Source organism: Miniopterus schreibersii, assembly GCF_964146895.1.
Source record: "Miniopterus schreibersii genome assembly, chromosome: 9".
Taxonomy (NCBI): domain Eukaryota; kingdom Metazoa; phylum Chordata; class Mammalia; order Chiroptera; family Miniopteridae; genus Miniopterus; species Miniopterus schreibersii.
This window is the reverse complement of record NC_138118.1, coordinates 38784996-38929174: the sequence shown is the minus strand read 5'-3', so window position 1 is coordinate 38929174 and position 144179 is coordinate 38784996. Positions and strand designations below refer to the sequence as shown.

The 144179-nt window shown below is 38.0% G+C and overlaps 1 protein-coding gene across 2 annotated transcripts; it reads left to right on the top strand.

Annotated features, from left to right (window-relative positions):
• Window positions 1-65489: 65489 nt before the first annotated feature.
• Window positions 65490-137814, top strand: RALA (RAS like proto-oncogene A). 2 transcript variants are annotated; one of them, XM_081147292.1, is made up of 5 exons: window positions 65490-66516; window positions 111556-111706; window positions 127748-127956; window positions 133648-133822; window positions 135615-137814. In XM_081147292.1, the coding sequence occupies exons 2-5, from the start codon at window positions 111593-111595 to the stop codon at window positions 135735-135737; spliced, it is 621 nt and encodes a 206-aa protein (XP_081003418.1). In that variant the 5' UTR covers window positions 65490-66516; window positions 111556-111592; the 3' UTR covers window positions 135738-137814. The 2 variants fall into 2 exon arrangements, with proteins under 2 accessions (XP_081003418.1, XP_081003419.1); XM_081147293.1 differs by lacking the exon at window positions 65490-66516 and adding an exon at window positions 94109-94346.
• The last annotated feature ends 6365 nt before the right edge of the window (window positions 137815-144179 follow it).

Here is a 144179-nt window from a genome sequence, read left to right as displayed (position 1 = left end):
ATTTTGTTCATTAGATTCCACATATGGGTAAGATCATGTGATAATTGTCTTTCTCAGACTGGTTTATTTCCCCTAGCATAATACTCTCCAGGTCCCACCATGATGTCTCAAAGGGTAAGGCATCTTTCTTTTTTACAGCTGCAAAGTATTCCATGGTATAAAGTCTGAGAGATACTCGATATGATTTCAATCTCCTTGAACTTGTAGAGTTATTTTGTTCTCGCATGTAGTCTGTCTTTGACAATATCCAATGTGCACTTGAGAAGAATGTATATTCTGCAGCTTTGGGGTGAAATGTTCTATAAATGTCAATTAAATCCATATGATCTAGTGTATCATTTTTTAAAATATGGCTTTATAGATTTCAGAGAGAGCTAGAGATAGAAACATCAATGGTGAGAGAATCATTGATTGGCTGCCTCCTGCACATCCCCTACTGGGGATCAAGCCCACAGACTGGGCATGTGCCCTGACCAGGAATCCAACTGTGATCTCCTGGATCATAGGTTGATGCTCAACTGCTGAACCATGCCAGCCAGGCTAGTGTATAATTTAGAGGCACTGTTTCCTTATTGATTTTTTGTCTGGAAGGTCTATCCAGTGAAGTTAATGGGGTGTCCTACTATGACCATATTACTGTTGATCTCTCCCTTAAAGTTCTCCAGAAGTTTTTTGTTTTGTTTTTTCAGCCTATGTGAATCTTTTGTTCTGAGGTGGGTCTCTTATAGACAGCATATATTTCGGTCATGTTTACTTATCCATTCACCTACCCTATGTCTTTTGATTGGAGCATTTACTCCATTAATATTTAAGGTTACTGTTGATAGGTACTTATCTACTGCCATTTTAATTCTTTATGCCTATTTTCTTTCTCTATTTCAACTTCTTCTTATAGCAGTACCTTTAACAATTCCTGCAATGATGGTTTGGTGGTGGTAAACTCTTTATACTTTTTTTTTCTCTGGGTAGCTCTTTATTTCAACATTCATTTTGAATGGTAGCCTTGCTGGATAGAGTAGTTTTGGTTTCAGATCCTTGCTTTTCATTACCTTTAATACTTCATGCCATTCCCTTCTGGCCTGTAGAATTTCTGATGAGAAGTCAGCTGACAGCCTTATGGGAGCTCCTTTGTAGTAATAGATTGCTTTTCTATTTCTGCCTTTAAGATTCTCTCTTTGTCTTTGATTTTTGGCATTGTAATATGAGGTGTCTAGGCATGGGCCTCTTTGGGTTCTTCTTACTTGGGATCTCTGTGTCTCCTGAACTTGTATGACTTTTCCCTTAACTAAGTTAGGGAAATATTTTCTGCCATTATTTCTTCAAGCAGGTTCTCTAATCCTTGCTTACTTTCTACATCTTCTGGTACTCCTATGATGCAAATATTGTTATGTTTCATGTTGTCCCACAACTCCCTTAAAATGCCCTCCTGTTTTTTAATTATTTTTTCTTTTTGGTTCTCTGATTGAGTGAAATTTTTATATGCTCTCTTCTAATTCACTGATCTGATCCTCAGCTTTCCCTAATCTGCTGTTTATCCCTTCCACTGAATTTTTTATTTCTACTATGTCATTGTTAATTTCCTTCATAGTTTCCATTTCTTTTCCCATGCTTTGAGCATTGTTATGATCAGTATTCTGAACTTTATTTCTGATAGATTGCTTATCTACATTTCATTTAGTTCTTCTTCTGGAGCATTCCCTTGTTCTATCATTTGGGGCTTTTGTTTTGTTTCCCCATTTTTGCTTCCTGTTTGGATTTTTTTCTCTATTTTAGGTAGATCTACTAAGACTCCCAGGCTTTTGGATGGTCTCTGATGCAGGCCAATGCCAGGTGCTGTTTGTGACTGGCCATGAGTACCCGTTTGAAGCTTTCCACACTCCACAGCTTGTGGTTCCCTCTGCTTGGGCTGGGTGCATTTGGACAGGACCAAGGTGGGCATCAAGGTCTGCTTTTCAAGCTCTAGGTCTAGAAGCAAATCAGGCAAAGACTTAAAGCGCTTAGAGGCTAAGTGTTATTCAATCTCTTAAGGAACCTCAGGCTGTAGAAACTACACAGAGTGGGGCAAAAGGTTTTCCCACAGCGTGGGTCAGTTGCTTCCCCTCAGGCAAAAGCTGCTTGGAAGGTAAATGTCTGCTTGAGAAAGATGTCCTCTGTAGTATGGAGGAATGACTCAGCACAGGAATCCAGATTGCTGCCCTTTGAGCTCTATTCCCCAAGCCAGCACCTATAGATTCTCTTCACACAGCTATGATAAACTCTGCTTTCCCCCACCAGAGCCCAAGATGAGTGGCTGCACACAAAATTTTGTGCATTGGCTCTTTAAGTTGTGCCTGTATTTCCTGCAGTCTCTCCCTGGAAGACAGAAGTTCTGCTGCTTTTCACAACCAGATGTTATTTGGACATCTTTCTCAGTTCTGGTGCTCTGGGAAGCTGCACTTGGGTTTTAGACCCCAGAGTTCTCTGAGGTAACCCCCCACTGCTGAGATATCTTTCCAGACTGTCAGCTGCTGCCTGTGGGAACCAGGACAGACTTCTGGTGCCTCTGCACTTCCTACCAGTCTCTATGCAGTCTCTACTTTAGGTCCTTGGTTATGAGGGTACTCTCCAGCCAGTTGATCATTCAAGATGTTTTATCTATATTTTCATTGTAATTCGAATTTGGTCCTGGGAGAGTGTCAGTGTATCTTCCATTCAGTCCACTATCATCTTATAATCTCACCAGACATTGGTATCTTGAAAGGAATTATGCTGAATCTATAGATTGCCATGGGTAGTATGCACATTTTAATGATGTTAATTCTTCCTATCCATGAACACAGTATATGTTTCCACTTATTTGTATCTTCTTCAATTTCTTTCTTCAGTGTCTTATAATATTCCAAGTACAGGTCTTTTATATCCTTGGTTAAATTTATTTCAAGGTATTTTATTCTTTTTGAAGCAATTGTGAATGGGATTGTTCATTTTCCTTTCTGATAGTTCATTATTGGTGCATAAAAACACAGCTGATTTCTGGGTATTTATTTTGATTCCTGCTACTTTACTGAATTCATTTATCAGCTTGAGCCATGTTTTGGTGGAATCTTTAAGGTTCTCTATACAGTATTGTGCCATCTGCAAATAATGACAGTTTTACTTCTTTCTTTCCAATTTAGATGCTGCTTTTTCTTCTTTTTGTCTGATTGCCATGGCTAAGACTTTCAGTACTATGTTGAATAAGAGTGGTCAACATGGACAACCCTTTTTTATTCCCAATTATAAGGGAAACATTTGTAGTTTTTGCCTTTGAGTATGATGTTGGCTGTTGATTTGTCATATATCACCTTTATTATGTTGATGTATGTTCCCCCTATTACCACTTTTTTGAGAGTTTTTATCGTAAATGGCTGCTGGATTTTATCAGATGCTTTTTCTGCATCTATTGATATGATCATGTGGTTTTTGCCCTTCATTCTGTTTATGTAGTTTTGATTTTCAGATATTGTAACAACCTGACATCCCAGGAATAAATCCATTGGTCATAGTGTATGATCATTTTAATGCATTGTTGGATTTGGTTTGCTAATATTTTGTTGAGGATTTTAGCATGTATATTCATCAGGAATATTGGTCTATAATTTTCTTTCTTTGTACTGTCCTTATCTGGTTTTGGAATTAGGATAATACTGGCCTCATAAAATGAGCTTGGGAGTTTTCAGTCCTCTTGAATTTGTTGGAATAGTTTGAGGATAGTTGTTAGTTCTTCTGTGAATGTTTGGTAAAAGTCACCTGTGAAACCACCTGGCTTTTGAAGCCAAAGCTCTTGTTTGTTTGGAATTTTTTGATTACTGCTTCAAATTCAATAATGTCTACTCATATTCTATGATTCTTCCTGATTTCATTTTGGAAGATTCTATGTGTTTAGGAATTTATCCATTTCTTCTAGATTGTTGAATTTGTTGGTATATAGTTGTAATATTTTCTTAAAATTCTTTCTATTTCTTGCTGTCAGTTGTTACTTCTCCTCTTTAATATCTGATTTCATTTATTTGGGTCCTCTTTTTTCTTTTTTTTCCCTGATGAGTCTGGTTAAGGATTTGTCAATCTTGTTTATCTTTGCAAAGAACTAGCTCTTGGTTTCATTGATATTTTATATTGTTGTTTTTTAGACTCTAGTCCTTTTTTTTTTTTTTTTGCTTATGTCGTTATTATTTTTTTCCTCCTACTCACTTTGGACTTTGTTGTTATTTCTCAAGTTCCTTTAAGTGTAGATTTATATTGTTTATTTGAGATTTTTCTTGTTTCTTGAAATAGGCCTATAATGCTATTAATTTCCCTCTTAGGACTGGTTTTGTTGTGTCCCATAGAATTTGGATTGTTGTGTTCTCATTTTCATTTGTTTCAAAGTATCTTTTTATTTCATCTTTGATCTGATTGATAACCCATATTTAGCTTCAATGTCTTTGTGTTTTTCACTCTTCTTTTATTGCATTGATTTATAGTTTCATTACATTATGGTCAAAAGAGATGCTTGATACGATTTCAATCTTCCTAAATTTATAGAGACTTGTGTTTTGTCCTAACCTGTGGTCTGTCCTAGAAAATGTTCTATGTGCACTTGAAAAGAATGTATATTCTGTTGCTTTGGGGATAAATGCTCTGAAGATATTAATTAAATACATCAGATCTAATGTATAATTCAAGTTCTCCATTTTCTTGTTGATTATCTATCTGGAAGATCTATCCATTGATGTCAATGGGGTGTTAAAATCCCCTACTATGATTTTATTACTGCCAATCTCTCCTTTTTTCCCATTAATATTCGCTTTACATATTTAGATGCTTTTATATTAGGTGCACAAATGTTTACAGGGTTATATTCTCTTGTTAGATTATTCCCTTTATTATTATGTAGTTTTCTTCTTTGTCTCTTACTATAGCCATTGTTTTAAAGTCTATTTTGTCAGATAAAATTATTGCTACCCCAGCTTTTTAAAATTTCCATTTGCATAAAATATCTTTCTTCATCACTTTACTTTTTAGTCTGTGTATATCTTTCATTCTGAGGTAGGTCTCTTATAGGCAGCATATATATGGGTCTTGTTTTCTTATCCATTCAGCTACCCTATGTCCTTTGATTGGAGCATTAAGCTGTTTACATTTAAGTGATTATAGGTAGGTAAGTATTTATTGCCATTTTATTCTTTTAACTCTGTTCCTCTGTTTCTCTTCCTCCTCCCCCTCCTCCTCTTTCATCTTCACCTTCTTCAATTAGGCCCTTTAGCATTTCTTGTAATATTAGTTTGGTGGTAACAAACTCCTTTGACTTGTTATTATCTGGGAAACTCCTTATTTCTCCTTTAATTTTAAATGATAGCCTTGCTGGGTAAAGTAGTCCTGGTTAAAGGTCCTTCCTTTTCATCACTTTGAATATTCCATGCCATTCCCTTCTGGCCTGAAATCTGTTAAGAAATCAGCTAACAGTCTTTTGAGAGCTCCCGTGTAGGTGATTAATTGTTTTTTTCTTGCGGTTTTTAAGAATCTCTTTTTGTCTTTAATCTTTGGCATTTTAATTATGGTGTGTCTTAGTGTGGGTCCTCTTTGGGTTCATGCTGTTTGGGACTCTCTGCTCTTCCTGAAATTGTATTTCTATTTGCTTCAACAGGTTAAGGAAGTTTTCAGTCATTACTTCAAATAGGCTCTCAATCCTTTGTTCTCTCTCTTCTCCTTCTGGTACTCCTATAATGAGGATGTTGATATTCTTTATGTTGTCCAGAAGATCCCTTTAACTACCCTCATTCTATTTAATTCTTTTTCTTTTTGCTGTCTGATTGGGTGTGTTTTTCTACCTTGTTTTCCAAATTGCTGATTTGATCTTCTGCTTCATTAAACCTCCTGTTTATTCCTTTGAGTGTATTTTTCATTTCAGATACTGTATTCATTTCTGACTGGTCCTTTTTTTGGTTTCTATGTCCTTCTTCATGCTGTTGAGCACCCTTATAACCATTACTTTGACTCTTTTCTGGTAAATTGCTTGCCTCCATTTCATTTAGCTCTTTTTCTGGGTATTTCTCTTATTTCATTTGTGGTCTGTTTCTTTGTCTCTCTGTTTTGGCTCCAAGTGTTCATGTGATGGCCTTATGTGGTAAGTGTCTTACAGGGTCCATTGGTGCAGTCTCCTTGATTACCTGAGCTGGGTACTCCAGGAATGTCCCCTCTGTGGGTCATATGGACCCACTTGTTGTAATTGAGTCTTGATTGCTATTGTCATCTTTGTACATGGGATAAACCCTCAGTTTGTATGACTGTGAGTCTCAACCCTGACTATAGCATTTGGGCTGCTATGCAGGTGCTGACCACCTGAAGTAGAATTTACCTCAACTGGGTTTGGTGTCTGCTGAGATCACCCTTTGGATATCGCACTTGTAAAGCTAATTAGATCCTGCTGTGATGTCTGATGCTGGCCACTGGGTATGCTGGTTCTTGGTCTTTTAGGAAGGACTCTGGCACAGGCCAATATAAGATGCTGTCCATAACTGGTCCTGGGCAACCTGTTTGTAACTACAAGCGATCCACAGTTTGTGGCTGCCTCTACTGGGTCTGAGTGCGTGACAGTGGGAAGGATCAAGCTACATGCCAAGACTGGCTTTTACCAGCACCAGGCTCCTGGGCAGGTCAAAGTCTCAAGGCCTTCACTTATAGGAGTGCCAGTTAGACTCAATCATGACCCTCTGGCAGTACTCAAATTGCTTGTGGTAGGTTCACAATGAGTCACTAGGTAGGGGCAAGTGGTTGTCCCATAATGGGGAGGTGCTGGTCAGGCTTTCAAGAAGGTGGTATTGTGGACCCCCTTCCCAGAGCCACAAAAATGGGTCTGTTTTTCCCCTGACCTTGACAGGGTGGAGCCACTAGGTATCAGACAGATGGGGCTTCCAGAGCCAGGAGGGTGGGTCTACTGGTATCCCAGCAGATGATTCTAACAGATCTCTTTTCATGCAATTCTAGTCTGCACGAGCCCATGGTGAGTAGTGTGAATGTGATTTTGTATGTCGACCCTTTAAGAGGGCACCTGTGCCTCTAATGGACTCTTGTTTCTCCCTGATGGATAGAAACCCAACTGATATTCATAGGCAGATGTTATGTGGGCACCTCTTCCTGGCTGTGGTGCTCTGGGCTGAGAGCCCAGCTTGCTGTTTAGACCCCATACTTCTCAGGGGGAACTCTCTCAGCTGAAATATCACTCCAGAACCTCAGCCATAACCCATGGAAGCAGGGCCTGCCCTTTTTATGTCTTGTTCTTCCTCCAAGTCCTTATGTGGCTTCTGTAAATCCTGGGCTATAAGACCTGTCTTCAGCTAGTCTTCAGTTGGTTATTCAGGACGATTCTCCTATAATTTGGTTGTAATTCCATTTTGGGCCTGGAAGGAGATGAGTGTAGCTTGCACCTACTCTGCTACCATCTTTATCTCTTATAAGTGAATATTTTAAAGCAATTCATTCTTTTTAAAAAAATCTTTATTATTGAGAGTACAGTTCATTTTTTTTAATCTCCCCACTTCTCATACTGTTTACAATATAGATACAAATTTGTTTTTTCTTTCATTGAAGTAAAAAATGTTTATCATGCTTTTAATAAAATAAAACTATTGAAATATGTTTTCAACATTCTCTTAAATAATTTTTTTTTATCATTCAAACTATTACAGATGTTCCCTTTTCCCCCATTGACTCCTTCCACCTTGCACCCACTCCACTCCCAAGACCTTCAACAAACTATTGTCTGTGTCCATGGGTAATGTATGTACACATATAAATTATTTGGTTAATCTCTCCCCACCCACCCACACCCTTCCCTCTGAGATTCGTTAGTTTGATCCATGCTTCCATGTCACTGAATCTATTTTGTTCATCAGTTTATTAAGTTCTTTAGATTTCACATATTAGTGAGGTCATGTGATGTTTGTATTTCTCTGCCTGGGTTATTTCGCTTAGCATAATTTTCTCCAGGTTGATCCATGCTGTCCCAAAGGCTACAAGATCCTTTCCCTTTACAGCTGCATAGTACACCATGATGTAAATGTGCCACAGATTTTATACCCACTCATTTACTGATGAGCACTTGGGCTGTTTCCACATCTTAGATATTGTAAATTGTGCTGCCATGAACATAGGGGTGCATATATTCTTTCTGATTAGTGTTTCAGGATTCTTAGGATATATTCCTAGAAGTGGGATCACTGGGTCAAAATGTAGTTCCATTTTTAATTTTTTGAGGAATCTCCATGTTGTTTTTCATGGTGTCTGCACCAGTCTGCATTCCCACCACCAGTGTACTAGGGTTACCCTTTCTCCACATCCTGGCCAGCACTTGTCATTTGTTGATTCGTTGATGGTAGCCATTCTGACAGGTGTGAAGAGATACGTCATTGTGGTTTTAATTTGCACCTCTCTGATGATTAGCGACCTAGAGCATTTTTTTATATGTCTTTTGGCCATCTTTATGTCCTCTTTGGAGAAGTGTCTATTTAGAATATTTGCCCATTTTTAATTGGATTGCTTGTCTTCCTCTTGTTGAATTGTATGAGTACTTTGTACACTTAGGAAATTAGACCCTTATTAGATGCATCATTGGCAAATATGTTCTCCCATACCATGGGGTTCCTTTGTATTTTGAAGCTGTTTCTTTTTCTGTGCAGAAGCTTTGTATTTTTATATAGTCCCATTTGTTTATTTTTTCTTTTGTTTCTCTTGCCCTAGAAGATGTATCAGTGAAAATCCACTACATGAGCTGTCTGTGATTTTACTGCCTATGTTTTCTTCCAGGATTTTTATGATTTCAGGACTTACATTTAAGTCTTTCATCTATTTTTAATTTATTCTTATATATGGAGTAAGTTAGTGATCTAATTTCATTTTTTTGCATATACCTGTTTGATTTTTTCAACACCATTTATTGAAGAGATTGTCTTTATTCTATTGTATGCTCTTGCTTCCTTTGTCAAATATTAACTGACCATAATGGCTTGGGTCTATTTCCAGGGTCTCTATTCTGTTCCATTCATCAATATGTCTATTACTGTACCAATACCAAGCTGTTTTTTGTCTTATTTTGTTTTGTTTTTTAATATATCTATATTGAATTCAGAGAGAGGAAGGGAGAGAGGGAGAGAGAGATAGAAACATCAGTGATGAGAGAGCTTTCATTGATCGGCTGCTTCCTGCACGCCCCCAACTGGGGATTGAGCCCACCACCAGGCATGTGCCCTGACTGGGAATTGAACTGCGATCTCCTGGATCCTAGGTTGATGCTCAACCGCTGAGCCACACCTGGCCAGGCTACCAGGCTGTTTTGATTACAGTGGCTTTGTAGTATAGTTTGATATTCAGTAAAGTGATCCTTCCAACTCTGTTCTTCTTTCTCAAGATTGCTATGACTATTTTGGTTCTTTTTTGGTTCCATATAAATTTTTATAATGTTTGTTCTAGCTCTGTTAAATATGCTGTTGGTATTTCAATAGGAATTGTATTGAATCTATAGATTGCTTTTGGTAGTATGGACATTTTAATGATATTAATTCTTCCAATCCATTCAACATGGTATATTCTTCCACTTGTTTATATCCTCCTCTATTTCTTTTTTCAGTGTCCTGTAGTTTTGTGAGTACAGGTCTTTTATATCCTTGATTAAGTTTATTCCAAGGTATCTTATTTTTTTAGTTGCAATGGTAAGTGGTATTTTCTTTTTTGTTTGTCTTTCTGAGAGTTCGTTGTTGGTGTATAAAAATGCCATCAATTTTCAGATGTTAATTTTGGATCCAGCTACCTTGCCAAATTCATTTATTAAATCTAGTAGTACTTTGATGGAGGCTTACAGTTTTCTATGTACAATATCATCTCATCTGCAAATAATGACCCTTTTACTTTCTCCATTCCAATTTGAATGTTTTCTGTCTTTTGAATAAGAGTGATGAAAGTGGGCAAACCTATCTTTTTCCCCTTTTTAAGAGAAATGGTTTTAGTTTTTGACCATTGAGTCTGATGTCGGCTGTAGGTTTGTCATATATGGCCTTTATTATGTTGAGGTATGATCCCTCTATTCCCACTTTGCTGAGATTTTTTATCAAGAATAGGTGCTGGATTTTGTCAAATGCTTTTTCTGCATCTATTGGTATGATCATATGATTTTTGTCCTATTTATTGTTTATGTGATGTATCACATTCATCAATTTGCAAATATTACACCATCTTTGCCTCCCTAGAATAAATCCCATTTGGTTGTGTTGTATGATCTTTTTAATGTATTGCTGGATCCAGTTTGCTATATTTTGTTGAGGATTTTAGCATTTATGTTCATCAGGGATATTGGCCTGTAATTTTCTTTCTTTGTTGTGTCTTTATCTGGTTTTGGGGCTAGGATGATGCTGACCTCTTAAAAAGATCTTTGGAATTTTCCTTCCTCTTGAATTTTCTGGAATAGTTTGAGGAAAATAGCTATTAATTCTTCTTTGAAAGTTTGGTAAAACTGACCTGTAAATTCATCTAGTCCCAGACACTTGTTTGCTGAGAGTTTTTTGATTACTGCTTCAGTTTCATTAGTTGTTATCAGTCTATTCAGGTTATCTAATTCTTTCTGATTCAGCTTTGGAAGATTGTATGTTTCTAGGAATTTTTCCATTTCACCCAGGTTGTCCAGTTTGTTGGCATATAGTTGCTCATACTGTTTTCTTAAGATACTAGAATCAGTATTTCTGTTGGGTCAGTTGTTATATTGCCTCTTTCATTTCTCATATTACTTATATGGCTCCTTTCTCTTGTTTCTTGAAGAGTCTGGCTAAAGGTCCATCAGTCTGATTTATCTTTTCAAATAACAAGCTCTCAGTTTCATTGACCTTTTGTATTTTTTTTTTTTTTTTTTTTTAGTTTCTATGTCATTAATTTCTGCTCTGATCTTTATTATTTCCCTCTTATTTCCGCAGGACTTTTCTTACTCTTCTCTTTCTAATTCTTTTAGTAGTTGTGTCAGATGTTTAGTAGAGCTTTTCCTTGTTTCTTGAGGTATGACTGTACTGCTATGAACTTTTCTCTCAGGACTGCTTTTGCCGTGTCCCATAAATTTGGGGTTGTTGTGTTCATTTTTGTTTTTTTCCAATAAGTTTTTTATTTCTTCCTTGATCTCATTGGTAACCCATTTATTGTTTAATAACATGATATTTAGCCTCCATGTGTTTGAATATTATTGAGTTTTTTATAGTGGTTGATTTCTAGTTTCATGTCATTGTGATCTGAGAAGATGCTTGATATGATTTTAGTCTTCTTCAATTTGTAGAGACTTGCTTTGTGCCCCAACATGTGTTGTATTTTTGAGAATGTTCCATGTGCACTTTAGGAGAATGTGTATTCTGCTGCTTTGGGATGAAATGTTCTGTAAATGTTAATTAAATCCATTAGATCTAGTGTCTCATTTAAGGTTTCTGTTTCCATGTTCATTTTTTGTCTTGATGATCTGTCCAATGATGACAGTGGGGTCTTAAAGTCCCCCACTATGATTGTGTTGCTGTCAATCTCCCCCTTAAAGTCCACCAAGAAATTTTTGATATATTTGTGTGCTCCTATATTGGGTGCATATATATTTTTAGGGTTATTTCTTCCTGTTGGATTGATCCCTTTATCATTATGTAGTGACCATTGTTTTCTTTTGTTATGGTCTTTATTTTGAAGTCTATTTTGTCAAAAATAAGTATTGCTACTCCAGCTTTTTTTTTTTTTTAAATTTCCATTTGCATGGAATATTTTTTTCCATCCCTTCACTTTCAGGCTATGTGAATCTTTTGCTCTCAGGTGGGTCTGTTGTGGACAGCATATATATGGGTTCTGTTTTCTTATTCATTCAGCTACCTTATTTCTTTTGATTGGAGCATGTATTCCATTTATATTTAAGTTTACTATTGATATATGCTTATTTAATGCCATTTTTTCCTCTATTCCAACGTACCTTTTTCTCCATATTTCTTTTTCTCCTTAAAGCAGTCCTTTTAGCATTTCTGCAATGCTTGTTTGGTGGTACTGAACTCCTTTAGCCTTCTTTTGTCTGGGAAGCTCTTTATTTCACCCTCAATTTTAAATGAAAGCCTTGCTGGATACAGCAGTCTTGGTTGCAGGTTCTTGCTTTTTATTACTTTGAGAAGTTCATGCCATTCCCTTCTGGGCTCAAGTGTTTCTGTTGAGAAATCTGTTGTTAGCCTTATGGGGGTTCCCTTATCAGGGTAGGTCACTGATTGTTTCTCTCTTGGCTGTATTGTATTCTCTCTTTGTCTGTAGCATTTTCCATTTTAATTATGATGTGTCTTATTGTGGGTCTTTTGGGTTCCTCTTGTTTAGAACCCTTTCTGCTTCTTGAACTTGTGTGGTTTTCACCCTCACCAGCATAGGGAAGTTTTCTATGATTATTTCCTCCACCAGGTTCATTATCCCTTGCTCACTTTCCTCCCCCTCTGCACCCTTATGATGCAAATGTTGTTTCACTTCATGTTGTCCCAGAGTTCCCTTAAACTGTCCTCATGCTTTTCAAGTGTTTTTTTTTTTTTCTTTTTGCTGCTCTGATTGTTTTTTTCCATCTTATCTTCTTACTTACTTATTCTATCCTCTTCTTCATTGAGCCAGCTTTTATTTCATTCCAGCATATTCTTGATGCCAGATATAGTATTCTTCATTTCTGCCTGGTTCTTATTTATCAGATCTAGTTCTATTTTCATGTTTTCACTAAGTTCCTGAACCTTCCCATTACATGTCTTGTCATTCTCATTTATTTCCTTGAGTATCTTAATAACCATTACTCTGAACTCTATTTCTGATAACTTGCTTAACTCCATCTCATCAAGACCTTTTTCTGGCAATTTTTCCTTTTATTTAGTTTGGGAGTTGTTTCTTTTTGTCTCCCCATTTTAGTGACTCTTAGTGTTTTATCTGTCAATTAAATATATTTGCTGTCTCCCAGTCTTATGGGATTGGATTTTGTTTGTAGTGTATATCTAGCTGGACACAGAGGTGTGTTTTCCTTATACTTCTGAGTTATTTGCTCTAAGTGTATCTTTTTTGTGGGTGTCCATTTTGTGGATTCTTTGGGCTCTCCTGTTGTGATTGGGTCTAGATTGTTGATGACCCATTCTTAGGAGAACTCTCCTCTCAGGTTGGCCAGCTATGAGGCTCAGCCACAATCACATCATGTGAGCTATTGTACAGGGCTGACAGGGCAAAACAAAACACAACCAAACTGCTAGGTAACAAAGAGTAACTTACAAAATATCCTGACAATCACAATGAAAACATCCCAAGAGAAAGTAGAATTAGGAAAGAAATGAGAACACAAATGCTAAAGCAAAGAGAGAGAGAGAGAGAGGAGGGATATTATTGCTAACAGTAAAAAAATATTAATAATAATAAAAGAAAATAAAAAAATAGAGAATCTACTAGGAGATAAATGGGGCAGAGGAAAGCTTCTGAAAGGAAAGAAGGGCAAGTAAAAAATTAAGGGTAGAGAGTAGGAGTAGGAAAATGCTTGAAAATAAAAAATAAAAATAAAGAGAGAAATGCAAACAAACAAAAAGACAGGAAGACAGAGAATAAAAGAGGAGAAGAAAAAAAAAAAAAGAAAGTTATTCCAATGGGAAAAGAAGAGAGAGAGAGATAAAGCAAGAGCAGGGAAGGAGTCCAATAAGAGATATGCGGGAAACAATAGAGAAAATCAATAAACTTATTGATTATAATGACAATATCCCAGTAATAAAGCAGAAAATATCAAGAAAATCTTGATAATAGAAAAAAAGCAAAGCAAAAAAAACAAAGACAAAACAAAATTTTTAAAAATTAATTTAAAAATTAAAAACAATTTATAAATTTAAAAAGAAATTTTTTTCTTTTCTCTATTTTTTCTAAATAAATAAATAAATAAAAGTCAATCAGGTGAGTTTTGTCTGGTCAGGTTATGTTGTCTGAGGCTCACTGTCTTTTGTGCTGATTTTGGGTTTCCTTTGAGGTACTTGTGTGTCAGCCAATGACAGGAGCTGTCTAGGTTTGGCTTTGGTGTCCTTGGGTAGTTGACTGGTCTGAGGCTCTTTGTGGGCCACCTCCACTTGTTAGCTATTTTGCCTCCCCTTTGTGGTCACCTGGTCTTATGCCAGAGTCTTCTGTCTTTAGGGTGCAGGCTGGCCAGCTAGTGTAGCTCAGGATATTGTTCCCCTTACTTAGAGGTTTTGCTGTCAGGCACTCACTATGGGGAAGTTAGTCTCTGCTTCAAAGCCAGCTAGTTCCTCAGTCTCTACCCGATCCTCCAATTCAAGTTCCCCATTCAATGGGTTGCTGCAGGTTCAGATTGCATTCAATCTGTTGCCTTTTCTTTATAGACAGTTTCAGAGGCCTGGACTCAGTGGTTTTTATTATATAGACTCCAGTGAGCACACTGCCTGTCCAGCCTCCAAAAGTGGTTTTAAGCTTTTCCTCCAGTTCCCAAACTATAGTCCCTGAGAGTCTTACTCTTGTCTTGTTGTCCTGTGAGCTGTTCTCCCTTTGCCCTCAGGACTGTGTCCTATAGGGGATATCTGGGCCTTTGGGGAGCTGAACCAGCCCCTTTACTGTTGGGGGTGGTGCTTATAGCCTGTGGGAGAGATAGGCATTCTCTGCCTCTCATTTCTCAGATCTGGTTGGCTGATATCACAAGGCACTCAGTTCAAACTTTCCACAATGCAGACACAATTCCCAGTTTTTGCTGATCTGTCTCCCCAATGCAAGCCAGGAAGTTGGACACCCGTTTAGCAATAAAAATGCAGAGAACCCACCCTGCAAGGTCCTGGCACACCTGTTCCTAGGATCCAAGCAGGAGGGTTCACAAAGTCAGCCCCACACAGTTCTCCTGCTCAGCTGATCTCAGTAAAACTGAGGCTGCTCCTAGCATGCTATTCTGGCTTCCCTCAGAGCAGGTCAAAAATCTCTAGATTCACCCCACTGGCAGCTTTGGCTGGAGTCCCTATCCACCCTGCAGGTGTCTCAGGTTCTCTCTCTGGCAGTGGGAGGGCTCTCTTCCATTTCCCTGTGCCACACAGTTCAAATGCTTTCTGGGGCTCTACACAACGCCTTACAGGAAAGCAGAGGGTACCTTTAGGTCACTGCTGAGTGCAGCTTTCTGGCCCCCTTTCTATTTGGATGTCACACACTGGGAGATAGCCTTTCCTGTGGTCAATACCTGGGGTGAAAGTCTCCCGCCCTGGCTGCTGCTATTAGGCACGTTGTTTCACTGGGAAAGTGCAGTCGTCTACTCACAGGCACACTGTGTCCCTCTCTGCCCACCCTTCACAGGCTCTCCTTCCCTTCTCCTCCACTCCAGGATTGAGATCCCAGCTTTTGGATGCCAGCCCACACTCTTAATGGGAAGGAGCTTTTCAGCCTCTAACTCTCAGGTCTCACAGCCCCACACTGGTTTCAGGGGGGACTCCCCCTTTCAAAGCCCCCTCTCTTACCAGACTCTGATGTTTCTTTAGTGCTCCTTACTCAAAATATGTCCACTCAGGTTTATTTCTCTTGTTTTTCCAAGCTACAGTATTTTAGCTGTAAATCCAGTCCATGGCTGGAAACAAGGGCACTCTGCTTCTTGTCAGAGTGCCACCATCTTCCCTCTCCAAATAATACATTTTTAAAAGTAAATTGGATCTTTCAGTATCAGTTACATGATCTGAACATTGTTTTTTAAAATGTGAGGCTAGAACTTCTGTATTTAAATTTTTATTTCTCTTAATTACTGAAAATAAAAAGATAATCCATTTTTATTACTAATTCTGTTATGAGCCTTTTAGTTTTCCATAATTAAAGGTAATTTACTAAAGTACCTGACATCTTTGTAACAAAATACTGTTCTGTTTGCCAGCAGGACCCTTGATGCCTATCCAGGAATTTGGGCAGCAGCAACTACATCAGTAACAAAGCTACTACAACCAGTCAGCATTTAGGAAAATGTAGCTTTATTTCAGGAAGTCATGCTTGGAGGCAGTAGGCAGATGAAAAGGTCACACATCACCACAAGACATCAGGCTGATGACTCACCAAAGCCCTTTCCAAACCTTGAGATTTAGAGAAAGACAATACCTTACATGTATTATTAGTATAATATGTATGTGTTGTACTTTACAGTATCTGATTATAAAAACAGGAGGTTCCAAACACAAAGGAATATCATCTTAGTACAGCCCACCCCCTCAATGTAAAAATCTGTGTATATAAATGAATTATTATTGAATAAATACTATATAATTGTTTAGTATTTTAAGTATTTACTAAGACACTGTACTAAATACTGTAAACCATAACAACACAGTTAAAATCATAATCAATCAAATGTAACTTAAATGTTAATAATTTTAATTACTACAAATATTTTTAAAAATTATCTTCATTTATGTGAATTTCACAGAGTTGTCATGAAATTAAATGATAAAATAATGGTACTTATTTAGCACTTAAAATATGTCAAATATTGGCTAAGGTTTTTACATCGACCATTTAATTTTACTCTCATTAAACAATAATATTATCCTTATTTTACAGATAAATATAATCAGTAAGATTGAATCCATATCTGCTGGACTCCAAAGTTTGTCCTCTTAATTACTATGATCTTTAGCAATATCCCTTCAGGCCTTTACAGTGGAGTGACCACTTTGGTTGTTGCTTAAAGAGCATAATAAAACACTTTTATTGGCTGTCTTTCTTTTCCTTTCTTTCCTACCTACTTCTCTACTGTTAACCAAAAGATTTCAACTCCCAGGACTGAAAATCTTTTTAAAAGAAAGGGTTAGGTTATTGCTAGCAAAAAAAAGAACACCAGTCCTGGGGTATGGGGACTAAACTGCCAGCAACATGTCTAGGTAGAAAAGACATGTCCAACATACAGGAGATTTGCAAGCATTTTTATACATGGAGTAGTGGGGAGAAAGCTGTAAGTTATTCTGAAGGAATTTACATTGGCTATACACAAAGGGGATGGGAGAAGGTGAAGCAGGGCTAGTTCTGCGATAGACACAGCAGCATCTGCAGCAGAGTCCACAGCACAATGAGTAAAGCTCATGTGTCAAGAAGAAGCCGAGACTCCCAGAGTTCCAAGATGCTCCCCTATTCTCTCTTTTGTATAATTGCAGGTATAGCCACCTGGAATTAATCCTGAATTCCAAAAGATATATATGAGTGTGAAAGACTATTAGCAGAGCTGACACATAGCTATTAACAGGCTAACAGTTCTGTCACTCCCTCCAGCCTCTGTAATTTTAATTTAGAACATCTTAGAATTTTCTCCTTGTCATTACTATGTTTCCTGGGATTACCCACTGTTCAGTTTTCTAGGACTGTCATAACAAAATATAACAGTCTGGGTGGCTTAAATAACAGAAATATTTTTTCTCACAGTTCTGAAAATTAGAAATCTGAGATCAAGCTGTCAACAGGTTTAATTCCTTCTGAGGCCTCTGTTCTTGGTTTGCATATGGTTGCCTTCTTGCTCTGTCATCTCTGGGCACTCATATTTTTGGTGTCTCTGTGTGTGGCCAAATTTCTACTTCTTTTAAGGATATCAGTCATATTAGATTAGGGCCCACCCTAAAGCCCTTAGTTAACTTAATCACCTCTTTAAAGCCCTTATCTCCAAAAACGGTTACATTCTGAGGGTATTAGACTAATATATAAATTTGTGAGGGTGGGGTACAGACACAACTCCCCCCATACATCTACCAAATAAACTACTTCACTTGAAACTTTGTTCCAGGCTTGGCTTCTTGAGAAATGCAAATTACTACATAAAACATGGATGATGCTGTTTGTCATAGTACTAAATATTTCTTCAGCATTTTTTGTAGTGTTGGTCTACTGACAACAAACACTCTTTTGTTTTCATTTATATTAAATGCCTTTATTTCACTTTTGTTTTTGAGGGTGTTTTTTTTTCCTTTAAAATATTATATTTTAAAAAAATTACAGTTGACATACAATATTATATTTGTTTCAGGTGTACAACATAGTGATTAGACATTTATATATAACTTATGAAATGATGACCCCAATAAGTCTAGTACCCACCTAACACCATAAATATAATTGACTACATTCCCTATGCCCCGTGACTATTTTGAAACTTCCAATTTGTACTTCTTAATCATTAAATGGCATTTTTCAGTGGAGATATGAAACTCTAGATACTTTTACTAGATATATATTAGATTAATATTCTAGTGGTTTTGTTTTTTTTCTTTCAGCACTTAATGCCATTCTATTGCCTGCTGTCTAGCTTCTGGTAAAAAGTCTATTGCCATTAGGTATCATTGTTGATCTGTTTATAATGTGCTGTTTTTCTCTGGCCGCTATAAAGAATTTCTCTTTAATTTTGTATTTCAGTAGCTTGATTATGATGTGCCTGGGTGTGTTTCTGTTTGTACTTATCCTGCTTGGTGTTTGCCAACCATCTGGGATATTTTACCAAATTTGAAAACACTTTGGCCATTGATTCTTCAAATTTTAGAGACTCTCCCTCCCTCTCTCTCTCTCTCTTGCTTTCAATCTCTTTCACATATGCACCCCCCCCACACACACACACACACCAACACACATTCTATCATTATGGAACTTCAGTTACACATAATGTTAGACTTCTTAATATTGTTCAACAAGTCATCAGAGCTCTGTTCACTTTTTCCCAAGGTTTCTTCTGTGTTTCTTCAGATTGAATAATTTCTATCAATTTATCTTAAAGGGTACTAATTCATGTTTCTATTATCTCTAATCTGCAGTTAAACCTATCCAGTCAATCTTTTATATCAGATATTTTAATACCTAGTTCTAGAATTTCAGTTTGGTTATTATTATTTTATTTTTAGTTTCTGTTCGTTTGCCTAGATTTTCTGTATGTTAATTTAATAAAATTGTATTTTCCTTTACATGTTTAAATTAAATTTATTGGGTCAATAAGAACATATAGGTTTCAGGGTGTGGGATTCTATGTTATGGGATCTATATATTGTTCTGTGTGCCTACTAGCCAAATTCATATCTTCTCCCCTCACCATAATTAAGACCCCCTTCACCCTTCACCCCCTTCCCTCTGAAAACCACCACTCTGCTGTTTGTGCCCATGAATTTCAGTTTTATATCCCACATATGAATGAAATCTTATGATTTTTAGTGGGTTTTTTTGACTGACTTATTTCACTTAGTATAATATTCTCAAGGTCCATCCATGTTTTTGTAAATGACAGTATTTCATCCCTTCTTATGGCTGAGTAGTAATCCATGTGTACATGTACCACATCTTTATCCAATCCTCTATCACAGGACACTTTGGTTGTTTCCACGTCTTGGCCACCATGACTAATGCTGCAATGAACATAGGAGTGCATATATCTTTGAGAATACATGTTTTAGAGTTTTGGGGTATATACCCAGGAGAGGGCTTTCTCGGTCATATGGCAGATCTATTCTTAACTTTTTGAGGAATTGCCAGACTGCTTTCCATAGTGAGTGTACCAGTCTACATTCCCACCAGTGAATGAGGGTTCCCTTTTCTCCACAACCTCTTCAGCATTTGTTATTACTTGTGTTGTTGATAATAGCCACTCTAGCAGGTATGTGATGGTATCTCATTGTAGTTTTAATTTGCATTTCCCTAATTGTTAGTGAGGTTGAACATCTTTTCATATACCTATTTGCTGTTCATATATCTTCTTGGGAGAGGTGTCTGTTCACATTCTTTGCCCACTTTTTGATTGGGTTGTTTGGTGCTGAATTTTGTGAGTTCTTTATATATTTTAAAAATCAGATCTTTGTCATAGCTACTGTTTGCAAATATCATCTCCCATGTGGTTGGCATCCTGTTTCTTTTGCTGTGCAGAAGCTTTTTAGTTTGATATAGTCCCTTTCATTTATTTTTGCCTTTCCTTCCCTTGCTTTTAAAGTCAAGCTCATAAAATGTTCTCTAAGACCAAGATCCATAAGTTTGGTATCTATGTTTTCTTCTATGTAACTTATTGTTTTGGGTCTCATATTTAGTCTTTGATCCATTTTGAGTTAATTTTTGTACATGAGGACAAACTGTAATCCAGTTTCATTCTTTTGCATGTGCCTTTCCAGTTTTCCCAGGACCATTTATTGAAGAGACTATTTTTACTCCATTGTGTGTCACTGGATCCTTTGTTGAAAAATTATCTGCCCAATGTAGGGTAGCTGAATGGATAAGAAAACAAGACCCAAATATATGAACAAGAGACCCACCTCAGAACAAAAGACCCACACAGGCTGAAAAAAAAAAAAAACTTCTGGAGGACTTTAAGGGAGAGATCAACAGTAATACAGTCATAGCAGGGGACTTTAACACCCCACTGACTTTACTGAATAGATTTTTCAGAAGAAAAGTCAACAAGGAAACAGTAACTCTAAATGACACACTAGGTGAGGTGGATTTAATTGACATTTACAGAACATTTCACCTCAAAGCTGCAGAATATACAAACTCCTCCAGTGCACATGGGACATTCTCAAAGATAGACCACACGTTAGGACACAAAACAAGTCTCTATAAGTTCAAGAAGATTGATAGCATATCAAGCATCTCCTCAGACATTTACACCAGGGAATACTATGCAGCTATAAAAAAGAAGGATCCCTTACCCTTTGAGACAGCATGGATGGAACTGGAGAGTATTTTGCAAAGCAAAATGAGCCAGTTGGAGAAAGGGAAGTATCACATGCTCTTACTCATATGTGGAATCTAATGAACAAAATAAAACAATGAACAAAATAGATCGAGAGACAGAAGCATGGAATGGACTAATGAATCTCAGAGGGAAGTCATGGGTGCATGTGTGGGTGGGGAGTGATTAACCTAAGAACTTATATGCATATAAGCATAACCCATGGACACAGAAAATAGTGTGGTGAGGCCTGAATGGAGGGGTTTCAGGGTGGTGGGGATCCAGGTGGGAAAAGGGGACATTTATAATACTTTCAACAATAAAGATAAATTAAAACATAAAAATGAAGAAAATTATCTGCCCATATACATGTGGTTTTATATCTGGGCTCTCTATTCTGTTCCACTGATCTGTGTGTCTGTTTCTGTGCCAGTACCATGCTGTTTTGATTATTGTAGCTCTGTGGTATAATTTGAAGTCATGTATGGTGATACCTCCAGCTTTTTTTTTTTTTTTTTAATATATCTTTATTGATTTCAGAGAGAGGAAAGGAGAGGGAGAGAGAGAGATAGAAACATCAACGATGAGAGAGTCATTGATCGGCTGCAACCCAGGCATGTGCCCTGACCAGGAATCGAACCCTGATCTCCTGGATCCTAGGTAGATGCTTAACCACTGAGCCACCCCCGGCCAGGCTCCAGCTTCATTCTTTTTCCTCAGGATTTCTTTGGCTATTCTGGGTCTTTTGTGGTTCCATACAAATCTGATGATTTCTCATTCTATTTCTTTAAAAAATGACATAGGTATTTTTTCTTTTTCTTTTTTAAGTTTATCTTCATTGTTGAGCATATTACAGATGTCCCCTTTTTATCCCCACTGATCCCCTCTACTCCACATCCATCCCACCCCCAAGATTTCCCCATACTGATGCCTTTGTCCATGGGTTATGCTTATAAACATAAAAGTTCTTTGATTAATCTTTCCCCACCCACAGCCCCCTCCCCGCCTTCCCTCTGAGATCCCTCAGTCTGTTCCATGCTTCCATGTCTCTGGATCCACTTTGTTTATCAGTTTATTTTGTTTAATATTCCACATATAAGTGAGATCATGTGGTACTTTTCCTACTCTTACTGGCTTATTTTACTTAGCATAATGCTTTCTAGTTCCCTCCATGCTGTGCCAAAGGATAAAAGATCCTTCCTTTTTACGGTTACATAGTACTCCATGGTATAAATGTGCCACAGCTTTTTATCCACTCATCTACTGATCAGCACTTGGGCTGTTTCCAGATCTTAGCTATTGTAAATTGCACTGCTATAAACATAGGGGGCATAAGTTCTTTGTGATTGGTGTTTTGGGTTTCTTAGGATATATTCCTAGAAGTGGGATCACTGGGTTAAATGGCAGGTCAATTTTTAATCTTTTGAAGAACCTCCATACTGCTTTCCATAGTGGCTGCACCAGTCTGCATTCCCACCAGCAGTGTACTAGGGTGCCCTTTTCTCCACACCCTCTCCAGCACTTAGAGTTCATTGACTGGTTGATGGTAGACATTCTGATAGCTGTGAAGTGATTCCTAATTGTGCTTTTAATTTGCATCTCTCTGATGATTATCGATGTTGAGCATTTTTTCATATGTCTCTTAGCCATTTGTATGTCCTCTTTGGGGAAGTGTCTGTCTATGTCCTTTGCCCATTTTTAAATTGGATTGTTTGTCTTCCTTTTGTTAAGTTGTATAAGTTACTTATATATTTTGGATTTTAACCCTTTATCCAATATGTCGTTGGCAAATACATTCTCCCATTTTCATTTTGTTGATGGTTTCTTTTTCTGTGCAGAAGCCTTTTATTTTGATGCAGTCCCGTTTGTTTATTTTCTCAGAATTTTTTGTGTTCAAAGTATTACAGATGTCCCCTTTTTCCCCATTGTCCCCTTCCACCCGTTCCTCACCCCCCTCCCCAGTCCCTCACCACACTGTTGCCTATGTCCTTGGGTTATGAATATATACATATAAATTATTTGGTTAATTTCTCTCCACCCACCAAGCCACTTCCCTCCGAGATTTTGTCAGTCTGAACCCTGCTTCCATGTCACTGAACCTCTTTTGTTCATCAGTTTATTAAGTTCTTTAGATTCCATAGATAAGTGAGATCATGTGATGTTTGTCTTTCTCTGCCTGGCTTATTTTGCTTAGCATAATATTCTCCAGTTCCAGCCATACTGTCCCAGAAGGTACAAGATCCTTCTTCTTTACAGCTGCAAATACTCCACGGTGTAAAAGTCCAACAGTTTTTTATGCACTCATCTACTGATAGGAACTTGGGCTGCTCCAGATCTTAGCTATTGTAAATTGCGTTGCTATGAACATACGGGTACATATGTTCTTTCTGATTAGTGTTTCAGGATTCTTAGGATATATTCCTAGAAGTGGAATCACTGGATCAAAGGGCAGTTCCATTTTTAATTTTTTGAGGAAACTTCATACAGTTTTCCACAGTGGCTGCACTAGTCTGCATTTTCACCAGCAGTGTATTAGGGTCCCCCTTCTCCACTTCCTCACCAACATGTGTCACTTGTTGATTTGTTGATGGCAGCCATTCTGACAGGTGTGAAGTGATACGTCATTGTGGTTTTAATTTGCATCTCCCTGATGATTATCAACCTTGAGCATTTTTTTATATCTCTTGGCTATCTGTATGTCCACTTTGGAGAAATATCTATTCAGGTCCTTTGCCCATATAAAAAAATGACATTGGTATTTTGATGGGGATTGCATTAAATCTGTATATTGCTTTGGGTAATATGGCCATTTTGACTATTTTCATTCTTCCAGTCCTTGAACATGGAATATTTTTCCATTCTGTTATGTCATTTTCAATGTCTTTTAATAATGCTTTATAGTTTTTAGTATATAGTTCTTTCACATTCTTTGTTAAGTATATTTTTAGGTATTTTATTCTTTTGGTTGCAATTGCAAGAGGAATTTTGTTTTTTCATTTTATATTTGAAGTCTTGTTGTTAGTATTCAGGAAGACAATGAATTTTTTCATTGATTTGTATCCTGCAACTTTCCTATATTGTTTATTGTTTCTAATAGTTTTTTGGTGTAGTCTTTAGGGTTTTCTATATACAGAATCATGTCATCTGTAAAAAGTGGCAATTTTACTTTTCCTTCCCTATTTGGATGCTTTTTATTTCTTTCTCTTGCCTTATTGCTCTGGCTAGGACTTCCAGAATTATGTTGAATAAGAGTGGTGAGAGTGGACATCCTTGTCTTGTTCCTGATTTTAGAGGAAAAGCTTTAAGTTTTTCACAATTAAATATGATATTGGCAGAGGATTTATCATATAAGACCTTTATCATGTTAAGATACTTTCCTTCTATTCCTATTTTATTGAGTGTTTTAATCATAAATGGAGGTTGTATCCTATCAAATGCTTTTTCTGCATCTATTGATAAGATCATGTAATTTTTATCCTTTCTTTCCTTAATGTGTTGTATTACATTGATTGATTTACATATGTTGAAGCATCCTTGTGCCCCTGGAATAAACTGCACTTGACTGTGATATATTATTTTCTTGATGTGCTGCTGTACTCCATTTGCTAGTATTTTGTTTAGGATTTTTGCATCTGTATCCATCAGAGATATTGGTCTATAGTTTTCTTTTTTGTGTTATCCTTGCCAGGTTTTGGTCTCAGGGTTATATTGGCCTCATAAAATGTGTTAGGAAGCATTCCATCTTTAATTTTTTGGAAGAGTTTGAGAAGGATAGGTTTTTAATTTTCTTTGAACTTTTGGAAGAATTCACTGGTGTAGCCATCTGGTCCTGGAGCTTTTGGGGTAACTTTTTGATGGTTGTTTTAATATCCTTGCTGCTGTTGGTCTATTTAAATTTTCTGATTCTTCATGATTTAGTCTAGGAAGGTATATATTTCTAGGAACCTATCCATTTCTTCTAGGTTATTGAATTTGGTGGCATATAGTCTTTCATAATATTCTAAGATGATCCTTTCATATCTGTGATCTGTGGTGACTTCTCCTCTCTCTTTTCTGATTGTTTATATAGGTCTTTTCCCTTTTTTGGGGGAGCGGGAGAGTCTAGCCAGGGGTTTGTCAATTTTATTAATCTTTTCAAAGAACACGCTCTTTGTTTTATTAATTTTTTATATAGACTTTTTGTTCTCTATTTCATTCAATACTACTCTAATTTATATACCTTTTTTTTTTTTTTTTTTTTGCTGATTTTGCATTCCCCTTGCTTTTCTTTTTCTAGTTCTTTAAGATGTGATATTAGGTTGTTTACTTGGGATTTCCCTTGTTTCTTGAGATAGGCCTGTAATGATATAAACTTCCCTCTTATTACTACTTTTGCCACATCCAACATTTTGCTTCTATATATCTTTTGATCTCATCTTTCATTTCTTCTGTGACCCAGCCACTTTTTAGCAGTCTGTTGTTTAATCTCCATGTATTTGTGGGTTTGTTTACTTCCTTTTTACAGGTGATTTCTAATTTCAAGTCATCATGGTCAGAAAATATGCTTGTTATAATTTCAATCTTCTTGAATTCATTGATGTTAGCTCTGTGACCCAAAATATGTTCTATGCTTGAGAATGTTCCATGTGCACTGGAGAATAATGTGTAATCTGATGTTCTGGGATTGAAATGCTCTGTGTCAATTATGTCCATTTGGTCGGGTTTCACTTAAGCCTGATATTTCTTTATTGATTTTCTGTTTGGTTGATCTGTCAATGGGGTATCAAGGTCCCCAAGTATGATTGTGTTTTTATCTGTTTCTCCCTTTAGTTCTGTATTTGCTTCATTATAATTTGGGTGCTCCCTGGTTGGGTGCATATATATCAAGTAGTGTTATATTTTCTTGATGTAGTGTCCCCTTTATCATTATAAAGTGTCCATTTTTGTCTCTTGTTATCTTTGTTGTCTTGAAATCTATTTTGTCAGATATAAGTATGGCTATACCTCCTTTTCAGTGGATGTAATTTGCTTGAAGAATCATTTTTCACCCTTTTACTTTGAATCTACCTTTGTCTTTGCAGCTTAGATGTGTCTCTTTAAGGCAGCATATGGTTGGGTTTTGTTTTTTGATCCACTCTGCTACTCTGTGCCTCTTTTATTGGTAAATTCACACCACTTACATTCAGGGTAATTATTGATGTATGAAGATTTCCTAGAGCCACTTTATCTGTTGTTTTCTGGTAGCTTTGTGCCTCTATTAGTTATTTTCCTTTTTACTTCTGCCTGTTGCTTTTGTTCGGTGGTGTTTCATAATTCTTTCCTCTGTGCACTTTTTTTTTTAAGCTATGTGTCCTGATTTGGGGATTTTTGTATGTGGTTACCACTAGGTTTATAAAAAATAAAGTTGCATATATACAATAGTTTTTTTCTTTTGAGTGCATCTGATGTTCACCCTCCTTTGCCAGTTCAGGCCATTACCCCCTCACCTTTTATGCTTTTGTTGTCACAAATTATTCCTGGTTTTGCTATTTCTTGGTGATCTTACTCATAGTGTTATCACCTTATGTTCTTTGTTTCAGGTAGAATAACTCTCTTGAGTATTTCCTGCAATAGAGGTTTTCTGGTGATAAAGTCTCTCAGCTTTTGTATGTCTAGGAATGTCTTCATTTCTCCTTCATATTTGAAGGATAATTTTGCTGGATATATTTTTGGTGGTAAAGTCTTTCAGATGTTTAAATATTTAATTCCACTTTCTTCTAGCTTGTAGAGTTTCTACTGAGAAACTGGATAAAATTCTGATGGGTTTTTCTTTGGAAGTCACTTCTTCCTTTTCCCTGGCTGCTTTCAGAATTTTTTCATTGTCATTACTTTTTGACAATTTTAATACAATGTGCTTTGGAGAGCGCCTCTTTGGACTGAAGAACTAGATGTTCTATTTGCTTCTTGGATCAAGGATCTAGTTCTTTTCATAGGTTTGGGAAGTTTTCATCCACTATTTGTTTTCATAGACTCTCTGTTCCCTTCTCCCTCTCTCCTTCTTCCAGTATGCTTATTATTCTAATATTGCTTTTTCTGATGGAGTTAGATGGTTCTTGTAAAGCTATTTCACTTCTCTTTATGTTCAGGTCTCTCTCTTCTTCTCTCTGTGTCATGTTTAGATTCCTATCTTCAATACCACTAATTATTTCCTCCATCTGGTTGGCTCTGTCTTCTATGCTTAGTAGGTCATTCCTAATCTCCTTAATTTCATGCTTCATTTCCAGGATTTCTGATTGCTTCTTCTTTAACATTTCAGTCTCTTTGGTAAAGTACTTGTTTGTTCATTGATTTGTTTTCTGAGTGCACTGAATTGCTTGTCTATATTTTCTTGTATCTCATTGAGTATCTTGAGAACTGCAATCTTGAAAATTATGTCATTTCTATCATATATTTCCATGTGTTCCAGCTTGCTTTCTGGGGATTTTAAATTTTCTTTCTGATCATCCTTGTTACAATGGTTATTCACGGTATTTGCTTCTCTCCTTTGTCTAGGCATATATATCTCTTCTATAGCAGTGTTTTCTCAGGAGCTCTTTCTACTATTTTCCAGGAGGTGGCACTAAATCACAAGACTGTTTTTTATCTCTGTGAACTCCCAGACTTGACTTCCTTGGCTTCTGTAAGGCAGTACAGCTGCACTGCTTGGTGGTGGGGTTTGTTTTTCCCTCACAATAATGGTGGCCCTGGACCTCCATGGGGTCCAGTCCCAAACACCAAACTGGAAGATGAGTCACAGGGAAACAGTAGTTCCACTGCAGTCACGCTTGGTTTACAAAGACATCGAGGGCAATGGGAGGCACGTTTTAGGAACCCAGGTTGGGGGTGGGGCAGGACTCTGTGGTTCTGTTTCCTTGTCAGAAACACCCCCTCCTGACAGTGGATATCTATGCAGCAGGACCCCACACTCTGTCAGGCATCTGCTGGCTCAGTTACTGTTCTCTCTGCTAGCTGTGCTGTACTGGCCCCCACAGCTCTCTGTTCCTCCTGGCCAGCTGAAGGAAGTGCTTGCTGCCAGCAGCTTCCTCCCCTCTCCTGGTCTCCACACTTCAGGGCTGTGTCTGAGCTCTCCTCCCTTCGTACCTCCACACTTATTCCTGGTTGCCCACCTTTAGGTGTTTCAATGCATAGGTCTCTCATGCTTGCCTCTGTGTTAAGTAGGGATTTCTTTGTTTAATTATAGTTGGTTAATATGTTGAAATTTCAGGGGGAGAGGCCAAGGGTATCTCTCATGCTATCATTGCTCTGATGTCACTCCTCTTTTACATTTTTTAGTATAGTTGTAGTATCTACCTTAAAATTCTTGCCTGCTAATTTTAAAACATCCTCAGGTTGGTTTCCATTTATTATCTTTTCTTTTGTGTATTGGTCACATTTTTCTGTTTCTTCTCTTGTCCTGTAATTTTGGATTGTATCCTGGACATGGTGAATGATACACTGTAGAGACTCTGAACTCTGTTATTTTCTTTTCAAGAATATTGAATTTTGTTTTAGCAGACAGTTAATTTGGCTACTCAAACTCCAAACTCTGTTTCCTTTATGTTGGGCAGCAGCTGCAAATTCTGTTCTGTTCTTTTATTCGCATAGAGGCTACTTGGATTCTGCTCTTCACACACATAATGCAGGGGTCAGCCAGATGTTCAGACAGAGTTTATACACATAAACTGGGGGTCCCTCTAGGACTCTCTCTTCTGGAATATTCTCCTTTACATTTCGGCTGTGGTTGTTTTATCCACTGATTCTGAATACTTAACCTGTAAAATTCCAAGTTTGGGTGGAGGAGAAACCATTCCATGTGACCACTGTCTGTCCAGAAAGTTGGACCTGGGCCAGAACAGAGATTGCTTTCTGAAAACGCCACTTAGAAACTGTCTAATCTTAATAATGTTCATTCTGATGTAAATCAGTACTCCTCCCTCGCATCCTGCTAAGTGCTGATTCCTGGAACAGACTGTTGTCCTGACCTTGCCAAAAATGTAAAGTAATACCTGTACCTGATGGTATTCACATACGCTTTACCCTATGTAATTTTCTGGTACCTGCAAATTGGCACAGGGATCGATTTTGTCTTACAGTCACCTAAGACATCCCTTGTATGTAAGTTTCCCCTAATAAACTCTATTAACAGACTGGAATGGCCAGCCTACTTCAGTTTTTCACTGCTCTCTGCTTACAGAAGTAGATTTTCAGTCTTGGGGCTTTTCTGGGGGCCTGCACACATGAACAGTTTCTGAGCCTTGGCTACCCTGTATAATACTGACTGGACCCTGCCCTCAGGCAGAGTCATAAAAATGGAAAACTCACCGGATTTCTTTCCTTTCTTCTAAGTGTTAACTCCCCTCCATTTTCTGCCTGTTTTGGTCACTATTTAATGTGTTCATATAGTTGTTTCCTTATATTTTGTCCACACTTTATAAGTGTTACATGTGGAATGGTTGGTCTCATACAAACCACTCAACCATTAATGGAAGTGGAACCTCATTTTTCCTCTAACCAACTAAAATCTGCTCCAAAGCTAGACATCTGCATTATATTTATTTATACCAACTCTGTTGCACCAAACCTTTTAGAAAGAGGACTGTATCCCCTCATCTTCTGGTGCTCCTATCTCATAGTATTTTCATTTGTCCTGGATTACCCTTCCAATTCTATTACTATAGATTAGAGAGTAGGAACATTATAGACTGGGAACTTTTTTTTCAAGGGAAGTGCCTGACAACATTTCCAAACATTCCATTCAATTGTTCTCTCTTTATTGACTAGGATATTTATACAGAGTTTTTCTGGATGGTTGCACAGAATAAAGGGGATTTGAGTTCATATCCAGTGGCATAACTTCCAAAGGAGAAAGAATTATCACCTTGGGACATGTGCCAAAGGAGATGGAAAACACTGCAAAGTGGCACAGCCAGGCCACACAGTCAACTCAGTTCAAGAAAACTTTATGTGCCAAACCATTTGGTCTGGGGGGGGGAGGGGATTGTCTTTTTAAAAATAGCTTTATTAAGATATAATTTATATGCCCTACTATGAATTTTTTTTATGAATGAATGATATCTGAATAAATGATGACGGCAGACGCGTGGCTACAGTCCTTCGCTCTGCCAGCTGAGCTATTGGAGGGAGCTCTGAATAAATGAATAAAGAGTTCCTAAACAACTTTCTTGGTAACTACTACTTTATTACAGATGGAGAGTTCAACTTGACTTAAATAATAAGAAAGTTCATTATCTCATATAATAGGAAGTATAGAGGAAGGGCCAGAAACATGGAGGAGGGGTTGGTTGGCATGAAGGACTCAGGCTCTTTCAATATCTTTACCTTTACATTACTAGCTGATAGCGAAACAACTATAGCAGTTCCTGGCAATCCATCCAAAAATAACATACAGAGGTGGGGGGAAAGGCCATTTCTTGGCATATTCTTTTTATGAATAAGGAAATTTTCCAAGAACAACTCTAGCAAACTTTCCTACATGTTTAATTGTCATCCATTAAATCAATCTCCTGGCAAGGGGGATGGCTTCCATTCTGAAACACCTTAATTGGCTTAGAGCAATCAGGATTTTACTCCTGGGCTGGGGATAAATCACTTTCACCTGAGTCATAAGGGGGAATTGGTGGATATCTAAGAAAATCAGGGTTGCTAGGTACACACTGTGACCTCTACTGACATATGAGTCTCAAGGAAAATATATATATGGTGTTTGGGGAATCATTTATGTAAAGTACTTGGACAACTTGCAGTAAGTCAGTTAAAAGAAGCTAAGAACCATATGATTTCACTCATTTGTGGGATATAAAACTGAAACTTGTGGAAACAAACATCAATGTGGTGGTTGCCAGAGGGAAGGGGGTGTAGGGTATGGGAATGGTGGGGGCCTAATATATGGTAATGGAAGAAGATTTGACTTTGGTGGGCACACAATGCAATATACAGATCTTGTGTCACGGAGGTCTACACCCGAAACCTATGTGATCCTGTTGACCAATGTCACTCCAATAAATTTAATTTAAAAATAAATGGAAAAAAGAACACATTTAGAATAATGTGTTTAGTTTAAATTATTACACTTTATGAAAACTGACAAAACTAGAGTGCATCAAAGAAATATACTATGAGGATTATAAAAATAAGCTGGCATATTTAACTTCAAAAAAAAAAAACAAAAACACTTGGGAGACTATCACAGGAGTCTTAATTTATTTGAAAAGCTAATTTGTGGAACAGAGTATAGATATATTCTGAGTAGTTCCACAGGCTAGAAATAGGACAAATGGCTGAAATTACAGGGATACTTTCCAAGTTCTTTCCAATCTATGAGAAAGTTAAGCATTCCCAACATCATAACCAATAATTTCTTGAATGCCTATAAAATATCCAGATAAGTTAAAAATTGGGATAGTACATATGGCAGAGTCCTTGAGAATACATAGAAGGCACCTGTGTTGAGCAAATAAGACCTGAGAGGAGAAGGGGTAGAAATTGAGAGACAGGAAGTGAAAAGCAGATGTAGTGGGAGGCAGAAAAAATTTAATGAATAATTTTTAGAATTATCTAACTTAGAGAAAAAGAGAAGGATCAAAAACAAAGAGAGAAGGCCCTACCTGTTTTTGCTCAGGGGTTAGAGCCTCTACCAGAGGACTGAAGGGTCTCCAGTTTGATTCAGGCCAAGGGCATGTACCTGGGTTGCAGGCTTGATCTCCTGCCCAGGTCGGAAATGTTCAGGAGGCAACCAATCAATGTGTCTCTTTCACATTGATGTTTCTCTCTCTTCCCCCCTCTTCCTTCCCTTCTACTCTTTCTGAAAGTCAGTGGAAAAAAATATCCTCTGCTGAGGATTAAAAAATAATAATAAAAAAGAGAGAGAGTGGAGGCGAATGTGGCAAAAATAAGAACCCTCAGGATACTTGATGTCTTGACCATAATAAGTACCCAACAAATATTTACATAAGAACCGGCTTGTTTACTGTGATTTCTTCTCAGTAGAGGGCCAGGAAAGGTCTCTCCTTCAGAAAGACATCAGCACAGCTGTAGCTGACACACTGAGGCTTAACTGGAAGCCACAGGGCCTGACCCAGCTTACAAGCTGCCAAGTCGCTTCCTGGAGACTGACATCTTTAATCCACAAACTGTGGGCATGGGGCCCGCACTTCACCACCTGTGAGGTTCACATACAGACAAACCTACCTACCTTCGAGCTGAAGGAGGCCTGTGTACAGCAGTGCTACAGTGACTGAGTAGCTAAAAAATGAGCTGCAGTGAGATAGTAAGATTATAGTACCACCATTGCCTGAGAAAGCCTTGAAGCAGGCAGCTCCCTTTTGGAGGAGCCAAGGGATCTTTGAGGAGTCCTTCATTGAAGAAAGTAGGAAGGGCCTCTAACAGTTTATTCACAAAATTGCGGGGAACCCACTGGCTCACAACAAATGCTGCTTTAACATATATTCCTCCAGAAGGGGGCAATTGACAGGAACTACATCCACTGGGAAGGTGTACCAGTTAGGAGTCCCTCTCACCACTTGCCCTCTATTTTCCTGCTGAAGTGACAATGGTTTTTAAACACACACACACACACACACACACACACACACACACGAAAGAGGGTAAAGATACTTAACACGTATTAAGCATGATTAAGGTCTAATTAAAATTTTACATTTTCTGGAATTTCATTCCATATTATAAAATTTTAATAACTGTACTAATTCTAAGGAGTCTACCAAGTCTTCAGAAAGCAACCCATTTTAGAATGTAAAAAAATGTTTTAAACAGTTCTTTCATTCACTATATAAAAGGCTTGGGGCTTGTAACTGAAGAAAAAAATAGAACTAATAGATCTAGCAATTTTGCTTCTGGGTATAAATATCTGTAGGAAATCATTATCTTGAAGGGATGTCTGCACTCCCATGTTCATTGCAGCATTATTTACAGTAGGCAAGAGATGGAAACAGCCTGTGCCCATCAAAGGATGAATGGAAAGAGAAAATGTGGGAGGGGGGTGTGTATGAATGGCAAAATAATATTCCATTGTATATATATTCAAAAAAAGAAAATCCTGTCATTTGTATGACATGGATAAATCTTGAGGTTATTATACTAAGTGAAATAAGTCAGGCATAGAAAGACAAATACTGTATGCTCTCACATATGTGGAATCAAATAAAAAATGTGAACTCATAGAAAAAGAAGGCAGATTGGGGGTGCCAAGGGCAGGGGTGGGGCTGTGGAAAAGAGGAGTGGAAATGTGTAACGGTAGACAAAAGGTATAAACTTCCTTATAAGGTGAATAAATCTTGGGAATGTAATGTAAAACATGGTGACCATGGTTAACAATATTGTATATTTAACAATATTAACTGTATATTGTATAACAATATACAATTGTATAACAATACTGTATATTTAAAAATTGCTAAGAGAGTAGATCTTAAAAGTTCTCACTACAAAAAGGAAAATTATAACTACGTGAGGTGATAGATGCATTAACTAACCTTATTTTGGTAATATTCATATATCAAATCAGTGTGTGCACACCCTAAACTTACACAATGTTATATGCCAAGGATATCTGAATAAAGCTGGTGGGTGGGGAGGGACCAATACTCATTCTCAGTATTACTTGGTTGTTAGAAATACTGAGTCAGGATTCATGTTATACCAAATTTAAGCCTGAGCCTATGATTAAGTCAGATTTTAAAATCATTTTTGTCATTGTAGAACAAATAGATAATAATAGTTCAACATGTCAGAAATCTAACTTTCAGAAAAGTCACCTTTTCTACTCACCACAACCCCTTTTTTAAATGCAAGTTATTTTAAAAAGAAGAAGAAGAAAGAAGAAGGATGATGAGGAGGAAAATCATAGTAGAGAGCTCTGCCATAGACTTAGAGACCAACCAGGCCAGAGGTTGAAAGGACTGAAGGCTTAGGAGGAAGGGCTACAAGAATCAGGAGACTTGATAAATAACATGATGATACATTTTGAAATCGTTAAGAGGAGGAACCCAAGATGACAGTGGAGTAGAAGTAATTTATACTCACCTCCTCCCAGGACCAAACTGGAATTACAACTAAAATATAGAAGTCAACCTGAATAACCAACTGAAGGCTAGCTGAGCAGAAATCTAATAACAAACGATTTACAAAAGAAGCCACATTGAGACTGGTAAGAAGGACATAGACACGAAAAGGGCTGGCCCTGTTCCAAAGGGTGGTAGCTGGGACTCCAGAGGTATATTTCAGCTGCAAAAGTTCCCCCTGAGGAGTGTGGGGAGGTCTCAACCCCATACCAGGCTGCCCAGCCTAGAGTACCAGAGCCAGGAAGAGGCATCCACATAACATCTGGCTGTGAAAATCTGTGATGATTCTGTTTGCCAGGGAGAGATGGGAGTCCACTAGAAACTCAGGTACCCTCTAAAAGGGCCAGCACACAAATTCTTATCACAGCCATTCACCCTTGTGTTCTGGCAGAGGGGGGGCAGAACTAAACAAACTGTAGTGGTGGAAGGACAGACTGGGTTGTGTTTTGAGGAGAGAGCTGAAAGGACAGCCACCAGGGTCCCTGTGCTGAGTCAGTCTCCCACACTACAGATGCCATATTTCTTGGGTGGAGAACTCCCCTCTATATGGCACCAGCCTGGGAAAATGCAATAGCCCCACCTTTGGACTCCCTGTTACCCCATGCTCAGCAGAGGACTCAGCTGCCCGAGCCTGGGCAGTAGAGTTCCAGGCAAACTCAGAGTCAGCAACTGAGTTGTGTGGCTCTGGGGAGGGGGTCATTTCCTCCACTTTCATGTGGGCCTGACCAGGGCCTCTCCCTCATAGGAGATCCACTAGCCCCACCCACCAAACTCTCAGAAGCCCCACCCTCCCAATTCCTGATGGCCCAGGAGTTCCCAGTAAAATTCAGGACAGACTGAGTTGTGTGGCTCTGGGGCAGGTGCCATTCCCCCTACTTTCCCATGAGCCTGACTGGCATCACCTCTCACAGGAGATCCTCTAACCCTTCCTCCAGATTTCTGACAGCCCTGCTCTGCTGAATTCAAACTCTCCAGGAGGTCTGGGAAGAATCCTGGACAACCTGAGTTGTGTACCTCTAGGATGAGGCCATTTTTCCCTTGCATGCCTGACAGGTGGAGAGCCCTTCCTTCACATGGCCGAATTTTGGTCTGTTTAGACCTGATAAACTGCTGGCCTCACCCTAACAACTCCCTGAGACCTTGCTCACCACAAAGTTCTGCAAGCACCCAATGGGTGGCAGCGAGCCTTGGTTGTACCCTGGGACTTTTGCTGACTGGCCTCAGACCTAGCACAGGCATGAGTTTGAACCTGTTTCAGTCTTGCCCCTACCTGGTGACTCACTGAGGACCTAACTCATACAACTCAAATACCTCCAGAGACTCAGTGAATAAGCCTAACAAGTAGATGGCAGATCAAGGCAGGTGAAGGTGGACCTTGGGGTGCCTTGGGCATTTTACTGACCTGCCACCCAGGTTTGGTGACAACATTAGAGCATGATCCAATTAGCTTCACAAGAGACCCATCAAAAGGGAGATCTTGGCAGGCACAAGATCCTGCTGAGGTGAATTCTTTGTGTGGTCAGCACATGCACACTGTGGTGAGGGTTGGTTCTCATAATCAGCCAGCTTGAGGATCAACCACACATACTGACAGGCTAACAGCAAACAAGACTCAATTACAACAAGAGGGCACACACAACCAACACAAGGGACATTCCTGGAGCATCCAGCTCAGGTGATCAAAGAGACTATACCACTGGGCCCCTTACACTTAAAGGAAGTAAAAAAAAAAACACCCAAAAAACAAAAAAAAAACACACCTACAAACAAAGCCCAAAGTGAGTAGAAAAAAGGAAATAATAAATATCAGAGGAGAAATAAACAAAATAGAATCTAAAAAACAATACAAAAGGTGTGGTTCTTTGAAAAGATAAACAAGACTGATAAACCTTTAACCAAACTCATCAACAAAAAAAAGCAAACATCCAAATAAATAAAAGCAGAAATGAAAGAGAAGTAACAACTGACACCCCAGAAATACAAAATATTATTAAAAATATTATGATATTTGATATGCCAACAAATTGGACAGCCTGGGTTAAATTCCTAGAAACATACAACTTTCCAAAACTGAACCAGGAAGAACCAGAAAACTGGAACAGACTGAATACAACTAATAAAAGTTAAGCAGTAATCCAAAAACTCTCAACAAACTAAAGTCCTGGACCAGATTGCTTCACAGGTGAATTTTACCAAACATTCAAAGAAGAACTAACACCAATCCTTCTCAAACTATTTCAAAACTTTTAAGGGGAGGGATGACTCCCACACTCATTTTATGAGGCTAGTATTATCCTATCCTGATTCTGAAACCAGATAAAGGCACTACAAAGAAAGAAAACCGTAGGCCAATATCCCTGATGAACATAGATGTAAAAATTCTCAACAAAATATTAGCAAGTCAGCCTTGGCTGCTGTGGCTCAGTTGGTTGGAGTGCCATCCTGTACACCAAAAGGTGACAGGTTCAATTCCCAATCAGGGTACATACCCAGGTTGCAGGTTTAGTGCCCAGTAGGGGCCCATATGGGAGGCAACCAATAGATGTTTCTCTTTCACATAGATGTTTCTCTCACTCCCTCTCTCTTTCCCTAAAAATGTAATTAAAAAATTTAGCAAATTGAGCCCAGCAATGCATTAAAAAGCTCATATACTATGATCAAGGGGGATTTATTCCTGGGATGCAAGGAATACAATACTCACAAATCAATTAATGTGACACACCACATAAACAAAATGAAGGATAAAAATTATATGATCATATCAATAGATGCAGAAAAAAGCTTTTTACAAAATCCAGCACCTATTTATAATAAAAACTTTCAGCAAAACTGTAATAGACAGACCATATCTCAATATAATAAAGCCCATACATTACAAACCCACATCATACTTAATGGGGAAAAATTAAACCCACATCATACTTAATGGGGAAAAATTAAAAGCATTTCCCTTAAGATCAAAAACAAGACAGAATGTCCACTCTCACCACTCTTATTTAACATAGTAGTGGAAGTCCTAGCCACAGCAATCAGACAAGAAAAAAGAAATAAAAGGCATTCAAATTGGAAAGATGACATGATACTGTATATAGAGAACCCAAAAGATTCAACAACAAAAACCACTGGAACTGGGAGAGTAGGGAGATCTTGCTTTCAAGGCCTCTCAGAACCAAACTGGAAATTCCAGCTAAATTGGGGAAACAATCATTTAAATACTAACTGGAGACTATCTAAAGAGAAGACTTTTAATCAAGGACTGCAGAAAACATATGGAGACCCTAGGAAAGGCAGAGTCATGGAAGGGGCTGGCCCTCCTCCCAGGCCTGGCAGGCAGAGGCTAAGGAGAGATACCTTGGCTAAGGGGGGTTCCCCCTGAGAGGTGTGAAGCCTAGTCCCTAGACTGGCTCCTCAACTTGGAGCAAGTTTGGCCAGAAACAGGCGCCCAAGAGCACACAGCTGTGAAAGGTGGTGGGGTTACTATCTGCCAAGTAGAGGCAGAGCCTGCTAGAGTCAAAGCCATTGGTTTAAAGGGCCAATGTGCAAACTTTTGTTTGCAGACACTCATCTGGGGTGCCAGTGGACAGAGGGCAATTAAGACTGGAGTGCCTGAGGAGAGTCTGGGGGGATGGCCTGGGGTAGAAGCATCCGGGAGTGGTCACCAGGGACCTGGTGCCAGATCATCCTCCAATATTGCAGCAGCCATTTTTCTTGAGAGGAACAATCAATCCACTCCAAGCTGCATCAGCCTGGGGAAAAGCAACTACCCCCAACATCTGCCATTCCACTCACCCAGCCCTCTGGAATCCTGCTAGCCCCACCCTGCATTTTAAGCCCCATAGTCAGAGGCATAGCTTGGGGCTTAGAAGGCTGGGAAGTCTCAAGGGTTGTCAGTGACTTGCTTTAAGAGGGAGCCATTCTTCCCAATTTCCAGGAAACCTCATGGGAGATCCAATAGAAACACCCTCCACTCCCAGACTCCTGCAGCCTGGACTTCTGGGTTTCATAGGCTCCACCCACCTAACTATTAAGAGCTCCACCCTGCTGAGGTGAAGAACAAATGGGGGGTGGACTCAGACTTGTGGCTCATGGGCCAGGCTACACACCCACCATCTTACCTGAAGTATAAATAACACCTCCTTTGAATGGAAATCCAGTCACCCCATACTCCTGATTCTGCCAGAGGATGTTTCAGAGACTAAGCCTTTTCAGTGTCCAATTCTGCCAGCAAGCCAGCAGGGAAAGGCAGGCAGAGATGGATCCTAGGGAGCCTTGGGACACTTGCTGACCTGCCTCTGGGCCCTATGCTGATGAGACCTGCCTTGGAGCACAGGTTGGTTTTCCCTGGTGCAACCAAGCCCAGCAGAGGTAGCCACACACTGTAGGTTGCTTGGAACTGAGGACAGGTTGCTGGGAGGCCAGGAACCTGCAGACCAAGTGGCCAGATTTGGAAAGCATTGGAGCAGGATCCAAAAAGCCTCACTTTTTTTCTTTATATTTATTTTATTATTGTTTTTAACCCTCACCCAAGGATATTTTTTCCATTGATGTTCAGGGAGAGTGGAAGGGAGGGAAGATGGAGAGAAAGGGAAAGAGGGAGAAACAGCAATGTGAGAGAGAAACATCAATTGGTTGCCTCCCAAACTCACCCCAACCAGGGCCCGAGATCAAACCTGCAACTGAGATATGTGCCCTTGATTGGAAATTGAATCCACTACCCTTCAGTCTGCAGGCTGAGCCTCTAACCACTGAACCAAACAGACCAGGGCTTACTTTATTTTTATTTTTTACTTTTGTTGTTTCTTCTTTTTTCTTATCTTTTGTCCTTAATGTTTCATATTTCTTTCTTTCCTTTTCTAATTCTACTTTCTTTCCTTTTTTTAATATACATTTTTCCTGGTTTTCTTTTCATAATATTTTTCTTTCTTTCCTTTCTTTTACTTTTACTTTTCTTTTTTTCTTCTTTCCTTTCATATATTTTCTCATGATTTTTTGTCTTTCAGCTTTATTATTCTTTTTTTATCTTCCTTTCTTACTCTTTTTGTTGATATTGTTGTTGTCCATTTATCTTTTGCTTTGTTTTGTCATGTTTTGTTCACTCAGCACCTGTACAATAACTTGCATGACATGGTTTGAGTTGAGCCTCAAAGTCAGCCAGCCTGAAGGTTGGATCTGGCACATGAATAGGCCAACAGCGATCAACTCCAACAGGAGGGCCTACATAATCCACACATGGGATATTCTAGAGCATGCAGCTCAGGAGATCAAGGAGACTGTGCCACTGGATCCCACAGGACACTTACTACATAATGCCACCTCATGAAGACTCGGAGGCAAAGCAGTTCTATCTAATACATAGAAACAAACACAAAGAGACAGCTAAAATGGAGAGACAAAGAAACAGCCACACAGTGAAAGAGAACAAGGAATCTCCAGAAAAAGTGCTAAATGAAATGGAGGCAAGCAATTTATCAGATAGAGTTCAAAGTAATGATTATAAAGCTGCTCAAGGAATTTAGTGAGAATTACAAGAAACTTAGTAGAACTACATTACAACAACATGAAAAAGGATACAGAAACCATGAACAAGAACCAGTTTGAAATAAAGACTGCCATATCTGTCATCAAGAACACACTGGAAGGAATTAAAAGTAAATTGAATGAAGCATAGGATCAAATCAGTGACTTGGAAAACAAGGTAGAAAAACCCCCAAATTAGAGTAGCAAAAGAAAAAAATAATTAAAAAGCAGGATAGTTTAAGGGAATATTGGGACAACAAAATGTAACAACATCTGCATTATAGGGGTACAAGAAGGAGAAGAAAGTGAGCAAGGAATAGAAAGCCTGTTTGAAGAAATAATGACAGAAAGCTTTCCTAACCTGGTAAAGGAAAAATTTACACAAGTTTAGAAAGCACAGAGAATCCAAATCAAGATGAACACAAAGAGATCCACACCAAAACACATCATAATGAAAATGACAAACATTAAAAACACCGAAAGAATCTCTAAGGCAGCAAGACAGAAAGTTACCTACAAAGGAGTTCCCACTAGACAGTCAGTTGATTTCTCAACAGAAACGCTTAAGGCCAGAAGGGAATGGCATAAAGTATTCAAAGTAATGAAAAGCTAAGACCTGGATCTAAGACTACTATATTCTGCAAGACTATCATTTAAAACTGAAGGCAAAATAAAGAGCTTCCCAAACATAAAAAGTATAAAGGAGTACATTACCACCAAAGCAGCACTGCAGGAAATGGTAAAGGGACTGCTTTAAGAAGAAGGAATTGAGCCTGGCTGGGTGTGGCTCAGTGGTTGAGCATTGGCCTAGGACCCAGGAGATCGTGGTTCGATTCCCAGTCAGGACACATGCACTGGTTGCAGGCTGGATACCCAGTCAGGGGACTGCAGGAGGCAGACAATCAGTGACTCTCTAATCATTGATGTTTCTCTCTCTCCCTCCCCCTTCCTCTCTCTGAAATCAATAAAGATATATTTAAAAAAAGAAAAGAAGAAATGGAGAGACAGAAACATAGGTATAAGAAAAAAATTGGCAATAAATAAGTACCTATCAATAATAACCTTATATGCAAGTGGATTAAATGCTCCAATCAAAAGATAGGGTACGCCCAGCCAGGTGTGGCTCAGCGGTTGAGCACTGACCTAGGATCCAGGCGATCGGGGTTCGATTCCCGGTCAGGGCACATGCCCCGGTTGCAGGCTCAATCCCCAGGTGGGGGTGTGCAGGAGGCTGCCGATCAATGACTCTCTCATCATTGATGTTTCTATCTCTCTCTCTCCCTGTCCTTTCCCCTCTCTGAAATCAATAAAGATATATTAAAAAAAAAAAAATAGGGTAGCTGAATGGATAAGAAAACATGAACCCATATATATGCTGTCTACAAGAGACCACCACAGAATAAAAGATTTACACAAAATGAAAGTGAAAGGATGAGAAAAATAGTCTGTGCAAATGGAAACAAACAAAAAATGGGGTAGCAATACTCATATCTGACAAAATTGACTTCAAAACAAAAGCCATAGCAAGATACAAGGAAGGTGACGATATAACACTGAAAAAATTGACCCAACTACAAATTAAAACCCTTGTAAATATATATGCACCCAATATAGGAGCACCTAAGTATATTTTTAAAAAACTTTTGGTGGACTTTAAGGGAGAGAATGACAGCAATACAGTCATAGCAGGGGGCCTTGCTCCCACCCCCAACCCCACTGACATCACCAGATAGATTTTTCAGACAAAAAATCAACAAGGAAACAGCGACCTTAATCAGAACACTGGATCAGATGGATTTAATTGATATTTACAGAAAATTTATCGCAAAGCTGCAGAATATACATTCTTCTTCAGTACACATAAGCCTTCTCAAAGATAGACCACATGTTAGGACATAAAATAAGTCTTAACAAATTCAAGAAGATTGAAATCATATCAAGCACCTTTGCAAATTGCAATGGCATGAAGCTAAAAATCAACTATAATAAAAATCACTCTAAAACATTCAAATACATGAAGGCTGAATCACATGCTATTAGAAAATGAATAGGTAACCAATGACACCAAAAATCTATGGAACACAATGAGCAGCTCATAGCATTACAGGCCTACCTCAAGAGACAAGAAAAAGCTCAAGTAAACAATTTAACCCTACAATTAAAAGAGTTGGAGAACAACAAGAAAATCCAACAGTAAGTAAAAGGAAGAAAATAATAAAGATCAAGGGGAAATAAATGACATAGAAACTAAAACAAAAACAAACAAACAAACAAAAAGATCGATGAAACCAAGAGCTGGTTCTTTGAAAAGATAAACAAGATTGATAAAACTTTAGCCAGACTCATCAAGAAACAAAGAGGACACAAATAAAGAAAAACATAAATGAAAGAAGAGAAGTAATAACTGACATCACAGAAATACAAAGGATTGTAAGACAATACTATAAACAACTATATGCCAAAAAATTGGACAATGTGGGCAAAATGGACAAATTCATAAATATACAATCTTTCAAAACAGAAGTAGGAAGAATCAGAAAACCTGAATAGATTGATAACTGCTAATGAAATTGAAGCAGTAATCAAAAAAACTCCCAGCAAACAAAACTCTTGTACCTGATGGCTTCACAGGCAAGTTTCACTAAACACTCAAAGAACTAATACCAATTCTCCTCAAACTATTCCAAAAAATTTAAGAGGCAGGAACTCTTCCAAGCTCTTTTCACATGGACAGCATTATCCTAATTCCAAAACCAGACAAAGACACTACAAAGAAAGAAAATTACAGGCCAATACCCTGGATGAACATAGATGCTAAAATCCTCAACAAAATATTAGCAATCAGTTCCAGCAATACATTAAAAAGATTATACACCATAAACAAGTGGAAATTATTCCAGGGATGTAAGGCTGCTATGACATTCACAAGTCAATAAATGTGATACATCACCTTAACAAAATGAAGAATAAAAATCACATGATTGCCCAAGATTGTGGGACTCGGTCAGTAAAGCATTGTCTCATGCATCAAAAAAGGTTGCCTGTTCAATATCCAGTCAGGGCATATGCCTGGGTTTCAGGCTTGCTCCCTAGTGGGGGGGCATGCAAGAGGTAGTTGATCAAAGACTCTCTCTCACATCAGTGTTTCTCTCTCTCTCTTCCTCTCTCTCCAAAAAAAAATCATTAGCCCTAGCTAGTTTGGCTCAGTGGTTAGAGCATCGGCCCATGGAATAAAGGGTCCTGGGTTCAACTGCAGCCAAGGGCATGTACCTCTGTTGCAGGCTTGGTCCTGGGCCCAGGTTGGGGCGCATGCAGAATGCAACCAATCGATATATCTCTTTCACATCTATGTTTCTCTCTCTCTCTCTCCATTCCCCTCTCACTGAAAAGCAATGAAAAAAAATGTCCTCAGGTGAGGATAAAAAAAAATCATTACAAACATATTTTTTAAAATTCACATGATCATATCAACTAATACAGAAAAAGCATTTTACAAAATCTAGCACCAATTATGATAAAGCCTCTTGGCAGAGTGGGAACAGAGGGATCATACCTCAACATAATAAAGGCCATATATGACAAACTTATAAAGCAACAATATAGTCAATGGGAAAAAACTAAAAGCATTTCCCTTAAAAACAGGAACAAGACAGGGATGTCTGCTTTCACCACTTTTATTCAACATAGTACTGGAAGTCCTAGCCACAGTGATCAGACAAGAAGAAAGCATAAAAGTCATCCAAATTGGAAAGGAGGAAATAAAATTGTCATTATTTGCAGATGACATAATATTGTACATAGAAAACCCTAAAAAAACTTCCCAAAAGTGTTAGATTTAATATATGAATCTGGCAAAGTAGCAGAATACAAAATTAACATCCAGAAGTTGATGGCATTTTTTACACCAATAATTAACTCTCAGAAAGAAAAACTAAAAAAAAAAAATCCCATTTACCATTGCAACTAAAAAAATAAGATACCTAGGAATAAAGTTAACCAACGAGGTAAAAGAACTGTACTCAGAAAACTATAAGACATTGAGAAAAGAAAGAGAGGAAGGTACAAACAAGTGGAAACATGTACCAATTTCATTAATTGGAAGAATTAACATCATTAAAATGTCCTTACTACCCAAAGCAATCTATAGATTCAATGCAGTCTATAGATTCAATGCAATACCAACAGAATATTTCACAGATCTAGAACATATACTCCAAAAAGTTATATGGAATCAAAAAAGACCCTGAATAGCCTCAGCATCTTGAGAAAGAAGAACAAAGTTGGAGGGATCACAATGCCAGATATCAAACTATACTACAAAGCCATTGTAATCAAAACCATCTGGTATTGGCACAAGAACAGGCATATAGATCAATGGAATAGAACAGAAACCTCAGAAATTGACCCACATCATTATGGTCAATCAATATTTGACAAAGGAGGCAAGAGCACACACTTGAGTAAAGATAGTCTCTTCAATAAATGGTGTTGGGAAAATAAAAAAGAAAGAAAAAAAAAAGAAACTAGACTACCAACTTACACTATACAAGAATAAACTCAAAATGGATAAAAGATTTAAATGTAAATCATGAATACATAAAAATCCTTGAAGGAAACAGGAAGCAAAATCTCAGGCATCTCATCTCACATAGCAGTATTTTCACCGATACATCTCTGAGAGCAAGAGAAACAAAAGAAAAAATAAACAAATAGGATTATATCAAACTAAAAAGCTTCTGCATAGCAAAAGAAACCATCACCAAAATGAACATGGAACCCAATGTATGGGAAAACACACTCACCAATGATACTTCTGATAATGGGTTAATTTCCAAAATATATAACGAACTTATACACCTCAACGCCAGGAACACAAACAATCCAATTTTAAAAAATGGGCAAAGGACCTGAATAGGCGCTCTCCAAAGAGGACATACAGATGGACAAAGAACATATGAAAAAATGTTCAATGTCACTAATCATCAGAGAGATACAAATTAAAACTACAATGAAGTATCACCTTACACCTGCCAGAATTGCTACCATCAATAAATCAACAAACAAGTGCTGGCAAGGATGTGGAGAAAAGTACTTTGCTTATGGGAATGCAGACTGATGCAGCCACTGTGGAAAACAGTATGAAGTTTCCTCAAAAAATTAAAAGTGGTTCTCCCATTTGACCCAGCAATCCCACTCCTGGGAATATAGCCTAAGAATCCCAAAACACCAATCAGAAAGAATATATGCACCTTTATGTTCATACCAATGTTATATATAATAGCTAAATTCTGGAAATAGCCTAAGTGCCTTTCAGTAGATAAATGGATTTAAAAGCTGTGGTAGCCCAGCCGGGCATGGCTCAGTGGTTGAGCATCGACCTAGGATCCAGGAGATCACGGTTCGATTCCTGGTTGGGGAGCATGCCCAGGTTGCGGGCTCAAACCCCAGTTGGGGGCGTGCAGGAGGCAGCCGATCAATGACAACTCTCTCATCATTGATGTTTCTTTCCTTCCCTCTCTCTGAAATCAATAAAGATACATTTTAAAAAAGCCTGTGGTATACAATAGAATACTATGTGGCTATATAAATAGAAGGATCCACAGCTTGGATAAATCTGGAGATTATTATGGTAAGTGAAATAAGCCATACTGAGAAAGACAAATATTACATGATCTCACTTATATATGAGATCTAATTAGCAAAACAAATTGACACCCCTGGCTGGTGTGGTTCAGTTGGTTTAGTGGCGTTGTGTGCACCAAAATGTCAATGGTTCAGTTCCTGGTCTGGGCACATGCTGGGATTATGGTCTCAGTCTCCAGTAGGGGGCATGCAAGAGACAGTCAATCAATGTTTCTATCTCTCTCTCCCTCTCCCATCCTTGCTCTCCAAAATTAATAAAAACATATTTTTAAAAATAAAATAAATAAAATAAACTGATGAAAGAAATTGGGCCAGAGGTATGGCTGCATGGAACCGACTGACAGATCCCAGAGCAGAGGGGGGTAGGGGTAATGGGAAGAGATTAACCACTGAACATATACGCATATATACATAGCCCATAGACACAGACAATAGTGAGATGAATGCCTGGAGAGGGGCAGGGGCTGGGTAGATAGGGGCAAGTGGGAGGAATGGCAGATATCTGTAATACTGACAACAATAAATTGAAAAAAACTGGGACTAATAAATAAATTCAGTAATGTAGCAGGATAAGAAATAACTTTCCAGAAAGTTATACATCAATAATAAACTATATGAACTATAAACTATATGAAAGGGAAACTGAGAGAACAATCCCATTTAAAATTGCATAAATAAAACACCTAGGAATAAATTTAACCAGGGATGTAAAAGACCTGTACTCAGAAAATTATAAAACACTGAAGAAATTGAAGAAGAAATAAAGGGAAGCATATACTATGCTCGTGAATAGGAAGAATTAACATCATTAAAATTTCCATACTACCCAAAACTATCTATAGATTCTATGCAATACCTATCAAAATACCAATGGCATATTTCACAGAACTAGAACAAATAATCCAAAAATTTACCTGGAACCACAAAATACCCCAAACAGCAATAGCAACCTTGAAAGAAGAACAAAGCTGAGGAATGATGCTACCTGGTATCAAACCATACTACAATACCATAGCAATCAAAACATCACGGTACTGGCATAAAAACAGACACATAGATCAATGGAATAGAATAGAGAGCCCAGAAATAAACCCATGCCTTTGGTCAATTAATATTTGACAAAGGAGGAAAGAACATACAATAGGGTAAAGACAGTCTACTTAATAAATGGTATTGGGAAAATATAATTTCATTTCTTGAAACTAGACCACTTTCTTACACCATATACAAGAATAAAATTAAAATGAATTAAATACTTAAATATAAGTCTTAAAACTATAAAGATCCTAGATGAAAATAAAGTCAGTAAAATCTCATACATTTCTCTTAGTAATATTTTTTCTGATATAGCTCCTTGGGCAAGGGAGACAAAAGAAACTATAAACAAATGGGACTACATCAAACTAAAACATTTTTGCACAGCAAAGGAAACTATCAACAAAATGAAAAGAGAACCTACTAAATGGGAGAACATATTCAGCAAAGATACATCTGATAAGCGGTTAATATCCAAAATTTATTAAGAACTTATGCAATTCAACATTAAAAAACAGCAACAATCCAATTAAGAAATGGGCAAAGGACCTGAATAGACACTTCTTTAAAGAAGACATTCAGATGGTCAATAGACATGAAAAGATGCTCAACATCATTAATCATCAGAGAAATGCAAATTAAAATCACAATGAGATATCACCTCACGCCTGCCAGAATAGCCACCATCAATAAGTCAACAAATAGCAAGTGTTGGTGAGGTTGTGGAGAAAAGGGAACCCTCATGCACTGTTGGTGGGAGTGCAGATTGGTGTAGTCAATCTGAAAAACATTATGGAGTTTCCTCAAAAAATTAAATATGGGACTGCCATTTTTAGCAATTCCACCTCTGTGTATATATCTGAAGATATCCCGAACACTCATTCAAGAGAATATATGTACCCCTATGTTAACTGCAGCATTATTTACAATAGCCAAGCTAGGGAAGCAACTCAAATGCACATCAATAGACAAGTGGATAAAAATGTGGTGATACATATATACAGTGAAATATTACTCAGCCCATAAGAAAGAATGAAATCTTAAAATTTGCAACAGCATGGATGTACCTAGTGAGTATTATGCTAGGTAGAAAAAGAAAAATACCATATGATTTCACTTATATGTGGAATCTAAAAAACAATATAAATGAACAAACAGAGCAGAAACAGGCTCATAGATACAGAGAACAGACTGATTGATGCTTGCCAGAGGAAAGGGTGGTTGGAGGGCCAGGTGAAAAAGGTAAAGGGATTGAGAAGTACATATTGGTTGTTAGAAAATAGTCATGGGGATGTAAAGTACAGTATAGGAAATACAGTCATTAGTAACTATTACAATATTAAGAATAACCTTTGGGTACTGAAAATATCAGGGGAACACTTCATAAAGTATATAATTGTCTAACCACTATTTTGTACACCTGAAACTAATACAAAATAATATTGAATGTAAAGTATAAAAAAAAGATTAAAATATAATTTGAAGTCCAAGAGCACCTGGATAACAAATTATATGAGAGAAACAAGGCACGTATGAAAAGACAAACAAGTGTTTAGAAAAGGAAATGCAACCATACTTCTCTATTCAGCTTCATAAAAAATAATATTTACATCAGTATAATGATATAAACATTCATTATTGGTTTATCAAGAACAAGGATGTTACCAAGTTGGAAGGATGGGAAAAGCTGACGGGGTTGTTTATAACAGAGCCAAATCACTATCTATCAAATTGTAAGCCAACAGATAATGTGTACAGCTGATAAAATAAGATATGACAGTGTGAGCCAATTATTGAGAAATTTGAAGATAAATACTTGACAAAACAGATGTAAAAGCTAAAAATACTTGCCTTTCAATATTACTGAAAAGGAGCTTTCACTATATATATATATTATTTACAGTATGTGTATCAGTTTAATAATGATTTACTATGGTAGGCTGAATACTGCCTACACCCAAAGAAGTTCATGTCCTGAATTCCTGGAACCTGTGAATATGTTACTTCACATGGCAAAAAAAAATGTGGTAGATGTGATTAAGTTAAGGATTAATCAAAAAATTATCCTGGATTTTCTGATAAACCCAATGTAGTCATAAAAGTTCTTATAAAAGGGAGACAAGAGGGGCAGAGTCAAAGAGGAGATGTGATGACAAATCGGAGGTTGGAGTGATGCGATTCCTGACTTTGAAGATAGAAGGGGACTATGAGCCAAGAAATGTGAGTGTCCTCTATATACTGGAAAAAGCAAATAGAAACCTCCCCTAAACTCTTTAGTAGGAACACAACACTTCCAACAACCCATGTGAGACTTCTGAGCTTCAGAACTGTAAAATAATAAATTTGTCTGCTTTAAGTCACTAAATTTGTGGTAATTGTTACAGCAGCAAGAGAAAGTTAATACATTTATTTAGAAAATAGATAAAAACTAAACATGCTAAGACATGAATTATAAAAAACTTAGCATCTACTGACAAAAGTTCAAAGTGAAGGAATACATTAATCTGAATTAGAAAGGGATAATTTTAATATGATTACATGATTATTTATTATGCATTAGGACAAGGTTAGGTAACTAAAGGCTAGTCATATGTGAGTCAATGCTTAGCCACATTCTGATATTCTTTACCATATGTATTTTTCATTATTCCTCCTCCCTTTTTTCCTTCCCCATCCTCTATGTATCTTCTTTCTTCCTGTCACTGATATACTGTTAAGATAGCTGTCTGCCTCCCAGTCCAGGATTCTGTCATATCCTGCAATGGTCCCTATATCAGTCAGGGTTTTCCAGAGAAACAGAACCAATTATATATAGAGAGATTTATTTTAATGAATTGACTCACGTGATTGTGAGGTTGACAAGTCCAGAATCCATATACCCATTGGGCAGGCTGGAAATTCAGCAGGAGTTGCCACTGCAGACTTGCAACAGAATTTTCTCTTTTCCAGGAAATCTTGGTTTTTGTTTTTAAGGCCTTCAACTTCAACCCACATTATCAAGAGTAATCTCTTTTACTTAAAGTGAGCTGATTGTAGATATTAACCACATCTGCAAAATGCCTTCACATCAACACCTAGAGCTTAAATAAATGAGTACTATATGTAGCCAAGTCAACACATAAAATTAACCATCACAGCCCCCAATTCTTGAGGAGTGGATTCCAGGCACCAGGCTTTTGCTCTATGACTCCTGCTCACAGATGGCTAGTTTAAGAGTGGACATATCACTCACACAAGACTATACAAAGACCTTACTAAGGAAACTAGAAAAAACCACCCTTGACCCTCTCTTTTGTGGTGGCAGCCATGAGATGTAAAGATTGGAAGCTATCAGTGGCCATATGATATCCTCCATTCTGTACTGGAAGAGAATAAAGCCAACCGACAGAAAGAATCAGAGACAAGATTTGGAAGAATCTTGGTACAGATATCGAGGCCCAGAGTCACTCTTGCATTTTGAGTAGTTTAATTTCTTTCAGCTTTATGATCTTATTATTCCCTTTTTTCCTAAACTAGATTGAGCTGGATTTATGTCACATACAACTAAGTCTTAACTAAGACAGAGGGTATGATATCTTAGGGTTATACACACATGCCCTCTCCTTCTGGGCATGTGGGGGGGTTACTCGCTTTGAATAGGCATGACTATATGACTTACTCTGTCAATGAATTATGAGCAAAAGTATGTCACTTTAAGAGCAAGTGAAGATTTGCCAGGTTCTTGGTGCCTGCTGTGATTGTGAAAGCATTTGTCACTTGGTGCTTCCAACAGCTGAGTTCCTAAGTGAGGGTGAGCAGAAAATCCCAGCAAACTGGAACTATGCATGTATCATGATAAAGCAATAAACTTTTGTGATGTTAAGCCACTGAGATTTTCTGTTACTGCATATAACCTACCTTATCTTGATTAACATAGAGAGGGCACTTACCTTCATAATTTTTCCCCATGATTCATTCATTTAAGAAATAATATTAATCTAATATAAGGACATAATAGTACACAAGATAGATATAATTCCTGCCTTCCCGAGTAAGAAAGACAAAGAAACAGTCCCAATAAAATGTGATATGTGCCAAGAAAAGTACAGGGCACAAAGGGAGCACAGGCTTATGTCACCTACCACCTATGGAAAGGTGAGGAGAGGCTTCCTGGATGAAGTGATGTAAAGATGAGTGAAGGAGAAGTAAGAGGTTGAAGAGGGAAGAGTAGAGAGATTTTCTCCAGGCAGAAGAAACAGTGGGGATAAGAACACAGAGACAGGTGGCATTGGACTTTATGCATTAATCCCCTCCTATCCCACCCTCTACATATTCTATGCTGAATTGGGATCACGACATTGCCACTGATAAAAATGTGAAGCTGTTATTACAAAGTGGTGTTGTCAATTAATAGTCAACTTCAGAGTAATGTCACCTTTGCATTTATTTAAATAATTTACTGCATTTAAACTTAATATTTTATAAAACTTAATGAAAAAATTAAAGTGCTGCTAACAACAATATAATTCAGACAAAAGCAAAAACCAAACAAACATTCGATTGGCCTGTAGTTTTGAATCTTTAGCCTAAATCAGATGCTTATTGGACGTGAAGTTGATTGACTATGAATTCATATGTGAGGGCAAAAAAACTATATTAAAGAACATTTGGGAAATACTGGAGATTTATCCTTGACAATTGTATCTAAGACATAAAATACAATGACAAAAGAGGTGGAAAGGTAATTAAAATTATGGATTGATTATTGCCATCCATAAATATTCCAATGATTCAAGCACAGAAAGAACACAGTATAAATGAAAATAGGGATGCAACTTACTAAAGAATCTGTTATCAGAGAAAGCTGAAATTCAAGTTTTTCAGTAATATTTCAAAGTTTATAAGACAGTAAAAAAAATGGCATCACTTTGCAAAATCTATGTTATCAACTTCTTTCCAATGTAAAAATAAATTTTGTCTACTAAATGTCACCACAAATGAGAGGATCAGAATGTGAGTAAAAATAATAATTTATGATATTTGATGTTTTATCTATGTTTTAAATATGGCATGTATACATATGGCAGTTTTGGTTATGTAAACTAAAACTTTTAAAAACAAACAAAAAACCAAAAAGAGAAACCAAAAAAAAAAGGGGGGGGGGAGAAAAATTAAAAGCAAATATAAAAATAACAAAACAAACAAAAACTAAAACTTTTATACAATTGAGAATTTTACATTTATATCTTTATAATCTTTAAAACTTGGTATAATGTGTTTTAGCTTTTGCTCATTTAACTTTAATATGTTTTTTTGGACTGCAGTATGTACAAAAGCAGGCACCTACATATTTGGAGCTAGGGGTATATGTGTATGTGTGTGTGTGTGTGTGTGTGTGTGTGTGTGTGTAGTGAGGGAAACAGTAAGTGACCAAAGGTGAGACTACAGAAATGAACAGAAATTATATTGTGTAAGGCTGTATAAGACACATGAAGGAATTCAGACTATCCTGAGATTAATAGAAGTATTGAAGGAGTTTAGGCAGAGAAGTTATATGATCCTGTTTGTCCTCCAGAAAGATCATGATGGTTTCAGTGTGAATATTGGATTTAGAGGAGGAAAAGGCTGAACCCACTGGATCTATATTGCAGTAACCATAAGCAGGTAATAATAGCTTGAATTAGGGAAGTAGTAGTAGAAATGAAGTGGAATGGGTGATTTTGAGATACAAAATAGACTGACTGATGGTCTTCCCTTGTGAAAAGAATTAAGGAAGAGATGGGTATAGCTCAAAAGTTGTAGGTTTGACTATAATACTTAGCATAAACTATCTCATGTAATTTTCAATTCTTATAATAAACTATACAGTCTAAATATTTCAAAGACAAGGAGTAATATAATTTGTTCAAGTGTCCTGCTTGTTAATACTATTTTCTCTGACTCTCAACCAAGATTTAAACATTATGGAATCTAGCTAGACATTCCTTATTTTGTAAGGTGCCTGGGACAAAGTCTGAAATACAGTAAATATTCAGTAAATATCCCTGTCCTTAGCTAATTCTTCCTTCTGGCTTCTCAGATCTGTATCTTCTGGTCTAATCTATTCTACTTACCAGATCCCTCCTGACTTTATAAATACCCTCTGTCTCGCCTATCCCTACCTTTACCCTTTCCCAGGATAAATCAGTTCATTTATGATAAAATAATTCATTTTAATGAAGTATCTTAAACACTAAATTAGCATTCAGCATGAAGATATGGAGGTATTCTCTGTGTGTGTACACACACAATAATACAGGAGCAACTAGAAACTGATGCTGGATATGTAGAAAAATAATGCAACTTACAAAACTGAATGAAAACAAAAATGGGTATCAGCTTTCATAGTCACAGGTGCTGACCAAAGACATATTTTCACAGACTTTGTCAAAATGTATCAAAGAACCCTTAAAAATATTAAACTGGGCTCTTCATCTATTAGCGATGAAAAAACACGATTTTATTCATAGTTAACAAGCATAAAAATCTGTTCAATGAAAACAGTAAAAAAAGACACATACAATAAATAAAACTCAGACAGAGATAAAGAATGCTGTATCTGATATCAAGAATACACTGGAAGGAATTAAAAGCAGTCTCAATGAAGCAGAGAGTGGAATAAGTGACTTAGAAGACAAGGTAGAAAAAAATCACACAATCAGAGCAGAAAAAGAAAAAACACTTAAAAAGCATGAGGACAGTCTAAGGGAGCTTTGGAGCAACGTGAAGTGAAACAACATTCACATTACAGGAATACAAGAGGGGGAGGAAAGAGAGCAAGGGATAGAGAACTTGGTGGAGGAAATAATTACAGAAAACTTCCCTAGGCTGGTGAAGGAGAAAGCCACACAAGTTCAGGAAGCACCGAGGGTTCCAAACAAGAGGGACCCAAAGAGACCCGCTCCAAGACACATCATAATTAAAATGGCAAATGTCAAGGACAAAGAGAAAATATTAAGGGCTGCAAGAGAGAGACAAGCAGTGACCTACAAGGGAACCCCCATAAGGCTGACAGCAGATTTATCAACAGAGACTCTTCAGGCCAGAAGGGAGTGGCACAAAGTTCTCCAAGTAATGAAAAGCAAGAACATGCAACCAAGATTGCTTTACCCATCAAGGCTATCATTTAAAATGGACGGTGAAATAAAAAGCTTCCTAGACAAAAAAAAAAGGCTAAAGGAGTTCAGTACCACTAAACCAGCATTGTAAGAAATGCTAAAAGGACTGCTTTAAGAAAAAGAAGGAATAGTGAGAGAAAGGTACATCAGCATAAAGGCGAAAAATGGGATTAAATAAGTTGATATCAATAGTAACCTTAAATGTAAACGGAATACGTGGTCCAATCAAAAGACAAAGGGTAGCTGAATGGATAAGAAAACAGGACCCAAATATATGCTGTCTACAAGAGACCCACCTGAGAGCAAAAGACTCACACAGGCTAAAAGTGAAGGGGTGGAGTAAAATATTCCATGCAAATGGAAAGGAAAGGAAAGCTGGAGTAGCAATTCTTATTTCTGACAAAACAGACTTCAAAATAAAGACCATAACGAGAGACAAAGATGGTCACTACATCTGACTAAAAAGATCAATCCAACAGGAGGAAATAACCCTTATAAACATTTATGTACCCAATACAGGAGCACCTAAATATATAAAAAATTTCTTGGGGGACTTAAGGGGGAGGTTGACAGCAATACAATCATAGTGCGGGACTTTAACAACCCACTGTCAGCATTGGACAGATCATCAAGACAAAAAATCAACAGGAAAACACAGACCTTAAATGAATCACTAGACCTAATGGATTTAATTGACATTTACAGAACATTTCACCCCAAAGCAGCAGAATACACATTCTTCTCAAGTGCACATGGAACATTCTCAAAAATAGACCACATGTTAGGGCACAAGGCAAGTCTCTACAAATATAAGAAGATTGAAATCATATCAAGCATCTTCTCAGATCACAATGCCATGAAACTAGAAATCAACCACTATAAAAATCTCAAAAATATTCAAACACATGGAGGCTAAATAGCATGTTATTAAACAATGAATGGGTTACCAAGGAGATCAAGGAAGAAATCAAACACTTCATGGAAAGTAATGAAAATGAACAGACAACAACCCAAAACCTATGGGAGACGGCGAAAGCAGTCCTGAGAGAAAAATTCATAGCATTACAGGCCAATCTCAAGAAACAAGAAAAAGATCTAATGAACCATCTAACACAACAACTAAAAGAACTAGAATGAGAACAGAGAGAAAGGCCCCAAGGAAGTAGAAGGAAGGAAATAATAAAAGTCAGAGCAGAGATTAATGCCATAGACTGAAAAAACAATACAAAAAAATCAATGAAACCAAGAGCTGGTTCTTTGAAAAGGTAAATAAGATTGATGCACCTTTAGCCAGACTCACTAAGAAACAAAGAGAGAGGACCCAAATAAATAAAATCAGAAATGAAAGAGGCGGTAAAACAACTGACCCAACAGAAATACAAAGGATTATAAGAAAATATTATGAGCAACTATATGCCAACAAATTGGACAACATGGAAGAAATGGACAAATTCCTGGAAACATACTACCTTCCAAAGCTGAGTCAAGAAGAGGCAGAAAACCTGAATAGGACGATAACAACTAATGAAATTGAAGCAGTAATCAAAAAACTCCCAGCAAAGAAAAGTCCTGGACCAGATGGATTTACAGGCGAGTTTTACCAAACATTCAAAGAAGAATTAACACCTATTCTATTCAAACTATTCCAGAAAATTCAAGAGGAGGGAAAACTCCCAAACTCTTTTTATGAGGACAGCATCATCCTAATCCCAAAACTAGATAAAGATACTACAAAGAAAGAAAATTACAGGCCAATATATATCCCTGATGAACATAGATGCTAAAATCCTCACTAAAATACTAGCAAACCGGGTCCAGCAATACATTGAAAAGATCATACATCATGACCAAGTGGGATTTATTCCGGGGATGCAAGGCTGGTACAACATCCACAAATCAATAAATGTGATACATCACATAAACAAAATGAAGGACAAAAATCATATGGTCATATCAATAGATGCAGAAAAAGCATTCGACAAAATCCAGCATCCATTTCTGATAAAAACTCTCAGCAAAGTGGGAACAGAGGGATCATACCTCAACATAATAAAGGCCATACACGACAGACCTACAGCCAACATCATACTCAATGGGCAAAAACTAAAACCATTTCCATTAAAAACAGGAACAAGACAGGGATGTCCACTTTCACCACTCTTATTCAACATAGTACTGGAAGTCCTCGCCATAGCCATCAGACAGGAGGAAAACATAAAAGGTATCCAAATTGGAAAGGAGGAAGTAAAACTGTCATTATTTGCAGATGACATGATATTGTACATTGAAAACCCTAAAGACTCTATCAAAGTACTACTTGATTTGATAAACAAATTTGGTAAGGTAGCTGGATACAAAATCAACATCTGGAAATCAATGGCATTCTTATACACCAATAATGAACTTTCAGAGAGAGAAACTAAAAAAGCAATACCATTTACCATTGCAACTAAAAAAATAAGATACCTAGGAATAAACTTAACCAAGGATGTAAAAGACCTGTTCTTGGAAAACTACGTGACACTGAAAAAAGAAATAGAGGAAAATTTAAACAAGTGGAAGAATATAACATGCTCATGGATTGGAAGAAATAATATTATTAAAATGTCCATACTACCCAAAGCAACTTATGAATTCAATGCAATTCCTATTAAAATACCAACAGCATATTTCACAGACCAAGAACAAACATTTCAAAAACTTATATGGAACCAAAAAAGACCCCGAATAGCTGCAGCCATCTTGAGAAAAAAGAACAAAGTGGGCGGGATCACATTACCAGACTTCAAACTATACTACAAAGCCACTGTAATCAAAACGACCTGGTATTGGTACAACAACAGGCATATAGATCAATGGAACAGAACAGAGACCCCAGAAATAGACCCACGCCATCATGGTCAGATAATATTTGACAAAGGAGGAGTATCCAATGGAGTAAAGAGAGTCTCTTCTTTTCTCTCTCTCTCTTTTTTTAATATATCTTTATTGATTTCAGAGACAGGAAAGGAGAGGGAGAGAGAGAGATAGAAACATCAGTGATGAGAGAGTCATTGATCGGCTGCCTCCTGCATGCCCCCAACTGGGGATTGAGCCCGCAACCCAGGCCTGTGCCCTGACCGGGAATGCAACCCTGATTGCCTGAATCATAGGTCGAAGCTCAACTGCTGAGCCACGCCCGGCTGGGCAAGACAGTCTCTTCAATAACTGGTGCTGGGAAAACTGGACAGATACATGCAAAAGAATGAAACTAGACCACCAACTTTTACCATACACAAAAATAAACTCAAAATGGATAGAAGACTTAAATGTAAGTCACGAAACCATAAAAATCCTGGAAGAAAACATAGGCAGTAAAGTCACAGACAACCCACATAGTGTAATTTTTACTGATACGTCTCCTAGGGCAAGAGAAACAAAAGAAAAAATAAACATATGGGACTACATCAAACTAAAAAGCTTCTGCACAGCAGAAGAAAACAGCCTCAAAATACAAAGGAACTCCACGGTCTGGGAAAACATATTTGCTAAGGATGTATCTGATAAGGGGCTAATTTCCAAAGTGTACAAAGAACTCATATTGCTCAGCATGAGGAAGACAAACAACCCAATTAAGAAATGGGCAAAGGACTTGAATAGACACTTCTTCAAAGAGGACATACAGATGGCCAAGAGACACATGAGAAACTGCTCAACATCGCTAATCATCAGAGAGATGCAAATTAAAACCACAATGACGTATCACTTCACACCTGTCAGAATGGCCACCATCAACAAATCGACAAATGACATGTGCTGGGAGGGTGTGGAGAGAGGGGAACCCTGGTACACTGCTGGTGGGAATGCAGACTAGTGCAACCACTATGGAAAACAGTATGGAGGTTCCTCAAAAAATAAAAAATAGAGCTGCTGTTTGACCCAGTGATTTCACTCCTAGGAATGTATCCTAAGAATCCTGAAACATTAATCAGAAAGAATATATGTACCCCTATGTTCATAGCGGCACAGTTTATAATAGCCAAGATCTGGAAACAGCCCAAGTGCCCATCAGTAGATAAAAAAAGCTGTGGGACATATACACCATGGAATACTATGCAGCTGTAAAGAAGCAGAGTCTTGTACCCTTTGGGACAGTATGGATGGACCTGGAGAAAATTATGCTAAGTGAAATAAGCCAGGCAGAGGAAGACAAACTTATCACATGATCTCGCTTATACGTGGAATCTAAAGTACTTAATAAACTGATGAACAGAATAGATTCAATGACATGGAAGCATAGATGAGACTAAGAAGTGTCAGAGGGATGGAGGAGGGTGGGTGGGTGGAGGGGGAGAGAGTAACCAAAGAATTTATATGCATATATGCACAACCCAAGGACACAGACAATGGTGGGGAGAGGGACTGAGGAGGGGGAAGGGACAGGGTGGAACAGGTCATTGGGGAAAAAAGGGGACATCTGTAATATTTTGAACAAGAATAAAATTTAAAAAAATAATAAAAAAAATAAAAATCTGTTCAAGGTGAAAGACTGTGAAGAAACCTGTAGAGAAGAAAATTAAATAGAATCAAACATATCTATTACCTCATTCAAGAGAAATATTTCATTCGGAAGACAAATCCAAATGGCTTCTAAAACGTGCTTTGAAAGGTTAAGGTCAGTGGTGCATGGACAGGCTAAATAGCCATCTCAGATAGGTGAATAAAGAAAAATTAAATTTATTAAAAGGGGATGGGAATATCCAAAGGGAAGGGCTACACAGCACTGAGCCAAAGGGTATTGGGTATTTTTCATGGCAGCAAAAATATACTTAGGACAGTGAAACAAGAGCATAGAAGAAGCAACAGGAGAGCCTAGGCTGGGCTGCCTTGGCTCACTGAGAAGTCAAAGAGAGAAGGAGGCCTTGGAGATAGGTTCATGGGGTAAGCCCAGGATGAGCTTCCGCTGCCCATTGCTCCCCTGGTTGCAAGTCTCATGGGGTCCCCTGAGAGGGATAGAGATGGCATTGGCATGCTTCCCTAGTGGGGAGCATGCACTGGGTCTTTTGTCCTGAGTATATTTATCTCTTTCTTGCAGGTGGGAATCGTAGGAGAATCCTCAGGGGAGTGTCTCAACAGAATACTCATCAGCTTTCCAGGTGTGCTCTTTCAGGGTCGTGGTCTCCACTGACTGGTTAGTGCCAGGGCCGGGGGTCATTAGTAAATGTGTCTGATCCTGAGGCAGCCATGGGACCACTTGTCTGGTTTTGCTGCTTTTCTGGGTCTGGAGCTAAATACAACTGAGGCCTAAATGTTATCTTTAGGAAGGAATGCTCAGGGGGCCTAAACCACATGACCAGTGATTTATTAGGGGAGGATCGGTCCTGGGGACAAGGTTCTTGTTTTCCCAGTTTCGCCCCTTGCTAGTGTGGATGAAAAGGGACCATATGCTGCCCTAGCCGGTTTTGCTCAGTTGCTAGAGCATCAGTCCATAGACTAAAGGGTCCCGGGTTTGATTCCAGCCAAGGGCAGATTCGTTGGTTGCAGGCTTGATCCCTGGCCCCAGTTGGGGCACTTTTGGGAGGCAGCCAAGTGATGCGCCTCTCTCACATCAATGTGTGTGTCTCTCTCTCTCTCTCTCTCCCTCTCTCTCTCTCTCCCTTCCACTCTCTCTGAAAAGCAATGGAAAAATATCCTTGGTTGAGGATTAAAAAAAGGGGGGGGGGCATATGCTAATGTGACTAGCTCAGGGAAGGCCTGCATGGCAGCCTTGCAAACTCAGAGACCTAAAGTAACCACAAATGATGGGTCTGAAATTAAAACTTTTTAACTAAAAAGCAGTTTATGGTGGGTAGTCATGTCCAAGGCAATATCTTCCCTGACAAAGGTCAATTCTTACCTTAGTTGAGCCTGTCTATTGTCTTTTTGCATCTACAATAACATATTGGAATGCCAAAGTCATTTTCCTTTTTACTGGACCCCTCAAAACACAGGCACCACTCTTCTGAGACCACAATTCCCCTCACTGTTATTGAGTTCAGTGTTGACTATTAACTATCCTGCACCCATCTAAATAAAATGTGTATGTTATCATTTTACTTTTTATCCAATTCCAGAGGTTTCCCCATTTTGCTTTCTCCCACCTCCCTAATCACCAACGGGTTTCATGTAAACCACTTACATCTCCCCTTTTGGTTGTAATGCAGAAAACAAGGTGCAACACTGCCATTCTTGGGAGCATTCTCTCAATTCATTGAGATTTTGCTTCCTGACATATGTCGACAGTTTGGCTAAAATAAGTTCACAAAAATTCTTCACAGATTTCAGTGTTTCTTACATTGACATAGGCATCTGGGGCTTCCTGCCCTGGTGAGTTCCTGTACCCTAGTTTCTGTACCTGGATTTCTATGCCTGGCCCATCTAATATACTTAATTACATAACAATAAGAATCTATTTTGGAGCTACTTCAGTGATAAAATAATGTAAAACAAATCATCCCATGTACCTTAACTATAATTATATCTTAAATAAAAGGACATAAAAATACTATGCAGCTGTAAATCCAAAATTTTATTTAAAAAAATTTTACTTAATAAGTATATTATTAACATTTCCCTTAATATACCAAAAAAGATGAAAAGAAATATAGAAATATTTTCAGGTATACAAATTCAGGGCTTCCATGACTAAAAAAAAGGCTGAGGATTCCACCATTATTTACATACATTTTTTCCTATATAGAAAATGCTGTATCTAATACAATTTTACCTATTTTAACCCTGGGCAAAGTGAATACTGTAATTAAACAAAGACTTACTCATTAACACTTACATCTACTTGCCACATGCCAGATATTGTTCTAAGCACTCTACTGATATTAACTCATTTAATCTTAAAACCATATAATAGAATGTGGTTAAAAATAATTAAAAAATAAAATTGCTATTTTCCTCTCCATTTTCCCATCCTACCCATCACATGTAGTCAGTAGAAGAGCAGCAAAGTCCAATAAAAAGATCTTTAACTTTGACTCATAAGATTTGAGTTAGTTTCTGGCTCTATTTAGGCTTCTGCATAACCTTGGATAAGTTACTGAAACCAAAACTTACCAAACCTGACTAATGATCAAAATTCGAAGGAGAGTGTTATAATTACAGATACCTTGCGGCTTCACCCAAGACTTTCTAATTGACTATGTTTAGAATAGAACCTGAAAAGGATCCCCACAGTCTGGGAAAACATATTTGCCAAGGATGTATCTGATAAGGGGCTAATTTCCAAAGTGTACAAAGAACTCATATTACTCAGCAAGAGGAAGACAAACAACCCAATTAAGAAATGGGCAAAGGACTTGAATAGACACTTCTTCAAAGAGGACATACAGATGGCAAGAAACACATGAGAAAATGCTCAACGTCGATAATCATCAGAGAGATGCAAATTAAAACCACAATGAGGTATCACTTCACACCTGTCAGAATGGCTACCATCAACAAATCGACAAATGACATGTGCTGGGAGGGTGTGGAGAAAGGGGAACCCTAGTACACTGCTGGTGGGAATGCAGACTTGTGCAGCCACTATGGAAAACAGTATGGAGGTTCCTCAAAAAATAAAAAATGGAGCTGCCTTTTGACCCAGTGATTCCACTCCTAGGAATGTATCCTAAGAATCCTGAAACATTAATCAGAAAGAATATATGCACCCCTATGTTCATAGAAGCTCACTTTACAATAGCTAAGATCTGGAAACAGCCCAAGTGCCCATCAGTAGATGAGTGGATAAAAAAAGTTGTGGGACATATACACCATGGAATACTATGCAGCTGTAAAGAAGCAGAGTCTTGTACCCTTTGGGACAGTATGGATGGACCTGGAGAAAATTATGCTAAGTGAAATAAGCCAGGCAGAGGAAGACAAACTTATCACATGATCTCGCTTATACATGGAATCTAAAGAACTTAATAAACTGATGAACAGAATAGATTCAATGACATGGAAGCATAGATGAGACTGATGAAAGTCAGAGGGATGGAGGAGGGCGGGTGGGTGGAGGGGGAGAGAGTAACCAAAGAATTTATATGCATATATGCACATGGGAAGTTTTAAAAATTTAAATTTGGCTGAATTTTAGAGATTCTGCAGACAATCAATCATAAGCCATATTATAATTATGTTCTGGCATAACTGTCATATCAAGCTGGTAATCCTGGTATAAAGTATTAGAAGGAATGCTGCATTTGAGTCTCAAGAATTTGAATTTGACTCTGTTACTTGTGACTTTGTAGAAAATCTTTAAGCCCTTAGGCAAGTCTTTAAGCCTTCTAAGTGTAATTTTTTTGAACAATGCCTATCTCATAAAGTTGTTGTGAAAACAAAATGAAATAATACAAATATTAAGGCATCATGGGTGTTACAGATAATGCTCATAATTCTATTAATCAAATACTGTACTTTCTTATCTGGCCTCCAACACACCTCAGAGGCTTTTGTTGTTGTTGCTACTATATGCACATGTACATTCATAATCTTTTTATAAATATAACTATGTATATGTACATTATATAGCCACAAATATATTTAAAAAGTGTTATATATATGCATATACTTTTCAAAAGAGAAATTCAGAAGCCACCAACCTAATGGGCAAAATTTCATCTACTGATGACCAAAAAAGGGGGGTTTCTACAGAAAGTAACCTCATAGGGTGATCTGATCATAAATTCTTAACTGTGCAGGTCATAGTAAATAGTCATGCCCCAGGCATAAAAGGTGTCTTTGCATTATGCAAGCAGTTCATTCATGGTTCTTGTGCATCTAGATTATATACCTTTGAAACAAGTGTAACCACCCTCAAGAGAGCCCATAATCTTAATTACTTTATAATTCAATCCCCACTTTGCTTTCTCCCACCTTCATGTAATCTTCCTTACATTCCCTCAATTTCACATGCCTAAAAGAAACTGTCATTCTTCAGAGCATTTGAGATCTTCCTGCCCATCAATTGTTGTCAGTTTAGCTAAAATAAAATCCTATAAAATTTTTCTACAGGTTTGGATGGTTCTTACATTGATAAGACATTGGACAGAACCTTACAGGACTACATGCTTTATTGTGTATTTCTGATTAAACAATGATGGGAATGACAGAAGTTTCACAGGAATGTTCGCTTTCATGTTTCAGATAATTCTTTTTTTAAAAAAAAAAAGTTTTTCTTGATTTCAGAGAGAGGGAGAGAGAGATAGAAACATCAATGATGAGAAAGGATCATTGATCGGCTGCCTCATGTATGATTCTATCAGGGATTAAGCCCACAATCCGGGCATATGACCAGGCTGGGATCACCTGTTTCATGGGTCAATGTTCAACTACTGAGCCACTCAGCCAGGCCAGATTCTTATTATTCTATAGGGAAATGAGTAATGCTTTGAACAGAAAATTTCTGTTCCATAACTGCAGCAGACTAATTGTTAATTCTAAAACATGATTCTAATAAGAGCATACCTACCTTACACTTCTCCCAAAAGCATATTATTAGCTATAAGCAGCAGCAAACATTAAGAATTATAGTTACTAAAACTTTACTTTTCATTCAAGCTATCTTTTTTAATACATAAGTTTTGACCATAAATAAAAATTAAACTCACAAGTCAAAAAGAAATCTAAGTGTATTTTAAAACAGAATCCTTGCCCTAGCAGTTTGGCTAAGTGGTTAAAGCATCAGCCGGTGGACTGAAGAGTCTTTTGATTCTGGTCAAGGGCACATCGATGTTTCTCTTTCTCACTCTCTTCTACCATGAAAAGCAATGAAAAAAAATATATCCTTGGGTGAGGATTAAAAACAACAACAACAATAAAACACTGGCCGGTGTGGCTCAGTCGGTTGAGCATCATCCCTTACACCGAAAGGTCACCAGTTCAATTCCTGGTCAGGGCACATGCCTGGGTTGTGGGTTCAATCCCCAGTCAGGGTATGTACAGTGTTTCTCTCACATCAATGTTTTTCTCTCTCTCTCCCTTCCTCTTTCTAGCTCTAAAAAAAAAAACCCACACCAAACAGAATCCTTTCTGTTTCATTATCTTTGAGTTGCCTGGGCAACAAATTTATGAATGCTTAAGAGCTCTACTGGAAATTAGTGCTAATTATTAAAAGTACTTACAATTATGCTCTTTCATCCAAGTAACTCAAAGAGCTTTTAAAGCATTAATTTGTTACTTCTTAAAATAACTCTGAGAGGCAGGCTAGTAGGAAGTTATTCTCTACCTTACGGTCAAAGCTCTGGCCAGGTGGCTTAGTTGAATGGAGAATCGTCTGGTACAACGAAAGGTGGCGGGTTTGATTCCTAGTCAGGGCACATAACTAGGTTACAGGTTTGATCCCCGGTTGGGGTGCATACAGGAGGCAACCCATAGATGTTTCTCTCTCTCTCCCCCCTTCCTCTCTCTCTAAAATCAATAAAACACATTCTCAGATGAGGATAAAAAAAAAGTAGGTCAGAAAGAGGTTAAGTGACTTTGCTACGGTCATACAATGAAAAACATAAAAGGAACTCAAGCTCAAGGTCATTGTTCTCATTTCTAGTTCAATATATTATCCATTAGATAGTTAATATACTTAAATATAGGGTGTCCCAAAAAATGTATACACACACTTTGAATAATTATAAAGGCAGTGTTTATTAAAAACATTTCATTTTCAAAATTGAGCTATCAGCTGTTAAACTGTGTATAGATTTTTTGGAACACCCTGTATATTTCTACTTTAGGAAAGTTGAGAATAATGTACTTGAATAATCTAAGAACTAAAAGTGAGAGTTCCTCATTTTTTGTGTTCAAAATTTGCTCTATAGGAATATAAGATCTAATAATCTTTGACACTATAGCTATTATTTATAGGTTTTTTGCTATTTATGGTTTTCTGCAGCCTCTGCTCAAAATGATCCATACTATTTCTGACTGCTTTAAGCCAGGTTAGCACAGCTATGAACAACCAAGATGCAGCTGAGACAGGCTAATGAATTTAAAGTTATCTTTCACTGTGTTCCCATTGCCCATTCTTCAAGTCATCCTCTTTTTATTTATTTTATTTATTTATAAAATATATCTTTATTGATTTCAGAGAGAGGAAAGGAGAGGGAGAGAAACATCAATGATGAGAGAGTCATTGATTGAGCCCACAACCTGGGCATGTGCCCTGATGGGGAATCCAACCCTGATCTCCTGGATCCTAGGCCCAAGCTCAACCGCTGAGCCACGCCCGGCCGGGCCATCCTCCTTCTAGTTCTCCATTCAGCAGTTATTTGCACAACCTGTCATCCTCAATAAGCTAACGTCAATGATCAAATTTTTAAAATCTTTTCGTTAAAATAACATTTCATTTTACGAGTTTATGATGCTAAACTAGTTACCAATGTCATATTCAGTTCCCTGTAAGCCTAACCTTTATTATCCTTAGACCATTAAGCATTTCAGTATTGTCTATGGATGGGCATAAATCACCACATGGGGATTTTTTTCAATGTAACATTTCAGCAATTTTCCCAAGAAAACAGGGAGAAAGGAGAAGTGGTTTTGAAACTGTGCTCAATGAAGTGAGACCCCCATTTGCCTGGGCGTGGTACATACCTGGGGTTTTTCAGCCTGGATTCTCCCCAGAGCTCTAGATCATACTGCAACTACCATTTGACCACACCACTGGTACTTCAAATGCACCAGGTCCAAAATGGCACTCAATTGCTGCACCCCTCCTCATCCCACCACCACCCTTCCTTATCTCATTTGGTAAAATCTACCCTTATCCTCCCCCAAAAGCAAAACAGCATCATTGCCATTTCTCTCTCCTTACCTGCGCCTGACCCCAGCAATCAATTATCAAAATCAGTTGATTTGGCCTCCTGAATATTTTAGAAATCTAATCTTTGCATGATCACTGCCACTCACATAATGGTCCTTCCATCATTTTTCTTTATTTCTGTCTACAAGCACTATTCTGGCCATGCTCCCCCCAACTAACCTGTCCCTCACCCAGAGCTTGTACAAGTATCCAGGGTAAGTTACTCTATTCATTGCCTCACCATGGTGGGAAAGATAGTTCTCAAGATTTGGCTCCTGTCTGCTTCTCCAGTCTCATCTTTTTCAGAAACTCAGATTTCTCAACACATTATTTGTCCCTGTGCTGCATGACCTTTCTGTCAGGATCTGGATTTGCCATTCCAGCCCTCATTTTTGTGCTGGGAAACCTGCCTTTATCTTTAAAACCTAATGCAGTTAGTAAAGGCACCTATTCTTCCTCCGTATATCTTGACATACCATACTTCCAATCATAATTAAGTGCTTTCATGTCTGCCCACCCCCTGAACGGGTCGGGCCAAGCACGGAGCTGACACTCAATTTGGGGGCAGGGGGAAAAATAAGAGAATAAGTGAAAGTAAAGAGATAAGGCAAGTGATCTATTTCGAACTTGTGGCTGGATTTAAACAAAGCAACCAATTTTGTGGAACTACTTCTAACAGGCTACCAAATCAAAGGGTGGAGCCTCAGGATGATCTCAGCGCCACAGCACGCCTGCAGTGTCCTAGGGCTCTCGAGCCCCCTCAGAAAAGGCTCTAGACCATCCAAGCAAGCGACTTCTCCACGGACCAGCAGTTAGATATGAGGCCCGGGACAGCCACCGAGACCCTCCAGCTAGAGCACTTGACTGACCCATTTCCTAGGATTCTGCTCGCGACTGCCACGTCGCCGGCTCCGCTTTGGAAACCCCCAGCCACACGACAGAGCTGCCTCCGGGAGTAGGGGCTGCTCCCGAGAAGCAAGATGGCGTCCTTCGGTCTCCCCTCCTTTCCCCAAGAACCCCCTCTTGCTCTCCATAAGAAAGACAAGGACGCCGAGATTCGGAAAACTCCGCGAGGCCGCGGCCACTCGCGGGCCCCAGGGAGGTGACTTCATCTCATTGGACACAGGGAGCTGGGGGTGGGGCTGACCGAAAGACTGCGCAGTCCCGCCGCAGCACGAAGAGGGTGGACGCCAGAGAGCCCGCGCCCTCCCAGCCATTGTTCCCCAGCTCTGGCCACCTACACCCTCTGCTCTGCCAAAGGAAAGGAAGTCCCTCCCCCGTAGGCCCCGCCTCGCTTCCTAGCGCCCCGGAAGTGCTCTGCGGCTCCTGCTGCAGAGCGGCCGGGAGGAGGGTGGGTCTTTTAGGAGCTGGGCGCTCGAGTCCTCCTCCTCCTCCCCCCCATCTCCTTCTCCTCCCCATCCTTCTCCTCCTCCCCTTGCTGCCCAACCTCCGCCGCCGCCCGTCGGACTCCTCCTTCTGCTGCTCGCGGCGCAGAGTCTCCCTGACCAGGGCCGAGTACTCTTCGCCGGAGTCAGCTCTGCCGCGGCTTCCGGTGCCCGTGGGGCGGCGGACTGGTTTTTGGTGCAGGTGAGCTATGCCTTGCCCTGGCGGCCCCGGGAGGGGTGGGGGCTGCCGGAGGGGAGGCGGGGGTGTGTCCGATTGGCAGCGAGCCGAGGCCCAGGCCCTGGGCCCGCCGCGGAGATTGCACATCCCCAGTTTTGCCCGGCGGCGAGCCCGGGTTGGAATCCGGGGCTCCGCGTTCGCCGCTGTGCGGTCGAGCGCACCCCCGAGGGCGGGCGGTACCCTCTTCAAGTTGGACTCGTCGGAAGGTCACCCAGCATTTCTGGTCCGGCGTGCTGAAGACCTTGCCTGGGCGGTGCCCGCGACCTGGGGGACCCGCAGCTGCTACCTAAGTCTCTGCGCCTCACTCCGCTCCTTTTCTCTCCTTCCCTGTCTTTCAATTCCTTGCCTGTGCTAGAGCCGTTAAAGGAATAGCTTTTTCAGACTGAAGTAATTAGATTTTACGCACTGAACTGAATAGCTGGTTCTGGGCTCTTCCGCAGACAGGTTTGGCCCCTATTCGGGTAACCCCGCCTCTAAAACGTGTAAGAGAATATATTTTGAGTGAGGGGTGCTTCCTCTGTAGTCCGTTCCTAAAGGTTTTCCAGAAGTGGAAGATGTGCTTTGTATGCGTTAGAGCGGTATATGTGTCTGAGTGGGCGGGGGTGACCACGAAGTGTTGTTTCAAGGTTTAGAGAGCATTAAGGAGTTAACTGGCCTTTGCTCGGGAACCAGAATGTCCAGACTTGTGAAAGCTCTCATCCAAGTGCCATTGAGGTTGTGCGAGAACTCCAGCGCCACGCCCTACATGTCAAGCTGAAAAACACCTAATTTACAAATTGTGTTTGGTGGTGATGTTAGGGCGAAACCTTTATAAAACGTGTGTCATACGTTAATTCTTGTCGTCGATTACAACTTGAATCATGTTCCAAAAATTGGGTAACAAATTTCATTAGTGAACTCACAGTAGAGGACATTTTGTTTAGCTTATGTTTGCTAATCTACTTAAATGTCTTATTAGTTTATGTTTTTCTGTCTTTATTAATACACTGTTACAATAAAATGACTGTAACTCTAAAACATTATTATTAGACTTAGAATTTCTTCAGGGCAGAAGCCATGTCTTACCTCTGTGTTTACATGCCTTTGGCCTAGGACATAAGTTATTCATCATTTCTTCACTGAATGAATGAATCTGTAGGTGAGCTCACAGTTGCCTTCCAGGAGTCATTTATTTTATTGGACTGGGGTTTTTTAAATTTGTGTTTTTGTTCCAGTCTCTTGACATGTGCAGACTTTTCTTTGCCTGCCTGTTCTTTAGCATGGTCAAAGAATGATTCAAGAAGAATCCTTTGCTGTCCTTTCAAAACTCTGTCTTCCACTGAAAGGTTAAATCATATTTGGGAAATTATGACTGGGCATTATAATAATTTGTATTCCAGTGTTAAAGTTTTACTACTTGAGTTTGTTTGCCCAAGGTTATCAAGCAGACACTTCCTGGTGATAGTAGGTTTAAGTTTGGAGTTGATAGTCATACCCTGTCTTAAAAAGAGGAAATTGGGAGTTACCACTGTTTGGAAAACTTGATACATCACAGAATTGCTTATAGTGGCTCATTTTTCCCATGGATACATGAAATCCTCTGGCATCCAATATGACCTTGGCATAATTTACCAATAGCCACATTCACATTTCTTTTCAGACATCCAGATGCTGTTTTCTAGTGTAACTGCTGATTGTGCAGTCATCTGTATCATCTATTTTGAAGCAGTTCTTCATACAACACTTTCTTTGCAGGGCTTTCAGGGGGAAAAGGGCTAATTATAGGAAATACTTGTCTACCATTTTTGTGGGGTGATCATTTTTGTCTATAGGTAGTTGGGTTATTTTCACTTTAGGTAGGTCCAAATCAAAAAGTGCTGATATGTTCATTACTTGACCAGTATCTGGTGGTGGTCCTGGATTTGTTTTTCCAAGGTCAGCTTCTACAGAACGTAAATAAATGCACCAGTATAATTTCTTGTATGTGTGTGTGTATAAGTGTAATACATACTAATTACCCTTACTCATTGGGTGACAAGGATAAGAGGCTGTTAATGAGGAAAAAGATTATGATTTTGAAGAAGTAGGGAGACCGTATATGGTTTCCATTGTTTTATAAAATGTTTTAATTCTTTAACACTAAGGAGAGAGAAGGAAACCTGTGATTTCTTACCTCATTTACATTATCACTGTACAGTGGTCAGATTTCCTTTTTGAATTTATCACCCCTCCTGATAATAACCTTCCTCATTCATTGATTGCCTGCCAAGCACTGTGATAAGAGTTTTACTTATATTATTTCAAATCTCCACAGTACCTCTCTCTGCAAGATAGGTATTTTTCCTACACTTTACTAAGAGTAAATAAAGTTATTTGCTGGTGGCTAGGCAGCTAGTGTGTAGTAGAGTCTGGATTTTAAAATAACAATGTCTTAGAGCTTGGGTATTGCAATTAACCCTGAGAGGCTGAGGAAAGTGAGATTCTGATTGACCCCAGCTTCAGGAAAGCAAAGATATTGATCTCAGCACTTGGTCATCAAGTGGGGCCTGGGGTTACTAGTAACCCTGGCCAAGTGGCCTCATGCAGTAGCAACTCTTCTGTTTATCTCCAGTGTACCTACAAATAAGTGTTATCACCTTTTATATGTTCTGTGATGAAAAAAATGATTGGGCATTGTTCATGTAAGTGTTCTGGGAGAACAGAGTATTGGGAACTCACCTCTGGTGTTTGATGACTGCTTTTTACCTCTGAAGTATTTGAGATTTGAGAGGACTTTTGGAAACCTATTCGTAGTAACTGTTCCCTAAGGCATGTTGTTTTTTCTTTCTTTCACTAAAGGAGATGGGGGAGAGGTTGTAGGGGAATGGGAAGAATGGTAAAAGAAGCAAAGGTGTACTGGGTGTGTTTTTACCATTTTAAACCATATATCATTTTCTCTTTGGGTTTGGTATGAAGGCTTAAAGTCAGCAGAACTCTCGTGAGGGTCTAATTGCTATTCAGAGCTAGAAGAATTCTTTCACTCTTTCTAAGCCTGTGCAGTTTTTTATAAGCACTTTTAAATGCATTTAAGACAAATGTGTTCATCTCTTGGTTTTTAAAAAAGTACATAACTGTAAAAAACAGCTCATTATCTAGCCCTCATTAGTAACTAATATTCTTTGTTTTCTCTCTAGCTCTAAGCCATCTATTGGACTCATTACGATTTGGTTGTATAGAGCTCTGAATTTTTAAAAGACTTGTGAGCAAATTTTAGAAGAGAATTTATATCTTTGACTTAATTATACCTGAAGGTGAAGACTTGATTCCTCAATGTCAAGAGGATAGTCTGTACAAGCCAAAAAAGCAAGTCTCTATAAAATGTTATAATACTATTCTGAAAGGCTTTCACAGCTAGAGTCCTGTATGAGATGCAATAGATAGAACCTGTGACACATGTAATCTCTTTGAAATGTAGGATCCAATTTCATTCCGGAATTCACTTATTAAAGCTAAATATCAGGGTCTGACAGTGTCATCTTGTAGAATAAAACAGCAAGATTGTGAAATAACTTCTACTCTCAAATGCATTGTGAAAATGAGGCAAAAATCCCAGGTTTTTCACAAAGATCATGATTGTGGTCATCAAAACCACAGGATCTCTGCTACTGTGTTCTTAAGCAGTTGAGTAGCTAGCATAGTAATGTATTGAAAGTGGAGGTTTCCACATGCTTTAGTTCAGCTACTCTGTCTAGATCTACTCTGGATTACTGCAGCAGCCTTTTAGCCTCTGGTTGCTCCCCACCACCACCCCCTTTTCTTTCCTCCATACTTGGTTAGAGCAATCATGAGTACTTTCCTGCATAAAACCCTTTTGCAGCTCCTCCTTGCCTGTTAATAAAATCCAAACTCCTTTTATCCTCAATCACATATACAAAACCTTCAAGATCTACTCCTTCCTTAACCTCATAGCCTCATCTCTTTTCTTCCAGGATATTCAGTTTCAGCAGTACCAAGCTTCTGGAATCTAGCATTTTTTCAGTCCCCCATTTCCTCTTCCTATAATTCTAGCCACTCCTTCCCCCAGTTTAGAATACTTCTACTGGTCCTTCAGAACTCAGCTTAGGTTATATCTCCAAAAATTGTATCTTGATTAGATTCTTTCTCTTGACACCATTCCTCAGGTGGGGAAAAACAACTCTAAAGACTGGGCTAGTTGCTCCTCTTATGTGCCACCATGAAATCTATTATTGCTCTTCCTATATACTATGGACAGTGCCTTTTTAAGCCTATTGTAAATTTTGTTAATCACAAACCACAGTAACCTCATAACTACGTACACATTCACTCTTAAAATCCTTCACAGGCATTTCTCAGAAGTTCCCAAACTTTCTCAGTTCATTACAGCCTTATTATGTCAGTAATGTTTTTCATAGTGTCCCTAGGTCAAAAGAAACATGTAAGGGTTTTATTTCTTTAATAGTTAGGTCCAAATAACTTACTATATATCTATGTCCTAACAATTTAGAAGCTATTTGAAAAAACTGATACACATAAACTAAATAACTTTCATTCTTAAATGCATAGTACTCCATTTTATCTACCATGGTTTATTGAACCATTTTCCTGTACTTGGACATTTAAGTAATTACCAATATTTTTTTATTACAAATGATGTTATAATGAAAAACTTTGCATACATGTATTTTTGTGTTGCAGGTATATCTTCAAGATAAATGCATGTATAAGACTTATGATATTGCCAAATTCCTCTCCCTATATACTGGTACTATTTTGAATTCCCACCAGTAGTGTATAAGAGTGCCAGTCTCTGTGCCTACATCTTTCCCTGTCCCTTCCCTCCCACAGGTGCATTACCTTTGCTCTTCTCTCTCTTTTTCCTAAGCTCCACAGTCCCTTCTTTTGCCCCTGTTATTTGTTTCCTTAGCCCATTTCTTCTACAGCTCACTTTCACTACTTCTGTAACTTTCTAAATAAACTTTCTCTTATAATTTGAGTTCCTGGTTCTGAATTCATTCTTTGCCAAACTCAAGAACCAAGGTTAATAATACATCATCTGTGTATTGTATTGTGTGTTCACCACCCCAAGTCAAGTCTCCTTCCATCACCACTTATACCCCCATACCCTGTGCTTTTTTGTATTATAGAAAAACAGAAACAACAAAAAAAAGAAGGAAAGCAAAAAATAAAAATAAAAGGAAAAGGGGGGGGGGGGGAAGTGCCACAGTCTCACCAACAGAGTATACCATGCTTTTAAATTTCTGCCAGTCTATTAGGTGAGAAATGGTGTCCTGGTATAGCTTTAATTTGTATTCCTCTTACTACAAGTGAATTGATCATTTTTGTGTGTATTTAAGGACCATTTTTTACATTTTTAAATTATTATCTGTTCATGTTGTCTACTTTCTAATAATTTTTGGTCATTTCCTCAGATTTTAAAAATTCTTTCTATTTAAGAATATTAGCCCTTTAACTTTGACAGCGTTGCAAATATTTTGATCATTCGTCTTTTGGAATTGCTTATGGTGGTTTTTTGGTTTTTGGTTTTTGCTATGCAAAAGTTTGTTTGAGTAGTCAAATATATTAATGTTAAATTTATCTAATCTGGATTTTTAGTCTTAGTTAGAAAGCCTTTACCCTACCAGGTTATAGAGGAATTCACTTATGCTTTCTTCTAGTACAACTAGAGTTTCCTTTTTTGCACAGTCGTCTGATCTGTTTGGGAGTATATTTTGGTATATGGTGTGAGGCGTGCATCCAGTTTGATCTTACCTGATTATCCACTTACCCAGTGCCATTTATTTGGGGGAAAAAAACAACCCACAAAACGACCTTTGTCCCCTTTGTCATATGAAAGATTTCTATATGTAGTTGGGTGTATTTTATTCTGTTGGGATTGTCTGACTATTTGTGCACCAGTACCACACAATAGAGGTTTTGTAGTATGATTTAATATCTGCTCGAACTAGTCTGGCATTATAGTTTCTTCTCTTCAGTGTTTTCCAGATGTTTTATCATTTCGTATGAACTTTAGCATTAGTGTGTCTAAATCCATTAAAAAGCTCATTGTTCTTTTTATTGGGATTGCATTAAACTTATGAGTTAATTTAGAACTGATATATTGATGGTGTTGAGACATCTTAACCTAGAACAAGTGATGTCTTCATTATCTTAAATCTCTTGAGGAATGGTTTATAGTTTTAAAGACAACTATATACGAAGAAAACTTACGAAGATATAAGTTTTGAGCATTTAAGTTTATTCATAAGTATTTTACTTTTTTGTTGCTGTTACAGAGTTTTCTTATCCATTCTATCTTCTAACTGGTTATTATTCATGTATATGAATATTGCTGATTTCTGGATACTTCCTGGGACCTTGCTGAATCCTTATGGTTTCAGTTACTTTAATCATTGTTTCTCTTAGACCCTATATAGTGTCTTGTCACCTGTAGATAGAACTTTTAGCCCTTTCTTTTCCAGTGTTTATGCCTCTCATTGTGTATCTTATCTAATTGCATTGATTAATATCTCCAGAACAAATGTGAAATAGTATTACTGTGTCTTTAATAGCTATTTTAATTGCTTTACTATATTATCTTCTTTGGGTATACAAAGATGTACATTTATATGTTAATTTAGCTATGTATATGCCTTTTTAAGACTGTAGTCCTTCACTATCTCTGTAAGGGGTCCTTAATGTTGATGAATGTGGTAAGAGGCAGGGAAGGTTGACTTTCTTGGTGGGCAGCAGCAAAGCACAATGATAAGCAAGATTAGGACTGCTCCATAGTTTCCCAGTTCATACAACCAGTCCTGGGTTTTTGATCCTGCTTCTCCACACAGTTCTTCTAAACTTCATTGTGGTCTTCACTCAGCCAGTCATGGATGCTACAGTGACTTCTAGGCTAAAGATGCTAGAGGTCTGTGAAAATCTAAGGGTAGTTCCCTTCTAGGCTTTCACAGCCTTAAGTAGTTTCTGTGTTTTGCAGATGAATTAGGCTCATGCTATATTGATGTATTATGGCTTGTGTCCTTGGGTCTATAGTTTATTTGGTAAGGCAAGTTTGTAGATGAGTTTATCAATTGGAGTGACTTAGAGCACACATCTGTGGGGTGTGTGGTTCCAGACGAGTTTGTAGGGCCTGGGTCACCTGACTTTGAGGAAATTCTTTCTGCAGAATTCATTATGAATACCTAGTTCTCTGGCTGGAATTGATGGTGTGGAATCAGATTTGGGCCCAAAATCCTGCATATATTCTACCCCACACAGTTATAGCCACACACCAGTGCTCAGTCTCCCAACATTTGGGGTGTGTTTTCATTTCACTGCCATCTAATTCATCAGAAAGTTAAAGTAGCATATATTCTGTAAATTCATTTTTATTCCATGTATTTATTATTTATTTATTTATCTTTATTGTTGAAAGTAGTACAGATATCCCCCTTTTTCCCCCCCATTGATCCCCTCCACCCTGCATCCACCCCCCACCCCCCACCCCAGGCCTTTACCACACTGTTGTCTGTGTCTATGGGTTATGCATATATGCATGTAAGTTCTTTGATTAATCTCTCCCCTCCCACTTCCCCACCCCCGCCTTCCTACTGAGATTCATCAATCTGGGCCATGCTTCTGTGTCTCTGGATCTATTATGTTCCTCAGTCTGTTTTGTTTATTAGATTCCACATATGAGTGAGATCATGAAGAACTGAATCAGGAAGACTCAGAAAACTTGAGTAGGCCAATAACAACCAATGAAATCAAAGAAACAATAAAAAATATCCCAGCAAACAAAAGCCCTGGTCCAGACAGCTTCAAAGGGGAATTTTCTAATTCTTTCAACTTGTAGGGTAAGATAGTTTACTAAAAATTTTTCTTGCCTTTGGAGGTAGGCCTGTAGTGCTATGAACTTCCCTCTCAGGATCGCTTTTACTGTGTCCCATAGATTTTAGGTTGATGTGTGTTCATTTTCATTTGTTTCCAGGAAGTTTTTGATTTATCTCTTGATCTTACTGGTAACCCATTCATTGTTTAATAACATGTTATTTAGCCTCCATGTGTTTGAGTGTTTTTACTGTAGTTGATTTCTAATTTCATGCCATTGTGATCTGAGATGCTTGATATGATTTCGCTCTTCTTGAACTTGTAGAGACTGGTTTTGTGTCCTAACATGTGGTCTTTCTTTGAGAATGACCCATGTTCACTTGAGAGGAATGTATATTCTGCAGCTTTGGGGTGAAATGTTCTGCAGATATCAAATCCATCCAACCTAGTGTGCCATTTAGTCACTGTTTCTTTGTTGGCTTTTTGTCTGGAATATCTACCCAGTGAAGTCAGTGGGATGTTAAAATCCACAACTATGACTGTATTGCTGTCAATCTCTCCCTTAAAGTCCTTAAGTTTATTATTGATAATTCCTTATTTATTGCATTCTAATTTTTTATGCCTATGTTTTTCTCTCCTTTCTTCTTCTTATAGCAGTCTTTTAGCATTTCTTGCAATGCTTCTATTTCTACTTCTCATTACAGCAGTCCCTTTAACACATCTTGCAGTACTGGTTTGGTGGTGATAAACTTCTTCAGCCTCTTTTTGGTCTGGGAAGCTCTTTATTTCAACATCTATTTTGAATGATAGCGTTGCTGGATAGAGTAGTCTTGGTTTCAGATATTTGTTTTACATTACCTTGGGTAGTTCTGGCCTGTAGAGTTTCTGGTAAGAAATCAGCTGAGAACCTAATGGGAGCTCCTTTGTAAGTAACAGATTCCTTTTTCTTGCTGCCTTTAATATCCTCTCTTTGTCTTGATTTTTGGCATTTTAAATAGGATGTGTCTGGGAGTGGACCTCTTTGGAGTCTTCTTACTTGGGACTCTCTGTGCCTCCTGAACTTGTGTGACTTTTTCCTTGACCAGGTTAGGGAACTTTTCTGCCATTATTTCTTCAAATAGGTTCTCTAACTCTTGCTTACTTTCCACCTCTTCTGACATTCCTATAATGCGAATATTGTAACATTTCATGTTTTCCCACAGCTCCCTTAGACAGTCCTCCTGTTTTTTTATTGTTTTTTCTTTTTGGATCTCTGATTGAGTGATTTTTCAATCCTGTCTTCTAATTCACTGATCCGATCCTCAGCTTCCCCTAATCTGCTGTTAATTTCTGCTATGTCGTTCTTAATTTCCTTCATAGTTTCCAAATCTTTTTTCATGCTGTTGAGCATCTTTACAATCAGTATTCGGAACTCTGTATCTGATAGATTGCTTATCTCCGTTTCACTTAGCTCTTTTTCTGAAGACTTTTCTTGTTCTTTCATTTGGGGCTTGTTTTTTGGTCTCCCCATTTTGGCTGCCTTCTTGGTTTTGTTTCTATGTATTAGGTAGGCCTGCTAGGACTCTCCATCTTTTTTGGAAGGTCTCTGGTGCAGGCCAATATCAGATGCTGTTTGTGACTGTCCTTGAGTACCCTGTTTGGAGCTATCAACAACCCTCGGCTTGAGGTCTCCTCTGCTGGGGCTGGGTGCATTTGGACAGGACTAAGGCACACCAAAGTCTTCTCTCCAGGACCAAGTTCCAGAAACAGATCAGGCAAAGACTCAAAGCACTCTGAGGTCTTCCTCTGCCTGCAGAATGATTAACCTGATTCTCTTAATGAGCCTTAGGCTTTAGAAACTCCATGGGGTAATGCTAGAGGTTTTCTACCAGGGTGAGCAGTTACTTCCCCCTTAGGCCATAGTTGCTTGGATGGAAATGTCTGCCTGTGAAAGATGTCCCCTGCAGTATGGCAGAATGACTCAGCACAGGAATCTGGAGGGGTACCCTCTGAGCTCTAGCTCAAGAGCCCACAACCATACATTCTCCTTGCACAGCTCCATCCCCCTCTTTCCTCCTTCTTTTGGAGCCCAAGGTGAGTGGCTGCACATGAAATTTTGTGTGTTGGCTCTTTAAGAGGGTGCTGCATTTCCAACCATCTCTCCCTGGCAGACAGAAACCCAGCTGCTTTTCACAACCACATGTTATGTGGGCACCTTTCTCAGCTCTGGTGCTCTTGGCTAGGAAGCCCAGCTGCGGTTTAGGCTCCAGAGTCCTCAGTGGGAACCCCCATAGCTGAGATATCCCTCCAGAACTTCATCTGCTGCCTGTGGGATCCCAGCTAGCCCTCTCGTGGCTATGTACTTCCTACCAGTCTCTATGTCAATCTCCACTTTCCATCCTTGGTTATGAGGGTGCTCTCCGGTTAGTCTTCAGTTGCAGTTGATTATTCAGGGTGGTTTTTCTATATTTTAGTTGTAATTCCAGTTTGATCTCAGGAGAGTGTCAGTGTAGCTTCTATTCAGTCTGCCACCATCTTTAATCTCCCAGCCTTGTAATTAGGTTTTGATTGCTTTTGGCCCACTTGTGTGTGGGATCAACCCTCAGACTGGCTGTGAGGCTCAACCCTTACCACAGCATATCATCTGCTATACAGGTGCTGATGAAACACTATCAAAACAAAATAATTAGAAAAGGAAAAAGCAAAAAATAAATATAAAAGAAAAAGGAAAGAAAAGAAAAGAAAAAACAGGAAATGTGGACTTCGCCTCATCAGAGTTTAGTGCCTGCTGCGATCTTTCTATGTATATGCTGTTGTGAAGCTTGTTGGATCCTGTCTGATGTTGTCTGAAGCTGGCCACTTCGTGTGTTGGTTCTTGGCTTCTTGGTAGGGAGTCTGGTGTAACCCATTGTCAGATGCTGTCTGTGCCTGGCCTTCAGCAACCTCTCTGGAGCTACTGGCGTCCACAGTTTGTGGCATCCTTTGCTGGTCTTTGTTGCACACAGGAAGGACCAGGCCATGCTCCAGTGCTGGCTTTTACTAGCACTGGGCCCAAGGCGCCCTGGGATCTGCATCCAGATGCTGGCTGCCTGTTAGTCACTGAAAAGGCTCAGTCACTGAGCCTTTGGCTGAATTGGAAGGTCAGGGCTTTTGGATCTCTGGTGAGGAGGAGGTATCATTCAGACTACAGGGAAGATGGATGTGATGCCTCTCCCCAAACCTACCTATCTGAGTCTGTCCTGAATTTTTCCTTGACTTCAGCAGTGTGGAACCCCTAGTAATCTGGCGTGTGGGGTCCTTGGATCCCTGAGGTTGGGTCTGCCAAAAGCCAGCAGGGTGTTTCTGTTGGATCTCCCATGAGGGGGAATTGCCAGTTAGGTTTCATGGGAAAATGGGGGGAATGACCCCATTCCAAAGGCAGTCATTGATACCCCCTGAACCTGCCCAGACCTCTGTGCCCTCTTTATGCCTCTGACTCCTCAGCAGGTCTTACGATCCACAGCGTAGGGTGGGCGGGATTCCAGAGGGTGGGGTAATTGCTTTTCCCTAGGCTGGTCCTGCTGTGAGGGGATTGTTGCACCCAAGAAAGATGGCTGATGCAGTATTGGAGAATGAGAGATCCTGGAAGCTGTTTCCCCATGTCTCTCCCCAAAGGCCCAAACCCCAAACTCCTCTCAGGCAACTTCAGTCCACTCTGCCCTCCCTCCGCCATAGTTCAAGGTTGAGTGACTGCAAATGAAAGCTTGCACATTTGCCATTTAAGAGGGTGCCTTTGTCTCCAGCGGGTTCTGCCTCTTCCTTGGCGGACAGAAACTCCACCACTTTTCACAGCTGGATGCTATCTGGGCACCTCTTCCCAGCTCTGGCATTCTGGGCTGGGGAGCCCGACCTGGGGTTTAGGCTTCACACCTCTCTGAGGCAACCTCCCACATCTGAGATAGCCCTCGGTAATCTCAGCTGTCACTGTGGCAGTGTCGCCGGCCCCTTTCAAGTCTCTGCCCTTCCTGCCAGTCTCAAGGTGGCTTCTTTTGCCAATCCTTGGTTATAAGACTCTTGTTCAGATAATCTTTAGTTGGTAATTCACGGTGATTTTTCAGCAATTTAGTTGTATTTATAGTTTGGTTCTGGGAGGAGGTGAGAGCAAGATCTACCTACTCTGCCGCCATCTTGAGAAAACCTTCAGTGTGAAAATAGAACTTCTGGATTCGATTGTCTGTATAAAATGGATCATCTCTCATAGAATTAGAATGGGCCTTAAAAGGTCATCTAGTATTTTCTTCCACTCTTTATAAAAATCTGCTCAAAACTACCCAACCACTAGCTGTTGCTTAAACACTTGTAATGATACTGTGTAAATCTATGTTGTTTATGTATATGTTAATTTAAAAATCTATCCTTGTTTTGAACTGAAGTCTGTTGCCTGTGACTTCTTTTTTCCTCATTTGCTCTCTGGAGAAGCACTTAATGCACAAACATTTTTTATTTTTTATTGTTGACAGATATCCCCACTTTTCCCCCCTTCAAGCTTCTCCTCCCTGCCCTTGCCCCACCCAGTCCTTCACCACACTATTGTCTGTGATTCCACTGGTTATTCATATATGTATATAAGTTCTTTCATTAATCTCTTCCCTACTCCACTCTGAGAAATGTTGTTTCCGTGCCTCTGGACCTGTTTTGTCAGTTTTTATTATGTTCATTAGATTTCACTTATAAGTGAGATCATGTGATATTTGTCTTCCTCTGACTCGCTTATTTCACTCAGCATAATACTCTCTTGGTCCATCCCATGGTGTTGCAAAGGGTTAAGAAATCCTTTTTTTACACCTGGAGAGTATTCCGTTGTGTAAATGTACCACAGCTTTTTATCCACTCATTTGCTGATAGGCACTTGGACTATTTCCACATCTTAGCTATTATAAATTGTGCTGCTACGAACATAGGATGGGGTGCATATGTTACTTCTTATTGGTATTTTGGGATTCTTAAGATATATTCTAGAAGTAGGATCTCTGGGTCAAACAGTAATTTCATTTTTAATTTTTTGAGGAAATTCCATACTGTTTTCTATAGTGGCCACACCAACCTGTACCAGCAGAGTTCCCTTTTCTCCACACCCTCGCCAGCACTTGTTGCTTGTTGATTTGTTGATGGTAGCCATTCTGACAGGTGTGAAGTGATACCTCATTGTGGTTTTTAATTTGCCTCTCTCTGATGATTAGTGACATTGAGCATTTTTTCATATGTCTCTTCGACATCTGTTTGTCCTCTTTGGAGAAGTGTTTATTGAGGTCCTTTGCTCATTTTTTAATTGGATTGTTGTCTTCCTTTTGTTAAGTTGTATGAGTTCCTTATATATTTTGGATATTAACCCTGTATCACATGTATCATTGACAAATATGTTCTTCCATAGCCCGGCCGGGCGTGGCTCAGTGGTTAAGCGTTGACCTAGGATCCAGGCGATCAGGGTTCGATTCCCAGTCAGGGCATATGCCCGGGTTGCGGGCTCGATCAATGACTCTCTCATCATTGATGTTTCTATCTCTCTCTCTCTCCCTCTCCTTTCCTCTCTGAAATCAATAAAGATATAAAAAAAATTAAAATAAAAAATAAAAAAATATATGTTCTCCCATACAGTGGGCTCCCTTTTTGTTTTGTTGATGGTTTCTTTTGCTGTGCAGAAGCTTTTTATTTTGATGTAGTCCCATTTGTTTATTTTCTCCTTTATTTCCCTTTTGTCTTTTAGTTTTATGTAATGTATCATATTTATTGATTCGTGAATATTGTACCAGTCTTGTATCCCTGGAATAAATCCTATTTGGTCATGATGTATGATCCTTTTAATATATTGCTGGATCCAATTTGCTAATATTTTGTTGAGGATTGTAGCATCTATGTTCATCGGGGATAGGAGCATGTAATTCTCTTTCTTTGTAGTGCCTTTATCTGGTTTTGGAATTAGGATAATGCTGGCCTCATAAAAAAGGGCTTGGAAGTGTTCCATACCCTTGAATTTTCTGGAATAGTTTGAGGATGATAGGTGTTAGTTCTTTTTTGAATGCTTGGTAAAATTCCCATGAAGCCGTCCAGGCCAGGCCTTTTGTCTACTGTGGGAGTTTTTTTATTACTGCTTTAATTTCATCAGTTATCAACCTATTCAGGTTTTCTGATCTTCCTGATTCAATTTTAGAAGATTATATTTTTATTTTATTGTTTTAATTGTCTTTATTGATTTCAGAGAGAGGAAGGAAGAGGGAGGCAGAGACAGAGAAACATCAATGATGAGAGAGTCATCATTGATTGGCTGCCTCCTGCACGCCCCTGACTAGGGGTCGAGCTCACAACCCGGGCATGTACCCTGACCAGGAATTGAACCGCAATCTCCTGGATCCTAGGTCGATGCTCAACTGCTGAGCCACTCCTGGCTGTGCCAGAAAGTTGTATTTTTCTAGGAATTTCTGTCCATTTTGTCCAGGTTATCCAGCTTGTTGACTTATAGTTGTTCCTAGTATTATCTTACAATCCTTTGAATTTCTGTGGTGTCAGTTGTTACTTCATCTCTTTCATTTCTGATTTTATTTATTTGGCTCCTCTCTCTTCGTTTCTTTATGAGTCTGTCAAGTGGTTCATCAATTTTGTTTATCTTTTCAAAGAACCATCTCTTGGTTTCATCTATCTTTTTTATATGTATATTTTTAGTCTCTATGTCATTTATTTCCGCTCTAATCTTTATTATTTCCCTTTTTCTACTTACTCTGGGCTTCTCTTCTTGTACTCTTTCTAATTCTTTCAGTTGTTGTGTTAGATTGTTTGAGCTTTCTCTTGTTTCTTGAGGTAGGCCTGTAATGCTTTGAACTTCCCTCTCAGGACTGCTTTCACTGTGTCCCATAGATTTTGGGTGGTTGTGTGTTCATTTTCATTTGTTTCCAGGAAGTTTTTTATTTATTCCTTGATCTTATTGGTAATCTGTTCATTGTTTAATAACATGCTCTTTAACCTCCATATGTTTGAATGTTTTTGAATTTTTTTATTGTAGTTGATTCTAGTTTCATGCCACTGTGATATGATAAGATGCTTGACATGATTTCAGTATTCTTGAATTTGTTAAGGTTTATTTTGTGTCCTAACATGTGATCTGTCTTTGAGAATTATCCGTGTTCACTTGAGACACAAACATATTTTTGAGCACTTGTCAGTTGGTGTATCTGTTGACAGAATTGAGAGTAGTCATTTTATGTATACTTTTCTTCAAATAATTGCAGATGACAATCATATAACTTCTTTGTGAGTTTCCCCTATGTTTGCCTGTTCAGGGCATACATCCCTCATTTATTTAGTTATTTTTTTTAACCATCCTGATCACAACCTTTTAAATTAATACAGTAACATTCACTTCTTTGGAGGTCAAATTTTACAACTTAAAATATGAAACACACTTAAAGATAGAGGGGAAAATTACTAGAAGCTGTAGATTCCTCTATGGCCAGGCCCTGAACTAAGCAATTTCAAATTCATTGTTTCCATTTGACCATCCAGATACAACCTTATGAAGTAGATTAGGAAGGTTAAGGCTATGGCATTAAGAATTAGGAAGTAAGGTTTAAAAACAAACAAATAAGGGGAAACAACTTAAGCATTCAAAGTAGAAATGCAAGATCCTAGCACTAATGGCTAGTATGCATCCCATGCTCAAAAGAATAATTAGGTTATCGTTCAGAATCTACTTACTCTTTATATCTATTACAGATTGCCTGTTTGTTTGCTTCCAAACAATTTTTAGGGATAAAGGGATGCTGCTTAAGGCAGTACTTTGGCAGCAGTGATCAGTGAGGGACAACTGTGAAAGTAAAGGAAGAGGCAGAAAGACTATAAAATGACCATAGGAAAACTCACGAGTTCCACATTCTAAAGCTATTGAATCCAAGAAAACTGCCCTGAATTCATCTCCAGGAACAGTATAATTATTGATTATTATGATTCTGGCCTATCATATTTTTTAAAAATTATTCAATAAAGTTGAGGAATTTGTGAGACAGGTAAAATTTTGAATACAAAATCTTTATGGAATACAACTCAAAAATAAAATATTGTCCTACCCAAATCGTGTTTCTGATATCTAAATTGCTTGTTTTTTAATTATTGCCATTTTGGGATATTCCCATGATTACTTTTTAATGTATGTTCAGCGTTAAGTATAATAAGGCACTTGGTAACTAGTAGGTATTCACTCACTGATTATTGATTTGGGGAGGTAATCCATGCAGTTAGAATTTATCATTTCTGTTTTTTTGTTGTTGTTGTTAATCTTCACCCAAACCGAGGCTATTTTTCCCATTGGGCTTTTTTTTTTTTTTTTTTTAAGAGAGAATGGAGTGGGTGGGGAGGGGGGCATCGAAGTGTCTCACATCGATTGGTTGCCTCCTGCATGCACCTCAACCACGGCCGATGATTGAATCTGCAACCAAGGTACGTGCTCTTTATCGGGAATTGAACCCGTTAGCCTTTGGTCCTCAGGCCGACACTCTAACCACTGAGCCACACCATCCAGGGCAAGAATTTATCATTTCTTATAATCCTGGCTAAATTATCAAGGTTTTCCCATCTTGGATGTGTTAAAGTTTATCACAACTTGACTTCCCTTTGTGTCTTAGCACATTATGGCCCACTTCCCCACCTATCAGTTGTTAAGTATTTAGAAAATGCTATTAGGCTAAGCAAAACATAGTTTAACTTTTCGTATAAAAATGTATGTGAGTACTTTTTAAATTATCTAGTTAACAGTTGCTTTCCTTTAGATTGGGAAGAAGAATAAGATTGTATTATTCCAGATATAATTTGTTTTATTCTTCATCTTATTTTCCTTCAATTCCAGGCTGTACATTTGGTGGCTCTTTTACTATAAGTAGTCAAATTAGATACTCCACGTTATTCTTGTGAGCTTAAACTGTATGTAATTTTATTGTATTTTTAAATCTTTGATACAAATAATGAGTTTGTTCTTCAATTAAAAAATATTAGTTAAAATGTACAGTGCCACAATATTTATGGGGTCTTTTTTGGTTGTTTAAAACCTAGTAGTAATTCTTGTCAGAGCATTAACACCATTGAAGATGGTACAATAGTAAGCTTATCCGTCTTTTCATGAAATTCTAGTTGCTTCATAGTAAGAACAGTTTTATTGTGCAGTGTACCATGCATGTCATCACCTGATAGATTTGTGCAAAATGTCAAAAACCTAATCTCTGTTTGTAAATTACTTTGTGCTGTTTCCTCACATTGATAGATTAAGAAATATGATACAACTAGACTTTTTGATAACTTTCCTAAACCTTGAAAATGTGATGTTCTCTTTGGTTTAAAATATTGAGATTATAATTGTAATATCATTTAAGTTCAGAACTCAGGACTAATTTTTTAACTTAATGTCAGTATAAAATATTATCACATACATTAAAATTTTGAGGGCAAGGATAAATAGCACATTTTCTTTTTGTAATTTATTTTTGTAATATTAGTCAATAAGTGTATTTTTAAATCTGTGTCACGGTGTGGAGGTGGAATAGAAGGGTTCAGAAAAAAGCATTCCCTTTTAAGGCAACGATATGAAAATAATTTTGAGATCAGAGTTTTTACTAAAGTGTTTTCTTCTAAAACTGGTAAATGTTGACAATAATGGTCTTATAAATGAAATGAGAAAGGGAAGAATAATAGTAATTGAAGTTTTGGGGGGGTTTTTAGCTTTAGAAATTATAGCTTGTTTTGTTTGCTCTTTAATATTTGAAGCTGATAGGCATCTATTATTAGCAGAGTGTAAAGTTTTGAATAGAACGGCAGAACATTTGGGGGGAGACGGCATGGTGTGGTGAGATGAGCATAGGTCTTGTTTAATAAAATATTTGTGGAATAAATAAGCACCTATTGTGTGCCAGGCACTGACTGTGCTAGACACATAAAACCAACAGGCACCTAATTTAGGCTTAAGGGACAATTGACCACAAGGAGGATTATTGACTTCAGAGAGAGGAAAGGAGAGGGAGAGAGAGAGATAGAAACATCAATTATGAGAGAGTCATTGATCAAGCCCACAACCGGGGCATGTGCCCTGACCGGGAATCGAACCCCAATTGCCTGGATCCTAGGTCGATGCTCAACCGCTGAGCCATGCCCGGCCGGGCTGTTTCAACATTTTAAAAAAAGGTGTATTATTAAAACTAAATAAACTTATAGAAAAAAAAACACAGGCAACCTCCTAGTTTCCCAACCTCTGCATGCTTTGATGCTGTTCTTCAAAATCATCTTGGATGTTCTTGGCATTAGCATTTTCATACAAGTTTAAAATTAGCTTATCAATTTCCACAGAAAACCTTTCTGGGATTTTTATTGTGATTGTATTGAATCTATAGGTAAATTTGGGGAAGGATTACCATTTTCTACAGTAATGAGTGTTCTTTGAATTTTCTCAGGATTGTTGTACAGTTTTCTATGTAAAGTCACCATACTCCAAAATGCCCACCAAAGGTCTTTGCCTCTTGGTATTCACACCCTTGTGTATGGTTTCCTTATACATTAAATAGGGCTAACCAAATGACATTGTATAACTTCCAAGCCTAGGTCATAAAAGACATTGCAGCTTCTGCCTTGTACTCTTGGTTCACTCATCTGGAGGAAGCCAGCTGTCATGTTATGAGAACATTCAAGCAGCCCAATGGAGAGGCCCACGTGGTGAGGAACTGTGAAGCCTCCTGCCACAGTAGCCCCATTAGTGAGCCATTTTGGAAGCAGATGCTCCAACTCTGTGTAAGCCTTCAGATGACTGTAGTCTGCCAACATCTTGACTGCATCCTCTTGAAAGTCCCTGAAGTAGAACCACCTAGCTAAGCTTCTCAAATTAAGATAAATGTTATTTTAAGCCACTAAGTTTTAGGGTAATTTATTATGTAGCAGTAGATAAAGAATACGGTATTTCTTTATTTTTTAGTTTTATGTGATTTTTTTGTTTGTTTCCACCCTTTTTTGGTAAAATACACATAATATTTACAACTTAGTAGTATTAAATAAATTCACATTGTTGTGCAACCATCACCACCATTGATCCCCGTAACTCTTTTCATCTTGTAAATCTGAAACGCTATATTCATTAAACAATAACTCCCCATTTTCCCTTCCCTCTAGCCCCTGGTAACCACCATTATACTTTGTCCTTATGATTTTGACTACTCTTAACGACCTTAAACAAACAGAATCATGTAGTATTTGTTGTTGTGTGACTGGCTTATGTCACATAGCATAATGGCCTCAAGGTTCATCTGTGTTGTAGCATATTGCATAATTTCCTTTATTTTTAAAGCTGAATAATATTCTATAGTATGTATATACCATATTTTTCTTATCCATTCATCTATCTACGGACGGATGCTTTGGTTGCTTCTATGCTTTAGCGCTTGTGAATAATGTTGCTAGGAACATGGTTGTACAAATATCTCTTCAAGAGCCTACTTTTAATTCTTTAGATATGTACCTAGAAGTAGAATTGCTGAATCATATGGTAATTCCATTTTTAATTTTTTGAGGAGCCACCATACTATTTCCCACAGTGCCTGTATCATTTTACATTTCCACCAAGAGTCCACAAGGGTTCCAATCTCTCTACATCCTTGCCAACACTTATTTTCTCTTTTTTGTTTGTTGGTTTTTGATTTTTGATAGCCATCCTAATTGATGTCAGATAGCATCTCATAGTTTTGATTTGCATTTCCCTAATTAGTGACGTTGAGTATCTTTTCATGTGCTCATTGGTTATTTGTATATCTTCTTCGGAGAAATGTCTGTTCAAGTCCTTTGCCCATTTTAAACCAGGTTGTTTATTTGTTGTTGAGTCTTAGGAATGTTCTCTATATATTCTGGATATTAATACCTTACATATTATTTGTAAATATTTTCTCCCATTCTGTGAGTTTCCTTTATATTCTGTTGGTAGCATCTTTTGATGCACAACATTATTTAATCTTCATGAAGTTAAATTTGTCCATTTTTTTTTTACCTGCACCTTTGGTGTTAGATCCAAGAAATTGTTGCCAAATCCAATGTCGTGAAACTTTTGTCCTATGTTTTCGTTTAAGAGTTATATTGTTTTAGGTCTTACATTTAGGTCCTTGATATCCAGTAATTACTTTTTTATATAAAAATATAATAAGTTAGGACCTTATTTCCAGCAATTTTGCTAATAAGTTCACTTGTTACTGTTGGTAACTTTTTTTTATCCTCACCTGAGAATATTTTTTCCATTGAATTTTAGAGAGAGTGGAAAGGAGGGAGGAGGGGGAAACAGAGAAGGAAAGAGAGAGAAACATCGATAGGAGAGAGACACATCAATTGGTTGCCTCCTGCATACACCAACCAGGGCCGGGGATCCAGTCGGCAACCCAGGTACATGCCCTTGACCAGGAATCGAGCCCTTGACCCTTCAGTCTGCAGGCCAACGCTCTAACCACTGAGCCAAACCAGCTAGGGCAATAATTTAATTCTTTTGGAATGTTGCCTATGAATAATCTCAATTTTACTTCGCCTTTTATTTCTCACTCTTGCCTTATTGCACTGACTGGAATCTCCAGGGCATTATTAACTGGAAGTGATGATAGTGAACAGTGTTGTCTTATCCTTTGCCTCATAGGGAAAATATTATTTCACCTGTAAAGATTTTGTCAGTGTTACTTACCAGTTTAAAGAGATTTCTGGTTTGCTAAGGATTTTCAGTGAGTAAATATTAAATTGTATCAGATGCAGTTATTTTACATCAGTTGAGATGATTTCTCCCTTTTTGTGAATTACATTGATTTGTGAATGTATAAATCAACCTTGTATTGTTGAATAAATCAATAGTATATTGATTTTTTTTTTATATATATCATTGGATTTGGTCTGGTGATATTTTAATGTTTTTACATTTGTGTTCATGAGAGATTAGCCTATAATTTTTTTTTTTGTCCTTTTCAGGTTTTCATATCAAGATTATCTTGGTGTCACAAAATGAGTAGAGGGGGATATGATCCCTCTTCTTTTCTTCCGTATTTTAAAGGTCTTATTTTTATAAATTTAACCATGTTAATGGCATTACAACATTTTGTGCATTTCCAGTTTCAGTTTTGTTATGATGCTGTGAATTTTTCAGAGAATAAATTTAAAATGTGGCACTTACCCTAGAATCCTTTTTCTTCATTCAGATATTTTCATCAGTGATATATGTTCATAGTTTTTCCATATAGTAAGCACATTGTTTTTATAAAAGAAATAATTTACTTTTGAAGAGTATCTTCTCTGCTACGTACCTCTTTCTTTTTAGCGAATTTAAGCAGTTCTTGTGTATAATGTTATTCCAGAATCCAGAAAATATTTTAGCTGACACATGTTATAAACAATTGTACTTTCATCTACCTGTATAAGAATCTTGTTCTTGTTGCCTAAAACTGATGTGATTTTCAGCAGGATTTTTTGATAGTGGAATGTATTTTAGTTTACCTTTTATTTTCTACATGTTATTTTAGCCATTTTTACCATGGCAGGAAGAACAAGTGTTAATGGAGTGTAACGTGGATTGCATTATTAAGTAAGAAGCGTTAATGGATGCTGTGAACACTTACTAAGTTAAGAGAAATTATATGAAGTTTTGAGTTAGTATTGCATTACTTTAAAGATAACTAAATATTGTGGAGGTTTTCTTGTTCTGGATACTTAGTTTTTAAATACCATAATAATTATGATTTTTTCATATTACAGTTCCATAGTCCTTTATCTAAACACTTCCAGGCCTGATATGTCTTAGGATTCAGAATGCTCAGAATTTTAAGAAAGATAATTTCATGCATACAAAATATTATATATTTTGGTGCAGTATCTTTTATTCAAATACTATTTCTGCAGTAAAATGTATGATTGTTTATACTACATGAGATAAATAGTCTTTTGTCTATTCACGTCAGGTTTTGCCTCAGATCAGTTTGCACCAAACTTACTTGGAAAAACTTTAATTTTCAGACCTTTTTGTACTTTGGTGTTGTGGTTATTATTGAGTAATACTCTAAAGAACAACAATAAGGTTTATCATTTACAATATATGTTAGAGATGGCTGATCTCAGTGTTCCTCTTCTTTGAGGCTGGCTACAACAGACCTCCAACAAAATTCTGTGCTTTACCTTGTGTACCTCCAGCTTTGCTATATAACCAGTTTTCATAGTTGGCCCACAGCAGCTATTAGTGACAGTGTGATTTTATTAAAGTCCAGTCACAAGCACTATTTTAGATATTTTTTCTTTTTTACTAAGCTTTTTCCCCCAAGGTTAAAAAATTGATATTCATAGTAGAAAACTGGAATACCTGTAAGCAAAAGGCCCTAGAAATTAAACATTTTTTGTTCCTCTTTAATTTTATTTTTATTTTCTCCACTCCTACCCCCTTCCCAGGCCTTCACCACACTCTTGTTTATGTCCATGGGTTATGCTTATATGCATATAATTTCTTTGGTTAATCTCTCCCCACCCCTCCTTCCCCCTCTGAGAATTGTCAGTCTGTTGCAGCTTCCATGCCTCTAGGTCTATTTTATCAGTTTATTTTGTTCATTAGATTCCACATATAAGTGAGATCATGTGATATTTGTTTTTCCCTGACTGGCTTATTCTGCTTAGCATAATAATCTCCAGCTCCCTCCATGTTATCTCTAAGGATAACAGATCCTCTTTTTTACAGCTGCAAAGTATTTCCATTGTGTAAATGTACCACAGCTTTTTTATCCACTCATCTACTGATGGGCACTTGGGCTGTTTCCAGATCTTAGCTATTGTAAATAACGCTGCTATAAACATTGGGGTGCATATGTTTATTATGATTGGTGTTTCAGGATTCTTAGTATATATTCCTAGAAGTGGGATCATTCAAATGGCAGTTCCAATTTAAATTTTTTGAGGAACCTCCATACTGTTTTCCATAGTGGTTGTACCACTCTGCATTCTCATCAGCAGTGTATTAGGGTTCCCTTTTCTCTACATCCACTTGTTTGTTTATTGATTTATTGATGGTAGCCATTCTGGCAGGTGTGAGGTTTCAATTTGCATCTCATGATTAGTGACATTGAGCGTTTTTTATATGTCGGTTGGAGATCTGTATGTCCTCTTTGGAGAAATGTCTATTCAGGTCCTTTGCCAATTTTTTTAATTGGATTATTTGTTTTTCTTTTGTTGAGTTGTATGCGTACATTACATATTTTGCAAATTAACCCCTTATCAGATGTGTCATTGACAAATATGTTCTCCCATACAGTGGGCTGCCTTTTCATTTTGATGCTGATTTCTTTTGCTGTGTAGACACTTTTTAGTTTGATGTAGTCCCATTTGTTTATTTTCTCCTGTGTTTCTCTTGCCCTAGGAGATATATCAGCAAAGATATTTTTACGAGAGATGTCTGAGATTTTGCTGCCTACTTTTTTTCTAGGATTTTTATGGTTTTGCCACTTACATTTAAGTCTTTTATCCATTCTGAGTTTATTCTTGTGTATGGTATAAGATTGTGGTCTAGTTTCATTTTTTTGCATATACCTGTCCAATTTTCCCAACACCATTAATTGAAAAAACTTTCTTTACTCCATTGTATGCTCTTGCCTCCTTTGTCAAATATTAATTGTGCATAATGGCTTTGGTCTATTTCTAGGTTCTCTGTTCTGTTCCATTGATCTATATGCCTGTTCTTGTGCCAGTACCAGGCTCTTTTGATTACAGTAGATTTGTAGTATAGCTTGAAATCAGGTAGCTTGATCCCTCCAACTTTGTTCTTCTTTCTCAAGATTGCTTCGGCTCTTCGGGGTCTCTTTTTGGTTTCATATAAATTTTTGGAGTATTTGTTCTAGGTCTGTGAAATAAGCCATTGGTATTTTAACAGGGATTGCACTGAATCTATAGATTGCTTTGAGTAGTATGGACATTTTAATGATGTTAATTCTATGAGTCCATGGACATGGTATATTCTTCAACGTGTTTATATCTTTTTTAAATGCTCTGTAGTTTTCTGAGTACAGGTCTTTTGCCTCCTTGGTTAAGTTTATTCCTAAGTATCTTAATTTTTTTGTTGCAATGGTAAGTGGGATTGTTTTTTTAGTTTCTCTTACTGAGAGTTCATTATTGGTGTATCAAAATGCCATCGGTTTCTAGATGTTAATTTTGTATCCTGCTACCTTGCCAAATTCATTTATTAAACCTGGTAGTTTTTTGGTGGAGTCTTTAGGATTTTTATGTACAGTTTCATGTCATCTGTGAATAATGACAGATTTATTTCCTCCTTTCCAATTTGGATGCCTTTTATTTTATTTTTTTTGTCTGATCCCTGTGGCTAGGATTTCCACAACTATGTTGAATAAGAGTGGTAAAAGCAGACATCCCTCTCTTGTTCCTGTTTTTAGAGGTGAAATGGTTTTAGTTTTTGCCCATTGAGTATGATATTGGCTGTAGGTTTGTCAAACATGGCCTTAATTATTTTTAGTTATGTTCCCTCTATTCCCACTTTGCTGAGAGTTTTTGTCAAAAATGGGTGTTGGATTTTGTTGAATGCTCTTTCTGTGTCTATTGATATGATCATGTGATTTTTGTCTTTCAGTTTCTTTATGTGATGTATCACATTTATTGATTTGCGAATATTGTACCAGCCTTGCATCCCTGGAGTAAATCCCACTTGTCATGGTGTGTGATCTTTTTAATATTGTTGGATCTGATTTGGTACTATTTTGTTGAGGATTTTAGCATCTATATTCATCAGTGTTATTAGCCTGTAATTATTTTTCTTTGTAGTGTCTTTATCTGGTTTTGGAATTAGGCTAATGCTGGCCTCGTACAAAGAGTTTGGAAGTGTCCCTTCCTCTTGGATTTTGTGGAATAATTTAAGGAGGCTAGGTATTAATTCTTTGAATGTTTGGTAAAGCTCACCTGTAAAGGTGTCCGAACCAGGGCTTTTGTTTGCTGGGAGTTTTATTTTTTAATGTTTTTATTGATTTCAGAGAGAGGAAGGGAGAGGAAGGGAGAGATAGAAACATCAGTGATGAGAGAGTCATTGATCAGCTGCCTCCTGCATGCTTCCTACTTGGGATCTAGCCTGCAACCCAGGCATATGCCCTGACCAGGAACCAAACCATGACCTCAATGCTTAACCACTGAGCCACACCATTAGGGCTTGCTGGGAGTTTTTTATTACTGCTTCAGTTACGTCAGTTGTTATCGGCCTATTCAGGTTTTCTGATTCTTTCTGACTCAGTTTTGGAAGGTTGTATTTTTCTAGAAATTTGTCCTTTTCGTCCAGGTTGTCCACCTTGTTGGCATATAGTCGTTTATAGTATTTTCTTATAATCCTTTGTATGTCTGTGGTGTCTGTTGTTACTTCACCTCTTTAATTTCTGATTTTTTAAGTTTGGGTCTTCTCTCTTTCTTTCTTGATGAGTCTGGCTAGAGGTTCATCCATTTTGTTTATCTTTTCAAAGAACCAGCTTTTCTTGGTTTCATTGATCTTTTGTACTTTTTAGTCTCTGTCATTTATTTCTGCTCTGATCTTCATTATTTTCTCCCTTTTACTTACTCTGGGGTTTACTTCTTCTTCTCTGATTCTTTAAGTTATAGGGTCAGATATTTTTTTAGAAATATTTCTTGTTTTTTTTGAGTAGGCCTGTACTGCTATGAACTTCCCTCTCAAGAAGTTCACTAATCCCTAGATTTGAGGTTGTTGTATATTCATGTTCATTTCTTTCCAGGAAGTTTTTGATTTCTTCCTTGGTCTCATTGGTAACCCATTCATTGTTTAATAACATGGTATTAGCCTCCATGTGTTGAATGTTTGATTTTTTTTATTGTAGTTGATTTCTAGTTTCATGCCGTTGTGATCGGAGAAGATCCTTTATATGATTTCAGTCTTCTTGAATGGGTAGAGACTTAGTTTTTGTCCTAACACATGGTCTATCTTTAAGAATGACCTTTGTGAACTTAAGAAGAATGTATATTTTGTAGCTTTGAGGTGGAATGTTCTATAATGTCAGTTAATTCCATCTGATCTAGTATGTAGTTTAGGATTGCTGTGTCCTTGTTAATTTTTTGTCTAGAAGATCTAGCCAGTGATTTCAGTGGGGTGTTAAAGTCCCCTACTATGATTGTATTGTTGTTGATCTCTTCAAGTCCTCTAGAAATTTTTTTATATATTTGGGTGCTCCTATATTTTTTCCCCCAGGGTTATATCCTCTTGTTGGATCAATCCCTTTATTATTATTTAGTGACCTTCATTGTCTCTTGTTACGGCCTTCATTTTGAAGACTATTTTGTCAAATATGAGTATTGCTACCTCAGCGTTTTTTTGGTTTTTTATTATTCCATTTCCATAGGAAATATTTTTCCATCCCTTCACATTCATCCTGTGTGAGTCTTTTTTTCTGAGGTGGGTCTCTTATAGACAACATATATATGGGTCATGTTTTCTTATCTATTCAGCTACCCTATGTCTTTTGATTGGAGCATTTAAGCCATTTACATTTATTATTATTGATACATACTTATTTATTGTGGTTTTTATTCTTTATGCCTGTGTTCCTCGCTGTCTCTCTAATGCTTCTTCTTCCACCAGTCCCTTTACTGTTTTTTGCAGTGCTGGTGTGGTGGTAATAAACTTCTTTAGCCTTTTTCTGTCTGTGATGCTCTGTATTTCACCTTCAATTTTGAATGATTTCCCTGCTGGATACAGTAGTCTTGGATTCAGTCCTTTGCTTTTCATTATTTTGTGTACTTCGCGTCACTCCCTTCTGGCCTGAAGTGTTTTGAGAAATCAGCTGACTGTCTACTGGGAACTCCTTTGTAGGTAACTTTGTCTCTCTCGTGCTGCTTTTAAGATTCTTTCTTTGTCTTTAGCGCTTGCCATTTTAATTATGTTGTGTCTAGGTATGGCTCTTTTGGGGTTCATATTGATTGGGACTCTCTGTGTTTCCTGAACTTCTGTGACTTTTTCCTTTACCAGGTTATGTAAGTTTTTTTGTCATTATTTCTTTAAACAGGTTCTCTATTCCTTGCTTAGATTTTTCTCTTTCTTGTACCCCTATGATGCATATGTTGTACATTTCATGTTGTCCCAGAGCTCCCTTAAACTATCCTCCGGCTTTTTAATTTTTTTTTCTAATTGCTGCTCTGATTGATTGGGTGTTTTTTCTATCTTGTCTTCTTGTCCACTTATTTGATCCTCAGCTTCTTCTAATCTACTGTTGATTCCTTCCAGGGTGTTCCTTATTTCAGCTATGTCATTCTTCCTTTCCAATTGATTATTATTTATGGTATCTATATCTGTTTTCATGCTGATGTAGTTTCCACTAAGTTCTTTATAGTTCCCATTAAGTTGCTTGTAGTTCTCAGTAAATTGTTTGAGCATCCTTATAACTATTACTTTGAACTCTGTATCTGATAAATTGCTTGCCTCTATTTTATTTAGATCTTTTTTTGGAGATTCCTCCTGTTCTTTCATTTGGAATCTGTTTCTTTGTATCCCCATCTTTTCTGTTTCTTTGTGTTTGTTTCTGTGTGAGAGAAGACTGCTCTGCCCCCAGTCTCAATGGGTGGCCTTCTTGTGGGATCCAGTAATGTAGTCTCTTTGATTTTCTCAGCTGGGTGCTCAAGGAATGACCCTTGTATGGGTTATGTGGGTTCTCCTGTTGAATTTGGGTCTTAATTATTGTTGTTCTGTTTGTGGTTCATCTCAGGCCTCAGGCTGTTGACTGTCTCGACCCAGACCACATTGTGCCAACTGTTATGTAGGTGCTGACAGAACAAAACAGGACAAAACCAGACCAAACCCAAAAGAAAAACAAAGAAACAGAAAGAAAATAGATATACAAAAAAAGAAAAAAGAAAAGAATACTAGAAGACATGAGACCAGAAGAATTAGGGGAAGAAGGGAGAAAAACTAAAATTAATAAATAAAAGAGAATGTGAAAGCAAAGAAGGAAAAGCCCAGAAATAGGGTAAGTGTAAAAAATAAAAGATAGGAAATTATGAATGAAATAATAATTCTAAAAAGTAATACTAAATAAAATACAGAACAGGAAAAGAAAAGAAAAAACTGAATTAAAAATAATTAACAAAAACTAAAGAGAATGAGAAAGAAAAAATAGAGTTAAATAAAGGATATTAATTAGGGGGTTTGTAAAAAACAAAGAGAGACACAGACAATTCAAACCAAACAGAAACCAAACCAAAAAACAAAAAACCCTAAAAGAAAAGAAAACACAAACTAACAAAACACCAAAAGAAAACAAAAACAGAAAAACTTTGGGTCTGCTATTTGTGGAGCTTGCTGGATTTTGCTCCGATACTGTTGTATCTGGCCCCTTGGTGTGTGGTTCCCGGGTCTTCCGGGCAGTTCTCTGGTGCAGGCCAATGTCTCTGCCTGGCCCTGGGCAGCCAGGCTGAAGCCCTGCAGGGCAGATCCCCGAGTAGTACGGTAGGTGGGGCCTGCCTAGCCCAAAGGCTGGGGTCTGCTTTTGGGCTGCTTTCCCTTCCCCCACGGAACTGCGCTGGTGGTGGGGGGCGGGATCTGGTCCTGGTCAGGGTGGTTTCAACAGATTTATACTGGGGGGGGGGGGGGCCTGTAGCTTGTAGAAGTGTTGAGTGGGCACTTCCTCTCTTTCCAATGCCCCAGCTCTGCCTGCATCACTTGCACTACCTTGTCACCACCTCTAGTGGTCTGTGATTACCAAAAAAGAAATAGAGAAAGGAAGGAACGGAAGGAAGGAAGGAAAGAAAGAAAGAAAAAGGTAAAAAAGGGAAAGGAAGAAGGGAAAGAGAGGAGAGAAGGGAAGGAAAGAGAAGAAAGGAAGAAAGAAAACAACAAAAAAAACAGCCCAGCTCGGATCTCTAATCTTACTCGCACAACTGGTTCTCACTGGACAGGGCTTCTGCGCAGAGTCCCACTGGACCAGATGTCGGAGTCCCCTGTGTGGTCAGGCCCAGCCGCTCAGGTTCAGATTTCCAGCCCACAGCCCATCCACAAGTGGGCGAAGGGGCGTATTTTTTTCGCTCCAGGTGGGGAGGATTCAATCTCTTTCTCCCCTTCCTGCTCTCTGCTAAAAGTTATTTCAGAGAATAATCGAGATTCACTGGGTGGTTCACTCAGACCCTTCTACTGCTCCGAATTTCTGCTGAAGGGCCCCTCCCACAGGCACCAATCTGTGCAAATTTCTCTGTCAGGTGTTATAACAAGCACTTGCTTTTGTCCTGGAATTAAGGTCGCCTGAGGCCCCCCCGTGGACTGAATTACCACTCTCTGATGCTATTTGGGCTCCTTTTCTGTTGCTCTGGTTTGAGAATCTCCATGTGTGGCTGATACCTCATACTCCCAGATTGAAGGGAACCAGGATATTCATATCCTCAGTTAATTTGCAGATACAGTTCAGTCACTGTAAACATTATATACATAAACCTACTGGGTTGAGTATAAGAACATATAGCACATCTAATGTCCCTGAAACTCCTAAGCCTCAAAATACATATATAAGAAGCAAAAAAAGTTTTGCAGAGATTTGCCACTTGCTGTTTTTTGCTGTTGAAAAGCTCCCAATTATTAGCATGGTGATAGATGTTTTTCCAGATTATCAGAAGATTGAATTTCTAGTCAAACGTTATATAAGATTGACATGGTGTATTAATTTATTAAGAAAATTGCATTAAGTATTAGCTTAACTTAGAATTCTAACAGTTTTATTTTTTTCAGGAGCTTTTTTTTTTTTTTTTTTTAACATTAGTCTTGTAAAAGCAAACTTAGCTTCTGAGACCAGTGTTCAATTTGACCATAGTGCATAATACATTGTAATTCCAGGTAATGCAACATAGCATTTTCAGATGTGAGAGCTGTCTGCCTCCTTTGCTGGCTCTACTTTTCTTTGCCCCATCTCCTCAGTCAGTAGTTCTTAACTGGGATTCCTGTTCTTCCTAAAGGAATGTCTCAGAATTCTACGCATACTGATTACCTGTTTCCAAAGTAATTTTCTAGAGTTTATTATTTTTTTTTCCAAATGTGTATGTCTATAGTAGTTATTTGCTAGATACTGTGCTACATGCTGGGATTACAAAACTGAAAAAAGTTCTTTGCTGTTGAAAAGCTCCCAATTATTAGCATGGTGATAGATGTTTTTCTAGAATGCCCTGGAACTACCAAGGAATCAGGCCTGGAAAGCAGTTAGAAGAATGGAAATGCTTCACAGAAGAGGTTCTGTTTAAATAGCTTTCTTTACCTTTATGTACACAGTTACATCACCAAAAGTCTATTAATTGAAAATGTTTAAATCAAATTGTGTAGATCAAGAACTTCTTTCACCATTGATTAAAAATATTAAACATACATTAAATTTGTCTTAGAGATAATTGCAATGTGTATTTATAGAGAAGAAATTTAAATTTAATTAGCTCAGTCTACACCACGTCCCTTTCTCTGTTTGAGTTCTTTGATGGGAGCTTACAGACAGGTCATTCCATTTTTTAAAGAATATGTTTTTATTGATTTCGGAGAGAGGAAGGGAGAGGGAGAGGAGAGATAGAAACGTGAGAGAGAATCATTGATTGGCTGCCTCCTGCACGCCCCTTACTGGGGATTGAGCCTGTAACCCGGGCATGTGCCCTCACCAGGAATCGAACCTCCATCTGGATCGTAGGTTGATGCTCAACCACTGAGCCACAACAGCTGAGCAGGTCATTTCCATTTTTTACTGTAATAAGTAATAAGAAAGATTCTGCCAGGGAGCTAAAATCTGCCTCTCTTTCTCTTTTTTTCAGTTATTTTATTTTTAAATTCTAAAAATTTTCTCCCAGTCTATGGCATGCCAATCCTTACATATAGACTATTAATCTTTCTTGGTGCCATTCTTCAACTACCTACAAGTCCACTTCACTTGTTATCATTTAAGCCAAACTTCCTTAAATTGTCCACAAATATTTCATTATTAGAAATTGAAAAATTCATCAGGATCAAGGTATGTAAGTTTTCAGGGGAGAAGAATGAAAAAGTAAATGAGTAGAGAGGCAGCATCGAGGAATTTAGATTTTGACCTAAGCTCAATATGGAGTTTTGAAGAATTTTAAGTAAGCCATGTCAAAGTAATTTTACTTCTTATGGTGATAGGGTGCACTTACATAAATGACAGACAACATTAATAATGGCTTTGTATGAGTTCCTTTGGTATTTTAGTTAGTATATAGTTTTTTAGGGGTAGCAGGGTCAAAACCCCTATTCTGATAATTTATTTGTTCCCATGCTTTATATTTGCATCCTGCCAACTGAAATATACTTAGCAATTCAAAGTTCAGAACCACATGAATTTTCTTGCTTCTGTTTCTTGCGTTTATGAGAATGACAACTCTACTTAGGCCTAAGAATTTAGTCTCCTGGAATTGAACAAATACAGGACACATCTATTCATGCTTTCCGTTTCTTAATGTGAAATCTTATAAAATAGCATGTAAGAGGTTTAATAGTTTATTTTTTTCCCTTCAAACCTTTAGAGTCGAGGTTCAGTAGTTTGGGATTAGATGATTCTCTTTGAGGCTACTACTGATCCTTGAGAACAGCAAGAACCCAGAAAGGAAGAAATGTGATTTATTAGCCAGTTGTCTGGCAACCAGAATGTTTTGTTGTTAAAGAGAGCCTATTGTAACAAGTCTCTTTGCCTTCATATAGCACCTGTCACTGTGTAACCAAGACCATGTTTTTGAATACCCGGTATAACATGACACTACTAGATCTCATTGAGGCCAGTCCCTCAGAAGGTTAGTTAGCTCAGACTTACTTGGTTAAACTCAGTCCTCCAGTATGATGATGGCTTGGTTAATGTGGAAGCCTGTAAGTGGGTCCCAATTACCAAATAAAACAAACATGCTCAGCCCATCCCTTGAACTTAACCACAGATTTAAAGGTAGAGTGAAAAATGAGGGTAAAGGACATTGGCTTCAAAAGTTATTTGCAAGTACATGGTGGTTTCACGTCTGCTCCAGCTACACTGGCACAGGTGCATAGAATATGCTGGATCATACCATCTTGAGTCAGTTCCAGTTTTAACTCTACCACAATTTTTTGTGGGATTTCTTGCAAGTGACTTAACTCTTCTCAGGCCCTTATTTCCTCATATGAAAAATGAGAGAATTGGGCTGTTTTAAGACTGCCTTCTGTGGTTCTTTAGTTGCATCATATTTACTTGACTTTAAAAATATCTTGCAATGAAACTTCTAGGTAAAAATGAAAATAGCTTGTTAAAATCATACCACATGTAAAATTGAAAGAAATAGACTAGTATACTTAAGGCTATTGTATTGGATGAATTCCCCAGGAAAAATCTCACTTTCTTTGGGGCCTGGACCTTCCAAATCTCTCTTTGATCTTCAAATTGTACTTTATATTAGTTGAAGCCTATAAGCCTCAAATGATAATGAGATGCTTTGACTTTGCTTCTGACCACTAGCTTGCTTGAATTTAGGTGCACATGTTTAATGTTTTAATTTTAAATGTTTAAAAAGGTTGGAAGTTTACTTTTGCATGGGCCTGCTGCCCACCCTATGATTCCCGATCATTCCTGATGAGCCATGACTGTACCCAATAAGTAAGCCCCTTAAAGACAGGGCACCCTCTTGCTCACTCTCTCCCACTGCCCCCCCCCCCCCCACACACACCTCCTCCTACTGCTCTCTGACTTAGAGTAATAGGGCATACATTCTAGTCCATATTCTTGCTGTTAGAATGTTGGAAACAACTGAGAAGAGTCCCTTCCTTTACCCTATAGAAAGTTGCCAAATGTTGGACTTGTTTTAAATTAATGTTCTCCAGCCTCTTCTCCTGCCTCAGTCAGTACATCTATAACCCCAGTGGTCTTTATCCCAAACATAACAATATTTTGCCCTGTGGCATCATCCCTGACACAGCTCCTCCTCTTCCTCAACTGTTTGTCCCCCTATACAAAGTCTAGGATATTTTGCCTAGTGTTAATTCAAACTTTCATCAGCAGGTATAAGAACTTAGTGCCTAATACAAAGTAGTACATTTAGTAAATGTTAGTTGTTTATCATCCTTGGCCATTTTCTATTAGATGAACCAAATGAAATTGCTGTTTTTATATGTAAAAAGGAGATCGCATGTTGTCAACTTCACATGGTTCAACTTTTGGATATACAGAGTGATGGTTCGTAACTAGGATACAAATTAGAATTATTGAGGCAGCTTTTCACAAAATATAAATATACTCCCCATCCCAAACTGGTGAATTAGGATCTTTATGAATAGGTCCTGGGTAAATACATTTTATGTAAGCTCCCTAGATTATTCTTATTCATACTTCTACTTAAAAACACCTGTGAGAGAAGCATCCCTTTAGGTTTCTTTTAATGTAAAAGTTCTTCTATAAGTATGTCCTTGATACAGTCAGAAGGCAGATCACAAACTGAAACTTGAGTTTTATGATGCCACAAATTACTATCATTTTTAACTTTAAGATATGATCAAATCTCAAATTAAGATTTATCAGTACTCTATCGTGGTCAGGAAAATCTAGAGTGCTACAAGATATTTTCATGATTGTCAAGTCATTTTTCTCCTAGTTTGTAACTTCACATTATCTTTAATATAACTTAAACTTAGGAGTTTGTACTTTTCAAATACACATTTGACTTTTCATGAAAAAGAGAATTAATAGTAGTAAGCAAACCATAGTTCAATATTAACTCAGTTGACTTACAATGCAACTTATCTATACGATTTATTATTTTAATGTAGCCAAGAAAAAATGGAGGGAGTTTCTTTAGCAATCTGCCTTCCCTTATGGTAATTTGTGTGTTGTACTGTCATTAACCAGTTTTGAAATCTAGGTAAGTGGGCTCTAGTTAAGCGTGTAATTTTGGGCAAAATTTTTCAATTAGTTCCATGGCAACTATAGACATGAATATTAAAACCCATAAAAGAGAATTCTGAGATTTTTTTCTCCCTCCCACTATTATGTTCACTTAATTTGCATTTTTTAAGCTTTTAAATCTAATTTGCGTAACTTAAAAACAAATGTATACATACTTTTTAAAATACAGAGAAGTTTAATGTGGCTCCTGTACAAAAATGACTGTCAGATTTGTGAAGAATTTCATTAGAAATACATACGTGCACTAACAACAGGCAGCCTGTGGTGTTTAACTCAGAAAAAACTTATCAGGAAGAAATATTGAATTTTACCTGTCAACTGATGGTTGTTGGTGCCAACTCACTGCTGACGGGAATCCCTAGTTTTGGGTGGAATACACTAAAAAGACCATCTTATATCTCATCTCAAGCTGACCCTTTTTATAAGAAGAAGAGAAGTATAGGTAAGGAGTTTGGAATTCAGGGGAAAAGGTTAATCGGATAAAAGCTATAGTCCAGCTTTTATCCCTTCATCTGCTGACAGTGATTCGTTATTTGCATCCTACGCAGTGGACCTTCTCTGCCTGGAACACAATGGCTCAGATTCCATCTTGGTCGCTTGCAGTCCTCCTGGGACACAAAGATAGAATTGCTTGCGGGTCTCCTGAAGTCAGGACAGGTCCAGTTATACATTCCAGTCCCTGGAACAATAGCTTTCTACATGCATTAATTACCAAGCTTATCAACTATATATCTAAACCTAAAAATATTTTAACTTCCTGAGTTCCCCATCAGTTGGTGTTAATTTTATTTTTAGTTATGTACTCTTTTTATTACATTTTATAAATAATGTTAATGTATTATATTATTTACCCTTTGAAATCTCCTGTTTATAGCAGTTTTTCAGTTGATTCTTTGGCCTAAGCATGAAATCATATTACCAGTAGTATAATGCTTATTTACCATTTTTCTCTAATGTTATCAGATACTACTCCCAGCACGATGCTAAAAAGAGTGATGATAGTGAGCATTCTTATCTTATTCCCGACATTAATGGAAATGCTTTTATTTTATCATTAAGCATGATTATAGTTTTATGGTTTGGGTTTTAAAGTAGCCTGTTTCTGTGTAAATGGGAATAAATTTCTACTTTACTAAGTGTTTTTATAAGCAGTAGACTTTGAATTTTATCAACTATCATTCCAGATCCTGTAGAAATAATCATAATTTTTCTATTCATATAGAGAATTATATTGACTTTCTAAATTATAAAGCCATTCTTGCATATCTGATTGAATTGCACCTAGTCACTTTGGTTTATCTATCTGGTAACTTTTTTTTTCTTTAGAATTTTTGTACCATATTCACACAGTAGGTTAAACAATTTACTTTTCCTTTAGTTTCTCTTTGTTAGCACTTTGCATCAGTGTGAAGCTAGCTCTCTGAAAAGAATTTAGAAGCTTTCTCTATGCCCTGGACATTAAATAGTATTGATGATACCTGTTCTTTAAATGTTTAGAAAAATATACCAGTGATATTATCTGTGCCTGGCAATAAACCTAAGTAGTCTTAAATCCCTTATAAAATAGAATTCTTATATAGTTTTCTTGGTCAAGTATATTCTAAATCTTCTGAATTTGTTTATTTTATACTAAATTCCTAGGGTTTTTTTTTTATTGAGCAGATATTCTTAACATAGATAGGGAGTGTCATGTGTGAGTTGTTTATATGAAATATTTTTCCAGCTTGAAAGTGAGTCACCAGTTTGGCTGCTATCTGCTTGTGATTAGTAATGGTTTGTAATGATTTGATAGGGACTAAACTTTAGTGAGCATAAATCTTTAATAATGCACTACTCGAATTAGAGGTGAGGGAAATGCTTTTTTTTTCAGTCCTCACCTGAGGATATTTCTCCATTGATTTTTTTTTTTTTTTTTTTTTTTTTAGAGAGAGAGTGTGGAAGGGAGGGAGGAGAAAAGAGGGAGAAACATTGATGTAAGAGAGAGACATCAATTGGTTGCTTCTTGCACATGCCCCAACCTGGGCTAGGGATTGAACCTGCAACCCATGTATGCGCCCTTGACTGGGAATCAAACCCAAGACCCTTCAGTGCACAGGGCCACGCGCCAACACTCCAACCAATGAGCTACTCTGGCCAGGGTAGGAAATGCTTTATTTAATCTCTAGCAGCAAGGAGTGTGTTGGCAAGAACATTTACCAGCTAATATTTTTATTAGACTAAAGCTTAATAATAAGTGTCTTTATTATGAAAGTCTAAAGCAGATAATGAACTCTGAAAATACAAAGGCCATTGGGTATTTTGTTTTTAGTGGGCAATAGAGTGTTTGATGGTAATTTCTTATCGAGTATTGGAGAACTAGATCATTTGTTAGAGTATTTCTTGAAGTTTAAAATAAAGAGCTTAGAGTATGGATTGGAAATTTGTCGTCTGAAGTGCCTTGACCCACTTTCTGTGTGTGGTAGGCTAAATAATGGCCTGACAAGATACCCATGTCTGAATCCCCAGAATCTGAATGTTACCTTCTGTGATAGAAGGGACTTTGCAAATGTGATTAAGTTAAGCATCTTTAGATGGGATGATTATTTTGGATTATCTGTGTGGGCCTTAAATGTAATCACAAGTTCCCTTAAAAGAAGGAGGTAGAGGAGAAGGCTTTATATATGACCCCAGAAGCAGAGATTGTAGTGATGCAGCCACATGCTAAGGAAAGCCAGTCTCTAGCAGCAAGAAACAGATTTCTCTCCTGGAGCTTTCAGAAGGAACCTGCCCTGGTGACACCTTGAGTTTAGCCCCTTAAGACTCATTTTGGATTTCTGGCACCCAGAACTGTAAGACAGTAAATTTTGTTTTGTTTTAAGCCACTATAATTTTGTGGTAATTTTTTACAGCAGCAACAGGAAGCTAATAGAGCATGGGTACCCGTCAACTAAGCATATGAGGGCAAGGACCTAGGCTTGTGGAATTCAACTCTGTATCCCCAATGCCTAGAACAGTGCCTTACATAATAAGTTAGGCACTCAGTATCTTTGTTGATGGAGGAAAGAAGGAAGCATGGGGATGAGGGAGGTAGGGAAAATCAGGTAATTCATAATTTAAATGAACATTGTGAACATGGAGTACGTGACCATAGTTTCTGAATGAAGCAAAGAAAAACAGTAAGTTTGAAAACTTGAAGCCCACTCATAACCAAAAAGATTCTATAGCATTATTCTAGGACATCACTTTTAAAAATAGAACAGTAAAAGAGAGAAAATAATTGAGGAACCAAATAAATCAAACAGTTTGAAATTCAAGACTCCCTATGTCGTATGACTTGAAGGGGGGAAACAAATGCTTGCACACACATGGAAAAGTCATATTTAATTAAAATTCAGGTTCAGTCCTTCAATTCCTAGAGTATTTAAGGTGCCAAGAAGGTAGTTAATTGTGCTTTTTGCTAAGTGAGTGCAAGGAATAAATGGGCTTACATTATTGGTTTATGATTAATTTCAATTTTATTTTTAAAACAAATTATATGTTCATGTAATATAAAAATCAAAATGGTGTACAGCAAAAAGTCACCATTCCTCATCCATCCATCAGTGACTTAATTTCCATCCTCAGAGGCAATCTCATGTTAGCATTTTTTTATGTCAGATATATAAACAAGTAAATTAGTATTCATTTTTTCTCATCTTTTTATGTAGTTCATAGCATACAAGGTACATTGTTCAATATCTAGTTTTTTCACTTAAAACAATATGTTTTAACTGCCTCCACATAAATGGGTAAAGAGCATATGGCCATGTGTCCCAACTGACACTTCTGTTGCAATCAATGAATGTGCCTGTTTTTCTGCACCAAGGATTGACAGATTGTTTTCTGCAAACAGTTTAGATTTGTGAGCCATTACACTCTGTTTCATGTTTGTCTTGGTTTTGATTTGTTTACAACCCTTGAAAAACATAAAACCATTCTTAACTCACATTCAAAAAGTATACCAACAGGAGCTATAGCTTGGTGAGCCTTACCATACATATTATTATCAATCTGATGAGTAACACAGTGATATCCCAGGGGCATTAAAGATGGTGGCAGACTGTGTGGAAGCTACACTGACACTCTCCTGGGACCAAACTGGAATTACAACTAAAATATAGAAACACCACCCAGAATAATCAATTGCAACTGAAAACTATCTGGAGAGTACCATCATAACCAAGGACCAAAAGTGGAGACTGAGTGGAAACTGGTAGGAAGTGCAGAGACATGAAAGGACTGGTGGGGCTCCCACAGGCAGCAGCTGAAGGTCCCGAGGGATATATCAGCTCTGGGGGGTTCCCACTGAGGACTCGGGGGTCTAAACTCTAGGCTGGGCTTCCTAGCCAAGAGCACCAGAACAGAGAAAGGTTCCCACATAACATCTGGCTGTGAAAAGCAGCCGGGTTTCTGTCTGCCGGGGAGAGATGGCTGGAAATGCACCCTCTTAAAGAGCAAACACACAAAGTTTCATGTGCAGCCACTCACATTGGGCTCCAGCAGAGGGAGGTCAGAGTGGATTGAAGTTATGTAAAGAGAATATAGGGTTTGGGGCTCTGGAAATAGAACTCAGAGGGCACCCCTTTGGAGTCCTGTGCTGAGTCATTCCCCCACACTGCAGAGGGCATCTTTCTCAGGGAGAAAATATGCTGCTTTTGCCTCGGGGGGAAGCAATTGCCCCACCTTGCTGGAAAACCTTGCTCTACCTTAAGGAGTTTCTGCAGCCTGAGGCTCATTAAGAGAATCAGATTGGTCATCCTGCAGGCAGAGGCAGACCTCAGAGTGTTTTGAGTCTTTGCCTGATCTGCTTCTGGATCTGGGCCTTGGAAAAGCAGACTTTGGTGTGCCTCTTGGTCCTGTCCAAATGCACCCAGCACCACAGAGGAGACCTCAAGCTGAGGGTTGTTGATAGCTCCAAACAGGATGCTCAAGGCCAGCCAAAAACTGTGTGACATTGGCCTGCACCAGAGACCCTCCAAAAAGACTGAGAGTCCTAGCAGATCTACCTAATAGAACAAACTCAAACAGGCAGCCAAAATCTGGAGACAAAAAACAAGCCCCAAATGAAAGAACAAGAGAAGTCTTCAGAAAAAGAGCTAAATGAAATGGAGATAAGCAGTCTATCAGATACAGAGTTCAGAATACTAATTGTAAGGATGCTCAGCAGCATGAAAAAAGATGTGGAAACTGAAGGAAATGAAGAGTGACATAGCAGAAATAAAGAATACATTGGAAGGAATAAATAGCAGATTAGAGGAATCTCAGGATCAGGTGAGGGAATTAGAAGACAGGGTGGAAAAAAAATCACTCAATCAGAGATCCAAAAAGAAAAAAAAACAATTGAAAAACAGGAGGACAGTTTAAGGGAGTTGGGGGACAACATGAAATGTAACTATTTGCATTATAGGAGTGCTGGAAGAGGTGGAAAGCAAGGTTTAGAGAACCTGTTTGAAGAAATAATGGCAGGAAACTTCCATAATCTGGTCAAGGAAAAAGTCACACAAATTCAGGAGGCACAGAGAGTTCCAACCAAGAAGAATCCCAAGAGGCCCACACCCAGACACATCATAATTAAAATGCCAAGAATTCAAGACAAAGAGAGACTATTAAAGGCAGCAAGAGAAAAGCAATCTTACCTACAAAGGAGCTCCCATAAGGCTGTCAGCTGATTTCTCATCAGAAACTCTACAGGCTAGAAGGGAATGGCATGAAGTATTCAAGGTAATGCAAAAGAAGGGTCTGAAACCAAGACTGCTCTGTCCAACAAGACTGTCATTCAAGATAGATGGTGAAATAAAGAGCTTCCCAGACAAAAAAAGACTACAGGAATTTATCACCACCAAACGAGAATTGTAAGAAATGTTAAAAGGACTGCTGTATTTAGAAGTAGAAATCGAGAGAAACATAGGCATGAAGAATTAAAATGGCAAGAGATTAGTATCTATCAATAATAACCTTAAATGTAAAACAAGTCTCTACAAGTTCAAGAAGATTGAAATTGCATCAAACATCTCAGATCAAAATGGCATGAAATTAGACATCAACTACAGTAAAAACACTCAAAAACATTAAAACATATGGAGGCTAAATAGCATGTTATTAAACAGTGAATGGGTTACCAATAAGAAAGATCAAGAAAGAAATCAAAAACTTCCTGGAAACAAATGAAAATAAACACACAACAACCCAAAATCTATGGCACACAGCAGAAGCAGTCCTAAGAGGAAAGTTCATAGCACTACAGGCATACTTCAAGAAGCAAGAAAAATTTTTAGATAACTGACTAACTCTACAACTTGAAAGAATTAGAAAGCTCCCATGTGAAGCCGTCTGGACCAGGGCTTTTGTTTTCTGGGAGTTTTTTTTATTACTGCTTCGGTTTCGTCAGTTGTTATTAGCCTATTCAGGTTTTCTGATTCTTCCTGATTCAGTTTTACATGATCTCACTCATATGTGGAATCTACTAAACAAAATAGACTCAGGAACAAAATAGATTCAGAGACACAGAAGCATGGAACAGACTGATGAATCTCAGTGGGAAGGCAGGGGTGGAGGAGTGGGTGGGGAGAGATTAATCAAAGAACTTCTATGCAAATATGCATAACCCAAGGACACAGTAGTGTGGCGAAGGCAGGGTGGGGCATGCTGGGTGGAGGGGATCAATGGGGAAAAAACGGGCAGATATCTAATACTTGCAACAATAAAAAGATTTTTTATTTTTTATTTTTATTTATTTTTTTTTTTTAAATATATCTTTATTGATTTCAGAGAGAGGAAAGGAGAGGGAGAGAGAGAGATAGAAACATCAATGATGAGAGAGTCATTGATTGAGCCCACAACCTGGGCATGTGCCCTGACCGGGAATCGAACCCAGATCGCCTGGATCCCAGGTCGACGCTCAACCGCTGAGCCACGCCCGGCCGGGCAAAAAGATTTTTTAAAATATAAAACAATTAAAATGACTCCCGGCAAAAAAACAACAGTGTGGTGTCCCGATATAATTTTATTTGTATTTCTCTTATCAGCAAGGCTGAGAATATTTAGAGCCATTTGTATTTCCTTTTCTGTGACTGTTCATATTTTTTGCCCATTTCTTTGTCGTTGCTGATCTTACAGTAACTTTTTTTACATAGGGAAATTATCTCTTACCTTTGAAATGAATTGTAAATATTTTTCTTCAGTTTAACATTTTCTTTTTACTTTGCTAATTGAACATTTTCAAATGTAAAAGTTTTTTTATTTTAAAATTTATCAAACTTGCTTTATGACATTTTATGTTTTACATTTTATGTAAAATTTATGCCTTCCCCATTCTTTTACATTGTTGTGAAGAGACTAGATCCAACTTTATTTTTTTCCAAATGGCTCACCATTTTCCCAGTACTATTTATCGAATTATCTTCCATGTTTTCCCCCTCCCCGTTTGAAATGCCACCTTTATATATATGTTCTATTCCATTGATCTGCCTAGATAGGTTTGCTTTTGAATTCCAACTCAATAAATCAGGTATGTGTTCATATTTCATTAAAGAAATATAGGTTCCATTAATAAGGAAATAACCAAATCTTTCTGTTACCTGCACCTATACCCCCATTCTTTGCTTTACCTCACCAATTACAGAGAAAGTGATGTCCCTATTCCTGTGTGCCCTGGTCTCCTCTCCTGGGTTCATACCTAGGGGTACTTTGCTCGTAGAGCCATCCTCTCCTTCTTCATTAATTTCTGTCTCTTAGATGATTGTCACATTACATCTCTACCCTCACCCCTGAACTCCAGATTAGAACATCCAGTTTCCTATTCAGCAACTCCAGTTGGATATCTAGTACACAAGCAGAACTTAGGATTTCTTTCCCAGACATGTTCCTTCCTCATCTTTTACCACACATTCAGATATTTTTAGAAGTTACTTTTGTTTTTCCCCATCTAGTTAACCAAGTCCTGCCTACTGTGTCTCTCAAAGTATCCCAAACCAACATAGTGGTTAGGAGAGCCAGGCTGCCTCAGTTGGAATCCTGGCTGAGCCTTGAGCAAATCATCTTCTGTGACCCAGATTCCTCATCTTTTAAGTAAAGTTAAAATGGTATATATATCATTGGATTGTTCATACATGAAATGTGGTGCCCAACTAAGTTAAGATGTAAAAGGTGCTCAGAACAATGCCCGTCACTTAGTGAAGACTCAGTAAAGGTTTGTTGTTATCCCAGTATAGATGGTATTGGTACTTATACCAGTACTTGTTATAATGGGGCAACTAGTGTTAGTGCCATTTCTGCTGCTGCTACTACTGCCCAAACCTCTGTCCTCTCTTGCATTGCCTATGGGATAGCCTTCTGTGCTTTCAATTCTTATACTTATAGCATCCATTCACATACCAGCCAGGGTAATTTTTTTAAAAAATAAATGAAATTATGTCACTATCCTGCTTAAAAGCTCTCCAGAGTCTTCTCATTACCATTGTAATAAAACTACATTTTCCCACAGCCTTCAGGGCATTTGGTCATTTGGCCTCTCCTACTTCTCAGTCTCACCTCCCAAGGCTCCATCTACTCTTACCTTCTGTTCCCTAGAGTATGACAAACCCTCTGCCATCTTAGGTGTTTGTATTTGTTACTCCCTGTGCCTGGAATGCTCTTCCCTTGGAGCTGAGTTCTTTATAAAATTCAGATCTTGGTTCACATGCTCTCTCTTCAGATAGCATCCTTGACCTTTCCAGTTAAAGTAGCCCTTCCCCCCTACTTTTTAATCCCATTGCCCCCTTATTTTCTTTGTTGCACTTAGCATGAAAAAATGGAATTTTCTTGTATATGTGTGTGTGTGTCTGAAGTTCCAGGTAGGTAGGGGTTTTGCTTATTTACCATCAAAATAGCGTCTAGACTAGGGATTGGGAGCTAAATTGTAGAATACCAAGGTTTTGAAGTGGGGAGAAGAGTATATTTTTGGAGGGAGCTTTTCCTGAATAGCCTCTTGAAAATATGGGATGTGCAGCTCATAATTAGGTAATAATTGCACTTTGGAAAACTGTCTTTGGTACCCACTGCCTTTCCTAAGTCACAGGCTATATTTAAATTGTTCTAGAAGGAAAAGTGTTTTAACCCAGCTGGTGTAACTGCTAAATGTTTTGCTTTAAAAACTGCACACACACAATTTTAGGGTATTAATTGATATGGTAACACCCTGAGTTCATGTGGTACTTTCTGTTTTGAAAATAAAGCAGTAGTTACGTAGCTGTGAAATGATTACAGCTGCCAGGCAAGGATCATAAGAGTAAGAGAGTAATTTCCTAATTTATTTAGGCACACCTGCAACAGCATGCTCTATAAACTTGGTATTTTTCACTTTTCATTACTTATCTGAAGTATACTATTTTCACTATTTCTGAGCAGGGATACTCGTTCAGAATCTAATGATCATGTTCTTGGTATCTAGGAAAAAGAAAGACTCGATCCTGTTTTTTGAGTTGAATTGAACTTCTAGCCTCCAAGCATAGATTCTTTATCATGTTTCACATTTCAAGCTGCTTCTGCTAAAATGATTATGATATAATGATAAGAACAGGATCAGAAATTACATATATAGTATGATCTCAGTTATTCTCTATATAGATTAAAAGCAGTCTCAAAAGATATTACCATGTTCTTGTTAAATGGATAACAAGATTGGGGGGTGTATTTCTTAATACTTTTCTGTATTGGCAAATAGGCATATGGACATAATTTCTAGGTGCAGCATAAAGCAGTGCCCAGGTCTTGAATGCCCTGTACAGGTAGCGTGAGAGGCACAGATTCCAAGCAGACTGTCCTTGCCCAGACTCGTGATTGAGTCTGTCGTAGCAACAGCTACTTTACACCAGTAGTGTTTAAAGCACTTGTCAAAGTTAAGTCAGACCTCGAACATTTATTTGTTCATTCAACGCTTATGAACTGAATGGCTGGTTTTGTCAAGCCATGTTAGTTACATTAAGTATAAAGTAACCCAAATAGACATGGCCCCTGTACTCCAGTTACTTCTGGTATATTGGGGAAGAAGACCCCTATTAAACAATGAACACACTCAAGCAATTTCAACTTGGTAACAGTTATGAAGGAAAAGTATCAGGTACTATAAGGAGAGAACAAAGGGCAGGGGAGAACCTAATTTAGATTCAGAGTTTCAGGTAAGGCTGAGACCCCAAAACAGAGGAGTTAGCCAGCTAGACTGAGAATGTGCCAAATGGAAGAAACTGCATAGCAAAGGCCAAGAGATGGAGAAGAGTATATGAAGAACTGAAGGGGACTAGTGTGCATCTGATGCAGCCAAACTGGGAGAGATTAGCACAGTATAGGGAGGTAGGCAGGATGGGGTGTAGTCCTATGAGTTGCAACTTGGGAAAGGTGTGTCTGTGGCAAAAGTAAGTCAAAGAGATGATGAGAAGGAAGGGTACAGTCCCCTGGGTCTTCTAATAAGAGAAACTCTCCTTGCTTGTCCTCTACACAGACTCAGTGTTTGTTGTGACCTCATAGCCTCCTTTTCTAAGGCCTGGTACCATGGCCAAAGGTAACTGAGTGCCATTAATGTACCTCACCACTACAGCTTCTGGAGCAACCTGGCCTTTCCACACTGAGCACAGGCATGTAGTAAACAAATGATAAATGTTCCAAGGAAGGGCACACAAGATCCAGGCCTTTGAATGTTTGTTTATTGGCCATCCACCCCAAGGTACAGCGACGTTCCAGTGATGGGATACTTGGGAGTTGGGGTAGACGGTGTTGGATTCTATTGATAATTCTACCACCAAATTGTTGGGATGCAGTTTCTTCTTTTCTAAACTAAAAGTAAGCAAGCAAGCTTTTTAGTTGGCAGTCTTTTTTGTTGTCCAGTTTCTTACTGGAATTAGAAGAAACATCTCTTCAATTATTACCAATAAAGGTTAATATGAAAACAAAGTGATCATTTAGCCAGTTTTCACAGTCTGTGTGATTATATTCTCATACAACTCTATTATCGTCAACATGTAGTTTTACTGGTAAGTTTTCACTTTTGGTCACAGCTCATTACTGAAAACTATTATAAGAGAAATGCCCTTGAGTTATATACTTGTTTTATTGTCATGGTTTTCTCTGGTAAGTTGTTCTTCCCTTAAATGAGCATACTTCATTTGCCATCTGTTTAAAATCACTGCAGGATGAAAACTAATTTCTTGAAGCATACGGATATAATATCTCTTTCCTTTACTGGAATTCTGAAGAAGAATGTACTGAGCATTACTTATTCTCTCATTCTTTTTAGATTCTTCTTAATCCTTTGGTGAAAACTCTGATACAGGATGGCTGCAAATAAGCCCAAGGGTCAGAATTCTTTGGCCTTACACAAAGTCATCATGGTGGGCAGTGGCGGTGTTGGCAAGTCTGCTCTGACTCTACAGTTCATGTATGATGAGGTAAGTGCTGATTTTATAATAGATATCAAAGTTTGGGCTTTCAGAGAGTATTTCTCTAGCTTAGTTTTGGTGCTATTTTGGATGAATTCCTTGAATCCTTGAAAGCTATTAATTTTTTTTTTAATTCAGAGCCAACATTTGTGCACAAGTTTATATAACAAGTCAAGAACTCAAGATTCATAAAAACCTTATGCTTTAAAAACAAAACAGAACTAGAAACAGTACCTATTTTTAAGCAATCTAAATTTGGCTTTTTATTTTTAGTGTTTAATGGTAATTCTCACATTGAATTAATAGAAATGGTGAATATACTACCTCGTTGAGACTTGAGGTTCACATACATAAGTTGTCCTGTAATAACTTCAGTGAAAAAGTTCTTTATTGTGTATTTGGCATGGTACTACATTCACCATTAAACAAGTAAAGGCTTTATCTCTAAAATATAATTACTAGACAGGTTAACAGATATGTGTGCATGTAGGATATTATTAGACTTTTTCGATCCATATTAAGCATTTATCCTCAATTCTTCTTCCTCCCAATAGAAGCAAGGTTTTATGGTTACTCTTTTTTACCTAATCCTAATATCAGTCCTGCATGGTAAATAGTGGTATCCCCATTTTACAGATGAGAAAACAAACCCTCAGAGAGGTTACCCAAGTGCTTAAACCTGGTCTCTTGAAAAAAGTCTTGCAGATTTTTACCACCCCATGTCTCCTCCTGTTGCATCCTTCTATAGCATTTTTTTCATACACACAAAAGTTTTAAATCCATCAGTTGTCCTGCTTGTCAGTGACTGTAATAAAAAATTTGGACAGAGGGAAAATTGAAATATGAAATAGTACTTTAAATGAAATTACTAATTTATTTGTTCAGTTATGTTGTCCATACTATTCTTTTTTTAAAATCAAAGTGTACAAACTATTTACTTTTGTCAAGTGATAAGAATAATGGTTTCTTTTTCCAAAAATTAAGGCTTATAAGATGTTTTTCCACAAAATTCTTGCTCTAGAATCTTAGTTAACATTTTTAATCATTGCTTTCTTTTTTAAAAAAAATTTATTTTTCAATTCTAATTGACATACAATATTACATTAGTTTCACATGTCCACCATAGTGATTAGATATTTAAATAACTTCTGAAATGATCACCCTGAAACGTCTAGTACCCATCTGACACCATACATTGTTATTAAAATATTACTAAATATATTCTTATGCTGTACTTTACATCCCCATGACTGTTTTTATAACTGGCAGTTCGTACTTCTGAATCCGTTTCACATTTTTACCCATTCCACAAACCCCTTTCTGATTTAGAGACCATCAATTTGTTCTCTCAATATTTATGAGTTTGTGTCTGTGTTGTTTATTATTTTATTTTTATTTATTATTCCATTGTATATATGTACCATATCTTCTTTATCCATTCATCTATCAGTGGACACCTAGCTTCCTTCCATATCTTGGCTATTGTAAGTAATGTTGCAGTGAACATAGGGATGCATATGTCTATTCAAATTCATGGTTGGTATTTCTTCAGATAAAAGTGGAGCATATGGTAGTTCTATTTTTAGTTTTTTGAGGAACCATCTCCATACTGTTTTCAACAGTGGCTGCATCAATTTAGAGTCCTACCAACAGTGCACGAAGGTTCTCTTTTCTACACACCCTTGCCAACACTTGTTTGTTGATTTATAGGTGATAGCCATTCTGACAAGTGTGAGGTGATATCTCATTGTGGTTTTACTTTGCATTTTTCTGATGATTAGTGACATTGAGCATCTTTTCATATGTCTATTGGTCATATGAATGTCTTCTTTAGAGAAATGTCTATTCAGACCCTCTGCTCAGTTTTTAGTTGGATTGTTTGGTTTTTTGGTGTTAAGTTGTATGAGTTTTTTAGGAATTTTAGATATTAACCTCTTATTGAATGTATCACTAGCAAATATATTTTCCCATTCAGTAAGCTTTCTTTTTGTTTTGTTGATAGTTTTCTACTATGCAAAAACTCTAGTTTGATACAGTCCCTTTTTTTTTTTTTTCTTAAATCCTCACCCAAGGATATTTTTTCCATTTCTTTTTCAGAGAGAGTAGAAGGGAGAGAGAGAGACAGAGAGAAACATTGATGTGAAAGAGACACATCGAGTGATTGCCCCCCACTCCCGCCCTGACCAGGGCTGATCCTGCAACCGAGTTACGTGCCCTTGGCCAGAATCGAACCTGGGATCCTTTCAGTCCGCAGGCCGATGCTCTAACCACGGAGCAAAACCAGCTAGGGTGATACAGTCCCATTTTTTATTTTGTTTCCCTTGTGTGGGGAGACATATCAAAAAAAATATTGCTAGGACTGATTTCAAAGAGTTTAATGCCTTTTTTATGTTTTTAATTCATTTTGAGTTTATATTTGTTTTAGTTTTAAAAAGTCTAGTTTCATCTTTTTGCATGTTTGTCATTTGCCCACCATTTATTGAATACACTGTCTTTATTCGATTGTATATTCTTGCCTCCTTTCTCATATATTAGTTGACAATAGAAGCATGGCTGGGCTCTCTAGTCTGTTACATTGATCTTCATGTCTGTTGTTATGCCAGTACCATGTTGTTTTGATTACCATAGCCTTGTAGTGTTTGATTACAGGTAGCATGATACCTCCAGCTTTATTCTTCTTTCTCATTATTGCTTTGGCTATACGGATTTATTGTGAATCCACATACATTTTAGGATTCTTAGTTCTAATTCTGTGAAAAATGCCATTGGTATTTTGATAGTGATTGCATAGAATCTGTAGATTGCTTTGGGTAGTTTGGGTATTTTAACAAAGCTAATTCTTCCTAACCATGAGCACAGAATGTCCTTCCATTTGTTTGCATCTTCTTTTATTTCTTCAATGTCTTCTAGTTTCCCAGGTATAGGTCTTTTACCTCCTTGGTTAAGTTTATTTCTAGGTATTTTATTCTTTTAGATTCAGTTGTAAATGGGATTGTTTTCTTAATTCCTGAGAGTTCATTATTGGTATATAAAAATGCAAACAATTTCTGAATATTAATTTTGTTTCCTGCTACTTTGCTGAATTCATTTATTAGTTTTAATAGTTTCTTGGTGCATTCTTTAGGATTCTGTGTATGTAGTATCATGCCATCTGCCAATAATGAGTTTTACTTCTTCCTTTCTAACTTGGATGCCTTTTATTTATTTTTCTTATCTGATTGCTGTGGCTAGGACTTCTACTGCGTTGAATAAAAGTAGTGAATTTGAACATTCTTGTCTTGTTCCTGATCTTAAAGAAAAAGTTTTCAACTTTTCCCCATTGAGTATGATGGTAGCTGTGGGTTTGTCATATATGATCTTTATTATGCTGAGGTTTATTCCCTCTATCCCCACTTCATTGAGAGTTTTTATCATGCGTGGATGTTGGAATCTGTCAGATGCTTTTGCATCTACTGATATGATCATGTGATTTTTATTTTTATTTTATTTATGTGGTATATCTATCATGTTAATTGATTTGTTCACTTTGAACCAATCTTGCATCCTGGGAGTATCTTCCACCTGATCACAGTGTATGATCTTTTTAATGTATTGCTGAATTCAGCTGGCTAATATATTGTTGAGGATTTTCCTCTATGTTCATCAGGGACATTGGCCTATAATTTTCTTCGATTTTGTTATCAGGGTATACTGGCCTTGTAAAATGAGTTTGAGAGCCTTTCCTCTTTAATTCTTTGGAATAGATTGAGAAAGATAGGTGTTAATTCTTTGAATGTTTGGTAAAGCCATCTGGTTCAGGACCTTTTTTGTTAGGAGATTTTTTATTACAGATTTGATTTCATTAGCACTTTAATGGTCTGTTAAGATTTTTTGTTTCTTCCCAGATCAGTCTTGGAGGATTTGGTGTTTCTAGGAATTTTTCACTTTTTCCAGGTTGTCCACTTTGTTGGTATATAAACGTTTGTAGTATTTTCTTACAGTCTTCTTATACCTGTGGAGTCAGTTGTCGGATCTCTTTTATTTCTGATTTTAATAATTTCAGTCTTCTCAATTTTTGCAATGTGAGTCTGGTTAAAGGCTTATCAGTTTTGTTTATGTTTTCAGAGAACCAGCTCTTGCTTTCACTGATCTTTTTTAAAAAATTTATGCTCTGATCTTACCATTTTCATCCTTCTACTCACTTTGGGCTTTACTTGTTTTTCTAGTTCCTATAAGTGTAAGGTTAGATGGTTTATAAGATTTTTGTTTCTTCTGTGGTAGGACTTTATTGCTCTAATTTCCCCCCTACAACTGCTTTGATTTTGGGTTGTGTGTTCTTTTTCACTTGACTCAAAGTGTATCTTGTGATATCTTTCTTGATCTCATTGTTTAGTAGCACATTACTGAGCCTACATGTGTTTGTGTGTTTTTCAGTTTTCTTTTTGTAATTGATTTCTAATTTCATACCATTGTGGTCAGAGAAGGCTTGATATGATTTAAGTCTTCTTAAATTTATTGAGACTTGTTTTATGGCCTGACATGTGGTGTGTTCTGGAAAATAATCTGTGCACTTGAATGTATATTCTGCTTCTGGGTGAGATGCTCTAAAAATACCAATTAATTCACCTTTAGAGGAATGGCCACCTGAGAGATCCCCTTGGCTTTTCTCTATGAATTTTCAACAATTTATTTATTTATTTATTTTTAAAGTATATCTTTATTGATTTCAGAGAGAGGAAAGGAGGGGGGGAGAGAGAGAGATAGAAACATCAGTGATGGGAGAGTCATTGATCGGCTGTCTAGCCCGCAACCCAGGCATGTGCCCTGACAGGGAACCAAACCCTGATCTCCTGGATCCTAGGTCGATGCTCAACCGCTGAGCCACGCCCAGCCGGGCGAATTTTCAACAATTTAACCAACTATAATTCAACAGACAAGACCCTTGTCAGTACCGAGGCATCCCTGAGAGACCCGCACATTGAAACATATAAAAGTGGGCAACCAGGAATAAGTGAGCAGACAAGACAGGAGGAAAGCTAAGACTGCCTGCACACGCAGCCACTGCAGCCAAGAGCTCCCACCGTGGCCAGGTAGAGGGGAGGAAGCAGGCGGTTCCCTCGGCTGGCGGGAACAAAGAACTGCAGAGGCAGTCCAGCAGGGCAAGGGGAGTGAACAGAGACTGAGCTAGCAGATGCCTGACCAGGAGCATGGGGTCCTGCTACGCAGCTGTCCACTGTCAGGAAGAGGTGTTTCTGACAGATGGAACCACAGAGCCCTGAACTGCTGTTTCCCTTTGTGACTGATCTCTGCGTTTGAGTTTGCAGCAGAACCCCATGAAAGTCCAGGGTCCGGAGTCACTCACCATTATGGCAAGGGTAAAACAAACCCTAACCCCAAGCAGCGCAGCTGTAACGTCTTGCAAAAGCTATGGAGGTCAAGTCAGCGAGATCCCAGAGGTAAAAAAATCTCACAGTTCATCCCCGTCTACTGGAAAATAGTAGAAAAACCACTTCAGAGAACCCTGCTATAGAAGGGATATTTGTGCCTAGTCAAAGGAGAGGAGTAAATACCATAAATAACGATGGTAACGTGGATGATCAGAAAGAAAATGAAAAATCCCCAGAAAACAAGCTGGAACACATGGAAATATGTGATATAAATGACAGATTTCAAGATTGCAGTTCTGAAAATACTCAACAAGATGGGAGAACATATAGGGAATTCATTGCACTCAGAAAACAAATCAGTGAACAAAACAAGTACATTACCAAAGAGATTGAAACTTTAAAAATGAATCAATCAGAAATCCTGGAAATGAAGCATGCAATTAAGGAGATTAGGAATGACCTACTGAGCATAGAAAACAGAGCCAACCAGATGGAGGAAAAAAATAGTGATTGAAGATAGGAATCTAAAAATGGTACAGAGGGAAGAAGAGAGAGTACTGAGCATAAAGAAAAATGAAAGAGCTCTACAAGAACTACCGGACTCCGTCAGTAAAAGCAATATTAGAATCACAGGCATTGCAGAAGAAGAAGAGGGAGAAGGGAACAGAGAGTCTATTCAAACAAATAGTGGATGAGAACTTACCAAACCTAAGGAAAGAACTAGATCGTTGAATCCAAGAAGCAAACAAAACACCTAGTTACCTCAATCCAAAAGTCAAGGACCAGATTGTGTGAATTCTACCAAACATTCAAAGAAGATTTAAAACCTTTGCTTCTCAAACTCTTCCAAAAAATTGAAAAAGAGGCAGTACTTCCTAACACTTTTCATGGGTCCAGTATAACCCTGATACCAAAACCTGGCAAGGATAACATGAAATAAGAAAACTACAGACCAGTATCTGTGATGAATACAGATGCAAAAATCCTAAACAAAATACTAGCAAATCAAATACAGCAGCACATCAAAAAGATAATGCATCACGCTCCAGTGGGGTTCATTCCGGGGACACAAGGATGGTCCAACATATGTAAATCAATCAATGTAATACACCACATTAACAAAGGAAACGATAAAAATGGTATGATCCTATCAAGAGATGCAGAAAAAGCATTTGATAGGATACAACATCCATTTATGATTAAAACACTCAATAAAGTAGGAATAAAAAGAAAGTACCTTAACATAATAAAGGCCATATATGATATACCCTCAGCTAATATCACACTCAGTGGTGAAAAGCTGAAAGCTTTTCCTCTCTGAGATCAGGAACAAGATAAGGATGTCCACTCTCACCACTCTTATCAACATACTTCTGGAAGTCCTAGCCAGAGCAATAAGGCAAGAGAAAGAAATAAAAGCATCCAAATAGCAAACAAAGAAGTAAAACTCTCACTTGTTGCAGATGACATGATTCTGTATATTGAAAACTCTACAGACTCCGTCAAAAAGCTATTAGAAACAATAAACAAATACAGTACAATTGCAGGATACAAATTCAAAGTACAAAAATCCATTGTCTTCCTGTATACTAACAACAAAACTTCAGGAAAAAAATAGAAAAAGCAATTCCTTTTGCAGTTGCAATGAAAAGAATCAAATACCTAGGAATAAACTTAACAAAGAACAAGAAAGACCTATATACTGAAAATTACAAAGCATTATTAAAACAGATTGAAAAAGACACAACAAAATGGAAAAATATCCCGTGTTCATGAATTTGTAGAATCAACATAGTTAAAATGGCCATATTACCCAAAGCAATATACAGATTTAATGCAGTCCCCACCAAAATACAAATGTCATTTTTTTAGAGAATTAGAACGAGAAATCAAATTTGTATGGAATCAGAAAAGACCCCAAGCAGCCATAGCAATCCTGAGGAAAAGAACAAAGCTGGAGGTATCACGCTACCTGACTTCAAATTACACTACAGAGCTATTATGATAATCAAAACAGGATGGTATTGGCACAGAAACAGACACACAGATCAGTGGAAGAGAATTGAGAGCCCACATATAAAACCACATATATATAGGCAGACAGTTTTCGACAAAGGAGTCAGAAACACACAATGGAATAAAGACAGTCTTGAATAAATGGTGCTGAGAAAACTGGAAATCCACATGCAAAAGAATGAAACTGGATTACAGTTTGTCCCTATGTACAAAAAAATTAACTCAAAATGGATTAAAGACCTAAATGTCAAATCCAAAACAGTAAGTTACATAGAAGAAAACATAGGTACCAAACTTATGACCTTGGTCTTAGAGAACATTTTGTGAACTGAACCCCAAAGGCAAGGGAATTAAAGGCAAAAATAAATGAATAGGACTATATCAAACTTAAAAGCTTCTGCACAGCAAAAGAAACTGACAACAAAACAAAGAGGCAGCAAACTAAATGGGTGATATTAGCAAACAGTAGCTCTGACAAAGTTTTAACTTCCAAAATATGCAAAGTACTCATAAAACTCAACACCAAACAAACAACCCAATCAGAAAGTGGGCAGAGGACCTGAACAGACACTTCTTCCAAGAAGACATATGAAGCGCCAATAGATATATGAAAAAATGTTCAGCCTCACTAGCAATTAAGGAAATGCAAATCAAAACTACAATGAGATACCACCTCACACCTGTTAGAATGACTATTATCAACAAGACAAGCAATAACAAGTGTTGGAGAGGTTATGGAGAAAAACGAACCCTCATTCACTACTGGTGGGAATGTAGACTGGTTCAACCACTATGGAAAGCAATCTGGTGATTCCTAACAAAATTAAGAATAGAACTATCATATAACCCAGCAATTTCTCCTGGGTTTATACCCAAAAAACTCAAAAACATGTATTTGCAAAGATATATGCACCCCTATGTTCACTGCAGCATTATCCATGGTGGCCAAGACATGGAAACAACCAAAGTGCCCTGCAGTAGAGGACTGGATAAAGAAGATGTGGTACATGTACACAGTGGAATACTACTCAGCCATAGAAAGAATGAAATACTGCCATTTGCAGCAACATGGACGGACCTTGAGAATATTATGCTAAGTGAAATAAGTCAATCAGAAAAGGCTAAGAACCATATGATTTCACTCATATTTGGGATATAAAACTGAAACTTGTGAACACAAACAGCAGTGAGGTGGTTGCCAGAGGGAAGGGTGTGGGGGTTGAAGGGGGTTTTCATATATGGTGACGGAAGAAGATACGACTTTGGGTGGTAGGCATCAAAGCAATATACAGATCTTGTAACATCGTAACCCACACCTGAAACCTGTATGTTCATATTAACCATTGTCACCCCAATAAATTTAATTTTAAAAACAATTATAAAATAATTAAAATATCAATTAATGTTACATTGTTCAATGCATCATTTAAGATGATCTCATTTAAGTGGTCTCATTTAAGACCACTGTTTCCTTGTGATTTTCTTTGTGGATGTTCAACACATTGTTGTCAGTGGGGTGTTAAAGTCATCTACTGTTACTGTCTTACTGTTGATCTCTCTCTTTCCGTCTGTCAGTACTTGCTTTATGTATTTCCATGCTCCTAAATTAGGTTAATAGATATTTACAAGAGTTCTGTTCCTTTTATGGATTGATCCCTATATTGTTATGAAATACTCTTCTTTGTTTTGGTATAGCCTTTGTTTTAAAGTCTATTTTATTTTCTCTAATATAAATATTGCTACTCCAGTTTGGAGGTTTTTTGTTGTTACTGTTGTCACTTCTCTTGGCTCAAATATCGTTTTCCATCACTTTAGTGTACATGTGTTTTAATCTGAAGTGGGTCTCTTATAAGCATCATATGTTCGGTCTTGTTTTCCATTCAGCCAACAAAAGCCAATAAATTCTTTTTCTTTTACATTCATCTTTCTTGTTGAAAGTATTACAGATATCCCCCCTTTTTTCCCCCATTGATCCCCTCCAACCCTCATCCTCCCCTTCCCAGGGCCTTCACCACACTATTGTCTGTGTCCATGGATATGCATATAAGTTCTTTGATTAACCTCTCCCCAACCCGCCCTCCTACTGAGATTCATCAGTCTGTTCCTTGCTTCTATGTCTCTGGATCTATTTTGTTCCTCAGTCAATTTTGTTTATTAGATTCCACGTATGAGTGATATCATGTAAAACTGAATCAGGAAGAATCAGAAAACTTGAATAGCCTAATAACAACTAAAGAAATCAAAGCAGTAGTAAAAAACCTTCCAGCAAACAAACGCCCTGGTCCAGACAGCTTCACAGGGGAGCTTACTAATTCTTTAAGTTGTAGGGTTAGATAGTTTACTAAAAACTTTTCTTGCTTTTTGAGGTAATCCTGCTGTGCTGGAACTTCTCTCTTAGGACTGCTTTCGCTGTGTCCCATAGAGTTTGGGTGGTTGTGTGTTCATTTTCATTTGTTTGCAGGAAATTTTTGATTTCTTTCTTGATCTTATTGGTAACCCATTCATTGTTTAATAACATGTTATTTACCTTCCATGTGTTTGAATGTTTTTGAGTGTTTATACTGTAGTTGATTTCTAATTTCATGCCCTTATAACCTGAGATGCTTCATATGATTTCAATCTTCTTGAACTTGTAGAGACTGGTTTTGTGCCCTAACATGGGGTCTGTCTTTGATAATGACCCATGTGCACTTGAGAGGAATGTATATTCTGCAGCTTTGGCATGAAATGTTCTGTAAATATCAGTTAAATCCATCTGATGTAGTGTGCCATTTAGTCACTGTTTTTGTGTTGGCTTTTTGTCTGGAAGATCTATCTAAGTGAAGTCAGTGGCGTGTTCAATTCCTTAACTATGACTGTATTGCTGTTGATTTCTCCATTAAAGTCCTTAAGGTTATTATTGATAAGTCCTTATTTATTGTCATTTTAGTTCTTGATGCCTGTGTTTCACTCTCAATTTCTTATTACTACAGCAGCCCCTTTAACATTTCTTGGAATGCTTCTATTTCTTGTTCTAATTACAGCAGTCCCTTTAACATTTTCTGCAATGCTGGTTTGGTGGTGATAAACTCCTTTAGCCTTTTTTTGTCTGGGAAGCTCTTTATTTCACCATCAATTTTGAATGATAGCCTTGCTGGATAGAGTAGTCTTGGTGTCAGATCCTTGTTTTGCATTTGAACTACTTTGAGTAATTCATGCCATTCCCTTGTGTCCTGTAGAGTTTCTGATGAGAAGTCAGCTGACAGCCTTATGGGAGCTCCTTTGTAGGCTACAGATTGCTTTTTCTTGCTTCCTTTGGTATTCTTTCTTTGTCTTGAATTCTTGGCATTTTAATTATGCTGTGTCTGGGTGTTGCTTTCTTTGGACTCTTCTTGCTTGGGACTCTCTGTGCCTCCTGAACTTGTATGACTATTTCCTTGACCAGGTTAGGGAAGTTTTCTGACATTATTTCTTCAAACAGGTTCTCTAACCCTTGCTTACTTTCATCCTCTTCTGGCATTCCTATGATGTGAATATTGTTACCTTTCATGTTGTCCCACAGCTCCCTTAGACTGTTCTCCTGTTTTTCAATTGTTTTTTTCTTTTTGGATCTCTGATTGAGTGATTTTTTCCACCCTGTCTTCTAATTCGCTGACCTGATCCTGAGATTCCTCTAATCTGGTATTTATTCCTTCCAATGTATTCTTTATTTCTGCTATGTCATTCTTCATTTCCTTCAGTTTCCACATCTTTTTTCATGCTGCTGAGCATCCTTACAATCAGTATTCTGAACTCTTATCTGATAGATTGCTTATCTCCATTTCTTTTAGCTCTCTTTTGGAGACTGCTATTGTTCTTTCATTTGAGGATTGTTTTTTTGTCTCCCCATTTTTGCTAACTATTTGGGTTTGTTTCTATGTATTAGGTAGGCCTGCTGGGGCTCTCTGTCTTTTTGGAGGGTCTCTGGTGCAGGGCTGTGTCAGATGCAGTTTGTGACTGGCCTTGAATACCCTGTTTGACGCTATCAACATCCCGTGGTTGAGGTTCCCTCTTGTGTGGTTTGGTTTGTTTGGCCAGGAACAAGAAGTACACAAAAGTCTCCTTTTCCAAGGCCCAGGTCCAGAAGCAGATCCGGCAAGGACTCAGAGCACTTTGAAGTCTACCTCTGCCTGCAGGCTGATTAATCTGATTCTTTTCCTGAGCCTCAGGTTGTAGAAACTCCACAGGGTAGGGACAAATGGTTTTCCAGCAGGGTGGGGCAATTGCTTCCCCCTCAGGCAAAAGCTGCTTGATTGGTAAATGTCTGCCTCTACAGTATTGGGGAATGATTCAGCACAGGAATCCAGAGGGGTGCCCTCCAGAGCCCACAGCCCTAGATTCTCCTCACACAGCTCCATTCCCCTCTGTCCTACCTCCTGGAGCCCAAGGTCAGTGGCTGCACACAAAACTTTGTGCATTGGCTGTTTAAGAGGGTGCCTGCTTTTCCAGCCATCTCTCCCTGGAGACAGAAACCCGGCAGCTTTTCACAGCCAGATGTTATGTGGGTACCTTTCTCAATTCTGGTGCTCTTGGCTGGGAAGCCCAGCCTGGGGTTTATGCCCCAGAGTTCTCACTGGGAATTCTCCTGAGCTGAAATATTCCTCGAGACCTTCAGCTGCTACTGTGGGAGTCCACAGCCCTTTTGTGCCTCTGGAGTTCCTACCAGTCTCTTTGTGCTCTCCACCTTTCCTCCTTGGTTATGAGGGTGCTCTCCAAGTGGTCTTTAGTTGAAGTTGATTATTCTGGATGGTTTTGCTATATTTTAGTTGTAATTCCAGTTTGGCCCTGGGAGAGTGTCAGTGTACCTTCCACTCGGTCCACTGCCATCTTTAATCTCCTCCCCATGTCTTTTGATTAGAGCATTTAATTCATGTATATGTAAAGTAATTATTGATAGTTATGTAGTTATTGCCATTTTATTATTCATATCTTTTTTCTTTTTTCCTTCTTAAAGAAGTCCCTTTAATATTTCTTGTAGTACTGGCTTGGTGGTGAGGAACTTCTCTAGCTTTTTCTTTTTTGGGAAGTTCTTTATGTCAGCTTTGATTCTAAATGACAATTTTTCTGGGTAGAATTATCTTGGTTGTAGGTCCTTGCTTTTTATCACTTTGAATATTTTGTGCCAGTCCCTTCTGGACTGCAATGTTTCTGTTGAAAAACCAGTTGACAGTCTTTTGGAAGCTCCCTTGTAGGTAACTGTCTTTGTGTTGCTGCTTTTAAAATTCTCTCTTTGTCTTTAACTGTTGGTGTTTAATTATGATATTTCTTGCTGTGGGCCTTTGTGGGTTCATCTTGTTTGGGACTCTGCACTTCCTGTACTTGTATGTCTTATTTCCTTCACCAAGTTAGGGAAGTTTTCAGTCATCATGTCTTCGATTAGGTTTCCAATTCTTTGCTCTCTCTTTATTTTGGTTCACCTGTGATGTGAATGTTGTCGTGCTTGATGTTGTCCCAGAGGTCTCTTAAACTATTGTCCTTTTTTTTGGTCTTTTTTTCTTTTTGTTGTTCTGATTGGATGTTTTCTTCTACCTGTCTTACACATCCCTAATTCTGTTTTCTGGTTCATCTAGTCTACTGTTGAAACCCTCTAATGCATTCTTCATGTCAGTTACTGTATTCTTCATTTCTGATGGTTCTTTTTTATGATTTCTGTCTCTCTGTGTAAGTTCTCACTCAGTTCATCTATTCTTCCCCTAAGTTTATTGAGCATTCTTATAGCCATTGTTTTGAACTCTGTATGTGGGAGATTGCTTGTTTCCATTTTATTTAGTTTTCTGGAGCTTTATAATGTCTTTCTTTTGTGAAAAAAATTGTCTTCATTTTGGCTGTCTGTATGTATATCTCTCCTTCTTATTAGTTAGATTTTGCTGTGTCTCCTGGACTTGACAGTGTGACCTTTTATGTAGAAGGTGTCCTATGGGGTCCAGTGGTGCAGTTTCCCTGGTGACGGTACCTGGGGCCCCAGGAGTGTCTTCTGTGTGTGTTATGTGTTCCCACTTGTTGTAGCTGGGGTTCAATTGCTGTTGGCCTGTCAGTTGGCGGGGTTGACCCTCAGGTTGACTGGCTGTGAGGGTGGCTGTGACTATAGCAGGCATGCTGTTATGTCTTGACTGACCCCTTGGAGCAGGAGTTGCTTTAATTGGGCACTGGTGCCCACTGAGTCTGGCCTTCGGGTTTGTCGTTTGTGGAGCTGCTAGAGTGATGCTGTGGTGTGTTCTGATATTGGTCACTGGGTATTATGGGTCTCGAGCCTCCTGGGAAGGGCTCCGGTGCAAGCTAAGGTCAGTTGCCTCTTGTTTCATGCTTGGGGGCCTCCAGGTAGAAGCTTCAAAGTGATCTTCAGTTGGTTGCCACTGGAGCTGGCTTTGGACATGCGTGGGAGAGGCTACACTCTCTAGTGAGGCTGGATGCTACTAGTTCCTGTCATAGGACCCTTTGGTGGGCACCATAGTACAAGTTGAGACCAGACACCACCTTTGCCAGGTTTGTGGCTGCTTAGTTAAAGCTGTGTTCCAGGCCAACACTGGCTGCTGCTTATGCCAGGCTTGGGGCCGCATATCAAGAGCCACAAGCTACACTGAGGTCAACTGCTTGTTTGGGGATCTTTTGAGACATTTTGAGAAAGTTCACAGGAGTAACCAAGGTAGGGTGCTTTTCTGGAGGAGCCACTGGAAGAGGCTTGTATTGGGCAAGTGAGTTGGGAGGGACAGGGTCTCAGGGAATGGTGTTAGCCAGGTTAAAGGAGAGCCCAGATTTGGCTCTCACCTGTGCCTGGCTGGCTAGGTTTAGGGAGGAGTTCAATAAAGGAACAGTGGCAGCTCAGAGTTGCCCCGACCTCTCCCCCTCCAGCCCTCTTCCTGAAGTTAGTCAATTTATTTCCTCCCTCTGTGTTGCTGGTTGTTTTCGAGCTGCTGCCCCTGCACTGGAGCTTAGCGCGACTGAGTTCGTGAGCACGTGAGTCTGTGCAGGCCACCTAAGAGGTTCGCCTCAGTTTCTAGTAGACCCTTGTCCTTCTCAAATGCAGTCCCCACTGGTTTCCACAGCCAGGTGTTATACAGACTTCGTCTTTCAGATACTGGTGCCTCGGTCCGGGGAGCCTAGTATGAGGCTGGGTCCACTTCCTCCTCAAGGGGACCTGCACAGCCAAAATATCTCTCCTGCTCCTTAATCACCATATCATGGATATGGGACCTTCCTATTTCACTTCTTCGTCCCCCCCCTACCAGTATGGATGTGGGTTCTTTTATATCCTTAGTTTTAGGATTTGTGTGCAGCTAGTCTTTAGGTGGTTCTCAGTAAATGGTTGTACTATAATTTAGTTACAGTTTTAGTGTGGTCATGGGAGGAGGTGAGCACAGAGTTTAGCTGCTCTTCTTTCAAACTAATCCTAAATCTGTCTCCTTGACAATAAGGAGGTCAAAAGTAAAACTATTCACATCCTTGACATTTGATGAATGGTTAAGCCTTCGTTTAATATTCATAAGTATTTAATACTCATTTGATGTTCATAAATATTTGTAAAACATTAGCATGTAAATAGAATAGAATGTTCTATAGTTTTTACAGTTGCAAATACACTGTGTTCTTTTTTTAAAAAAATAATTTTTATTGAGTATCTACCATGTACCAGGTGCTATTATAGGCTTTGGAGATACAGTGATGAGTCCCAATAGTCAGGATCCTGCTCTCAGGGGTTAAATTCTAGTGGTAGGATATAGATATGAGCAAATAAATAAGAAAATGTTAGAGAATGAAATATTTACAGGAACTAATAAAAACCACACAAAAGTATGTTCGTATGTATACCCACACTAATAATAATGCACTGATCAAAATATCAAGGGGAGATTTTTGACGTTGAAAATAAAAGTGGGAATGTAAAGTTGTTTAATTGTACTGTTTAAAAGTATCAAAAGTTTGAGGAGAAATCTTAGAATTCAAGATTTGACATTCTGCAGAGAAGTATAAGCCAGTTTGACTTGATTCGCTTTGGAAAAAGAAAAGATTTAATGTTACTTTCAATGTTTACCTAAATATGGACTTACTTTCAAGTTATTGCCACAATTCTGGCATGAAAATTGATATTTAGAGTCACATGGAAAGGGATTCTTACACATTTAATACAGGCATACCTCGTTTTATTGCACTATGCTTTACTGCACTTCACAGGTTTTATGTTTTTTACAAATTGAAGGCAAGATCCCTCCACCAGCAAAAAGATTACGACTTGCTTTATTGTGGTGGTCTGGAACCAAACCCTCAATATCTCTAAGGTATGCCTATATTTGTGTAATAGTTTTTGCAGGTAGTGTTTTTTTTCTTCTGGTTGGTTTTTTTTTTTTTCTTTTCTTTTTTAAGTGTCACTCAGCCTGTCCTTTCTAATCCCTGCAGCTGCTTGGCTTCTGCAGGTTATGTTTTAAGGGAGAAAACAAGACATGCATTTTAAGCTGTAAACTTGCAAATGAGGAAGCCACCAAATTGTCTAAAATGAAAACTTAAATTAACATCATTTTTACCATTAGGGAAAACTGAACGAAGGGTATGGGACCTCTCTGTACTATTTTGGCAACTTCATGTGACTCTGTATTTCAAAATAAGAAGTTTTGAAAAGTAAAAGATAATTTAAAAATGGGTTTTTCATCTTTTCTAGTTTGTGGAGGACTATGAGCCTACCAAAGCAGACAGCTATCGGAAAAAAGTAGTGCTGGATGGGGAGGAAGTGCAGATCGATATCTTGGATACAGCTGGGCAGGAGGACTACGCTGCAATTAGAGACAACTACTTCCGGAGTGGGGAAGGTTTCCTCTGTGTGTTCTCTATTACAGAAATGGAATCCTTTGCAGCCACAGCTGATTTCAGGTATGTCAGGAAATAATGTTGTTGCTCTGACTTATTGCATAACAGTTTCTTCCCCAGAAACAAGTGGATAACTAGAAGTTCTTACTTGGTAGTCTTTCACTCTGTGCTTAATTGTGTTTATTCCCTTTGATATCAGTATGTGGATCTATCCTCTTTTACTCAGGAGCTTGAGTTTGTGACAGCCTCGCTACCCAAAGTCTCTTTATGCATTATAATAGTGGTTTTTTTTGGAGTATACTACTACTACTGCCATAATAGTTGACACTTGGATCACATAATGGAGCCCTCACCCAGGTTTTAAATCTTTCTTCATTAGTCACTGTCTTCTCAGCACCTGTGTAATGTTCAGCAGGCACATTGCCATCCTCCTCACAATGTAGATGTCCTTGACAGCATGAAATGAATTTTTTAAGAGAAATAATAATACCATAGCCCTGGCTGGTATTGCTAAGTGGTTAGAGCATCAGCCTGCACAGTGAAGAGTTGTAGGTTTGGTATCCTGGTCAAGGGCATGTACCTGGGTTCAAGTGTGCTCCCCACCCCCAGTCAGGGTGCATGCAGGAGGCAACCAGCTGATGCATCTCTCATACTTTCTGTCTCTTTGTGCCCCTCCCTCCCTTCCACTCTCTCTGAAAAGCAATGGGGGGAAAATATCCTCTGGTGAGGATTAATAGCAACAACAAAAAGAGAGAATACCATAGATTGGCACACTAGGTTGATTTGTACAATAACTTTTCTACCTTATTGACCACTGGCTTAATCAAACTCTGGCATCCATTTGGTTTGATGGAGGGTGGGAAGTAAAGGGGAGAGGGGTTCTCTTTATACCTAAGAGAAATGTGGCATAAATAAGTTCCTGAGTAATCTCGTAAGTACTACATGCATAATCAAAAGTATTCTTTATATGTTTTATTTCTGCATTAAGCACCTGCTTTGGTATAGGGGACACAAAAGAAGCATGAAATTTTTGTTTCCTGTTTCCAAGATTCACACAGCTTAGTTGAATAAGGTATGAAACCTAGAGCAAGTCAGTGACAAGTAGGAGACATAAACAGTGATCATTACAGGGGATCCAGAAGAGGCCTTCATGAAATAGATGAGCCTGAAGGATAAGGATTTCCAGAAATGAGGAAAGAAGTCATTTCAGGTGGCTGAGCAAAAAACTGAACCTGGGCTCCTACGAAGTATTCCTTTTTGTGTACACTTGAAAGTCTCAAGAATTTAAAGGATTCTATGAGAATATTCTTTACAAAAGCATATCTTTAAGAACCTTTTAAAATACAGGTTTTTTTGTAAAATTAAGTGTGTTGGTTCCCGTGAGGAAGCAGTTTTGTATATAATAAGTTGCAAAGAGTGGCAGATTCTGGTAGCTTGTAATGCTAGGAGACAAGTTGAAAATTATATAAATGTCAGTGCTTATTCATTCATGAAATATCTGAGTGTGTATTATGTCGTAGCAGGTCCTATTCTAGTTAATGGAATAAATTTTATCACCACAGTCACCAAAGTCAGAGTGGTATTTCAAGGAAATAAGGTATTTCTATGCCAAGAGAAAGACTCTTGGGCTATTGCTATTACAGTGAATCACATTACTCTTCTGTTGTACCTCCTATAAATAACAATTTCTTAATGACTGACCAGTGATTATTGGAAGGGGATTTTGAGACTGTCAGCAGTTCACATAGTCAAACTGCAAAGTACACCACAAATGTCAGCTCCTCTTATTAGCCTTTCTGGTCCTCCCCTACCAAGGTGGAATCCATTGTTTCTTCATCTCTGTATGGGATGCACTTCCTCAGCTCTAGCAGCACACTCTTATACTGAGCTTGATTTATAGGTAAAAATTCTTAAGAGCAGAATCCATTTCTTATCCATGTCAGTGTTTCTAGTACCCATATTTGGCAGAGTTGCTAGCATATAACATATGCTTAGTAAACAATTGATAGAAATGTTAGAAGACTCTTACTTTGATTCTCATTTTCTGTTGTCAAAAATGAAGAAGCTGGACCAGTTTGTAAAGGTATTTTCTTATTCTAAAATTCTGTAATAGCCTCTTTAACTCTATTTAAAGAGAGTGTCACAGTAAGCAAATGTGTATGTGTGTTCTAGACATAGCATTACCTTTCTCTGATATCCAGGAAAGTAGCTAATAAAACCAACTGATTTAAAGAATATTGTCTTCTCACCTCTAAATCCAATAGGTCCAAGTTTTCCATGGCCATGTTTCTGATAGCATTAATCACACCGTAATTTCAATAATGGGTCTTCCTGAAGTACCTGACTCATAGTAGCTTAGTAAGTATTTATTAAGAAACAAATTAATGATTATGTATAAATGACTAGAAGTGCTAGAGTCACAAACTAGAGTTACTCTTAAATTCCTGGTGGTTAGTGAGACTGAGTGGTAAGTTGTTAGTATTAACATCTTAGTTTAAGCTGGTGGTCACAAAGGAAACTGAGTAAGGAAGCAACAGCAAATTTGTTGTTGCCAGCACTGAAAAAAGATTGTGATTGGCCAAAATCCTCTTCACAAATATATCATAAATTTAATACCAATAATGGTGAGTGTTGAGATACTTTTTGCAAGAAATCATGTAAGTGGTTAGGAAACATAGCACTCTGTAGAACTGTACAGCTCAGCCTATCTCACCCAGACACAGCGCTCCATTAATATTTTCACTTTCTAAAAGATGTTTAAGGTAACTACAAATTAGTGAAGGATGGAGGTGACTGTATGTATGGTCCATAGTTTATTCATACTAGAAAAACTAATAATTCAGGTCCAAAGAATGTCCTGCAAGCATTGAGTCTCAGAGGGTTTGGTACTTCTTCAGTAATCAGGTGAATGTAGCACTAATAAAAAATAACACTAGCTAATATAGCGCTTACCATGTGCCTTATGCTGTTCTAATCATTTTTAACATATATGAGGTAGATACCACTGTATTTCATAGATTCTAAGACACACATTTTTTACATTTTGTCATCTGCTAAAATTGGAGCTATATTATATACTATGACATCTTAAGTTATAATTGGCAGCAATTTTTCTTACTGGTGCATAAAATAAATAATGTTTAAAGTTAGTGACTTCTTAAATGTGATTTCTTTTTAAAAAGTATTATCCAAGTTTATAAGTAAAGAAAGTGAAGCACATAAAGGTTCAGTGGCTTGTCCCTGGTCATGCAGTTAGGGATGGCAAAGCAATTAAAATCCAAGAGGTCTGCCTCCATATTCTTGCTTTTTCAGCTCTGCAATACTGGCTCTCATTAAATGAATGATGGCTCTATTGTAACACCACATGGCCATCCCATTTCATGTTGTTAAAATGGAATGTGGCAAGTTTTCTTTGTAAAATACAACCCCTTTCCCTACTGTGTATTTTTGTAATGTATTAAATGTTTTTATGTAGGCCATTGTTTTTTAACTATGTTATTGAAGTATTCTATGATATCATATTAGCCCAGCCGGGCATGGCTCAGCGGCTGAGCGTCAACCTAGGATCCAGGCGATCGGGGTTCGATTCCCAGTCAGGGCACATGCCCGGGTTGTGGGCTGCAGCCGATCAATGACTCTCATCATTGATGTTTCTATATCTCTCTCTCCATCTCCTTTCCTCTTTCTGAAATCAATAAAGATATATTAAAAAAAAAAAAAAGCCACTCTTCTATGATATCATATTATAATATCACTAGTTACTTTGTTAGTATCAATTCTAATCCTCAGTTGAAACAACTAATTAAAAACATTTTTTCAGAAAGGTAAAGTTGTTGCCTGGCTGGGCGTGGCTCAGCGGTTGAGTGTCAACCTAGGATCCAGGTGATCAGGGCTTGATTCCCAGTCAGGGCACATGCCCGGGTTGCGTGCTCGATCCCCAGTTGAGGGCATGCAGGAGGCGGCCGATCAGTGACTCTCTCATCATTGATGTTTCTATCTCTCTCTCTCCCTCTCCTTTCCTCTCTCTGAAATCAATAAAGATATTTTTTTTTTAAAAAAAAAAAGGTAAAATTGTCTTTATATGATCAACACTTTTCTTCCACCTTTTACCTCATCTTTTCCCACAGGTTTGCTCTGATGACTATATAATAAAGAGATTTCCCTCTGCCAAATTGTTACTTTGCTGTGCAGGGGAAATGTCCTATAACATGGAGACCCTCACCATAATACCCAGTGCTTGGTGTTCATTCCCTGTCAGAGGTAGGGGTCTCTTGTGATGAATAACTTTTGGGAACTAAACCTTTTTGAAGAGGGTTTGTTCTGTTAGTTATTCCAGTATGAGGGGCCCCATAGTATCTAGTGTAGAAGTTGCATGTGTGTGCTCTGGAGTTAAATTTCTTAGAATCAAATCCTAGTTCTATTTAACTGTGACTCAGAGCAAGTTACATAATTTCTCTGTGCCTTGTTTCCCTTATCTGTACTAGGGTGACAATACCAGTACTAATTTTGTAGGTTTGGGGTAAGGATTAAATGAGATAATATATGTAAAGCACTTGAAACATTTAAAGCGCCTGCTGCATTATGAGCACTCAATAAAATGTTAGCAGCAGTGGAGGTGGTGGGCGGTATTCAGCAGATGCTGTCTAAGAGGCACAAAATAAACTAATCTGAAAATAAGCCAGGACAAAGATTGATACTCCGTCTCAAACGTCATGGTAAGATTCCTACGAAATCAGGTGCACCTTGCTGATCTGTCATTCTAATAATCCCCTTAATTTTCTCATTTTTCTCTTAGTCTAAAGTATTTATGTTTCTATTGTTTCAACATCACTGTATTTCAAAGAGGCATCTGTAAGATAGGAAGCTAGTAAACCTCAGTGTCACAAATTTGTTTGTTGATTTTACAAGAAAACATCTTTCTCCAATGGGTTAATAATAATCAGTAAGAGCAGCTAACATTTATTGAGTATTGACTTTGTGCCAGGCACTATTCTGAGCACTTTATGTTTAATTCTAACAGCAACTGTATATGGAAGGTGTATCATTGTAGTCCCACTTTACAAATGAGAAAACTGAGGCAAAAAAAGGACTTTACTCAGAGTCACAGGACTGTGAAGATGACACTTCACAGCTTGAAACTTATCTCTAAATGCAAAATCTATACTCAAGAGCTGACTTCCAGGTATTTCCAGCATGTGTGGGGCTTTAAAAACATTTTGTTGGACTTTGATATGATGTGATAAGAATGGCACCCTCCCCACCGGTATCCTCCCCCAGAATCCCATGACCCCAACTTAATCATGAGAAAAACATCAGACAAATCCTAACTGAGATATTTTTCTAAAGATCGCTCATCAGCACTCCTCAAAACTGGCAAGGTCATCACAGACAAGGAAAGTCTGAGAACTGCCATAGCCAAGTGGAATTTGAGGAGATCGAATGACTAAATATCACGTATCCTAGGTGGAGCTCCGGAAAGCATTTAGGGGGAAGTTGCATTTGATACTTTCATTTCATACCTCATTTGCCATATTTTATACTGTCTTCCTTGGGGTATTTTTTCTTTTTCAGTTAAATGAATGTGTAACTCAAATGATTGTTGGTAGAATAAGGAAGAAGTGCTGCTCATTTCCTACCGTGGAATAGATGAGCTGATTGTTGTTATGTAGAAACAAGTAAGTGCCAAAAGCAGGTGGTATTTTAGTTATTTTAACATGTACAGGTAATATTTTTTCCTCATTTTCTCTTATCCAGGGAGCAGATTTTAAGAGTAAAAGAAGATGAGAATGTTCCATTTCTGCTGGTTGGTAACAAATCAGATTTAGAAGATAAAAGGCAGGTTTCTGTGGAAGAGGCAAAAACCAGAGCCGATCAGTGGAATGTTAACTATGTGGAAACATCTGCTAAAACACGTGCTAATGTTGACAAGGTAAAGGTGGCTCTCCTTACTATGTTAAAAATCGGTTGATTTGCTTTAACTCTGCCCCATTTTGTCCAGAGATTCTGAGACTTTCTAATGATTTAATATGTGTTGATTTTTGTCAGCCTTGAATGCTCAAGTGCAACCTGTTAGGAATTTCTTACTTCAGCTTTTCCCTTGGTTTCCAAAAGACAGTACAACATGAGACACCACAGCAAAATGTACTTTTTTTTTTAGCACAGATAGGAATCCTGACCTGAATTCTTGCTTCTTTTTTTTTTAATCTTGATTGGATGGATGATTTAGAAGGAATTGTGGAAGTCCTCAGAGCTGACACTTCTCTGGTCCCATTTAAGTTCTCAAAAATGAAGGAACCCTAGATTAGAAGATTTTTAAATCTCTGTACAACTCCACTCCCCACCCTCAACCTCTGTTTTTTCCTGACTGGAAAGGGAAACCATCTACCCTTTTTCCTTATATTCCCACTTTGTTCAGATTGGTTTTTCCTAGAGACTAGGTAAGGAACAGCCTTACCTCATTTCTAGGAGCCTTCCCAGGTGCATATCATCCTGCTGCTAGAGATTGTCTTCAGTGTTTAGGAAAACTGCCTGTTGGGCTAAGGCAACACAGATGCTTAAGAGCCCTCAAGGGGGGGGTCTTTTTCAGCCCCCAAACAAGTGCATACAAAGCTTGATAAACACAGATTCCTGGGTCTTACCCCAGAAATTTTGATTCATCTGGTCTGGGGTGGGACCTAAGAATTTGCGTACTGGTTATCTCCCAAGATGGTACAGACTGTGGACTGATTAAGCATGTTAACAGCATTGCTCTAGATGGCCTCAAGTTTTAGTGAACTCTGCTTGTGCTTGTAGATTTTCACCCTGATCCAGAAATCATGAGGTTAAAAATATTAGAGATTCTTTTTGTTCATTTACTGTAAGTTTTAAGACTGGGTGTCAGGTTCATCTGATGACCTTGTTAGTACCCTTCTAGCTAAATGCTCTGGCTTTTTAATATTATTTTTGTTTTTACATTGCACATGAATTTTTTTTGTAAAAAAAATTTTTTCATAATATTGAGGGAGAAGTATAAGGAGGAAAAGTGAGTCATTCTTCACCCAAATTCCAATCCCCTCCCTTCCCCTCCCTGTGGGTAACATGGATTACCTACACTGCTAACATGTATGTATCTTTCTAGACATTTGCCTGCATTTATAGGTGGGCATACAGAGTTTAAGGGAGAGTTTGTGTGTTTGTTTTTCTCCTGTATAAATAGGATTTTTACAGAATGTAGAATGTGAATGTTTATATATTATATGTATAGCATTTCTGTGTATGTAGATAAATAGACAATTTCTGTGGTTTGGTTTTTTAAATTGTACAACAAATAGGTCTTATAATTCTTTCCATATCATTGCATGGAAAGATGCACCACATTGTTTTTAAATTTGCAAAGTGTTCCATAATTAAGCTTTTTCATAATTCAGATGTAATCCCTTGTGTTTTATCTTTGGAGCTATCATCACTTGCAGTGCTTTTGAAATTTTTATATTAAAAATTGGAATAGAAGGATAAGGTTATATTATGTGAACATTTTACCAAAGAGTGTAATTCAGAAAATTTCTCAATTTTCCCAATATACTTAGACAAGTAGACTTTAGTTTTCCTCTCCGTATACTCCCGAAACAACAGCTTTTAAATATTTATTCTTATATTATGCCCAGAGGTTACTGCTGTGATGCCAGGAAGTACCAAGCTTATATTACCTATTTGTTTTATTTACCCTTTTTCCTTCTTTCTAGGTATTTTTTGATTTAATGAGGGAAATTCGAGCCAGAAAGATGGAAGATAGCAAAGAAAAGAATGGAAAAAAGAAAAGGAAAAGTTTAGCCAAGAGAATCAGAGAAAGATGCTGCATTTTATAATCAAAGCCCAAACTCCTTTCTTATCTTGACCATACTAATAAATATAATTTATAAGCATTGCCATCGAAGGCTTAATTGACTGAAATTACTTTAACATTTGGGAAATTGTTATGTATCACTAAAAGCATGAATTGGAACTGCACTGAAAGTCATATTCACTTTAAAAAGAAATTAATGTGGCTTCACCAAGAAGCAAAGTTCAACGTATTTCATAATTGCCTACATTATCACAGTCCTGAATGTAATGTATGAGCTTGTGTTTTGAGGTCAGTCTTTATTAAACTGTTAAAGGGGTGCTCTGGGGGTGGAGAATGGGAGGAAAAGCTATTTTATATCATTTTAAAATGTTGTGGTCTTCTACTGCCTTGAAAATGACAATTGTGAACATGATAGTTAAACTGTACCACTTTTTTAACCATTATTATGCAAAAATAGAAGAAAAGTGATTGGCATGATTGTTGGATATAGTTATGAGAGTAATTTATCTGTGAACCTGCATTAACTTAGAAAAGTGGTGTAAACTTGCACATGGATGTTTTCGAATATGCCTTAATTTAGAAACTAAAAAATACCCAGTTACATCATTCTGGGTTGTTCTCATTGGCACCATGGGCCCATTACCCCATGTGTCCTGGTGAGAGACTACATACCTAGTAAGGAGTACAACTTTTGTATAGAAGATTCTTGAGAAATGACTGTCTGCTAGGGATTCTGTCCAAATTTAAAATGTGTGCCATACTCTGGTTCCTCAAAGTAAAGTTCCAGAGCTCCTGATTGCTTCTAATTAAATATACGGTTGTTTAAAATGAAGGGCCAGCATATACTTGTAAGATAATTTTAGACTATGAGGATTCAACACCGTTATATTTAGGGAACCCTCTTTTTGTTTAAGATGCTAGTTCCTGTAAATCCCTTTCTGCAAGTGGTAAGCATGTGTTAAGTTTTTTATCTCTTTGGAGCAATCACATCAATAGTGCTAATGCATTTTGCACTAGAATGCTTTGGGAAAATATTCATGCTTGCCACCTGTTCTTTTTTTTTTTTTTTTTAATCCTCACCCCAGGTATGTTTTTATTGATTTTTAGAGAGAGAGAGGAGGGGGAAGAGAGAGAGAGAGAACCATTGCTGTGAGAGGAAAAACGTTGATCAGCTGCCTCCCATACATGCCCTGACAAGGGATTGAACTGCAGCCTGGGTATGTGCCCTGATCAGGATTCAAACCCACAACCTTTTGGTGAATGGGATGATGCTCTAACCAACTGAGCCACCCAGCCAGGGCATCACCTGTTGATTTTTAAATTTGTACTCATACGATTACAGTTTGGCTCTATGGGAGTTATTAGGTGTGTTTGTAGCCTGTTTGTGTTCATAATGAAGAACACTGTAGCTATATTTTCCTTAAAGTTAACATCAAGCAATCAAATCTGAGTATAGTGCAGAAAACAAGTTTACACAGGCCAAACTTTAGGCCTGTGTCTCCATTGTGTGGTGTGCCCACAGGGAGAATTAAGCACGCTATTTGGAAGCATAATTTCAATGGAAAATCTGCCACTGTCAGATTTTTCTTTTCTTCTTTGGAACAGAGCTAAGACAGTTGATTCACAGAGTGTTTCTTTCTTTTTGTTCAGTCCTAATTTCAATAAGTCATTGTGTTCAGGCATTCCAGGTAACAGATGTGTAAGTAAAGTTAACAAAAATAGACTTTTTAGAATTCAGCTCTTTAGATATTGCGACTGGCTTGTTATGTTAAATATTTGTCCTTAAAGGGTTTGAGATGTACATCTTTTATTTCGTATTTTTCATAGGCTATGCCATGTGTAGAATTAAAGTACCAATGTAACACTGGCCCCATGGGCCCAGCACTCTCCATGTGTACTCTTCGTGGTCTTATTTAACCAGGGGTCTTAACCACTAACATTGTGACTTTGCTGTGAGACCTTTCCTCTCCTGGGTACTGAGGTGCTATGAAGCCAACTGACAAAGACACATCACATGTCTTAGGCTGATGCCACTACCCAATTGCTTTATTTGCAATTTGAGCCATTTAAAGACCAATAAAATTCCTTTTTTAAAAATGTTTGTGGTGTTACTTGATGTTTACAATATGACATGTAAAATTCAGATTTATCAACCCTAGGTATCTTCACCAGAGATTTTAAAAACAGTGAAATCTTTTAAGCTGTTTAGGGACTACTTTTATGTAACACCTGATTTCCTAAATAGCAGTATTATCATTGCTCAGGTTTAGTCTAGGCTCAGAAATGGAAGAATCCCACATGCACAGTTACATAGAAATGCTGTCATGAAAGTCACAAAAGTGTGCATTACTTTTAGAATACACTAAACTAGAATGAATAGAGTGACAGCTTCATATTCATTTTCTAATCAGAATGATCCCCAGAGACTATTTTCCAAAATGTTGCAGGAGTAACCACCCTGTTACCATTTCACCAAGATTTAGACTATTCTCTTTCACATTCAGGATCTGGTAAAGAAATTGTGGCCTATTGACTGTTAAATAGCCTGTGGGTTAGAAACCATTGGTCCAATATTGAGCACAGCCTTTCAAAATTCAGTTCATTTTAATTTATTACTTAACTCAAAAGCAGTGCCAAAATGAGCACATGCAAGTTATAATTGGCATAATTTTAACCTCACTGTATGAACTCATTTTTATCACCAATAAGGGGTCTGCTGTTAAATGTATACTGAAGGTTAGATTAAGCTCTTAAACAGAATCAATGCATGTCTCAAAAGTTTTGTAACAAGGATATAAAACTTAAAGTTTGACTACCTTATATTACTACCTTAATAGTAAAACTTTCAAAACATTTTCCAAAAGTTTCTGTAAAGTTTTCAAAGTAATAATACTTTTTTATTTAATTCATTATTAGAAATCTCCTTTTAGCAAATTACTATGGAAGTCAGGAGTGACAGGTCAATAGATGTCTTCATTCAGGCCTTTGGTTTTCAGTACATTTTTATGGATTGCCTGCTGTGGGCACTACTGGGAACCCAACAGTCAAGTGAAGGACATGAGTTACAGGCCACATGCATTAGGAGAGAAAATGAAGATAAGAGATTAAGTCTAGGTCTCCTTACTCTGAGCTAGGCTCCCTATTATGATTTTCAACCCTAATAATAATGACAGTAAGCACATAGTGCTTCCAATATCAAGGTACCTTATATATATTTAATATTAATCCTATGAAGTGGGTGCTATCATTAACCCCTATTTTGCAGATGGAGAGAGCAGTTGAATCTTTCCCAGGGCTACAAAGCTAGTGATTGTTAACTGGAACTGGAAGGAAAGTAGTCTGGGTAGTCTGGCTCCCCAGTCCATGCTTTTTATCACTGCACAGTGAAGGAGAAGCAGAGTGGAGACTAGAATTCATTATTCAGTAGCCTGTATTAAATGCCAAGATTTCCCCAAGATTGCGACCACTTGCTCAATGATTGCCTTCAGAAAGCTTGCAGAGGTTGCTATGAATGCAAAAGAGGCCTCTTGTGCTTATGGCCTGGTTGTTAATAGATCAAATGCTGGAGGGAGAGCCTGGTGCAGAGCTCCAATGTGGAGTTGGCCTTTCAGTGCTTTTTTCCATCACATCAGTAAAGAGGCAGCATTCTTTTGGCAGGTCAGAAGCTTTCGGCCCTTTTTTTTTTTTTTTTTTTTTAAATATATCTTTATTGATTTCAGAGAGAGGAAGGGAGAGGGAGAGAGAGAGAGACAGAAACCAATGATGAGTCATTGATTGGCTGCAGCCCGCAACCCGGGCATGTGCCCTGACCGGGAATCGAACCCCGATCACCTGGATCCTAGGTCGACGCTCGACCGCTGAGCCACGCCAACTGGGCTCGTCCTTGACTTTTTTAACTGCAAAATAATTTCCTGTTCCTATTCTTCCAGCACCCCTGCATGCAGCTGTTGTGGACTCAGATGCATGGCAAGTAGGTGGGGAGGAAGGTTTGGTCATCTGTATTCTCAGTCTTCACAGAAACTCCCATTTCTGGGGATAGAGAGGGGACAGGGCATTAAACATCTGTTTAAAAGAGGCTGTGAGACCTGTGATAACTTTCATGGTTAATCTAATATAAGGACAAGGGTGCTTTTATCAAAAGCCCCAAGGAAAACAAACAGTTGAAGTGTTTTGGTGCTTGCAAGCACCTAGCAATTAGAAAATGCTCCTAAGGGCAGAGTGTTTGAAAGGGCCAAAGAAGTAAGAGTCATCAAGGCTTGTATAATTGGAAGGTAAAGGAGCAGGTATGAGAGAGAACTTCCGGCCTCTGCTGAAAGGGAGCACCTACGTGGAAGTGAAGGAATTTCAGGCTGCAGCCCTGACAGTTACATCACATGTCAACTCTGTGGACTAATCTTTATAACCGGTGCCAGAGCTCTCCCACATAACACTCATAATAGCAATTACATTTACTGACATAAGTAATTAATATTTGTGGGTGCCCCTGGACTGTAACTTCAATGTGTTAGCCACAGTGTCTGCTTTTACACATCATGTTCCTTAGTAATACCGGGCCTGGTACACATATTAATGCTCAGGAAGTATTTGTTGGAGTGAATAGGGTTGGTTCAGAGACTTTTTTTAAAAAAAAAGTCACAAGAAGCCTTCAGACCAGAAAGAAAAGAGACAGTTTTTTTGAATAGTGTAAAAACAACATAGGAAGTGTTATCAAGATGTGAAAAAGCCCTGTAAGATTAAAAAGTGGGGGATCACTGAGTCACTAACATCCATGGAGCAGTGTTATCTGTATTATAAACTTTTTACTATGAAAAAGTTTAGTTATTCATAAGAGTAAAGAGAATAGTATAATAGACCCCCTGTAATGCAAACGATCAAGGCCGGGGAGGTTCGCACTAGATCCAGACAGTCCAAAGAACCAATGGAGCCAAACTAGGATGGAATATTTATTCAGCCAATGACGGGGCTGAACGTACATGAGAAACCATCTTCCTAGTGGTGGCCAGCTGTGCATACATGGGGGACAAACCGCACCCCTGAAAGTCCTGGGCCAGTCTTATAGGGACCAGAACAATAGTGGCTCTCAGCCAAGGATAGGTCAGACATTAGCTAACATAATGTCTCTTATGACTATGCTATGTCATGTTTACGTAAAGGCCTTCTGCTGGGAGGTGTCGAAAAAAACTGTTTTCACTTTCCCCACACACACACACACACATGTGTGGCCTTTCATCCAGTTTCAATAAATACCAGCATTTTCTCAAATGTTTTCATCTTTTTCCCCAACTATACTTTTTTTCTAGAATATTTTAAAGTAACCCCAAGATAAATTGACGAACAAGATAGGAACACACATGGAAGAATGAAACAAACTGACAGATCTCAGAGGGAAGGAGGGCAGGAAGAGATTGACCAAAGAACTTACAACCATATGTGCATAGCCCATGGACACCCAAAAATAGACAGGGGAAGAACTGGGGAGAGGGAGGAGATGGGAAGAGGGGTAAAGAGGAGAAAATGGGGACATCTGTAAGACTTTCAACACTAAGATAAATTTTAAAAAAGTAACCCCAAGAAATTAAGTTACTTTACCCATAAATACTTCTGGTTTTTTTTGTTTCTTTCTGAATATTTTAAAACAAATGCCAGCTCTTTTATCATTTTACCTATAAATACTTCAGTATGCACCTTTGTATTTTTATTGGAGGTATTATTTTATTTAGATAGTATTACAGCCTCATTTTTAGGTAATCCAGAACCTTTCCTTTGTGTTTGCATCAAGGAAAGGAAAGAGAAAGAAAGACAAAGGATAATTTGTGTGTATATTTTTTCTGAAAATGTATCAGTCTTTGCAGACTGCTTTTTCTTTAAAATTTACATTACAAATGTAGTATATGACATTTTATTTGTAAAAACATCAGAGACAGGTCTATATTTTTACAATGACCTTCAATCTCAATACCCTCCCTAGAAGTAACAGTTGTTGACTTTCCATCTAGACCTTTTTCTATGAATGTATATAGATGTTATATATAGCCACATGAAATAAGATGTACAGCTTTTGGTTTTTACATAAATATATGTGTATATCATTTGGAAAAAAAGATTTTTGTTCATAAACATAATATCACACCTAACAAAACTAATAATTTTAACATTTTCTAGTACCTAATCTATATTCAAGTTTCAAATATTTTCTCAAAAAAATTCTTTATAGTTGGTTTGTATGAATCGGGATCCAAATATTGTCTACACATTTTATTTTGTTACATGTTCAAGCCTTTTATAAGTTTTTGTGTTAGAATAATTTTAGATTTACAGAAAAGTTGCAAAGATGATATAAAGAGTTCCTATATATCTTTCTCCCAGTTAACAACTAATGTTAACTAGGGTATACTTGTCATAACCAATAAATTAACATTGGTATAAAACAATTAGTTAAACTATAGGCTTTATTAGATTTCACCAGTTTTCTCAGAAACTTTTTCTGTTTCATAGTCCAATCCAGAGTCCACATGGAACTTAGTCTTCAGATCTCCCTAGGCTCCTCCAGCCAGTGACCATTCCTAATAAAGATGAACTGAAAGCATGTGGCCTGTGAGATAGAAAACAGTAAGTGTGAGTTCTGCCAACTTTACCCTCACCAGCAACTTGTCTAAATCCCACTCCTGGTCAAGTCCCAACTCAAACATTCCTCGTCTTTTCAGTTGTAAGCAACTGGGATACAAAATAGTGGGTCTTATATTCAAAAGATATGTGGTTATTGGCCAAGGTGTGGGGAAACACACATCTTGGAGGGCACTTTGGTAGGATCTATTAATATATAAAAAGTACATACCTTAATACACAAAATTCCCTTTTTCAGTATCTCCCTAAAGAAACAATTGTATGTTTCCAGAATCATGTACAAGGTGTAGTTCATTGTAGCACTATTTTCTAGAGGGACACTAGGAACTACCTATATGTCTAGGAACAAAGGAATGGCTAAACAAAATGTATCATAGTCATACAATGCATTACTTTACTATACAGCAGTTTAAAGGAACAGAGATGTTTATCAGCACAGGACAGTGATTTTCAACCAGTGTGCCACAAGAATTTTTTTAAAATGCAATAATTTACTGTTTAGTCAGGGGCATTGACTTCTTTTCCCTTAGGCTGTTAAATAAAAAAATGACAACAGCCAACACAAGAGCCGTCTGGTGTGAATGAATCAAAATTACACTTTTTTTTTTTAATCCCTACCCAACGATATTTTTTCCATTGCTTTTCAGAGACAGTGGAAGGGAGACAGAGAGAGAGAGAAACATCACTGTGAGAGAAACACATCGATTGGTTGCCTCCTGCACGCACCCTGACCAGGGCCACGGATCGAGCCTGCCATCAAGGTATGTGCACTTGGCTGGAATTGAACCTGGGACTCTTCAGTCCACGGGGCCAACGCTCTAACCACTGAGCCAAACCAGCTAGGGCTATACCTTTGTGGGGTTTTTTGTCAGATTGGCAAAAAATATATTTTTTGGTGCACCGCAGAATTTTAGTAATTAGTTCTGTGTGTATGCCATAAGATAAAATAGGTCGAAAATTGCTGGCATAGAGAGATCTCTAAAATATTCTTGAGTCAAAATGCTTTTTTTAAAAAAGCTGGTGGTTTTATTTTTAAAAAAATCTTCACCCAAGGATATTTTTTCCATTGCTTTTGAGAGAGAGCAGAAGGGAAATAGAGAAAAATGGATGTGAGAGAGACACATCGATTGGTTGCCTCCAGGAATCAAGCCTGCAATCGAGGTACATGCCCTTTGCTGGAACCAACCCGGGATCCTTCTGTCCACAGGCCAACGCTCTAACCACTGAGCCAAACCAGCTAGGGCAAGTCAAAATGCATTTTGCACTATGATACAAACAATACAACTTTTTTGTAAAACACATTTACAAAACAACACCATAGACATTTTATGAATTTGTATATCTTGAGAAAAGTATTTTTAACTATCTAGATGGATATACCTCAAATACATAACAATGGTCACCCCTGGGAGAATGGTGGAATAGGAAAGGATTTTGGGGTTTAAACTTTACCTTATATCACCATTTTTAAATGAAGAATGCATTCATGTTCTTCTTACATAACTGAAATTGACTTTTCATAGTATATGATTACACATATCCAGCAAAGGTCTTATATCTAGAATATATGTATTTAAACCTCAAAACAGTAAAAAATAATTTGAAAATGGAAGAAAGACATTTCATTAAATGGCAAATAAACATGAAAAGATATTCATTATCATTGCCACTTGGGAAATTCAGATTAAAGCCATGAGATACTACTGTGCACTTATTACAACAGATAAATTAGAACTAATACCAAATGTTGACATGGATGCAGAGAAACTGGATTTCTCCTACATTGCTGGTGGGAATGTAAAATGGCACAGCCACTTTAGAAAGAATTTTGGCAATTTAT

Coding starts and splice junctions, on each gene's coding strand:
- RALA (XM_081147292.1), top strand. CDS start 111,593: ATGGCTGCAAATAAGCCCAAGGGTCAGAATTCTTTGGCCTTACACAAA. Junction 127,957..133,647: donor GCAGCCACAGCTGATTTCAG/GTATGTCAGGAA, acceptor TCTCTTATCCAG/GGAGCAGATTTTAAGAGTAA. Junction 133,823..135,614: donor CACGTGCTAATGTTGACAAG/GTAAAGGTGGCT, acceptor CCTTCTTTCTAG/GTATTTTTTGATTTAATGAG.